Below are 139,848 nucleotides of genomic sequence, written 5' to 3'. Positions count from 1 at the left end.
CTTTATATAACAATTTTCCAAATTAAAATTACTCTTTATTAAATATAATGTTGTTCTAACATCAAGTGCTCCCGTAGAGCCCTTGTTCAGTCTAGGTAAGCTCATTTTTGGAGATAAACGAGCACGTCTCCTAGATAATAACTTTGAAATTAATTTGTTGTTAAAAGCAAATAAACATTTATTAGATTCTAATTTTTATGAAAAATAAATGTTTTTTTTTCAATGCAAATATATATTTTTATATTCGATGTAAATATTCAATTTTGCGATATTTTTTTATATAAATAAATTGTATATTATTTTAAATAACTGATTATACTTTGTTTATCCTAATTTTTTTTATATTAAATAAATGCATTCAATAAATAAATAATGCGCATATGAAGGATGTATAAAGTAAGTAACTAGTTACTTATGAAAATAACTGTAACTAATAACTAGTTACTTTGTAAAAATGTAACTAGTAACTATAACTAGTTATGTTTTTGCCAATGTAACTAGTAACTGTAACTAGTTATGTTTCAAAAGTAACTTTTAACATCACTATATAAAACTAATAGAGCTGAACAGAATGAGATATTTTTTATTAAAAATGATAAAGTACTTTTAATTTTAATAAGGTTAGAAATAAATAGAATAAATTCAAAAAAGTGTAAAAAATTATAGCATTCAAAGTTTTGAAAAATTTAAAAACACCGTGAATTTTCGGGCGTGAATCAAAATATTGCCTTTCGTGAGTGGGCGGGGCGGGTCGAAAATTTTTTAGTAATAAGCGTGAATATTTTTCATTGCCACATTAATTTTTTTACATTTAATTTATATTAAAACCATTTTTTCGAGTATTTAATGATTTAAGGCATAAAAGTAATACATATTAAATATCTCTAAAAAATAAAATTTTCTGGTGCAAGCCAGGCGGCAAAAAAATATAATTTAATTGTTTTTTAAAAAAAAGATTCCGAATCCCCTTAAATTTTTTTTTAAAAAAAATTTATTTTTGTTATAAATATCTGAACCATAACCGTAACCAAACCGATATATATTTTTTTGAAGGAGTAAAAAGAACCTTTATAAAAAACGGTTCAGTTTTTATATTTTAGAAATGGAAATAATTTGAATATCCAGAATTATATAAACGTGCTCTTATAGTACTGGCGGTTCCCGCAACACAAGTTTCTGTAGAAAGGGCTTTTTCGGGGCTAAAATTTGTGTTATCATCACAACGAACAAAAAGGAATCCATTTATACTTGAAAATATATTATATATAAGTTCAAATAATATATTTAAAAATGAGTTATTTTGAATCTTATATATATTTTTATATATAATTCATAGATGTTTATAATAAAAATAAATTAGAAGATGGTTTTACTTCAATAAAAAAAATTTCTAACCGTAATGAACCTTTATAATAAGCTGAACCGAACCTTTATAAATTTCTTCTCAAGAACCGTAATCAAAACGTAACCATTATAATTTTTTACATACTGAACAAGTAACAAACTGAACCGTTATAAATAACGGTTTGGGCCCCTGCTTAAATGTTCAACGAAATTATTGCATTGAATCATTGTTGCAATAATTAGGATTTTTTATAAATATATTTTTTAAAACAAAAAAGTTTTAACCTCATCCCTTTTCATTCATTATATGCCTTAATTTTATACAATTTACATTTTTTTAAATTCTCTTTTTAAATCCTTTATTTTGGCCTTTTAATTATATGGTGCCAGCCCATAGGCGTAGCCAGGGGGGACAAGGGGAAATCCCCCCCCTTCAGTAATTTATCACCTTTTGTAAATATCATTTTTAGCTAATAAAAAATATCCCCCTTAGTCCTCCCCCCACTCCCTGACCCTCAAATATGTATTGCATATCTTAAATAATAATTTGAAAGAAAGAATGTAAAAGTTTATATTTTTTTATAAAACTATTCATCATAATTTAAAGATTTTTGAGAAAATAAATTTATAAATATATAAAATTAACCAAAAATGTTTTTTAATAAATGGAATATAAGCCAAAGATAAGTCTTAAGACAGAAGTGAAATGTATTATAATTATTAATAATAGATCCATAAAATTACTAAATAATATAATATATTAAATATAATTTTTTATAAAGTGAGTATTTTTAATTTATTTATCTTGATAAAAGTAAAATATAATTATAAAACTATTGATAAAATTATATCATAAATTAAAAAAATATTAAAGCACAATACTAACAGTTAGATTTACAGTATATCTAATTATCAAATGACAATCAAGTAATTTTTACCAATATAGCGAATTATATATTTTACAGAAAACTATAAAATATTGATAAGGACATCAGAAAATATATTAAGACATTGTGGGATGAATAATAAGAAGATTAAATATTAATATCATTTTTACTTAAAATAAATAGATGGCGTTAAATAATTAAATGCAAATTGTTGCTATAATTAATATCAAGAGCATTGATTAGTAAAATTTGTTAAATTATTAATTGTAATATATTCTCTAACTGTCAAATATGTCTGTAAAAGTGGAATTTTACCTAGTATTTTATAACTAATTCTATATAATAGAGTATAATCAACTATATGTCTACTTACTTTTTATAAATAAATTTCTTATAATTGTTTGGAATAAATTATTATTATGCTCTTATATTAAGGTATATACAATACAAGTAATTTATTATATTTTTATTTTATATAAACTAATAAAAATATATTTCATATTTGTTTCAGGCTTATTTTTTTTATTAAAATTTGTAAAAATATTTTATGACGATATATAGACTAAAGTAACCCGGCCGAAGGCCGAGGAAAAGCGGGCCGAAGGCCCACCCAAAAGGGGGTCTGGAGGCGAAGCCCCCAGTAATTTTTTAATCCCCCCCTTATGAAAATCCTGGCTACGCCTAGGTTCCAGCCGCAAAAAAAGAGAAAAAAAAGTAATATATTTTAAAGCAAAAATGTCTTAACCTCATCCCTTTTCATTAATTATATGCCTTCATTTCAGGCGCGTACGCAGGAATTTGGTCTGTAGGGGGATAATAAAATTTTTTAAGAAATATTATTGTTTTTTAAAAATATCAAGCATAAATTTATTAGGACTAATAACTATTTCTTATACACAATTTAAATTAATGTGAATTATAAAAAAATTATATGTAAAGAATCACTTAAATGACCCAAAATAAAAATTTAAATTTTTTGAGCCTTTACACTAAAAGTTTCTTAGGAATAATTGCATTTTGTATGTTATACATTTACAATGTAAAATCCAATCTTCGTTGTGATTGAGCTAATTTTTCAATTATCTCATCCTTGCTTGTCGTCAAATTCTTATGAATATTCAAAAGATCCAAACCTTTCATACTTTTAGATGTTGTACTTCTTGGTATGTTTTTCAGAGACTTGCAGGCCCGGCTCCCGGGCCGGACAGTATTTTAATTTTTTTAAATTTACCCGGGCTGGGCCCAAAATATTTTTAAAAAAACACCCAAGCGGGGCCTAAATTATTTTAAAAAAACACCCAATCCGGACTATTTTTTAAAACAGCCTATATTTAAAATCGTTATTATTAGCTATAAAAATCAAAAATAAATATAATTTATTTTTTAAAAATCCGGGCCGGGCCTAAAAATTTTTTAAAAAAAGCCGAGTCGGGCCTAAATATTTTTTTTAAAAAAGCCGGGCCGGGCGTGAAATTTTTTTAAGAAAAACCTAGGCCGGGCCGTTAAAAATCTTTAAAAAAAATCCGGGTCATGCCCTGGAAATGGTACTTCTCCAGGCCTCTGTTATTTAAAAAAGAGAATGTTCTCTCATTAGTTTACTAATGGGAAGAGTTTATAAACCCTTTTAATACATTGGGAATTTAATCTAAAATGTGTTTGAAATAATGCAGAGCCTCCATAACATTTTTTGGGATTATATTAACCATAGTTAATCTTATAAACATAATTATTCAGCTAGTAAGGCATCATAAGCTACTTTAACATATACATAATAAAAATCTAACAATAATTTTTTTTTCTATCACAATCTGAAAAAGGTTGGGAAGGCTTTTGTGGTTTTTTCAGATTAGTAAGTGCTGCATGATGAATTAAAAATTCATTTATTTGGGTTATAAATGTATCTGATTTAAGATATTCTCTTCTACTGATCCTATATTATTGTTTTAACGATGAGCTTGCCTTGCTACAAGTCGAGGGAGACGAATATTAAACACGTATAGCTCTGCTTTTCACTCAACAATAAAATATGAAATTCTTCATCAACATTAGCCCTAATTTCCTTGAGTTCTAATAAAATGCTCTCCGCTATTCTCATTTTCTTAATCAAGTCAATGTCATGTTTTTGAAAAGTAATACTTAAAATAGTTGTATAATTAAATAATACATTCTAATGAGAAGTAAAATTTGGAATAAGCATTGTATCCATTAATTTTCTTGCTTCTGAGAAAATATTTCTTTCAGGCCATTGTGATATTTCAGTAATAGCAAATAATTGGCTCTTCTAACTCCTTAAAAGCTGTTACTGCTTGATTGCAGAGACTCTATCTCGTTGAACTTGCAATTTCTTTTTCCCTGTTGGACAAGAAGTTTCAGAAATAATTATTATTTTACTAGAAATTTGAAAATGGTAGATAAATATTACGCCACTAAAATTTGAAAATAATAAGTAAATATTACGCCGGAAAACTTAAAATCGAATTTAATTGATAAAATAACTTAGTAGATAAATGTGATAATAAATGTAATTAAATATATGTTTAATATGAGATACGAATAAATATTAACAAATATAAACAATAGTATTTTTGAAAAATATATCCGGCATCTGCATTTTTTGGCTTTGGGGGGGGGGGGGGGGATTTGTCCCCCTACCCCCCCCTCCCCCGCTGCGTACGCCAATGCTTAATTTTATACTATTTACTTTTTTTTAAATTCTCTTTTTAAATCCCTTATTTTGGCCTTTTAATTATATGGTGCCAGCCGCAAAAAAAGAGAAGAAAAGGTAATTATATTATTTTATTTTTTTTCATGGGGATTCGGAATTTTTTTAAAATATTTTTTAAGATCCCGAATTGAATCCCCACGTTGGGATTCCGAATCCCACATGATTCCATATCCCAATACGACATATATATTTAACAATATAAATTATAGTATTAAATTTGTAATTAATTTGTTTTTAAAAAAATACAGGGGTTATGGGGAGTGTATAACTCCAACCCCCTCTTGTCTACCATTGACTATAATTATATATCATATTAATTCTACTTTATATCTAAATAATAATTTTATATATAAGAAAACATTTAATCTTTTAATTTGAGGTATAGACCTTCCCAAAATTTTCGCAGGTCGTGATTGTATAAATTTTCCGTGAGTTTTTTAATATTTAAAATTGCACTTATAATTATAATATATATTTTCTATTTAATTTATTCCTTTTTAAAATAAGAATAATTTTTGAGAACAAAAAAAAACTATGGCCTTTTATAAACATTTTTCCTCCGTCTTTTAAAAATTTCAATTGAATTAAAAATAATTAATCTCCCAACTCTCGTTCAGCAATGGAAATTTGGTAATAAATAAATTTAATAATATGTTTTATTTTCATTTATCTTTACTAAAAATTTTATCAATATTCAAAGAACGATCGGATAATCTAAGCGCAGATTCTCGTCCCACAATAAATGAAGTATATTTATATGAACAAAAATCGGTAAATTTTTGTCAACCATCTGAATGTGTTACAATAATAATCAAAACCTAAAACAATAGGATCTTTCTTTTAAAGGGAAGATTTGTTATGCAGCCACTACATAAGTTAAGCTTAATTCTATTACCGAATTTTAAAAGTCATAAGTTTTTAATAGGAAAGGGAAGATATATATTAAACAACCTTAAAAATGCTAAATATTGAAATATTTATGATTCTCATTAGGGCTGTGCCGATCCACACATTTTTCACCGATTCGATATATTCCGATATTGGTTCAACCCCGTTCCGATATTTATATTGATTTTTCACCACTCCCTTTGAACCAAATGTTTATGCAAAAAAATCGAATTATGCATTTAATTTAATTTTTTTATTTCTACAATAATTAAAAAAGTTTACGGATATGGTAGTATTAAATGAATTCTTCATTATTCCTCCCCGTGAAATTAGAATTCCACAGATAACGCATTTCAAAATTATCTTTGTCTTTTGTAAAATATTTCCATAATTCAAAAAAATTTTTTTTAATTAAATAATAAAATTGGTGTTATTATTTAAATAGATTAAAATAAATAAAACTTTGGGTGTTCGTTTTTATTTTTATAAGAAAACTAAAAAAAATTTAAAGGGTGTTGTGCATTTGCAATGTTTAATTATTTAGAAAATATTATTAATGTAAAATAAATATATATAAAATAAGAAAAATAAAAGATCGGGTTTTTTACAGGTATTGGCTTGATCCGATATTTTTGGAAAACGCTAAATATAGGTTCCGATCCGATTCGATATTTAATATCGGCACAGCCCTAATTCTGATGAAGCATCAACATCTACTGATAAAAGTTATGAAAATGAACTTAAAAGATTAATCACTCATAAAACAATGCCAATATTTTAAAGTTTTGGAAGCAGTAAAATTCAGTTCCTTTTTTTAGAAAATTAGCTAGTAAAAATTTGTCAAGCCCTATCAAGTTCGGTTTCTAGTGAAAAGTTATTTTCTATGGTCAATCGCTTATTAGAGGAAAGGCGAACACAATTTAAATAAAAAAAACATGAACATTCTTCTATTTCTAAATAAAAATTTTGATATATAAATTGTAATTATTCTGTGTTATTAATATGGAATTAGAGAAATAAAAACTATGATGGAAAAAATTAAAAAAATCTTAAAAGTATAACAATAAAGTTTTAGAAACATCATGAATTTTCAGGCGTGATCAAAATATTATCTTTCGGGACGGGCGAGTCAGGTTAAATCTTTAGTAGTGAGCATGAAGGGCGTGCAATTTTTTATTGCCACCGTGAGCGGGCGGCCCGTGAATAAAAAATTAGGCCCGCGCCCACCTCTACTTTAATAATCTAGTTGCTAAAAATGTGTATTGATACAGCATAAAATATTTTAACACCTCCAATAAAATTTACGGGTGTAAACCCCGCCTAATATAATATTGCCTCCTATCCCCTCCTAGTGATGTTAAAAAGCCCAATTCCGGTTGATTTTTTAAAAGTCTGGAGATTTTACTCGAAGCTGGCAGGAAGTTTGAACTTTATTTTTTTTGCCAAACTCGAGGCTTGCATAATATTATTTTTGCTAAAATATTAATCGAATCGTTTTTAAAACAACCCGAATAGAGCTTTTTAACACCCCCCTACCGGCAAAATATTGGCTATCCTATGATGTGTTGATTATAGAAAGATTAGCACTTGGCATGTGTAAATTTTTTTGGAAGATATTAATAAATTATATGACTACCTGTTCAAAATTTCCAAAGCTTTACCTGAAGGTCTCGATAATTGTTCTCAACTAGGTAAGTTATTATTATTAGAGAATATTCTTTTAAAAACTTTTTATTAATATTTTAACTTGCGAAGACAACCTTTAAAACATTTCATATTTCAAATTTTCCAATTATTTTATTCACAAAACATTTTATATTAGGTTCTTTGACTTTAGATTGGCCAGAGATTGTTATAATGCAATAAAATTCGAATTATCTAAAGTAGATACTTAGCAAAATCTTGTTCCCTAATTAGGCTAGTCGTTTATCATTTTAATTCAGTTCTTTATAAGATTCAAACTATTATAAATATAATTATTTTTTGTAAATATCTTTTTTTTCTGATAAGGAGCAAATTTGTTAAGGTGTCTTCATTAAGGCCGGGCAACCAAATACAAATGTTTAATATTGTTATAAAAGTGCGTGATAATTATACAAAATAAAATTTTAGGTATGAATTTTTTTGATCTGTAAAATATACTTTCGATTGTTTACCGACTTGCCAACTCTGGTTATTCGTGTTACGAATATTAAATTATTTGTTAAATTTACGAATCGAATATCTGAATCTCATTGTTTGATTTTTGAAGGCTTAATCTCAACCCAACTCTGCTCTATATTTATAACCGAGTCCTCCTGGGTTTCCGGCTTACCTACCGGGTTCTAAAACAATTGGCGAAGTAAAAAAAACCTGGAGCAGGTCATAATTTAAAAAATCCAGGCCGGTGTAGGATTGCGAAATCAACACCTATTGCAGCTTCAATACCGTGGTCATATTTTGGTATTGTTGAATCAATACCTTATTGATTTTTAAGTGATGTTTTAAACACTTCAAATACGACCATTAAAATTGTAAAATATTTATTTATTATATATTTATTCATCGCTTCAAATATATTGGCGGCCATTAAAATTGTAATATATTTATTATTATATATTTATTCATCGCTTCAAATATATTGGAGGTCATTAAAATTGTAAAATATATATATTATATATTTTTTCATCGCTTCAAAAATATTGGCGGCCATTTTCGATTTGTAAAATAATTACTTAAAATACTTTTAAATATATTTAAATGATTATAAAAATGTTTTCATATTCTTTTATATAATTTTTTCAGGGAATTTATTTATTTTACAATTCTTGATAACCTATATAATTATTTGTTTACTCATCTATAAGTATTGATTCAAAGATTTATAATTAATATTATGTATTTAAACAAATTAAATGTACCTTATTGATTGAATGAGAATCTATAGATGTGCTAATCTATAATTGTCTATTCATCTATAAATGTCGATTCAAAAATTTGTAAATTATATTTTAGATTTTATTCGTAAAAGTTGACGTTCTATCATAAATTATCAATAGGTATTGATTTTACAATATTGTAGAATCAATACCGTATTGATTTTAGATGGTATTGATTTTACAATACTACACCGGTTTAAAATGTAATGTTGAAAAAAGTATTCTATTTAAAAAGTTAACTATTTGATATTTCTTTTTTGAAACCAACTCCTTGGACAAAATTAAGGTATGGCTATTTAATTGGGTCGCCAGCTATGAGATTGGGTTAATATTATAATAAAAGTGGTTTAATAAAATTTAGTCATTGTTTAATAATTTCTGTATACTTCGAAGATGTGCACCTTATCCGAAGTCCTAATCTGTGAATAAAGTATCAAACACTTGTAAAATCTGACAGATTAATTTTTATATGACATGTGACAAATATCAATTGCGATATTTTATTAATATTTGCCTACAATTATATTCTTAAAAATGTCCTATTATTAAAAATAATACTTATACAGTGTTGTGCAGATTTAATTTAAAACATTTCCATATTTATTAATTTAAATTATTTGCTTGCAAATTTTATATACAAACGAATTAAAAAATATGTAAAGTTTTAAATTAAATCTACACAACATTATATTTATATTTACCGATGACATGTTTTTTTCTTTCATACCATATGCTTTAAAAAATAATTAAATGGCCCGAAACTAAAAAAATAAGTTTCTAGATAAATTTTTTAGCTAGAGTACTTCTGCAACGTTGCCCCTATTCTGACATATCATTTTTTTTAAATTAAAATCCGAAGCGTACTAATTTAAAAAATTTAAATTATATTAATTAATCGGCTGAAAATTTTCAGAATAATGAATTGTATAATATTTATTTTCTTATTTTTTTCAATTTTGCGCTGGAAACAGCCAAATTGTTTAAAATAACGAAATTTTAACAATTCTACCCCGGTTTTAAAAGATCTTTTAAAAAAATCCCGGGCTGGGTTTAAAATTGAATTTTTTTATTTCTAATCCGTATTGGGCCTAAAATTTTGATAGACTAAGAATTTTTATACATATTCATCATGCCTGAATGTTATATTATAAATATGACATAAAATTTAGTTAGATTAACATTTAAAAACTTTATTTTAAAAAAAAATATAAAAAATCGATAACTTTCTAAAACTTTTCTGTTTTTTTTCTAATTGAGATATAATACATTATTATAAAATCTAAACAAATTTATTTACCCTCCTTGAAGGAATTTTTTTCGTAACCAATTGAAATATTCTAGTCTTTGATTTTGAAAAATTATTTATATATTTTACCGTTAGCAACAAGTGTATTTAATTTTGCAATACTGAATGGTTGTTCTATTGATGGTTAGATAGCATAGTATTTTATTTTAATTTAAAAGTAGAAGAGTCTCCCATGTGCATAAACAATTTTCAAGTTTCGGTTTTATCACAACTTATCACCTATTTGTTTCAACTTACTTTTTATTTGTTTCAAATTTATTATATTTACCTTTAATTAACTTTTATTATTGCTTTCTTTCTATAGTTCAAATAATTTACATTTACTATTATCGAACAAATATTTTTATATAAAGTAGTTTCAATAGTGTTTTATAATATTTAATAAAGAAAAATTTAATGTAGTTTTATAATTTATTAAAAATGAATCGAAATAAAACATTAATTCAAAATATAACCTAAATCATTTGTTTTGCTATTCAAATTTTCCATATATTTTAGCAATGGTGACAAATTATTTTTTTTTTACTTTTTTTAGAAGCTTCAATTTGGGAAACTTAAAAAGTCAGTAATTTATTGAATCCAATTCAAACTGAAAATATGGGTAAAGAATTGCGGCTGATATAAATTCGTCAGCATAGATACTTGTATAAATCTTTGTAAAGTATAAATTATTCAAATTGAAAAATTCTAAACTACTTTGAAATAAATTTGTAAATCGTTTTTAATATTATGTTCAGGTATTTTAGATTTATATAAAAAATTCGTTTCAAAAGTATAGAATATGTATCGATTTATTTATGTATCGGTAGTTAATAAATCTGCAATCTTTTAAATTTATATTGGAATCGAAAGTTTAAAAAATAGTAGGTCTAAGGCGATCCACATATTTTTCACCGATCCGAGCCGATACCAATTAGATAATTATATTGATTTTTTTACCACCCACCCCCTCCCCCATTGAACCAAATATAATTAAAAAATTAATATTTTCTATGCAAAAAATCAAATTATGTATTTAATTTTATTTTTATCGTAGAAAATTCTTTCTGTTTTTAGTATCCAAAAGTTTAATAAAACCTTTAATCTTAATTTTTCCAATTCGAGAATGTGTTGTTTCAAATTAATTTATCAATTGCATATGATTTTATATTCACATTTAATTGAAGTTCAATTTTTTATAAATAGGATATCTTTTCCCCTTATAGGTTTCTTCCTAATTGATATCTTTTTTACGACAGATACTGCAAATTTTATCTTTGGAAGTATATTCTAGTATCCAGATTGAATGGATTGTAATATATACTGTTAAAAAAATGAATTGCGAATTTTAGGAACGGACTAAATATTTTACATAAATTAACCACCTTTTTCAATCTTTTATCTATACATAATATTGTTGTTAAACGGCCCGATATGGGTCGATTTTTAAAAATGGCCACATCAAGATGTTAGCCAAGATAATATCATGTCAGCCTCTAGGTTTGGCAATAGAGTTTCAAACCTCTGCCATCTATGAGCAAAATCTTCAGGTTTACATAATTTTTCTAAAGTCTCAATTGAGTCGTTTCTAAAAATCGGATCGGGCCGTTTTACAAAACACTATTACATAAAATATTAATCTTTAGGCCTTCTATATTATAATTAATGATTTATTTATCCAATTATAAAATGATTTTTTACAATTTCCTAATAATTAAACTTGTGCTTGACCCAACTTGAAAGTTTGTATATTTATTAAATACTATGCATGATAAAAAATTTGAGAGAAAATAAACCGATTTAATTTTATGATTATTTCCGCTTTTCTATTCCCTGTTTTTAATATTTGAAATTTTAACATTATATAATTTTAAAGGCCTACCATTAGGCTATATAAAAAAATTTAAATATCGCTTCTGGCTTAATCGTAGCCAAAGATATCTAAATTAAAGGGGGTGCATAATTTTGCCCAAAAGATTGAACCTTTAGAATCCCGTACTTAGCCTCTGTTCAAAGTTGGAGGGTAAAAAATTTCTCTTAGTCATAATTCACGAAAACTCTATTAAAAATTTTGGAAAACACTGAGAAGGTCTGGTTGAAACTCGTGTTGATTGTCGTGTATTTCATATACATCGTCTAAAATGTACTATCTAGATACATTTTTATAAATATAACTGCATAGAGATACAATTTTCTACGAGCTGTATTTTTATTATAATTATATAAGGTGTACATAATGCCGAATTTAGGATTCTATTGTTAAAATTCAAATTTGAAGAGTGAGCTAAAATTATTTTATAAAATTGTTATCTCATCTACATACCAAATATATAATTAAATAATAATTGTTAAATTAATAACACACACAAAAATATATAATTAAAGATAAATAATGTTACATTTTAGCAATAGAACATTCTCAAATTTGTAATGTTAAGGAACCCCCCTTTTATCTGAAAAGACATTTTTAGCAGGACTAAAAAGTCTTTCTACCTAGGCACATGACGGAAGAGTGATGTTATATTTTATGAATACCAACTTTATATTGGGATAATCTTTAAATATACTGAAATTCCGAACTCACTTTTAAGACAAAATTTGATGAGTATCAAAATTTATATCATTATTCGTACCATCTATAGAGTGCTGAAAAAAATTTAATATATTATTTGATTAATCTTTACAGATTATCTGTTTACAATCAACTGGAAACTTTTATAGATCAACAATTAAAATTTAAAATTCACCCTGTTGTTATTTATTGCGTAAAATAAAATTTATTTGGTTAGTTTTTGTAATGAAATAAACTTGACATAATTATAATGAATTTAATTCAAATATTTAATATAAAAAAAAGTAAAACTAAATTATATCAAAATCAATCTAAATAGTATATCTTAAAATAAATATTGAAAACTCGAAAATAGTATATTGATATAGATACCGATACTTTTATAAAAGTATCTAGATACACATATCACATTTTTTTTTCTAAATACTTTCAACACCCTGTTAACAACCTTATACTATGCCCTATATTGAATGTTTATTTTTCAGGTTTTTTCAAGTGTAAGGAGGTAAACTTCATTCAATATCATATCAAGAAGTTTTGGGAGACAATATTTGTTACATGATAGTATAAAGAAGAAGAAATTTAAAATAAAATTCTATATTCAATTGTAGATTTGTAACATTAAGCTTATTATGGTAAATAGAAACGGACTTAAAACCAATTTAATATATAGCCAATTTTGTAGCTTTAGAAGCTTAATTTTTAAAAATATCCTTTTGTTTGTAGGTAATAGAATTGGGTAATTATTATATTTTTAGCCGTTTAAGTAACTTTTAGTCGTCTAAATCAAGTTTTTAGTCGAAAACTATCACCTTCTCGGGAAAGATAGCAGCTCAAATTTGGAAGAAACTAATATAAATTAAAACGCCTTAATGGAAACGGATTTTCTCTAGGAAACTATTATCTATTCCATTCTTTAAAACAAAATATATTACTTAAGTATCTAGTTTTCGTTAAAAGCGAAGGCAAAATTATCAAATTTTCATAAACCTCTTCGAAGAAAGGAAATAATATCAATATATAAATTGTGATTTTTACTCTTTATAATAAACGACACTAAAATTATCATATTAACTGATATTTTTATTACATTCAATTTCTTTAAAATTTAGAAATTTATATAAAATAATATCTTCATTTCCAAATTATTGCTATTAAGAAATGAGCTTCTTGTTTATATGCCGCTTGTTATTCTTTCTTACACATTAAGGTGTTTAACAAAAACTTGTATATCTGCAAATCGATATAATCAAAACATGTCATAATTACTATAAGCTAATCTAATCATATTATTAATATGCATAAAATAACAACATAATTACTCAATTTTATTTTATTATTAGACCTCTTACTGTGATGTAATTGTATTATTAAATATATACTATAAAAAAATTACATAATATACGATAAATATTATTGAAAGTATAATGAGGATATGTTATTCATATATAATGTGTCCTTTGAGTTTTTCTTATAGCAATTTGACAAATGTTGTAATCTAAGATTAGTAAGTCTATATGAACATTTTTACGGGCGGTTTCTCTAAATATTGTATTTCATTCTATAGATTTTAGAAGTATAAATTGTTTATTAAACTAATTATAAAAAATATAATATAATATTTTGTCTTGCGAAAATATTGATATTATAATAAGTCAAGTTACCTTTTTGATAGATATTTTAATCAATTTATGTCTAGTGTTTATACTACTTTAAAAAAAATGTTACATACATGTTTAATACATAAGGGAAAAATAGTTGAATGTAAACCTTAATCGGCGTGTGGTAGTCTCTCATGACAAAAATTATAACATTTTATAATAAATAACAATTTACTTTTTGTAATCATGTCAAAATATTTATATTTTTTTTGCTGTTTTATATTTTGAATAAATTATAATATAAATCTGAACGTTTTGACAAGATCTCTTAAACATAGGTAATATATAAGATCTAAAAAAATAAATAAAATAGGAGACAAATTGGAGTTTTGAGGATGCTACAAATTCACAGTGTGTGTCATAATTAATCAAATTTATGCGCGAAATATAGTTTAATATTTATAATATAATATAAAAAATACAAAGGTAAGTGGACATCGTATTTTGTAAATTAGAAAAAGAGACAAATATGACACTAGGAGCCTTTTTTTAAAAAAATGTTTGGATGGTATAATTTATATGTATTTAGTAGATATTTGTGAATATGTCTCATTCTTTAAGGTATAATTTGATTAATTTATTGAAGTTGTAATTTTAGATTTTAAATAGTTAAATCTTTCCTTTTTAGGTATATGATTAGTTGCTAGGTAATATTAAAAACAAATTAGAAATATCCTGACAAATTTTCTAAATCTACTTAGAACTTGGTTTGGTTCATGCATTGTGGACTTTTATATTATTTTATTACTAAACGCTTGGTCAAGTGATCAAATCATTTTTTTAAATCATATATTATGAGTCAAAATTTCTGAAATTCCATTTTAATGGAGCATGAATAAGAAATAATAATTTTATTTTTAAATTATAAAAATTTCTTAATTTTATTACTAATAATATTTATAGATTAGCCATATTTTAGTTTTAATGAATTATACAATTACTATAATTACTCATTTGGAACATTTAATTAAAATAAAAATATTTGATCTTTTTATTTAAAATCATGTGTACATATGTTATGTAATTTTAATCTTGTATCATATAAAAATTACACAAAATCTAAATATATACATAATGAAAATGAAGATGTAAAGAAAATTAATGTACCATAAAATTAGTCGCTTATATATTTTATGATGATTATATAATATTTTATGAGCAAATTAATATTATGATGATAAACCAATAAAGATTTGGTATATATATAATATTTTATATTAAATAGTATTATATTATGGAATAATTTTGTCAAGAAATTGTTTTATATGGCTAATATTTACATTTTAAGGATGAGATAAGTAATAAAATAATTTATTTCGTTCCAGAATTTCGTTGCAAGATTGAAAGAATTCTAATGCTAAATTATTGATATTTCTTTTGACTTATACCAGTCATTAGGTTATATACATAATGAAAGTTAAGCACCTACCAACACACACAAATTTTTTTTATTAAAGTGGATTATCTATCCGTTAGAAATTAAAAGAAACTTAATATTTATAAAAAGATTATAATATTATGCTGCGGCATAACACCGATTGTTCATTGGAGACACCAGTTACATGAATATAAAGCTGAAACTAGGAAAGATTTTAAAAAATTGTTATAAATTTAACAAAAAATTCGGAATAAAACTTTGCTAAGTTAATTTATGAATATTTTGTAATGTTATGAATTATTGTATTTGTTGCATAGAATATCAATTTTGTATTTAAATTCAATAGAGGTCTTGAGATTTGTGAAAATAAAATAAAGAACCCGTATTTTGCATGATAAAAAGGACTTAAATTAAAATAATATATTATAAAATTAGAAACGGTTGGAAATATAAGTTTAAATTAGAGTTTAGCTCATATCCGAAAGATAATTAAAGAGCGCTTATGCAATATTTAAAATCGTTGAATAATATAAATTACTGATAAGAGGGGAAATTCAGAGGGATTAATGTTGGAGGAAAAGAGCATAATTATTTGAAGGTTAAATTGTGTGAAGTGTAAAATCGGGTAAATGAAAAAACCAAAGGAGTAAATTTGGAATTTAGAAAACGTGATCAATGTTTTGCAATATGAAGGATAATTTTGATTTGAACCGAGCTAGTGAATGTATTTGATAATATGAAAAAAAGAGTTTTTATGTTAGTTGCTTTAAGCGAAAGGAAGTCGAACCAGGACACAGTTCCAATGCCCTTTTTTCAAACATATAGTGGCTAAAAAAAACATATATATCTTCACCAATGTTTTAAAAATTCGAGATTTATAAACTTTTCATGCCTTACAGCAATCAAGAATACGTCAAGAAAATATTCGTAATTATTTTCGGAGTGTTGACATTTTTTTATAAAATAAAGTTATTTATAATTTGCCATGAATTAAAAATAAAATATTAGATATATATAAAGTTTTTCATAATTTTTTTCATTAAAAAATGATAAACTATTAAAAAAAATTGTTATATATATACGTTACTATTTTATAAGGTTAAATTTGAAAAGTTTCTTTACTTTTTTTTGATTTTTGGTTTTGTTAGGGATTAGGGTAGAAATTTTAATTTTACTTTATAATAAACATAGTAGATATCCTAAATTTTTCTCACGACAATTTTAAAAGAAAACATATTTTTTTGCCCTTACTTTGTTAAGAAATTTTATAAAAATTTAATATCTTTTTTGGTATGACATAATACAACCATTTTATTTGGTATGTAATAGTTATTTAATAACAAAATTTTGATTATGGTAAATTTGATATCTAAAAAAGTATCCATCTTTTCCTCTTGACCGTCTTCTTATCTTAATCACATTAGTTCAATCCTGACTAAAATCTTATAATTAAAAAAGATCTAATCAAAAATTATTCTAGATGTGGAGGAGGGTTTACTTAAAGTTTTAACATGCATATATTAGAAATCTTTAGAAATTAAAAGTAAAAAAATTTTAAAAGTCATAAATTATTTTTTTTTTAAATACTAATTTTTTTAATAGTTGTCAAAATTTATTTTTTTTCAAAATAAACACCATTTTGAATTTAAAATATCGTGATAATATAAAACACATCAAAAGAAATGCAGTATAACAACTATAAAATTATATATATTAGATAGATAGATAGTGTCAGAAAGATGGATGAATATTAATAACGTCTTTTGTAATTTGGTATAATATATAAAACAAAAGTCAAAATCTTTTTAGAAAGTGTTTTATTTGAAAATAAATATTATTTGTCATCTTTTTGTTTTCCTTGTAAAACATATTAAAAAATAAATTTTTTAAAATTTATGATGAGGTTTTAAAAAAAGATGCATAAATTAAAATTTTCGCATTATGACCTAATTTATAACTATAGTAGGTATTTTAAATATATTTTATTGGATTATTATTTTTTAAAACAATTAATATTTAAAATATATTTCTATAACTTTTCAACTTAAGAAAATTTTTTTTTTAAAAAAAATAGACAAAGATAAATAAAAAAAATCTTATTTTGGCTTATAAGAAGATGTACTATATATTTAATGATCAAAATAAATATATTGTTCTTACAAAAGGTAATTATTTATTTATTTATTAATAACATTGATAATTAATTACTTATTAATTTAATAAAAGAGATTGAAGGCCCTAGATTTCACAAAAAATATCTAAAAGTTTTAATTAAAAGAAGTGGGGAAAAAATATATTTATTTATAGCGTTATTGAAATTAACAACAAACAATATTCAGGAACTGCTAGTCAATTCTGTTTTTGTTAAGAGTTATAACTTGTGTATTTTAGATATTAAAAAGGGCATATCAATCGATATATACTTCAAACTATATTTTATAAGTATGCCAAATAAAACTTTTTTGAAATTAATATTCGTATTTTTGTAAAATTTGAAATGTTGCCCAGCTATCCCTATTAACAAGCTAGTTTTTTAGGTCAGGTTCATGCTTTTTTAATAGATATTTTAAGGAAGATATTTGTAGAATAATTTTATTGATCAAAATATGACAAGATATCTATCTATTCTATATTTTCTATTCTGCCACTATGCCAATTTTGGGATTTTTAATCACTTTTTTATTTATTGAGTCTACCAAATGGTTTGAAATAATATACAATTATGCACTAACATTGAGAAATGCTTTCAGTTTCCTTTTAATCGTTAGGCTGGCTAAAATTTTATTGGTAATATTTTTTTTATACTGGTCAAAAAAACATGTCTTTTATTACTGGTTAAAAAAACACTCATAGACACTAAATACAAAACCTTGGCATAAATTTTGGAATAAGTGTTTCCAAATGTTGAGCCAACTTTTACAAAAATCAAAATGGCATATTAAAAATAACCACGGAAAATTAAAATGCCTAATCATATTTTTTTATAAACACGATCCGGCCGAAGGCCGAATGGGATTGGGAATGTAGCAAAATATTTATCTACACTCCCTTGTATAAATCCCCACGGGTGCAACCAAATGTGTACAATTTAAAATAAATTATAATCAGAGTTTGGGACATGGACTAGAAAATTTTTTAAAAAGTAATTCTGTTTCGATTCCCAAAATTTTGAAGTGGATTCTGGGTTCCGGTTTTTAAATTTGTTGTGATTCCTAGGGTTCTAAGTTCAGGTTGCAAACTCTATTAAAGCAATCAAAAAATAAAGTTAAAAAAATATGGCCAAATGATAGGCTTTTCACTCTTTTATGATAAAATTTACATATATATGAATGGGCACAAATTGTAACATTAGCTAGACTCATCATTAGACTACAAAATTTTTTTTTTTACCTTTACACATGTTGGCGAGATTTATATAAAAATCATGCTTTTTGCTATTTATCGACTTTGGGTAAAAAGGGTTAAAATGGTTATTAATATATAAAATACAAAATATTTGTGTTTTATGGATTATAAATTATGAATATTCTCAAGGATATATATATATTACATAAGAATATTTTTTTTTTCGAATAGGTATAATATATCCACATTTTAAGAGAGTTTAAGACAAATAATTTAATAAATAAGAAATTAAAGGTTGATAGCCAGGCAACCCCTTATGGTCGCTTTTTCAGGTATCCCTATTCCTTATTTAATTCATCAGAGATAACAATAAAAGGATAGGATGAGAAATTAAATTTATAAGAAAAATATAAGAACATGCCTATGGAGAGACCGGGAATAAAATGAATTTGGGATTATAGCCAGCCTTAGATTTTGATTAACTTTTTCACAAAAAAATATATGATTATATCATGTAAAACTTTATTTTATTTATATTTTGAACTACGTGTAATAATTTTGTAATTCATTATATGATTTACTTATTAACTATAAGAATAACTTAGATGCTAACAATTTTCTATCTTTAACTTTTTATCTATTGGATCTATTTTTCTCAAATTTGGTCAAAATGTGCATATTTATGATATGTACCTTACCTAAGTACATTTATTGAATAGAGCAATCCAATAAAAAATATTTTAAATAAACTGCTTTTAGTACCTCTTTCTGGAAAAATCACGTTACACATTTTTTTGTTTGGTAAAAAATTTACTAATTTAGATAACTGATATTTTTAATTATTATCCTCAGGCATTTAACATTATTCACACAAAAAATTAGACTTTAAAAATTTTATTTAATAGACATATAAAGGCGCTTTATAATAATAGAGAAGTTAGTATAGTCTGGCCATGTATTGATTGGCCACAATTTGCACATTCACATTAATGAAAAGCTAGCGCAAAACACCATTTAATGAAATTTCAAAAAAAGATAATTATGATGTTAATTTATAATATTATCATTTAAATAAATGATGATAAATTGAGATTACTAATTAAATTAGTGTATAATTAATTTTTTATATAACTAAAAAATGTATAAATTAGCATAGGTCTTTTACAAGTATTTTCATATTATATTATTTCATATTTATAATAAAATTCTTAAATAATATATTATGGCCAGTTAACACATAGTATATGATGTATTGACTGGCCAGCCAGAAAAAACATCTTTCACATAACCCTCATCTAACTCATAAACTATTATAGATAGAGCTTTGATTCAAATTTTATTAGGATTATTAATTATGCTATACATTGGTATAAAATTTGTTTGGTTAAACCCAAATTTTAATACCTTATTTTCAAAAAGGCAAAAACATGGTCATTCATGGCACATTTCCCTCATATGTTAATGTTCTTTTTTGTTCCAAAATATTTTTTTATATGGTGTAAAAGTTTATATTTAAATTTTACAATATATCAAACAGAACATTTTAACCACTTTACCATAACAAATTTACCTTAAGATGATATATAATGTACAAATTGTTATTGAGTGACTTCTAGTTTATTTTATAAATTTTAATACCTTATTTTCAAAAGGCAAAAACATGGTCATTCATGGCACATTTCCCTCATATGTTAATGTTCTTTTTTGTTCCAAAATATTTTTTTATATGGTGTAAAAGTTTATATTTAAATTTTACAATATATCAAACAGAACATTTTAACCACTTTACCATAACAAATTTACCTTAAGATGATATATAATGTACAAATTGTTATTGAGTGACTTCTAGTTGAGCTCCTATAAAGTTTATTTTATAGCTATGGCTTTAAGGAACATATATTCAAAATGATAAATTCTGAAAAAAAACAAGAGTGTTATTTTTATAATTTTTGGGTTTAACACGTTTGGCAAAATATTTCGATCTAGGAACTTTCAAAAAAGATAAACATAGGTAAGTAATTAGATATAAAAACACCTCTTCAAGCCATATTTTAGGTCTTTATACAAGGTTTAAAAAGTTATTAGCGTTAACCTTGCCCAGTCAATCGCTTTGCACCGGTCTCCCGTACCATTAAATTTTTTAAAAAACCAATTTTTTATATAAAATATAATTATTTGAGCCTAAAAGGTGTTGAAAATATATTGATATTGATATAATACTTTAATAAAAGAGTAAGGTACTAGAGCTACTTTTATTAGTCTGTAACTAGCCATTTACACAGGAATTTAAACCTAACCCAAATTACCAGTATTCGTTATTTTTTACAGATAAGTCGAACCTGAACCTTTTAAAAAATTTGTCATCCGAATCCTGAACCGAAATTCTAAAAGTTATGTGGGTTGAATTTATTTATATTTTAACTCTTTTTAAGTTGACCTCTATTTAAAAATAAAATGCACCTTCACATAAAATTTAAGGTTTTTTGATTAAGGAGTTAAAAGGCGTTTCGCCTTAAAATGTTACCCCAGCAATCACTGAACTCCCTACATCCTCTAACTATATATGATTGATCAATAATGAAGGGACTAATATTTGTGATGTTTCTAATATAAAAAAGAGACCGAAAAATTCAAACAGGATTTTATAAAAATCCATATAAGATTTTGAAACATTGATTAAAATAATCACCTAGTATTAGTAGGGGAGTCCTGGGAACATAGGGCATGAGTTTATCTAAAATTTAAAATTTAATTAATTTTTTCAAATAAAATCAAGTGTTCTAACATCCCTCTGTTCCATTTTCGCCAGATCTTCCTTATCTTCTTTATAAAGATTGCTAAAAACTGAATAGCATTATTTGTTTTTGTATATAATAATTGTTAAATTAAGAAAAATAATTTTCATGTTGGATAAATAATTCTTTTGGTTCTTTTACCAAATGTTTATAATAATTTACTCAGGAGCTTTATGAGATTGTGATTGTAAATAAAATTTAAAAAACCCATTCCTTTCTATTCGTAATAATATGAATATTATACGAAAGGAAATTTTAGGGCCCATGTTCCCAACGTAGGATTTTTAAAAAGTATTGTTGTTTATCGTGATTATTATAATTTGATAAAATCATAAAAAATAGAAAGTCCAATAACCTTTGGCTATGTATATGGGGGGGGGGGGGTTACCAGCTCATTTTGGTTAAAATAATAAGGATCTTAGAATAATTGTCTTATCAGAAATTTTAATGCCATTAGATAATTCTTTAATCTTTTATATTTCTTTCTTAAAATGTTTTAGCAAAATTTAAGCTTTGTTTCAGCAATCCCAAATCCCGGGATTTGTTGTAATCATTAATTTTTTTATAATTTAAAAAAAGTAATGAATGAGAAATGAGATATTATAAAATAAAGTAACAAGTTTTTATTTGTATTATAATAAATATTTATAAAATAACCAAAATTATTTTTTTTTTAAATCTAGCTGAATTTTATTGTATACATATTAAATCTTGATTCTTTGATTTCACAGAGAAATCATTACAAATATAATCCTAGGCTAAAGGAAGACCGTTAGACTAAGGTATTAAATTAATATCATCTGGTCTTTTAACTCTCATTGAGGAGTATGGTATCTTAGGCCCTTTTGAAAGCCTTTGTAGTTTTGCGAACTAGTAAAAAAACTGAGTTATAAATAGAATTATAGTAGATTATTTAAATATAAAAAAAAAAAAAATTAATATGCCAGAATGGAGAATATAGAAGTACAAATATTTGATTTGGGTTAGTATTTAGCGCACCTTACTTATTAATTATTCAATCAATTTTGCCAACCACAATTAAACAAAAAGCTAGGTAAAATCTAAAATATCACGTCTGAAGTCTTCTGGGAGCGTTAACTCTCAAACTTATATCAATAATTAGTCTGTATAAGGAAAATGGCCTAGATCTAAAATTACCACAAAAACGCGCTATATAAAAATGATAGCCTTTGTCCCGCATAGTCCTGCTTTTTAAAATTTAATCTTTAACAATTCCACAAACTAACTTATAAAGAAAAAAAAACTTTTCGTTTATTTATTAATATAATATTTAATAAACTCAAAATTCAAGAATTATGAAAAATATCGGAGGTATCTTTTACTTCCGCGTTGCATGTCATAGCACTTCTTTATTTTTAAATTTTAAAATTAATTTTTATATTAATCGTGAGTAAATAGATAAAAATAAATTGTATAATATGTTAAATTTGCTAGGTTCATCACCCAGAAGAACTTGTTATCACTTAAAACTGTCATATAATTTGCCAAAAATAAGTCAATCTTTCATTTTGTTTTTCGTGAGTCTAAACAAACTCGTGGCTTCTAATGTTCTCATAAATATAGTTGGTTCATTTATTCAAATCTGATTAAAAATAGCTATTACGCACACGGCCAAAACTTGCCACAGGTCTTCACATTTAATTAAAATTTAATCTTATACTATTGTCATTATTTTTATACATGATAAAATTGAGTTTGCTTTATCATTTAGAATGATATTTAATCTGAGTAACTTTTATAAAAATATTTATTAGTAAAAATGGAAAAAATTAAAAGGTTAATGCATTTAAAACTTTTATTCATATTTCTGCTTAACATTTTTAGAACCATTGAAGTATCTTATTAAAATACAATTGTGGTTTATTAAAATATCATAGTTTATTAGTTTTAAATCATTTGAGAAGAAATTGCCTACCCCAGGAACATTATCCTGGTCTCCCCTACTAACGTTCCCTGGATCAAATCAATATGCCCTCTATTTTTCCAACGGACTTTAAAATTATATTAATCCATGTTTTATCAATCTGAAAAATTGTCAGCCTATAAAATAGAATAATAAACTTTCCTAAATTCTAATTATTGGAATTTTTAAAGCTTTTATATATCTAAATAAAAAAGTGTGCATTTACTTTTGTTATTTATTCCAAATCTCATTTTTCATATTTCTAATATTTTTACGTCAATACTAATCTAGTCGATTCATATTAAAAGTGTATATAATTGATGTCAGCGCCATTGACAGGCATTCCATCTAAATACCTTTCAATAGGGGACTATGTATAAGAGAAACCGGAGAGCATGCAAGCTCAAAATGGCAAAAGTCATCCATATATTTCCTTTTATGCTAAACATTATTTTTGAAATATTATACTTTTTTAACAGTATTAATATTTCCGAAAAATAAATTAGAAAAAGAATACTTTGTGCTGCAAAATATTGATCGATATATATATTAGTGGTCCTCATTGAGCCTAATTTTTCAAGCCCGGTCCGATCTTTTTTTTTAAAAATTTATCCGGCCCAGACCTATTTCAAATAATTTTTTTTATTTGTCCCGAAAAGCCCAACCCGGAATAAAAATTATTTGTCTGCCCGGCCAGGCCCGAATTTATCTAAATACAGAGAAATCTATTTTTTTTTCTTGCAAGAATTTCAAAATATATCAATTTATTTGACAAAATAAATTGATATTATATTTAAAAATTTAATCCCGACCAGGCCCGACCCTAAATTTTAAAAAATGTTAGACCCGACACAACCTAACCAAAATTATTTTTTAATAATAGACCCGGCCCAGTTAGAACGGGTACGAGCCTGGCCATGATTTTCTCATATATATGTGATCCGATATAAAAAAAATTATAGCCGCTTATGCATATACTGTTGTTAATGTTATACATATTTGGTTAAAAAATAACTATTAGAGTTGATTACTCTGAAGAAAACCCTAAGGCACACAAGACTCAGGCTAATAAGATCCCGGGTCTCCCTACTTAAACTTAATACATTTTCCTCTTCAAACGTTATAGGATATTCAATTAGCATGTTTGCTATCAATATTTTTATATATGATAAAATAAAATTGAGATGTTTTATAATCCTAAAAACTTTTATAAAAAAATTTATTCGTGAAAATGTAATTTTTAGTATGTTAAAATTTAATTTACAATTTAAAATTTATTATGAACAATTTGGAGCTAAATATATTTAGAATGAATTTAGCATTTTATTAAAATACATATTTGATTTAAGTTTCAAATCTTAAAATATATTAGTTAAAACTATTTTAGAAGAAAATACAAGCCAAACACTATCCCCCGGTCTCCACTAAGTTTTTAAACTTATTTTATTTATGCATTTTGATTTAAGAATTAAATGTGCTCATATATTGTTTATTCTTATATTTTTGGGATTTTCTCATGTACTTTTTTAAATAAAAAAGAAATTGATGATTTTATATAAATAAAAAACTAAAGAGGAGTTTTCTCAAAGTTGGAAAAAAATATTGGATAGTATAAAAGTATGAAAAAATTTTTACCTTATTTCTATATAGCAATTAACAAATCTATAATCATTTATTTGAGTCAGGATTTTTTTAAAAATATTTTTATTTATTATATATTAAGTAATTTTTATTTTATTTTAGTTATAATTTGTTTTCGTATTCAAGGTTAACATCAACTTTTTTCCAGCAAGGTTTAAAAAAATTAACAACCTTCTAAAAACAGTCTAGAATTTTAAAAATGTTCCCTGCAAACGGCGTAAGAGGTAAGGAAGCAATTCCGGATTGCCAAAAATAAAACTATTCGAGGCTCTCAAATTTTAGTTCCAGCGCATCTACTTCCTTTTTTTTGCTATTTAAATTTTGCTAATATTGAATAAGTTACTGTTTTTGCTAATTTATTATAATTACCTTTAGCCGATTTGGATTTCCTGTCTTTGCTAATTTAGATTTCGATTCTCTTTTCTTAGGGCTTAAATAAATTGGTTTTATGCTCAGGACAGCAAAAAGGCTTAGTACGGCTTTGCAAAAACACTTATAAAATATTAGTCAAATTTAAATAAAATATATTTCTGCAAAGTCAATCATAAAAATCAATATAAATAAAATTGACGTTCAAAAAATATAGAATAATAATTTATTTTTTTAATTATGAGATTTGAAGGATACTATATTATTATTAATATAAATATTAATTTCTCTAGGCTTCAAAATAAGTGAATAAAAAGGAATATATTTGAAATCCTTATCAAAATTTTATACTCAAAAATCAAATAAGATTAGTTGTATATTTTTTTCTTCTTTCTTTTCTTTCTTTCTTTCTTTCTTTCTTTCTTTCTTTCTTTCTTTCTTTCTTTCTTTCTTTCTTTCTTTCTTTCTTTCTTTCTTTCTTTCTTTCTTTCTTTCTTTCTTTCTTTCTTTCTTTCTTTCTTTCTTTCTTTCTTTCTTTCTTTCTTCTCTTTCTTTCTTTCTTTCTTTCTTTAGAGAATCGTTACATAGGGGCTTATTTAAATACTATAATAAAATTTATATATATTATATACTTATTTAAAATTAAAAATATAAAATTATGAATATTATATATAACTTATTTGAAAATATAAAATTGTGAATATTATATATATATATATCTACTATTTAACAATATAAAATTATGAATAATATTAATATTAAAAAAAATAATTATTAAATATGTATGATATAATATATTAAAAATTCCTAACAAATTCTTATAAAATATTCTTTTTTTTACCTGTTAATCTTTTTTGAATTTAATATAAAATATTTTTAGAATAACTTTACAAAATACTTTTTCTCAAAAAATTTAACAAAGATTTTATAAATAAAAATAATGATGAATTTATATATATATAAATTTAAAAAACGCTGATTTATATTATACATTATATTATATTATCTTATATAATAAGATAGATATAGATAATTTATATATAACTTTATAAAATATAAGGAATTATTTTCCAATTCAGTGGACCAAAAAACGAAAAAATTAAAAAAAATATATATATAATCATAATTTTAATTTATCATTTTTTTTTCTTTCTTAATACTTATAACTTATATATTAATAATATAATACAAAAAATTTATTTATTTTATATGATATAAGAAAAATTTGAAAAATATAGTGTATTTAATTCATAATATTAAAAAAAACTTTTTTTTTCATCTTTCCAATGGATTAGGGATTCATTCAAACATGAAATGAAATGAAAAAAAATTCGTTCGAAAAGGAAAGAAGATTATATTCTCCTACAGTTGTTTGCGACTTACTTGACTACATTCCTTATTTAAACAAAAAAAAAAATTTTTTTCTGCATGATCAAGAAACGTGGATATATTCCAACCAACCATGATGATATGATAATAATAATTATATAATAAAAATCATTGACAATTCAAAAATAATTAAAGCCCGGGCACATTCCAGTAAATTAATTATTAATAAATAACAGGTTGCTTTCTTATCATAAGACAGGTGAATTTTTTTTAAATAGGGTATTACACGGGTTCCTAATCCCATTAGGAAAAGTATATAAATGAATAAGGAAAGTTTTCGATTACGAAATAAATCAATCGTTAAGAGAATTTTTCTAGATTATTTGTAAAAAAATTTATATATAAGTAAAAATTTAAAAAGTCCTTTCCAAATATATTAGATACCAAAATATAGTTATATAATTTTTTAAATACATTGATTTTTTTCCAATTTAAATATTATTTTATTTGAATTGAATTGAATAAATGACGTAACTGTATCTTAGGGAAATAAAATTCATAAATCAAAACCTTTAATATATAAATATTTATATACTATTATCAAAGTGGTTTTTTGAGCTACAAACATCTACTTTTATTGAAAAAAATTATTCTATAAACTTTTCCCCACTTCTTAAAAAGTTATGAAAGACTAAACATCTAGGATTATAGGTGCACAATATTATGCTAATCATAAGGTATAATTTAAAAATCCAGTCCGGCCTTAAAATGATAAATCTGTTAGATCCGAAAAAAAATTATTTTTTTTTAAAATTCTGCTCTTTATTAGAAATTTTTTTAAAAAAACATCTCAGATCTGACCAAATTTAAAAATTATACTTCTGCAGCCCTCTTGTTCTAATGTTTCTTTTTATTAAAAAGTTATTATTCTAAATTATTTATTATTAAATATAATACAGATAATATCGGAGACCTGCAGAGGTTAAAATGATTTAAAAAATAAAAAATTTTCAAGCTCGGACGAAATTTTTTGGATAATATTTTGGTTCGGTCCGGATTTTTTTAAAAATAAATTTAGCTCTATTTTGCAAGTTGTTTTGAAGGGGAATTAAAAATATGAGCAGGATATGAATATTTGCTCCATTATATGATTTTTTAGCTGAATTGGTATCTTAGTTTAATTTATTAATAAAAAATTTGATCGAGCTGGCTCAGATTTATAATTTTCTTTAAAAAATTTAAGCCCGACCTGGATTTTCAAAATGGTACTATAATTTGGCTTCCGAGCTAGTTTTGGCAGGGCCTATACTCCCTGGATATAATACATTCGACATTATTTCCTTTTTTGGTTGTTATAATATAATTATATATTTTAAAAGCATATATAAGTGGTAGAGAGATAAGTAGCCATAGTTTTGCCTATGGCATGAGTGGCGTTTCTAGCTTTTTTTAAACTTGAGGTGGCTTTAAATTTCCAATATTCGTAAAAAAAAATAGGTATAAAATTGTCAAAAAAAAGAAATATCTATCTACAATTGGTACAAAAAATTTTACCTAAGATTTGCATAAAAAAACATATAAATAATATATTTCGGGGCACTTCAAAGTTTTAAGGGGATTGAACCTTTATGCGCACTCTCCTAACGACTTTAGTTTACTGCGTGGCATATATTAGATTTAAAGACTGTTTTAATTAAATAAATTTAATATGAATTTTTAGCACAAAGTAGGATGTGGCCAGAATTGCCCAAGATCACCCCATACCCACTTTAACCCATTTCAAAGTCTGGTCAGAACAAAACCACCCCCTACTCTTCTTTAATTTTATTCAATGACCATAATGTCGCCATAAATATACTTACCCCACTCTAATTTCAGTGATGATAGAGCCATACCCCCCCCCCACTGGTGTAGAAGCCCCTGTTAAGATATAATATTTTATTTTTTCAAAATTAAAATTGACATATTAACTGAATACTTTTATATAAAAATAGATTGGTATCAAAAATTTTGCTAGAAAATGTTATTATAGGACCCATCAAAGGAAGTTTCTCAAACTTTATCATTTTAGATCAATGCCACACAAAGGTATAATAATATCATTATATAATTGTTTTTTATATTCAATTTTCTTTCAAAATTTGATAATGAGTTATTTTTAATAATATGAATTTTTTTTATAAATAGTATAATATAAATTATCTAAATTACCACAATTATAATATTTTGTAAAAATGATAAAATAATTGCGATATAATATTATGGTATATATAATAATAATATAATTATATCTAATATTTTTTAATGAATTTTTCGAATAATTTTTTTTATAGTCATAAAGTCTAAAAGATTGTTAAATTAATTATTCTTAGGCAATGGTCTCAGGGCAGAATCTTGCTCAGTTTAATTAAATTTAATTCAGTGAAGATCAAATAAGACATGTACTACCTGACCAATTTGGCAACATTAGATCCCACTTAATTTCTAAACTCGAATTGAAATCCCCTGACCCCTTTTTTAAAGTGGTTAACTGGTAAGTTTGATCTTCCCTTGCATCCCCTCTTTTCCATTTAAGCAAAATAAATTTATTCAAAATAAATTATTTTTTTTGACTATAATCATATATATTTTTTTAAGAAATTGAAATTAAAAAATTTGAAAAGGAGCTGCGATATAATTTCTTTTGGTTTGGTGATGTATATGTATGATTTAATTTTATGCGAAAAAAAAACTAAGTTAATTTTACCTCATTAGTTGCAAAATCAAAACATATGACCTATATTGTAACGATTAAGATTAAATTGATTAAATAGTATATTCACATTAAATATGATAAATAAAATGATCATAAATTTTTTGATAATTAAAAATTTGTGGATTAAATTTTTCTTTTTTTAAAAAAAATTGGTGATTAATTATGTTCATTAAAATCATTTTGTCTTTAACATAAAAATGTAACATTTGGTAGAGGAAAAAGGATTATTTTTATTGTTAATTATTATATTTCCACATCGCAATCATCATTAGTGTAGGACTTATAGTTTTATGTAATTGTATAATATAAATATAAAATAATATAATGAAAATATTTTAAAGTCAAATGCCATTTGAATACTTAACTGGTTTCGATAATTATAACTGCTATTTTTTATAAATAACCTTAGTATAATTATTTAATAATACGATAGGTCATAGTGGTATCAATCAACTAGGTGGTATATTTGTGAATGGTAGACCATTACCAGATGCCACCAGACAAAAGATTATAGAACTAGCGCATTCAGGGGCTCGCCCTTGTGATATCTCGAGAATTTTACAAGTATCAAATGGATGCGTAAGCAAAATTTTAGGAAGATATTACGAAACGGGTTCCATAAGGCCTAGGGCAATAGGCGGAAGCAAACCTCGAGTTGCCACATCCACTGTTGTTGATCATATAGCTAGGTTCAAGCAGGAATGCCCTTCCATATTTGCTTGGGAAATAAGGGATCGATTGCTATCTGAACGCATCTGTAACGCAGAAAACATACCTAGCGTAATATATTATTAAATAAATTAAATAAGGGATTTTTATGTAATTAACTTCTTAATATAACAAAAAATTTATTAAGTGATCATGGTTTAAATGATATAATAATTGTTATGGTTTTGTTTTAAATTTTATATCATAGGTATCTTCAATAAATAGGGTATTACGGAATTTGTCAACTAAAGAAAGTGGTCTAATTCCTAATTTGTCTAACTATGAACATAATTTATACAATTTCCGAAACTCCTCCATGTCCTTTCACCCTTATTTAATACCACCAAAAACTAATTGCATGAAACATGATTCAAATGGTTACGACAAAATAAATCGAGAGTTTCCGAATTCCATTATATCGGACTTTAGCTCAGATAACATTACCAATGATATGGGCTATTCAATTTGTAGAAATGTATCTAAGGATACGTTTGATGACAGTGAGGTAAATAATCATAAAAAATTAAAATATGAAAACGTCCAAAAAACGGTACACGAAGTATATTCAACAACTTATCAAAATCATAATGATACCACCAACTCTGCTTATTTCCATTCCGAAAAGGGGCCAGTGTATCTAAATAAATCTAACCACTACTTGAATGAATATAAAACTGAAAAATCTTTAAAAGAAACGTCTAGTACTATAATTAATCCACCAGATAAAATTTACGATACTAGATCATTTGGTATTGCTAGTAATTCATCCTGGAACTACACTTTATCCAATCAATTATCTTCTTCAGAATTTTCATCTCTAAGATTACCTAGCTCGTTAACTCAAGCACCTTCTTTAGTTTATAATAGCCCAAATGCTCATTTAACGATAACTTCGGATACTGGTTATACACCAAACAATATTTTTTACAGATCTAGCACTGAAGAAAATGATATTTCTAAAGCAATAAATACATCTTGTCAAACCAATGCCAAAAGAATTTTAAGTACTAATGACCATGACTTAAACCCATTAAGCAGCCATCATTATTCCTACCCGAGTCCTAAGACAAATCAACATATGAACTATTATAATAATAATCGCGCAAATTTCCTGGAAGCTACAACAATAGAGCAAGGCGACAATGAAAATTACATCCAACAGAGAAAGAGCGTAGATCTACTTTTAACACTGTCCGGGAAACCTATTATTTACATGGACACGGATTTAATAAATCAAAAAGCGCCAATGATTAGTCTCACCGAAATGACGGAAGATCCCAATCTTTTGAGAAATTCTTCGCAATCTAATAAATTTTCTCCGCTCATTCTAAAAGGTAATATATTTTTTCCTATTGATTCTAACTTTATATTATATAAATGGTATTTTTGTAGCTTCTCATTTTATTAGTCACATAATTTTCAAAGACACGAAAGGATTTTTAAAAAAACTAAATGTCTACTTTCAATCTAATTAGTATTGAAAAAAGACAGTATCATCTCATTTAAAAAATATATAAGCTCTATCCTTATTATGAAAATTATTTATAATCAATTCAAGGTACTTTGAAAAAATTATAAGATTTTTTTAGTTTAAAATATTAATAAATTATTTAAAAAATTCATTATATATAAACACGTGCCATCAAGTCTTCGTTGCAAATTGCTCTATATTTAATAAATTATCTAGTACTGACTTGTGAAACCTATTTAAAAAGTTGATAGCCTAATTTTAGGAGGAAATTTTTTTTTTCCAAAAAATTCAATTGTATTTAGGATAAAAACCAGAATCCACGCGTTTCTCGAAGGTCACCAATTACAATATTATACAATAAGATTTTGTAAAAATATGACTTTTAAGTGACACCTGTTATTACCCGATGAGGAACTTCAACATCCTCCTAAACCAGTGATTTAGCCATTAGGTTCCTTATCCACATACCTCATCAAATAAAAATTAGAAAAAAAGAAAGTTCTTTTAGAACCTGCCCAAAAAGGTCTGGGAGGCTTCACCATTCTCAGGTGGTCGAATATCTAGTGAGGGGGGGGGGGACTGTTTATTTGGGAGGGCCAATATTTTTTTGTAATAAAACAAATAGTTTGTCTGAGGATAAATCAGTTGTACCCCATTAGCAAATTTTAAAATAATATTCGCCCTCTACATAGTATAATATTCGTCCTCTTCGTAAAATCTTCGGATATCTTTAAATATTTAATATAATATTATTTTAATATTTGATATGTAGTATAATTAATTTTTAAGTATGATCGCGTGGCAGGAAATAGTTTGCCATCTGTAATATCTTAAACTCTACTAGGAAATTTTGAAAAAGTATTCAACCCCTTCATTTTAGAATTCAATTTTTTAATATTATATTAATAGTTTTATGTATTGTATTAGTCTAATTAACGTTAGATAACATCGCGTGATAAGAAGGGAGTAGCAATATCTATAATTTATCGTAATTGTTTGATAAATTAAATCTCGCTTATATTGATTAACTTGCCATGTTCAAGAAGAGGTGAGAAGAATCATCATAAGAACTGACGAATTCATCAAGTGTCGTTTTGCAGAGGAATAAAAAATGGTCATTTGTAGAACTAAAAATTCTATCGAGGGGCCATGGGAGCCGAAATTTTTTTACAGGGGGCCTGTCCTCATGGGTCCCTTCCATAACGATAGCCCTTCTTTTCAAACCGCTAGTGCTAATCGGCACCGTCATTGGTAATAAATAATAATGTAGCGATCTATATCCCGCTTTTATTTGTGCTTAGGGGAGACTGAAGTCTCGCCGAGCCTTAAAACCTTAAAGGTCCTTTGACATTTTTAATTATAATTTTATAGTAGATTCAATATATACCTAATAATTTTCAAAATTTTAATTCCCGAAAAATATTTTTAGAAACTTGTGAACCACACCCGGGGAAGGGTGAGCAGAGACACTTATTACTATTATGGGAGTTAAAATTTAATTATCTTTACATATAAGATAAAATACTATTTATAAAATATTTAATTAAAAATTAACATGTAAAAATTAAAATGTCTTATCATACTTGACAAGTTACTAATAAAAATGATTAAATTTGGTCAAAACCCATTTTTATTATATCAAAATTTTTTAATTCAACTCTTTATTTCATATACTTGTCTTTTAAATATATTTCATCCAAATTAAAAAATTTCCTTTAGTTGAACATTCCTTGAGTTGTCCTATTAACTTAAAAATGACCCCAATCCCACATTCCATTAAAATCATTTTTTAAAGGGTTTATAACAGAACTATTTCTTGGGAAAATTCATATTCTATCAAAATTTTTTCCCCCCATATCTTAGTTTTGGGGTGGTAAATAATTTATTACTTATTATTTTTGAAATTAGATAGTCCTCAAAAATTACTTTTACAGGTATATGATAATACAATACAAGAATTTGATATGTTGTTCAATAACGATGTAAAATATAACCGCACATAAATTATATAATTTTATATTTTTGGTCGAAAAAAAAACTATCTCAAGAGACATGCCCATATATACTCCATTTTTCCCCGCACTAAATTCAATCGACTAGACTTAAATAAAATTTTTATGGCTAAATAAATTTTAAACTTACACTTGGGTTTTGGTAACTTTAGACCAGCTTCTAATTATCTGATTATTGTTCAATCAAATCAACAAACTAAATATTTAATTTTATTCTACATTTTTATAACTATTTTACCTTTCATCAAGGATTTTGTTAAGATAAGATCTTATACATAGGGGAGATAGGACACTTTGAGAACAGAGAAACATTAATCTACTCCAATTTATTTCCAAGCTTTCGTCACGTCGAAACTTAAACTTAATGTAGCTAATTGTGCCATATCTAGTTGGCTAGAAAGTTTTATAATATAAGTCAATTAAAACGAGCTAAGGTCCTTCCTCTTCATGAAGTAGATACCTGTATATCAAATTTAATTGCTTAGTCCCTTGCAAACGAGGGATCAGGTTGTCTAAAGCGTGGCCAATTTTTGTTTCTTGTTTTTTTTTAAAATTCTTAATATTTTATTTATATTTGAGCACATTTGTTGCAAATTTTTTTTTGTTTACGAATTTAAAATAAACTAATATTATAAAGAATAGATCCGTGAATGAATATGAAATTAGATTTTCATATTTCTAGAGATATTATCTGTCTGCGCTAATAGTTCTCCTCGGAGTCACCAATGATTGTAGTTCCCTAAAGATATTAGGAAAAGTTATGCTTCGTTGTCAAAGTTACCAAATTTATATTGGAAAGATTATTTAAGATTTTTCGAGATATTGACGTCCGTGATTGAAGATATATTGATGCAGATTTACTTTAGCGAACGAATCTATACAAATATAATCCCAAAGTAGAAGTTGTCTTCTAGCCCAAATTATTTTTATTTTTCTAAAATATATTGCGAAAATATTTCCTAGTTAATAATTTAAGCTGATTATTTCATAATTCCTTTTTTTAAAAAATCTTAATTCGTTATCTTATGACATTTTAAAGGTTAGGTAAGTTGAAAACTTTCTTTCTTTCTTTACATGTCCGTCGAATCATTTTTACCGCGCCAAAAGTCTAAGCACAGATTTAAATTTGCCTGGGTTTTGTATCAGCACTATTCTATTCCTAGCGGTGCATTAGAGTAAATAAAGTTTTTTTTTACAAAATACACTATTTATTCTTCTTATTGTCAGTCAAACTTTTTTTTCTAAAAATATTTTTTTTATAACCAATAGCTCTTTTTATTTATCATATTTTTTCGATTTTTTTTAGTTGATTGACATAAACACAATTGCATAATATTTGCAGATTTATTATCCAAGTTAATACAAAGCGAGAATTGAACTTTCGTCACACTACTATAATATTGTTTTTTTAAAATAAATAAAATTGATATGTAACAAAGTTGTTATCAAGATAATCGATAATTTTCATTTATTATAACGGAAGAATAGAACATAAATAATGTTTATATATTTTTATACTTCTTTTTTATAGTTAAAGTTATTATAAAGTTATTGTAGTAATGTTTATATGTAAGAGTAAGAGTAAACCAGTTGATGAATGAGAAGAGATTAATTAATTTTTATTTTCTATTGACATTTATTTTTTACTGATATTTAAATTATTAATGCAAAATAGTGACATGTCTCAATATAGCCATGTTGAAATATTCAACTTGATATAAACAACGATTATCGTTTGATTAGTCGAATATATGGCGTAAAATTTATTTTTTTCACAAAATTATTTTGAAAAAATAACAATCTTAGAATAGTAACGAATATGAATATTACATAATTCATTTTGTTCGAATACGAATAAATAATTTTTTCGATTCTTACAAACCGAATTATTCGAATAATTCAAATTTTCGACAAATTATTTAAATATTTTGTTTATTTAACAAATTGTTCTATATTCGAACAAATTTTTCGAATATATTGATCGAATATTCGGATTTTGAATTATTAATACCTTTATCATTTGTATTTCTATTAATAATAATAACCTATCAATCAATTTCAATAAATAATTAAAATATTTCGTTTTGACAAATTATACCAATAATTCGTTTTACATGAATCAAATTTTTCGAATATTTTGATCGAATTTTTGCAATTTGAATTATTGATACTTTTAAAATCACTTGTCATTTCTATTGTTAACCTAATAAGACAGGTGATGTGATTGACAAAGTTTACATCAACTGCTTGTGAAATGCATTTCTTAATATGAACTAATTTGCTCCCAAAAAATCGAATGTGATTAGATGAATTTTTGTTTTACTGTTTAGGAGACATGCTTAAACTTTAGTATTATTTTCATCATTAGTTGTGCGTAAGAATTTATGATAACCATGTCTCGAGGAGTATCATTTAATTAGGGCTATTTCTCGGAGAAATGGCACGTGGGGCACGCAGTTCTCCCACTTATTTTAAAAATATTAAACATTCTCCAGCCATAAATACTTATTAAAAGTTGTGAGCATAACTTGCCCTTTCCAAAAAATTTGAATTGTTTTTTTTATAATGGCATTTTTGCATATTATTAATATTTATTATGAAATATAAAATATTTTATGAACAAAACGATAGTATACATATTAATGTAATTGTATTGTACATTTTTAATTCAAAATTAACCCTTCCCCATTTTAATTGGTTCTTAAAAAAGAATATCCAACACTATATCCAGCGGTCATATGGCATTGTTTAAATCATTATTTTGAATTAGGGTTATCCGATCCAAAGAATAATACTACAGGTGTTAATCACTGTAAAATCTTTAATGACACAATATCTAGTTTAGGTGGCTAGTGTAACAAAAATCAAAAGGTGTTAGATCAAATAATGTCCGAATTTGGAATTCAGTTTCCGAAGATTGGAAGAGTTAATTGATATACGATTGGTGTCTAGGAGTTTTCATACTGTTAAAACAATTTGGAAAACTCTGAGGCCCTATATGCTCATTTCAAAAATTTAGCACGGAAACAGCTCTTAGCTTAGCATTCGCCCTCACCGCAATACCTTAGTTATGCCTTCATGGGATTCAAATTTTAATGTTATATATTTTTTAAGTTGCTTTTTTTTGTTTTTATGTAAGTAAATAAATCCAATATAGGTATCAACAGATAGCCAATCAAAATATTTATAGGTCTCGGGATTCAGGAATATTTTTATCAACACAAATATCAATATTGGTATTAAATAAATGATTATTTTAAAATATTTTGACACAAATAATAGTATTCACTTTTGGCCTTAATGGGTTGGACTTAGGTTTGAAGGAGAGGGGGGTGGGGTGTAAAAAATAAAAATTGGATATGGGTATCAAACAAAAGGTAATATCAATCATCAAATTAATTTAAGAATAAAAAATCATTCCCCGTCATTCTTGACGAGTTTTCTTGTATTTTTATCCTGCAGAGGTAACAGCACGGCCGGCCCGGTTTTTTTAAAAAAAATATTTCAGGCCTGGCCCGGATTTTTTTAAAATATATTATATTATTTTTTATTTTATAGCTATTAATGGCGATTTCAAATATTTGGGTTTAAAATATATGGCCCGGCCTGGGTATTTTTTTAAAAAATTTTTTAGGGTCGGCCTGGGTATATTAAAAAAATTAAAATACGGCCCGGCCCTAAGCCCGGGCAGGGGTCTGGGTCTCTGGTTTTTAGATCTTAATTGTTTCAGAATATTTAAATTCAAATTTAATGACATGATAAAAAACAAAAAAATGGATGAAATCTTGTCCACAGTAATTGTTTTTTTTTTAATTTTATCGTTATGAAATGAATTCTAAAAAATTATATATGTCATTTTTTATGTAATATATTTATTTTTATCAATATATTTCAATTTTTATATATCTTTCTAAAATAACTATTTTATATAATATAGAAGATATATTGCATTTTATATGAAATGTTTCAATATAAACTATTTAAAATAAATAACTCAACTTACAAAGACAAAAATTCGCCTCTATTTATTGTGTGCCCTTACTATTATTTTTAAAGTAATAGCGTGCCCCGTCGCAAATTTTATTTTGAAAAAATCAATTTTAACTATAAAAAAATAAAATTATAAACCAGTTGCGGATTTCTAACTTAAAGTCTGATTGGTAGAAAATATGTGAATTATAAATTATAACAACAATGACTAAATTTGAAATATTTTCTTATAACAAAAAGAAAGATATGGAAATTTAACTTTCTTACCCGGCTATCACCCCCCCCCCCTCCAGATCTCTCCTTCCTATTCTAACACAATTATAATTTATTATGAAGAAAGATTTCTCTAAAATATTTAAGCATGTATTAATTATAACAATAAAGATGAAAAATTTTATGTTTTATGGTTTAGATTTGATATATGTCATTTTATCCAGGGGCATTAATAAATAGTAATAGAATGACTTTCACTTAATCCTAAATAGCGCTCACACTAGAAAAGATAGAAGGACCTTTCTCAATTATATATTTTAGTATGAGGCTATCCAATCACCCAAATTATTTTAATCCCTTAAAAAATAATTAAATTTTATCAAGAGAATATGCTACATAATCATATCTCCCCAATATAATAAGGTAAAAAAGAAGAAGTAGGAAGGAAATATAACATTAATATTTTTCGAACAAGACAAGCCTATATTTTATTGATGATTTTATCTTCACGAACCCTAGGGTTTTCCCGGCTGAGTGGCAGGCAGATCTTGTAGAACTTTAAGTAAAATATTGAAAATCTAAAATTTTATGATATGATAATAAAAAGTTATATTTTAATGACATAAACGATAAATGCCTCGATCGGACCCCCAAATCTTTATTATCCATAATTTAGATCTAATTTTATGATATAAAACTTGCGTGTAGGGTTTAAGCTTTGATTTGATATATAAACATATATACGTAAAAAAATTCTAAAATAAATTGTGAATTAATTTATAATGAACTGACTTGAAGGAAATAATTTTTTTGGCGATAAATATATAATTATTTATCATATGATTTAATTTGAGACATTAGGTTTAATTTAAATGTATCATTCATAAATATTTATATGATAACAAGACCTATAAAATGATGTCTTTTGCTTTGTAAAATCGAATAATTTTTAATTTTATGAACCTTAGCCTCTTAGTTAGGGTTGTTAAAAAGCCCGATTCGGGTCGATTTTTAAAACGACCTGATTAAGATTTTAGCCAAAATAATTATGTACGTATCGAGATTTTGCTCATAGATGGCAAAAAGGTTTGTACCTCTATTTTCCAAATCTCGAGGCTTTCATAATAGTATTTTGGAAATCTTAATTGGGTTTTTAAAAATCGACACGAATCGGGCCTTTTAATGACCCTATATAGCTTATTACATTTTGAGGAAAAAAAGTAACTTTTAAGCCCAATTATTTACATTTTAATTGTGCTCCCGTTTCGTTAATATCATATTTAAATCACATTGGGAGATGAGAACTACCATAAAATTAATAGTTAATATAAATCGTAAATTATCTAGGCTATCAAAAGATATAGAAACAAATTTTAAAAGTTTAATATATTAAATTTTATTTCATCTCTATTCATATCTTGCATGGATTTTTCCCATGTAAATTCCGTTTTAATAATAATAAAAATCCAACAATTACAAAAGAAATTTTATCTTATTTAAAAAAAAATAAAGAATGACATGATAAGACATAATGAAGATCAATATTTTAATATTTATATTATATAAATTTTAGAAGATAATGAATTTGATAATAAAAAGAATTTTAAGAATAACCTATAAAAATTTATAATGACTTGTTGATTTCTTATATAAGTTGGTTTTTTAAACATATCGCGACCCGACAATACGTCCCCATTATAATCTCTTTGTAATTTATATTTTATTTTAAATTTATCAATGTATATTAACCTTGATTAATTTATTAGTTTAAATTTTTTTATTACTGTTATATTAAAATTTATAAAAAGATTGTAAAAGATTTTCAAACATATAAATTTTTTTAAATAAAAATGAGGCAAATTAAAATTAATTATTAAATTGATCTTCTTCACCTTCGATAAAAATGATTAAAAAACATTATTATATTAAATAATACTGGATTTCTATTATTAATTAACATAACCTCTAAATCTAATATATTTTTCTATATAAAATTCAGACCCGATTCTAGTTTCGCCCATTGGGGGAGAGGCTGACAAAAATGGGGGAGGGGGCAGTTAAAAAAATTTCTTACCATGAACCAATATTTAAGTCATTTGATCACAAAATTGAAATATACGATTTTATTTGACACATACAAAAATATACAATGATTAAATATATTTATAAAATTACACGGAAGATAAGTTGACTTATAGCTGGAAAGAAATAAGTTTTTATTTATAGACTAATCATACAATAACGACATGTAAAGTAATTATCATAATTAGCACATAAAATGTGCCCATTCAAGTGATATTCAATAGCTAACTGATATGCAAATGCTCATATCTTGTTTATTTATAAAATTAAACAATTTCATTTTAATAATTACCAATACCAGTTCTATAGACTTATTATAATCATATAATTACTAAAATAAATTCAATTAAATTATAATTTTAATAGAGCTCAATTGAAATCTATTTCATAATTTTAATAATGCTTAATTCAAATAATTTGGTAACTTTAATAAAAATGCTCAATCAATTGATATATATAATGTATTCATAATTGTAAATAATGCTCAATTCAAATAATTTGGTAACTTTAATAAAAATGCTCAATTGAAATATATAATAATTAATATTAATTTAACGGCTTTATTATGGAAATATAAAATTAATTTCATAGTTTTATGATTATTTGAAATATAAATATATTACATAATTTTAATAATGGTAATTCAAATATAACTTGTTAACTTTATTAGTAATGCTAAATTGAATATATTTAATAGTTAAACTCAAATCAAATACTAACAATATAATTTAATTAATTGTTTAGGATTTAATTCCAAAATGACCTACTGGCTCCTAATATGTATTCACACAATCTATTCTTCTTCACTAGTAATATTCATTTTTATATCTTCTTCTCAACGTTGTATAAGGTATGTTATATTTTTAAGCAAATTAATTCAATGAATATTTTGTATTTTATAGTTGCATCATTTATACTTATATTACATCTCTAATTATGAGTTTTCTCATAATTTCTCATTATTTGATATAATATAAATTATATAAATAAATGAATGAAGATAATTATATATTTTAACCGTTTTACCCATAACTGCTTTACCCCAAGGTGACACATATTATAAATATCGTTATTGCGTGACTTTTAGCATAGATAAAGGTCAGATAAATTTTATTTTATAGCTAATACATTAAGGAAAATGTGCGCCAAATTTTAAATCCTGAGGTTATATATATTTTACTAAAAGCAAAATATACTTGAGAATAAATTTTATAATTTTGGGGTAAAAAAACAGTTTTTAGACAAATTATATAAAACCAGGTAAGTTTTTTCAAATATGAACATAGTTGAGAAATTAAATAAAAATACATCTCCACACCAAATTTAAAATCTTTGTGCTCAAGGGGTAACAAGTAATTCGCGTTAACATTTCAATCGCTTTACCCCAGTCTCTACATTCTTATTTTTAAAAAATTTTTAAAAAATTTATCAAAAATTTATTAAAAAAATATTCAAGAACCAAAAAAATTAAAAAAAAAATTTTTTGGGGAAGGGATGGGAGTCGCAATGGGCTTAGAATCGGGTCTGATAAATTGTTTTATATAGGGGAGCCTGGACCTAGTAAAATCGATTTTTGTAGAATCGGCTATAACTTTTAACTTTATTACAAATATTTTTATATAACCTCATATATATACTTATAAAATCTATCTTTTCTCTAAAAGCTAATTATACAACCCAACAAGTCTCCAAAGGTTGAGCTTTAGGTAATAAGAATTCAAAGGTTTTTTTATTTCTTATGAAGGATATTTGTAGAATAAATTTAATTTATTCAATCAAAATATTACAAAATAATAAAATTGAGCTCAATTTATAAATATATCAAAACATAATTTTAATTTATATTTGGGTATAAACCCAACATTAAACTATTCCCCTATTTAGCAGGTCCCAGCCCTACCAGCTCTAACCTAACTAGTCATTATTAAATATAATATCTGGGCACTATAAATGTTTCTTAAACTTTCTCAAATAATAAAAGAAGGTAAACTCTGCTATAAAATTTAATTTTTAAGTGAATAATATTTATATTTATAAATTCAAATATTGTCATTCTAGTAATTTAAATTTTGACATCGAAATCTTATTTATAATATATATAAAAAAAATTAATTAATTCAAAATATTTTTCCCCAATTTGGACAAAATTTATAAGTCCTAGTATATATTTAATTTTAAAATGTGATTAAATCCTTTGACATTCCACTGCTCTCGCCTAAATGAAGATACTAATCTAAAATAATCTTTAATTCGATGATCAGACCGGTTATTGGATTTGGGTATTGATATCAAATCTTAAAATAGTTTTTTTTATAAATTAATAGCATTTTCGAATAAATTAAGATTCAAAGTCACTCGTTATTATATATATTAATATACGTCTTTTTATTCGATATATTTATTTTGGGTATATGTTTTTCTTTATCTTTTAAAAAACATTTAATTTAAACAATTTTTTTAATTTAATAAAACATAATTTGAATCAAATTTTAAATTAAAATTATATTCTTTTTTTTCAATGCTTAATTTTAAATATTCAAAAAAAAACCTTCTTCCCCTTTTTCTTTTCCCTCTTCTCTTCCTTTCATTATATTTACGTTTATTACAATGATAAAATATATAACATGTTTGGCTTTTCAGTTGCATCCTACTTATTTTATCTGATTTACAAGGTTGTTTGGCATCCTTGAATAAAACGGCATATTTATACAGAGGACTCTGTTTAATTCACGTTCCCTCAGCACTGGGCAGATCTTAGACCAACGTGATAAGATTTTTTTAATAAAAACCTAAAGAAGCTGGAAAAAAAATGTGCTCAATTTTCCTCAGACTAATTTTGGCTATTTTTCTAGCTTACTTAAATATTGAAAAAAGGACCTTTTGGAAAAATTATAAGAGCTAGTGACCTCCACCCACATTGTCCTAAATTATTTTAAAAATCAGGTTATTAACATTGACTAAATAATTCGAAATTTTTTTTATATTTAAATTGTGTTCTTCTTGATAAATTTTTACATTTTTAAATATAAAACTTCAAAAAAAAAATTTTTTTTTTAAAACGACATTTAACAGATTTTTATTTTAGATAAAATGTTAAATATAGTTTGTAAATTTTATTTTAAAAATATATTTTTTTTTAGAAAATGAAATAAAATTTTTGAAAAGCAATTTTTTTTATCTGATTAAATTTTTAATGTTGAAAACAAAATATTGTAAAGGGAGATTTTTATTTTGTGTAAATTAGAAAATTTTGAAAAATAATATATAAAAAAATTGATTTTTGGTTCAGTAAAAAGATTATACTTTTAAAAAAAGTCAAAAAATATTAAACTTAATTTTTATGAGAATGTCGAATAATCTAAATATAAAAAAAATCTATTCAAAACAACAAAATATCAAAAGAAAAAACAGAGACTAATTCAGAAAATTTGATTAGCCACGATGATAAGAATGAGAGACCTAATAATTTGAAAATTGATGATGAAGGGTATAACAACGATCTAAATAGAGATGACGCAAGCGACGAAGAGCAAAATAGATTGAGGCTAAAACGCAAATTGCAAAGGAACAGAACATCTTTTACGAATGAACAGATCGAAGCACTCGAAATAGGTATATTTAAGGAGTTAGAGAGAAAAAAATTAGTTTTAACTAGTGTATAATTTTAAATTCATATAGAGCCAATGTAGGTTTTTTAAATTTTAAAGTTTTTTTTTAGAATTCGAAAGAACTCATTACCCAGATGTATTTGCTAGGGAAAAATTGGCATCCAAGATTGAGTTACCAGAGCCCAGGATTCAGGTATACATAATATATTATATATAGCTTTATAAAACATAATATAGGATTAATTTATTTCTATCTTTAAATTTTATATATTTTGAAGGTCTGGTTTTCGAATAGAAGGGCTAAATGGAGAAGAGAAGAAAAATTGAAAAATAAATTAACAACTTACCCTAACATCCAGGAGAGCAAGCCTAATTATATTTTTGGATCATCTTTACCTTACCATTCGATGGAATACGATGACCGTACCCCTAATGAGTCAATATTCCTACCCAATTCTTTGTCTAGACAAGATAAAAATATACCCAAGGCGTTAATTGCTCAAAGCGATAGTACAAATACCTCATATGCGCTCAACATAAAATCAACGTTGCAGCATCCTTACCCTCAAATAAAAAGTTGGGCTAACACCGATAAACCCCCAATAAATTATGAGATAAACTTTTATCACAATCCCTTAATATACAATTACAACCTGCAGTCTCAGACCTTACCTCAAACCCAATCAACAAAAAAATCTCTAAGTACTACCGCTGATGAATATTATTTGGATTATAATCGTGACCTTAATGATGAGTCATTTAGAAACAATGAGCGAAATCCACTCAATAACCATCACTATCATTATCATCATCATTATTACAATGTAAAACAAAAGGATAATCAAAATTTCTTTCTTGAAAACACTGGCGAAACGGGAAACAAATCCCTAATGGCATATAATTACAATTCTTTGAATGATGGATTAGGTTCTATGGGATCCAAAAAACCTGAAAATTCAGTTACTAAAGATAGATGCGTATCAAGCTCAAAAGATTCTCTAGATAATCTAAACATGAAAACATTTCTTATGTCTAAACAATCCGATATGGAAGATGGTCGCGTCCATACGTCTAAGTAAATAAGCAAATGTATTTAACGTTGTTTATTATATAGTCAAAATTTTCTACATATAATTTAATTATTTCTGTTTTAGATTAATCAAAATGTCTTCCAAAAATGTCAAAAAATTATTACTCTCTCAAAGTAATTTTTACGAATCCAAATCTATAAAAGATATTCAAGATAATTACGATAATAATAATAATAACATACACAAGAAGAGTTCTGGCGAAGAACCAAAATCTGATATATTGTTAAGCAATTTAAATGATCTTCAAAACCTGCCTGAACAAAATGTGATAGCTCAACAATCCAAACATTTGATGCTTAATTTTCCTTGTGACAACACTCCTTATTCAGTTTGCAATGTCAACCCATTTAATAACCAATCGTTTAACAATTCTCAATTACAGAACTTCTTTTACCCTGACGGTTTAGAATATTACAACCCTCCCATTTCTTTGCCTTATGATCCTTCCAAATACTATAATTTCGGAGAAAACCAAATACCTTCCTTTTACTAAAAAATTTTAAGTTTGAATCCGTGGTGTGAATTTTTCCTTCCCAAATATTTTTGTTAACCCTCCCCTTCCCCCTTCTCCTAATCACCATCAACCTGCACATAATAGTTCCGACATTTTCTGTTTTTATTTAAATATAATAATATATATAAAATAAATATGTTTTAATAAGCTCGAAAATTTATAATTTATTATATAATGGGGCTTAAGTTGCAATCCCTCACAATAATATTCATAAAAATCAACAATTACTAATTATTTTAAATTAAATAATCTTATCGTTTTTTTAAATTTAAATAATATATAATTATATTTATATTTATATTGGCTGCAATAAAATTCTTCGTATTTGATTATTATATGATGTGTGTGCCAAAATATGATATTATTATTTTTATGGGAGGGGATAATTTTTCTATATTCTATTTTTATTGGATAAGTCAATTTTTCATTTTTGTTTTGATAGATAAGGTAAGTTTTATAGAGGAATGGCCATTCTAGGTCGGTGAGGCAGGTAGCCCAGCCCTTGGGTTGGGCAAAATGATTTCTGGGCCAGACAATTGTCTAAAATATTTAATCCGAAAAAGTTATATTGGCCGGTTCGGGTCTTTCCGCTCTAATCTATAATGACCATAATATTACGAGAGATAATAAGAAATCTAATTTTAAACCTTGTAATATTTTTGACTGGGTAACGATCAATTTAAAATGCAATAACTCCTATATTTAATATTCCATTAACCCTAACACGAACCGTTACCTATTCTAACCCTAATCTTTTCTAGGAGAATAATAAATATTTTTTAACGCATTTATCCATTCCTGGTTTTAGTGATATTCCATATAAAACCATTTGTACAAGAAATAGATTAAAATATTATAGAAGTCGAATAAATTTGTTTTATACCTGTTGCCTTTGATTTTTTTAAAAATCATATTTAAAAAAATCATAATTTATTAACTAAATATACACATATTAATATGGAAATATATTATAAATATTGTATAATTTAGGTTAAATGCAAGATTTATATAAAAAAAGAGTATATATTATTATATAATATATCAAACTGAATTAAAACTTATAAGAATTTCAAAATTCTTTTATCTTAAAGAAAATTACGATTTTGCCGATATCATCTTGAAATGCGCGCGGCTCTTGTTTGATGGGTGTATAAGTGGAAATATACATTCAAATATTTAATATGTATAATGAATAAATTTAATTAATTATGCTTATAAAATATAAAATCTTCTACATTTTTAAATTCTTGAGTTTTAAAAGACATTTAATTATTTTTTTATAGGAAAAATATCGCTAAAACTTACTTTATTTTATAGCAAATTCAAAAAAATAATAAGAAAAATGTAAGCTTTATATATGTAACTACATGTAATGTCTTATATATATATACGTTTATTGTCTGAAATTTATATCGTAGACTGGGGATAGCAGAACCAATAATCGGCTATAACTCCTGTAATTTTTTAGATATTATAAAGAACAATTTATAAATCGACGTCTATAACTATATTCAATAAAAATGCATTATAAATATTTATGAAAATATAATCATATTTTTGAAATTTTATTTTTTGCAAAAGTTAAAATTTTGTCCAACAAACCCCAATAACGGGGTAGGCAAACCACTGCAAGGGGCTTCCTAAATCATTAGCTTTTCTTTTAGTCTCTAATGAATTGAAATGCATTTTATTTATTAATAATGATATGTAGATTTTTTTCTTTCTTTATTATTCTATTATTCAAAATATCATAACACTTTTATATTGAAGTTAATTAGGAGAAACTGGGGTTAGTCGAACCGATTTTTATAAAATTGGCTATAGCTTCGAGTTTTTTTTGATAATATAAAAAGTTATATATGATTATATGTCTTAAATAATTTAAGAATATAATCATTTTTATTTTTTGTAAAAGTGAAGATTAGGGGCTTCCTAATCCTTTGGGTTTTTTAGGCCATAATAAATTGAAATGCATTTTTATTTATTACTAATGATACGTATAGAATAATTTTATTGATATATTGTTCAAAATATCATAATACTTATAAATTGAAGCTCTTATATATAAAAAATGGAAACTTAATTTTGGTTAATTTAATAAACATTTTGGAAGAGAATCTTAAGGAGAGATATGATCTCTTACCATAAATCCTAAATACCAATCATAAACAGCCATGAAATTGCTTTTTCAAGATTTTGAAATTTTTTCATTATTAACTGCCATATTACGTGTATAGTTTAGAAAGCCCCGCTAGCTCTAGATTGGCAAATCATGATTGAAATAATATCTAGATATAATAAATACTCAAAAAACTTTCCTAAATTATAGAAGAATTTTTAAACTTTGCTATAAACTTTAATTTATTTATAAATGTTTATATATAGTAAAAATTAAAATTCCGTCATATAAAAATCTTTGGAAAATTTTTAATAATGAATAATTTCAAAAGATTTTTTGCATAGATGTAAACTAATTATTAAGATAAATTTTTAACCTTCTGGTGTTAATTTTAAAATGAAATTAAATGGTTTGCCAAGCCCCGTGATCTAACCTGAGTTTCCCCTATATCTAAAAATCGAAACTTAATTTTGGTTAATTTAATATTGTGCATATAAAAATAAGGATCTCAAGGAGAGATTATAATAGAATAAATCCGCAATCATACACAGCCATAAATTTTCTTTCCAAGATATTTGAAATTTTTTTCCATTATTAACTGCCATAATTGATTGACATATATGGTTTAGCAAACCTCGCTAGCTCTAAATTGACTAATCATAATTGAAATAATATCTAGACAAAATAAATACTCATAAAACTTTCTCAAATAATAAAAGTAAGTTAAAACTTTGTTATAAAATTTAATTTATATATAAATGATTTAATAACCTAATAAAAATTCTATCATGTAAAAATTTTTGAATTTTATCTCAAAATTTTAAATCTTAAATAAACTTTTTAATAATAAATTATTTTAAAGATTTTTTTACCTATAGATGCACACTAATAATAAATGCTATATATTAGGATAAAATTTAAACCTTCTAGTCTATTTAATTTTAAAATGAGATTAAGTGGTTTACCTAGCCTCAGTCTCCCATATATATTCTGGTATAATATTTTAAATTAATCAAGCTAACTAAGCAATAGCCATTGTTTTTTTTTTTACTTGAAATTCTAAAATATTTTCCTGTACTGTATGTATGAAATAATTTTCAGATTTTGAATTTTATTTGTCTGATATAATGTATTGGCTATAGATGAACCCATTAAATCAGGCACTGTATACTATATATAAAATTTAAAAAAATATAGTGGTAGATTTGAAGAAAAGGCTTGTGTCAAAATAGGAATGCCAGAGCGGAAATTATATGGGCATTAAATATCTTCATTGCACTAAAATTTAATGCCCGATTAACAAATCCATCAATTAATTTTATCTGCCACAAAACAGAAATAAGGGTTTTAACAAAATAAAATTTACAAAATCACCCTTTGGTTAGGTCTCTAGATCAATTATATCAGTTGGATGTCTTTTTCCACAATTCAAAAATTTTAAATCTCATGATTTTTACGATCACGGATATATTATTTGTTTTTTTCTTCTGTATTATTATTTAAAAAATCTCATAATATTTTGATAAAATGCAGCTTAGCATAAAGCTTGCCAAAATTTTGAAAGCATTAATTCGAAAACAAGCTAATAATGCAACATGTAATATTTAATTTAATTATTAATCCGTTTGGTAGACAGACAGTACAAATAAAAAAGTTATTAGCAAAATGAAAATTTCGAAGATTGGCACCAAGATTCAATATAGAATGAAAAATATGGAAACTACATTGCACACCATTAAATTGAATTTGTACATAATAAATTACTACCATTAAAATTTGGGAAGCTATCTGTATTTTTCTAAATAATTTATAACAAATTTTATTAAAAAATTAAATGTACCTAACTTCTAAGACCTATATAGTAATCAGAGACCTGTAGACTCAGTCCGGCGCCGTATTTTTATATCCAGACCCCTATAAAGTTTTAATACACGGGATGGGCCTAAAAAATTTTTTTTAAATACCCAGGACGGGCTGGGCCGTACATTTTAAAACCAAATATTTTAAATCGCCATTATCCAATAAAAAAATTAAAAATAAATAAAATATATTTTGAAAAAAATCCGGTCCGGACCTGAAGCTTTTTTCAGAAATAACACTAGCCGTGCAAATGGTACCTCTGCAGGTTTCTGATAAAAATAGAAGAAAATTAAGGAGAAAGTTTTATTTAAAATAAATATATTATGAAAGCTAATTTTATTCCTATCAAATTTTCCATAGGGGGCAATAAAACCTATAATATTTTAAATGGAGAGGAAGGAGGGGGTTTATCCATCCTCTTGTCCACACACTATAAGTTTAATTAAAATTATTTTAAATTATAGAAGATATTATAACAAATATTATAACGAAATTGTAAAAGTCGCTTGATCTCTTATCAATTATCAATCAGCTTATATTTTTATACATTGAATGATATTTTGTGTAAATGTACTTTTTCAAATTTACCCCCCCCCCCCCATTTTCCGCCACTATTTTTTAAGGTAATAATTTTTATTTTAAAAAAATTTGCTTATATGGGAATAGAATTTTTAAAATATGATTTTAATTCTTTCGTAAGAACAATATTTTTATATTTTCTTAATTTTAACAATATTTTTTTTCCAACAAGTATAAAAAAACTGTTAACAGCAATAAATTATATTGAATGAATTCCCAGAGGAGTTAATTAGTTATAATATTTTTTTCATATTTATGAAATATTTTGCTCAAACATTGATTTTTAAATAAAATTAAATTAAATTAACATATTTGAGTGTTTATGTTATAATAATAGTTCTTATATTTAAAAGAGGCCGGGGATAACTGGCCATGTTTTGCTTGTGATAGATAAAAGATTTAAATGTTGCTTTCAATTAAACAATTTAGTACTACTAATAAAATTTATATATAATATAAGAAATTTTAAAGATAATTTTCAGTATTTAATATATTAATTTCTCATATTTTACTTTAGATTATATTTGCTAATTTTTATTTTAGATTTGATGGGTACTCTTAAATTTATATTTAATTATAATATTATTTTATTATATATTTAGATTGATCATGTCTAATCTTAGATCTCCAGAAAATATAGGACTCATTTTTACAAACAAAAAGCTTAAAATAAAAATGACTGTATTGTAATTAAAAATACTTCAATTTAGAATACAATTTCCTCAACTCAACAAAAATCGCAATTGATATTTCTAAGTTCAGTGTAAAATATTAAACAACAATATAAATGACAATGTATATATTAAATTTAAATTATAACCCCACAAATAATATTGTTATTGATAATGATAGAATAACTTCCTATTATAATATTTCCAAAAAATCCATAAATCGCAAACAAAACAATATGATAAAATATATTGATGGCGTATCACCTGAGGAGCAAAATAAACTAGAAATTTAATTTGCAGCTACATTTACATCTAACCTATTTCTATAACTCAATGCGTGTTAAAAAATAATTTCAATCTTTAAAACCGGCATTCAAAATTACCTCAAGATATTTACTTAGTAAACATCTTTAAACAGAGAACATATTAAGAACAGTGGGATTTGGTAAAAATGAAAATTTGACTCTCCTTAGTGATGAATGGATCAATATAAAAGCTGAATGCATCATAAATTTTATTATAAAAACCCCAAACCCCGTATTCTATAATTCATTTGAAATAGGGACTAATTAAAGGTGAATATATATTTAACAAATTTATTAAAGTAATAGAGATTGACACAATTATAACAGATAATGACAGTAATATCAAAAAGGCATGGAGACTAGTAAGAATTAAATATCCAACGATTGAATGCGCAGCCCATGGACTGCTTTTAATGGACATATCAAATAAAATCTTACCAAATAAATTTTAGTTGCAAAGGTTTAAAGTATCATAAAATATGTAAAGTCTAATGACATTCTTTTATCGACATTTAAGGATTAACAACTCCTTAGAGATAAAAATAAATTTATCTCCTTAAAGTTGCCTAACCTAACTCGTTGAGCGGGTATAGTTTTGATGATAAATAGACTTTTAAAAAAGGAGATATTCTACAGGAAGTCACACTACTCAATATTTTACAAATAAAAATATATCTGCTTAATAATGAATGTTTTTTAAATGATCACAATAAATCTTATAGCAAAATGGTGCAGGATAACTAAGCGTTCTTCACAGTTATACGATTTTATAAAAGCTATTTCTACACAAATAGAGATAGTGGAAGCAAATAAATCCAATCTATCTGACGTTCCCTCAGGTTTTTATTTATATTAGGGAGATATTTAACTATTATAAAACTATATCAAAATTCTTGCCGAGTAAAATTATAGAGATCGAAAAATTTATAAAAAACCGGAAAAAATATTGTTGACGGGAAATATATTAAGCAGATCATATATTTGATCCTACATATTGTTGATTAAACTTAAAAGACAATAACTTTTCTAAAAAGTTATATGTTCTCAACCGTGAATAATTAGACTAAGATATTAGATGAGTAGTGGAAAATCTTACAAAATATAATGTTAAAGAAGATTTTTTGGTATAGAAATTCTTTGGGAAGGAGTGTCATTTACAAATCGGTTGACTTGGTGAAAAGGTTAAATACTTTTTTATATTTTAATAAACAATAACTTATTTCTTTTTTTAACAAATTTTATTCTTCAATATTTTATTAGATTTATGTTTCATTCAATATATATCGACACTAGCCATAAGAGTTTTACCAATGCCGCTAGCTAATGCTGCGTCGGAAAGAATTTGGTCGTCCTTTGGAAATCCTACAAAATCTCGAAATAGGATTTTTTTAAAATGATTAGGTCAGGAAACTGATGATTATAAAAGCAAATCTGCATTTTATGGGAAAAGAAAAGCAACTCTAGCAAGTGATAGATTATTCGATTTAGATGTTCATACTTTATGGAATCGTTTTCAACTTCATACAAATATAACGAACAAAATAATTAAAATTATATCATATTTGTTTAAATAATATGTTAATAGACTATATATTTTGAATAAAACAATAAATCAATATTGGCCTATAAAATATTTTAAAAGAAAAATTTCCTGGATTTTCCCGTTATTCCCTATTTTTCCATTTTTACTTAAATTATTCGGGATTCATTAATTATAGTTTCTCGGTAAATTTACAATGATATAACTATACATTTGGATAAATATTCAGACAAAGTTATCCAATATTTAAGAGATTACCTAATTTTTAAAGACAACTATTCGGATAGGTTTTTAATAAGATATAGGTATAATATTAATTACAATTGAGAGAATTTAATTTAAATGGGTAGTATAAAAATCATTTAGTATGTTTTTTAAATTTTTATCTCAAATAAACCAATAAATCTAATGATTTGTCAGATAATTTCTATCTAATTTAAGTGCAGAGATACTGGAAAATCTCTTAGAAAATCTGTTGAAGTAGGTTTTATCTAACAAATTGCATCGTACAATTTCTGAAGATTTCTCTTACACGTTTTTTCCTGTAATTTTAAATAAAGTTAACTCATGCTTAAATTTGTTGAAATAACGTTTTTCCTGTAAAAAAAGAAAGAAAGAGAGATCGGTAAACTACAAATTCTGTGGGTAAAATTCCCTTTATATAAGTTTTGATATATTTTCTTATGTTAAAAACAAGTCATCATAATAATTATGACAATCATACAACCAACTACGCCAACCGGGATAATTGAGATTTACCAAACCAACTACTTCAGCTACTTATCCTTTAATCAGAAATGACAATGACGTTATAAAATTAATTAAATATTTGTATCATTTATTATATTATTCATCTTTTATTTTATATTGTTAACAAAAAAACATTTTTATATTTAATAAAAATTACATTGAATATTTTTCCTTTTTAGTAATAAATGAAATATTTTAAATCATCTATTAAATAGTTTCATGATATCTGACTTCAAATCACCAACCGACCCTTTATTAGATTGTGCAATTATTAAATGAAAATAAAGTATCCCAGTAAAAACTCCTTTTCCATTATTTATTAATCATCTCCTAATTTAAAATTCTCATGTCGATACTACTATCTACCCCTCCCCATTCAATACAACTACTCCAGTCCCACAACATCTTAGGAGGTGACAAATAGTTGGAGTCTCTTCTCAGTCAACCTTGGCAATCTCTTATCACAAGAACAATTGTTAGTAGCTATAGGTTTACGATAAGATATAACATAGTCCCATAATTGTATAGTACCTCTAAGGAGAGACATGAACTTAACAGTTTATATAGTCAAGGTCAACACCTATGTTATACCTCAATAAAATAACAAGTGGGGACCTAAAAACAGATCAGACAATTCTTTAACTTATAATTGGGATTTAATATGTTACCTTTCAATTGTAATTAAAAAACATCGAGATAGAACAAAATAAATGCATTTTGCAATAATTTTATTTTGTTATATGTATATTTTCTATAAACAATTTGATTTTTTAAAATCATTTAATTAATAAAAAAAATTAATTAAAATGTGTCATCCCAAAATTATCAATATTGAATATTGATATATTATTCTATTTGTTTAGAAAAATTTAACCCAGCCTATGAACCTTAATCTGAATTGCTCCTGCGACATATTTAATTTTTAAAGCATTAGTTAATTTCATTATTTTTTTTAATTATCATTTGAGATATGAATAATATTTACTTTATTTTACATTGAAATTTGCTAATTTAGAAAAAAAAAATTTCCTATATCTTAGGAAGATAAATCTGAATAATATGTATATTTCACTTTCTAGTAAATAAAATAAAGCAGTGGAAAAAATAGTAGCATATGAAAATATAGCATAAAAATTTGAAGAATAATTTAGACTACAGACTTGGTATGGTCTCTTTTAGCTTTACGAGTTTAATTTATTTTTCAGAAATTACATATAATTTCTTTCTTTTAAATAATAAATAAACATGAATAGTTCTAAGTAATTTTCTTTATCAATTTTATCAATTATGTATTTATTGCCAAGACGAATTTTTTCATAATGATTGGATTGTCTATCGTTTGTTTTAAATCAAAGCTGTCTTGCTCATTATTAGTTGAAGAAATTTAACGATAATGTTTCCATAATTGATGGGTCGTTTCTACAAAATTTAATAAATTCTTCCTTAGATATCTTTCCGTCTTTGTTCTAATAAAGAAATGAACAAATATTCAAATAAATTTTAAAACTTTTAACATGATTCCTAGTGCTTATAATATACCGATTCTTTAAATAATATGGGGGGGGGGGGGGGTATTATTTATATTTTATCATAAGGATTAAATTGTGGTTAACATAGAGGTTTCTAATGGGCAGGCTGGTTTTATATTTTACTTGCTGAAAGGGCGGAATAAATAAAGAACCAAACCAGCTTAGGGTGGCAGTAATAAACATTTTAAACAAATGGAAGTGCAGTCTTAATGCTGTGGTTAAAAACATTTTAAAACGGCCGGAGGGTGGACAAGTTGATTTATTTTTTTCTTGAATGAATAGAATTATATTATTATTTCATATTGTTGCATGTTATATAAGTTTCAGTTAAAATTTATTAAGATAAAAAATAAAGAGCCTAGCCAACTAAATTATTTTACTAATATTGGGTTGATGAGCTAAACAAAATATTTAAATAAATAAGTGGGCGGGTAATTTTTTAAACTAAGTAGGGTAACCGGTAAGGGGTAATATGCGGAGAGCTACCCCCCCCCCTCCCAACATTTTAGACTTTAAAACTCGCGTTTTATTTGGAAAACACCTATAATTATTATGTTCTTAACATAGTTATACCTATAGTTGGGTAATGCTATATGTCGGTTAATTCAGCTCAATCTTCCGGAGCTTACGTTAAAATCCGTTAACATTAAGGCGTTTTAATCTACATTAGTTTTTTCCAAATTTAAGATGCTATCTTTTAAAAAAAAAACCCCAGGCCAAAGTGACTTTCGGCTAAAAACTTGGTTTAGCCGATTTTTTAGCCGGCTAAAAATTAGCTTAAACGGCTAAAAATATAGTTATTACCCAACTTTAATTATAACCAAGGGCATTAATAGCCTTTACAATACAATCTCAGGGGACTCAAAAATTTTTTTTAAATTATATTAAAATTACCTTTTTTTAGCTAACATTATCTAAAAGTCTTTTTTTTAGCTAAATTATCGAACATTTTTTAGTTAGCATTATCGAAAATTACCTTTTACTTTTTAGGTATAAAAAAAAATTAAAAATTATTTTTAGGGGGCTAGAGCCCCTCGGCCTCTCCCATGGTGACGCTACTGGTCCATCACAACTCTATCATATTTAAGAAAAGAGAATCTGATTAATTTATATAAAATAATAGATTTTTATTATGTAACATAAAAATATGTGAATACATATATTTTGATTATCTTTTACATAAGAGTTTCTTTATAAGTAATGTATTGCAAAAATTACAGCCCCATGTAAAAATCCAAATTTTTATGAGGCCCTAACCTATAATTTGAGGCTACTTTGTATCTGCGAGAATATGGAATTTTCTATAAGTTTAAAGATATATTAGATTACATATATGTGTATGTAAGTATTTTTAAAAACTATGTGAGCCATAAATTTTAGTTTGGTTCTAAAAATTAAAAATAAACTAGTTATTTTTTTCCCCGTTAAAGTCAATTTTAATTTTATAATGTAGACTGTTAAGATATAACTTCTTATTATAAGAAATTTATTTAATATATATTTACTGTATCAATATCTCGAAATAGTATTTTAATTTTATCCTGGCTATTTTTCCTTTCTTTGTTGCCATGTCCTAACATATCATATATAGCCATAATTATTGACATCATTTCTTTTTGAGTTATATAATTGTCCCTATTTAAATCGTACATACTGAAGGCCCCTAAGATAATTAAAGTAACCCATTTAAAATCAAATTGCCAAAGTTGTATAGAAATTTTCGAGATGTACAGATAAATTAATATATATAATTATGATAGTTTAGAATGTTAATTATGTATTTTTTTTTAAACAATCATAAAATTAACAATAAATTATTTACAATCTAACTTTTCTTCACTGGTTCCCCTGGATATGATTGACAATGACAATATAAATTCCCTAAAATTTAAGTACCCATCCTAAAATTTTATTATATTTAAATTTAAAAAAAAAATACAAATAAATAATTTCTATTAAATTAGATTGTATAATCAGGCCTGCAGGCAAAACTAAGGCTATTAAAGCGTTTTGAGCGTTAGGTCTCGTTTATAGTAAGCGCGTATCACTCAAGCGATGCAGCACACATCGCTGGGTAGTTTTCAAATGCAAGCGAACAATAGGAAAATTCTTTAATAACCGCACAATGCGATAAAATAAATTAAATCGTTATAAATTATAAATTTTACCTATCAATTGCTTGCTTTTAAAAATACCCAACGATGTCTCACTCTATTCTTAACCAATACGCGCTTACTAACGACTTAGTTGTAATGTTAAAAGATAGCAAGCCAAAAATCGATCGTTGAAAAATAACTTTTTAAAAATTTAAGATATTTTAAAGACCTTTATAATATTTTTATATAGACCGAGCAGCGCCTAATTTTTAAAAAGGGCCGAACTGTTTTATAAACCAAATATTTAAATCGCCATTATTAGCTATAAAAATTAAAAATAAATACAATATTTTTTAAAAAATCCGAGCCGGGCCGGGCCGTGCAAATGATACTTCTTAAGGTCTCTGGGATATTTCGAGGATTTACATATTAAATTTTTTATCGTCTTCTTATATAGTTTTAATTTCTAATATTTCCATATTTTAAAGTATAATGGATGTGATATTTTATATTTTTAAAACTACTCTATGTAAGCTTTATAAATATCAGTTACTTGCAAAGGTACCATTAGCACGGCTCTACCCGGCCCAGATTTTAAAATTTTTTTGGCCTGGTCAGGGTTTATAGGCCAGGCCCGGATTTTAAAAAATAACTTATTATACATTTTACAGACGTTTATCAGCGAATATGAATTCTATATATATAATAATATTTTAAATTATTTTATCTCCCCTTTTGTAGTAAAAGATGTGAATTTGAATCACCGCATTTATTATTCGACTGGTCGATAGTAATCCCCTTATTTCCTGTTGCCCTTGTAATTTAATATAGTCTTTTTTATAAGTAACGGTCATTTTGCGCCTTTTATCTGGCAACATATGTACTTTGAATTTGAAACAGAGAAAAAGGGAGATAAAATGATACTTATCTAAAATATATTTTCCTTAAAAAGTATATTATATTTTGAATGAGTATATCTTTGTTTTTAATTTGATTGAATTTTACCTAGAATGATTAATTGTATAATTAATTTGAATTATTTTCTAAGAATCGAAAAAATTGAAATAGGAAATATGATAAGTGAATGAATGTGATATATTGTTCTATGATACACAATTTTTAAATATATTTTATTCATCTTTTTTAGATTATAATAATGACGATTTTAAATATTCAGCTTTAAAATATTCGGCCTGTCTGAGTATTTTTTTAAAAGAATTCTTAGGCCCGGCCCGGTTATATATTTAAAAAAAATACGGCCCATCTGTGTACCCGGTCCGGGTCTGTAAGTCTTTAAAAATTTATAGTTAATTTTTCATTATAATGACTTACCAAACTCAATTTCTCAAACATCCGAACTATATTGTATGTAATAAAACTAAGGCTTCGTTTATAGTATCGCGATATCATTTCAAGATATGGGCAATGTTTTGCTAAGCGATACCATAGCTGTAAAATTTAATACTATGTATTTCGTTCGCGATGCCACAATATTTTCGTTGTTATTATAAGCGAAGCCTGCATGCCGCATTCATAGTAATCAAAATGCAACCTGATATAACAGCTAATCGAGTTTAATATTTTTTTAATATGATCATTTTTTTATTAATATTTAATTCTTGATTTTTTTATAATTAATAAAATTAAATCTAAAGTTATACTAGAAAAATGTTCTGAGTATAAGATTTTATAAACTCGATCTGTTCTCATTTTGCGGTTGATCGCCTTAACTATAAATGAGACTTAATGATAGATTAAAATTATTTATCTTAAAAATAAGATAACTTTGTTTTCGTCGAAAACGTCGAAAATGATTTCGGAAAATTGCGTCGAATTACCTTCGGGAAAAAATTGTGTGTACATTTTTTGAAATTCCTAAAAAAAATAATAACTAATATATTAACTTCCTAGATTAATAAACAATTTAACTCAATTTATTTGAAACACATTTTAATATTGTTTATACTTTATTTATTTAAATTATAAATAGGAAAAAAATTCAATATATTTGCTTAATTTTTAATTTGGCGAAAGTTAACTCATTCCAATTAAAATATTAATTTTAATTCCTTTTATATATTTTATTATTTTGTTACCTTCTTTACCTTCACTATATTTCAAAATTAAATAGATTTGAAGAAAGAGATATTGGGTATGTTTATTATGTAGTCTATATGCTAAGTACTGTTGGGGAGAATGACTTGATAAGTATGGGTAGGGTAGTAAGGTTTAGATATTCTTGAATTAGTTTAGAGAAATGTGAAACAAAAACAAACAAGAGAAGAATTACGCAAAAGATTTGGGATAGATGTGATAAGTGAATAGGTTAAGATAGTTTGGACATGTTGAACAAAAGGTCACCGAAGATTGGATATACCCAAATAAATAGAAGGGAAACCCAAAGGAGACCAAAAACAATATAGATGTGGTGAGTATGGATCAAAAGACTGCGTAATATGAAAGAAAGCTGTTTAAATTTCCTTTTATCTATACATCAGATGAGCGGTTTGATTTCAACAATTAATAAGGTCCAACCCCAATTTTTTTTTACAAGGTTGACTACCCCATCTCACAAGAAAATATTATAAAATACAATGAATTATTACCGAACACGAAGACTATGTGATTAAAGGGCTTCCATCAAAGTAGTTAGTGATTCCTGACAGAGTTGGCAAGGAATCAAATAATATTTATAAGAAAACTCAATATGGAATCATAATGCTCACATCGATGTTTTATTTAAATTCAGTTTTCCAAATAAAATTTTTTTTCATTAATCTGCAAATTTATTACAAAAAATACTTTTTGGAATTTTTTGGAAGGGTAGCCATTTTGAGAATGTGGATTCTTATATCCGTCAGCATGGGCTTATCCCTTGTTATCGAAAATATCACAAAATAAAGAAAATATTTGATGAATACAATATAAATTCCTTTATCGATGAAAAATATTCGCATTGTTAAAGTGGTTACATTTTTTTAAAAATAACTGTAATTGGTTACCTTTGAAATGATGTAACTAGCAACTGTAACTAGTTATATTTTCTGAAATGTAACTACAAAAGTAATTAGTTACTTTTCAAAATATGTTAAGTAGTATATATATATATATATCTCTTATTATCTTTATATGATAATTTCCGAAAATCGAAATTACTTTTATTATTCGAACTAATACGAGTAAATAAATTTGTTTTTGAATGGTCATAATATAGTGAAAAACTAGCAAAAATTAGTTAAACTTAATATTTTACGAGAAATAAATATTTTATTGCATTATTTATATATTTTTTTGAGTGCGTGTTATTTATATATCTTTTTCGGTGCAAATATATATACTATGATACTTTTTCAATAAAATATTTCAGTAAAGTTATTTCTATAATTAAATCATGTTTTCATTTAATCCTTTGATTAAAATTTTGTATTAATAAAAAAATTATACTAAAAAAATGATAAGTTATATAAATTATTTAGAAGTACTATCTGTAATTAGTTACTTTTCAAATTTAACAGTAACTGGTAACTTTTTAAATAATGTAATGTAATTAATAAATGTAACTATGACCTTTATGTAACTTTTAACAACACTAAAAAATATTATCAATATTTTTGAAGGAAGTGAAGTATATTATTAGATTGGAATTAGTTAACTTCAGCCTTTAGCTTAGCATAACCTAAATTACTATTCACTAATTTAAATTTTAACGTGATATATGTACAAATAATTTTATAAATTTACACTAACTTTTTTGTGTAATTTACCATCTGGGCATTCTCTGATATAATTTTCGTACCTATTTTTATATAAAATTAGAATTTCATTTGTTTTAATAGTCCCTTTCAATATGAAAATATTGAATAAAAAATATATATTAATGTATAATTTTTATATGTTCAAATTATTATATATTCAAATTATTATATGTTCAAATTATAATATATATATACTTTATGTTAATTTTTTTTAGATATATAGGATTTTGCAAGAGTTAAAAATTAAGTTGTGCTCAATTCAAAATGGCAGGCCAGTCAAGCCAAAAAAATGTTTTCAGCTCATCTGAATATTCAAAAAATATATAATGTTTTTTAAGTTGATTTTTTATAAAATTTGCAATTCAAATATTTGAAAGTAGGATTGCCATTAAGATTATCACTTTCATTATTTAAGCATAATTAGATTCTGTTTTAGTTTTATAAACCTTTTTGTTTTCGTTTAAAATTATATTTTTTAAAAAATCATTTTGAAATAAGGAAAATAAGTTATAGAACTCTCTATAAGAATAACATTTGCATAATTATCACGTCGGAGAAAATATATAAGGGCATCATTCTAATACCTAAATCATTTTTATTTTACCCAAAAAAGGAAACCCTTGACCGAGATAATATGAACCTTTGTATTATTTTTTAAAGTACCCATTATAGCTGAGTGAATTTTACACTTGCAATTTTTTTCATAATAAAATTTGAAAGATATTTAAACTAAAAGTAAAAACACAATTTTAAACTAAATTTAAACTTTTTATAACGATAAAAAAGCCATTAGAGCCAATATGGCCTGAGTTGTGTTTCCCCTACGATTACACTATTGATATTTAGAAATAAATCTGAACCCTAATAATAATGTTTTAACAAAAAAATTCGAGTGAAATGTATATAGGAATGGCTCAATTAATTTTTAAAAAATGAAATATTTCATTATACTCAAATCCTGTGTTTTATTTTTAATTATTTATAATAAATTTACCATTCATTGATTTCCTTTCTGTTGACTTGTAAATATAAAAAAAATATTTTTAAAAAAAAGATCATTAAAACAAATATATAATATTTGACTTTTTTTAAAAAAAGAAGATAATGTATTTTAACCAGAATCGTTTATAAAAGAAAAGACTAAAGTTAATAATGCAAGTAGAACGAAATCATCAAAGATTACCAAAATTTACATTCTAAAATTTAATCACATGATTAACTTAGGAATATAAAATAATAATCCATTCCTATCAGGTCAATTCAGAGAAACGTTTACTAAGAAACTATTAGCAAAAATTTTATCGCAAAGGAATTTTAAAGCAAAAGTAGTATTGCTAAACCAATTCCATGCATTATCCGGTCAAATATTTACAGCGGAGACAATATTGCGAACCTATTATAGCTAATTTGTTTCCACATTTTTTGCATGCATTCCAAGTATTTTTTTTTACATAATGTACATAGATATAACTTTCTGATATAATAACATTCTGATTCAAGATTTTGGCCACCCCCCTTCTGACTTTTCCCCATTTTAATAAATAAAAATAACAGCAAAGTTATGATTAAAAATAATTTCAAAATATTTTATTAGATAAGATAAGTTTGTCATGGCTTCTAAAGAAGGAGGGAATTAGGGATATTGTACAAATAAATCATTATTCTATTAGATAAGATAAGTTTGTAATTGCTTCTAAAGAAGGAGGGAATTAAAGATATTGTACAAATAAATCATTTGTATTCCAGTTTATATTTTTTGTTTTTATATGTGACTCAAGCTCCGTGTTTACCTAAGATTATAAGTGCCTATCAATATGATTATCTATTATTCAACATCATCTTCATCTTACTATCCTCCTATGTCGTTACAATTTAAAAAAACAGAATGATTACTTTTATACTCATTTATTTCTAACAAAATAAAATTAATACAAAATCAGGAATTTGTATTAAAATAACAAATAAAATATAATATATATGTAAAATATAATAGCTAATAAATATGTTAAAAAAGAATCAGTCAACAAGGGTAAATAAATTTATATTAAATAAAAAAAATTCCAGACCTAAAAAAGAAGGAAGATGTTTATATCGGAACATCGGGCCCCTTTATTTATACATTTTTTTCTGGGTGAATTGATACCTTATAGGGACAGACATGTAAAGATTTTTATAATAGTTCTATGTAGATATCCTGTAACATATTAATTATTTAATTAATATGGTTTTATAAAATAAACTTAATAATTATCACGGGATTGCATTCGCTATATTGTTTTCACGATAATAGTTTTCGCTATATTGCCTTCGCAATAATGAGTTCGCCATAAAATTTTGTTTCGCTGTTATGTATAAACTTAAGTTTTCACAATAGTTTCCCTAAAAAATTTGCGATATAGTCTTCTAGTATTCGCGAATGTGGACTCGCTATAAAGGTTTCGCTCTCACTAGAATAAATATTCGAGATAAAAGTATCTCCCTATAGTTTTGCCTATCGATATGGTACCTTCATTCACAATATTAAAAAATAGAAGTTATTGAGGTTTGCAATCGGCGGTTTAACCCGAAACCCTATGATGCCATTTTAAATTTTTTAATCCCGCTCATGGACTTTAAAAAAAACTTGACCCAGCTTATTTTCATAAAAAATTTTATCCCATCCAAAGTTTCAAAATTATTTGATTAATTGATTTGGCTCTATATTTATTCTATTTTGATTTAAATTTATAAAATTTGCATTATAAAGCAAAAAATTATTTTTAATGTACTTCGCCCGAAAGTTTTAAATTTACCCGCTCTCCCATTGTTTTAAAAATTATAACTGCCCTTTGTAGACTTCTAATTTAAAATTTGTATTTTTCGTTATATTAAAATATAAATTGGATATATTAACTTACAATGAGTAGATTTCTCCAAGTCTTTTAGTTCATCCTTACGAATTTTACTAAATTTTTTGCCCATTCAATTTTAAAACATTAAATTATTTTTTTTACAAAGATTTAAAAACAATATTAAACTAATAGTGTTTGAAATATCCTTCACTTTATTTTTTTGATTTACTTGTTATTTAAAAATTATTGAATTCTAGAAGTATGTCATTTTGATTAAATATTTCCAAATTTATAAAAAAATCTTATTAAAGTTATCAAATATTTATGAGAATAAAAATTGCTTTAGGGATTGTATTATATTTTGTCAATTTTTTTAAAATAAATTTATAATTTTAAATGAAAGTTGAATAAATTTTTTGACAAATAACAGAACCTTAGTCTTGATAAAAATTTAACATTTTGATATTTTAAGCTTGCAATAAATCTTCAATTCATAACGGGCTTAGAGGCATAGAACAATAAAAAATTTTTTTAGAGTTAACAGATACTTATCAAAATTAAGTTTATAACTAAAAACATTAAAGTTCAACAGCTGATATAATTTAAAAATTTTCTAGATTTAATCGTTAAAAAGCTACGGGATTACTTAACATTACATTTTCCGAGTGTTTTGAGTATAAAAAGAAGTGTAATGGCCTATATACTGAAACAAGAATAGCTTAAGAGGTCTTTAATTTATAGTCCAGACTTTAATCCATGTTTATCCTAAATACATATTTTTATCTTGATAATTTAGGTAACTATTTATATATAATATATTTATCTTATAATATTATTCATATTTAGTATAATAAAGGAATTAAATTAAGTGACTTTTGTTTAATTTAATAAAAGAAAACTTGCCCATCCCAATCGATTTATTTTTTAAATATACAAAAATATCCACAATATATAGATTGGCAGGGGTAATAAGATCACAAGTATTTTAAAATATAGCTGGTTCTTTTCTTAAATAATCAAAACATAAAGATTATATACATTATTTATCTTTTTTAAAATCTTATTCCAGAAAAATAAGGAAACTCTGATTTAATCAATTTTTTTATTTCTTACATTGTTATAAAGTAATATCTCAAAAATATGCTACAGGTATCTTAGACTAAAATATTATACATCAGTTTACAGGAATCTAAAGCATTTGTTTATTCTCGCTAGTTAAAAAAAATGGGGTTTGTTTATATTGCTAAAACAAAAATTAGGAATCCAGATTATATTTCTTAGGTATTTTTTTTGCAATATTTAAAAAATATTAATATATGCTAGGGAAGTAGACTCTTATATTTAAATTGAATTATTTTAAAAATTGGGAAATTATGAGTTGTTAAAAGATACTTTTTAAATGGATCTAGATATAGATACGTCTAAAATAATATCTAGATACAGATTATTTAATCAAAAATCTATCTAGATACAGATACCACATTTTTATATCTAGAACAACTCTGGAAATTATTAAGATTACGAAATTTGAAATAATCTCCATTAGATTAACTTGAAACAAATATTATTAGTTAAATATGGATGAATAATAAAAATAATTCAGGTGTTGTTTGTACTTTTAGTCACTTGCATGTTAAAAATTATCTTTAAATCATTTGTAGGATAGAAGCAAGTTTCATTAATCGCCCATCAACCTTAGGAGTTTTATAGTTAGTGTATATATAAACGATGTAGGGGTTCATTTGCCTCCATATATTTTTAAATGGTTCGCATCTAAGGGGGTAAAATTTTTCTTCGCTATATTTGTAAGAATGGGGTGAATGCTTCGATATAACTTCCAAGGGTTTTATCTCATGAACATTAAGATTATGTTAAAAGGTATAGGTACGATGCTGGAAATAGATTTGCACATAACTTGTTCTAATTAATAAATTGTAAGCTAATTAATTTCAAATTCAGAAAGGGAGAATTTTCCCTTGATTCCCTACCCCCTGGCTCTGTCTATGTTCTAACTAGACTATGTTTTCTGTATATATACTTAGCAAATATTGTTTATATCAGAACTATCTAAATCTAGTTATCAGGTCAATGTAATTATAATAAAATTAGTTCTATATTTTAAGCATCATATAAGCTATAATTTCATTAAATTATATTGTTCATAGGCAAAATTGTTATTACTTATTTGCAAAGCTATATAATATAGTGGTTATAATCGCCAAAATATTTGGTTATATAATGATGGTTAAACTTGAGGATCAGAGAATTTCTACACCGGATAAAATTGTAAGAAAACCTATCGTTTTAGTGATACTTTTGATGAAATTCACAATAATAAAACTCAAATGAAGATATTAAAATTAAATGTCTCAATTACATGACATAGTATTAGAGATCTGCAAAAGTAAGCCCGGCCTGTATGGGCTTCAGGCCGGGCCTCTTTTTTTTAAAAAAAATCAGGCTCGGGCTGGGTGGAGCTAAATATTCTTTTAAAAAATTATGGCCGAGTTGGGTCGGTCCTTGAAATTTTTTTTAAATATATCTAAATTTATCAATTTTATGTTAAATTTTTTTATGTAAAATAAAAATATTTGATTTTATTTATAGAAACTAGACGCTATATAACATATATCTTTTATTTTGAGTAATTATAAAAATTAATTTCTATATTTAAATAAATTCGGGTCGGGCCGGTAAATTTTTTTAAAAATCGGATTTGTGCTAGCAAACTTTCTAAAAAAAATCGGATGTGTGCCAGGCCAACAAAACTTTTTTAAAAAGATTTTCTCCCAGGCTGGACTTGAAATTAAGCCCAATGCAGATTACTGCATAGTATATTAAATAAAAATAACTTCCAAACTATTAATTTAATATTTCTAAAAAAAATTAAGTAAACAATTGAATTTATGTTCCTAATAAAAAGGGTGTACCTTGAGTTTGGCATAACTTTTCAAAAATGATCATTTATTAGTGTAACTCAAAGATTATTTCAATTAAGGAAAATATGTTAAAACTAGCTTTAGGATTCCCTGTTGCAGTTTAATTTTTTTTATTCAAAAATTATCTAGTTGTTAAAATTAAACATTATATTAAAATATATAAAAGAACAAAATTTAATGAGGACAGAATTCATTCCTTAAACTTCTTGAAAATTATGATATTCTATTAGTCAAATCATCCAACTAATGAAAACCATGTTATAATCGTAACAACTGCAGAGTGTACTTTATCACAAGGTGTGCTAGTTGTTGAAACACTTGAATTTATTTTGGCTGATATTCAAGAGGATCATTGTCCGGCAAATTTGAATAAATTATTTTTATACATTATTAAGAACTATAAACTTTCAAAAATTTATAAATATTTTTTTAAATAAAATATAATACTATTGTATATTTTATTTTCAAAAAATATATTTTAGCGTTTTTTAAAATAATTCATTAGAATTTATAAAAAGTAATAATCTAATGTAGATAATATAAAAAAAATGGGGATTATAAAGCAGCGTCCGTCAGCCGCCGATCATTTTATCGGTGCAAAGATCTACTTTTACCACATCCTGTTACTCAGTCGATTTATTTATAATTAAAAATTATTTGGTAGAGTGATAGTATAAATAAATATATTTTTGTGATGATTGATTAAGCGGAAATTAATGTTTCAAAAAATTAAATAGCATATAGACTAAATAAAAAATATAATAAATGATTATAGTGCTATGAATACAATAAATTAATCTTGGAAACATTATTTTTCTATATTATTTTTATAATTAAATACCCTAAGAATAACATTTAACAATTTTTGCGACAATTTTTACTTATGTTTTCCAATAGCAAAGGAATTTTTTGCAATTTTTGTTTAATGAACAATGAGATATCATCAGATTTAGGATTTATTTCTCTTGGATAATGACTAGAATTAAATATATAAAGATCATAATGTTAAATATAAATAAACATATCATTGAATTATAAAAACATATGCATTCTGTTCAGCAAGTCTAAATTTAAATTTATCCCACAAAATACTTTAGAAACATGGATTGAGATAGCTACAAGAGCCAGCACTAATAAAAACATTTCAAGTTTCTTAAATTGCCTGTCTAAGATAATACTTGATGTTAATTATCATTCTTAATATATTTGTAGGCTAAGTTGGGCTTATTATATTTTTTATATTAACTGACATTTTTTAGACATTGGGGGCAATTTTTATCAGAGACCTGCAGGCCCGGCCCTAAACCCGGCCCGTATTTTAAATTTTTTAAATATACCCGGGCCGGGCCTGGCCTAAAAAAATTTTTTTTAAACATATCTGGGCCAGGCCTAAAAATTTTTTTTAAAAATATATCCGGGCCGGGCCTAAGATTGTTAAACCCAACCCGGCTTAATATTTTTTATAAAAATTTTTACATTATGAGTTAATGGTTATAAGATTATATTATATTATAGTTATGATTAATATAATATTGGGTGATGGTTAACACTACCTAACACCCACAGATCGATCTAATTATTAATTTCCTGCAAATTTATTCAAAGTATTAATATATTTTTTTATAATTCATATCTAAATTTTTACAACATATTTTACCAAAACAATCAAATAAAGGAATATCTTAAATAAGCCCCAATATTCAAGTATTATTAATATATTTTTTTATAATTCATATCTAAATTTTTAGAATATATTTTACCAAAACAATCAAATAAAGGAATATCACTTCTTGAAGTTTGTAATACCTTTCAAGGCGAAAAGGGAGAAATAAAATTGATTTTACTTAATATAAAGCATTTTTTAATTGAAAAATTTGTTTTACACAAGTATCATTTTATTTCTCCTTTTCTCTGTCCCAAATTCAAGCAATTACGTATGTAGTCAGGGACAGATCGCAAGATGACGGAAAACTATATAAAAGATTATATTAAATTACAAGAGGCTCAGGAAGTAAATGAAATACCATCGACCAATCAAATTACGACTGTTGTTAAACAAACTGAATCGTTTTATGACAAATGGGGCGATGGTAATTCTGGTAATATGTCAATACCCGATGATGAATATTATAATTACATAAATAAAAAAATAGATGAAACATTTAAGGTGGATAATTTGTTAGAGTGGTGGGCGGCTCATCAAAGCGAATTTCCAATTTTAGCAAAATTGGCAATTCCTGCTTCAAGTGCAAGCTGTGAGCGGAATTTTTCCACTACGAGAATTCTTGAAGAAAGAAGAAATAATCTTCAACCTGAAAAGGTAGATATGCTTCTCTTTCTTCTTGATAATTTGTGAATTTTTAATATCTTTCTTGAGTATAGGGTTTCGTCAATCATGCTGGTTTTTTACTTTGCAAACTGTCAAATATTTATTGCATTTATTATATTTACCTTGAGTCATGAAAGTTTTTAATCCAACATTTTTCATTATTTTTTTTTACAATATTATAATACAATTATCTTCTTTTGTTAAAAATTTATATTATAAAATTAATTATATTAATATTGTGCAATTAGATTATATTTTCAAAATACTATTTATTATACATACATTTTTTTAAATAGCGATTTATTTTTATTTTATAAATTAAATATAATATATTATATTCTCAAAATATTTTCCATTTTTATAAATTAAATATTAGTTTTATTTTTTTTAAATGCAATATAAAATATAGTATATGCTCAAAATATTACCATTTTTATGAATATTAGTTTTATTTTTATAAATGCAATATAAAATAAAGTATATGCTCAAAATATTCATTTTTATAATTTTTATAAATTCAATATAATATTCTCAAAATATTAGCTTTTTACATGTATTTTTTAAATAATAAGCGATAATACTCGCTGAAAAATATAGTGAATTTTTGTATATACCAGGTCGAATATAATTTTAAAAAATTCCGAGCCGGGCCTGAAATTTTTAAATCCGGGCTGGGCCGTAAAAATTTTTTAAAAAATATCCGGGCCGGGCCTAAAAAATTTAAAACCGGGCCGGGCCGTGCAAATGGTACCTCTGCAGGTCTCTGATTTTTATCATTATAATAAAGCCACAAAATTTAAGATACAAGCAAGATTCTGATAAGATGACAAATGTGCAATTAAACCCTTTGTAATACTAATATAAATCTCCTTCATTCCATATTTAAATGGAAAAAATTGTAATCTCTAAAAGTGATTTGAATTGTATCTTTATTTAAAAGAATATCGTAGTGTTCTAGGGTCATAGGCAATGCAGGAATAGCAATAGATTAATTAAAAAGGAATATAAGTGCCTTTTTTATAGAGCTAAAGGATTGCTCAATTCAATGATGAAATGGATTAGTAAATAAAATAACTGTCAAAGAATACCAAAAAAGGAATTAAAATACATATATGATAAAGGGGCCATTTTTTAGAAATACCTAGCATCTTTAGAGAAGTGATTCTCGTTGGTATCTATATACTTGATCCTATCCATATTATTTAAATCGATAATAAGCTGAATGCCATCTAAAAATTTGGCCGTTAACTTTTGACTCGTTGGATCAAACAAGCCCCAACAGGAACCAGGTATGTAAGCTGACACCAAGTCTTTGGTCGAAGGTATATTGTCTAATTTATACTTTGTAAAGTTTGAATTTTGGCTATTTATTGTTAAAGATTTGTCCTCATAACCTTAAAAATAGTGAATAAAAATTTACATCACATAATTTTATTCTCTTGGAACCATAATAAAGTTAATATAAATATAATCAAAATTAGTTGATTTTTTTTTAAAAAAATGTTAAAAAGTGACCTGTAGCCTCCAATTCCCGTTTTACAAAATTTTCCCATTTTCTAGACCGCCCAGGTTTATAATTTTAAGCTCAGATACTTATAATTTTATTGCTAGGGTTAGGAACCTGGGTCTACAAGTCTCTGATATTATTTTTATTAATAATTTTCTTGAAATATTTTTCTATAAATGGATTACATAATAAAATTCTATTTTTAATATAAGTTTTATTCATTACTGATATCCTTTAGTTTATCGTTAATATTTGACATTAAGGTTGAGCCCATAGCATTATTTGATGAAAACAAAGTCGAAACATTATTTGTATGAAACGGGTATTTGGATGTTTCTTTAAAAGGCTTTATATTTTATTAAATGATTTTATTTTTTAAAAAAATATCATAAAGTATAATCTAAGAAAATAAATATAATATTTTAATTGAAAAAAACTTCCTGAATACTTGTTCTCTCAAAGCAATTTTACTTATTATATAGAAAAATATTATTTGCAATCCAATCCAGTCTCCCATCTGGACCTTTAACTTTCAAATTGATTATGTTTATTTAGCCTAACCCTGCCTATTTTATTTTAAATCCGAGCCTGGTCCGAAATTTTTAATTACAAAATAAAAATTAAGCGCATTTTTACGAAGATAAATGAAGTAAAAAAAATCGCTAAATCACTTTTTTATATTTTTGCATTTATATACTAATTTTGATATGTTATAATTTTAAAATAACTAATATTTTATTTTTAAATAAATCTAAATTAACTAATATTTTATTTTAAAATAAATCTAAAATTAAAATTAAATTTTTGTATAAAATGTAGTTTCAAAATATTAAATTTCAATATTTATTTAAATAAGGACTAATTGAAATAATTAAGAAATATAAAGATCTTTATATCTCCTAAAATACTAATTAAAATGATTTTGTATGTTTATTCTATTAAAAAATTAATTTAGCTCGCCAAAAACCTATTTTTTAAAACAAATACAACCAATTTCTACTAAAATATTTTGTTTTTTTCCCAATATCGAAGAAACAAATGCCTGCAGGTATTTAGCCATAGCCGTCTTATGGCTATATCCCAATAAATATTTAGCTCACGAAAAAACATTAGATTATATTCAAAAAATACTTAACAACTAAACAAGACATGTTTTATATATTTCAAACATTATGATATAAAATATCTTATAAAATAGGTCACTTTAAAGGAGACATATCTATAAAGGTTTTCAATAGACCTATCCAAGGGTCCAAGCAAAAATTATCATTTTAGGGGAGGAGAATAAAGGAACTCAATTAATTATTTAATGATTATGAGTAATTTTAACTTGTTAGAAAAGATTAAATTTTACATTTAAATTAGAATTTAACAAACCAGAAATAATTTATCACTTGCCTCTTGATTATAACCATCAACAGTATCACAAATTGAGTTTCTATGAATAATTTTTTTGTCATCTTTCATGGTGTGAGCCCAATCCTTAACTCCACTGGGTGTCGGTATCGCTTCTTTGTTTATTCCTTTAAAAGTTGCATATCTCTTTGGGTTGGTTCCAATAATTATAGGGAAAGGAGCGGTATTACGATTGTTAGATATGCAGACATTAGTTGAAAGATCACTGTGCATTATAGAATCTAGGGACTTTTGAATTTTAAATGTGTAATCTCGATAAGTCATCACTTCGGATAAATCTTGGCTCTGATTTGTAATCTCTTCAATCGATTTTTTTTGAGATTGAGTGCTTTTTAATAAATGAGTTATGTCTCGAATGGATTGAGAATCCTTAGCGATGTATTTTACGGAAAGGTTTGATGTTTCATCTTCTAAAAATTTAGAGTTTGATCTTCGACGTTTATTATAGTCATTTGTCAGATTTTGAATTACGATGTATTTTGCACCTAATAAAATATGGTTTTTTTAAAAAAATTAAAAATGTAAATGAAGCATATTTTTATTATTTAATTATGTATAATTCTTTATTGTTATAAAGTTGGCAAGAAATATATTAAATCTAGAAAATTAACATTAACTTATTAATAACTAAGCATATACAGATAGTAAATTATTCAATTCGTTCAAAAGAATCGAATACAAATATTTAATTATTCGATTAGTATTCGTTTTTGAATATGCCTATTATAGTTATATATGAAGGTTTTCTATTTTAGAAATAAAATTAAAGCCTTTAGAAGGTTAATATCATAAGGAAATAATTTTCTTGATATTTTAAAAAATTTAGTCATTTATATAATAGTTATTTATACCATCATAAAAATTTGCTTCAAAGTCTTGTAATGGTAAATTTTCCATCAAATGACACTTAGCCCTAGGTGTGTATACGGTTATTCTAGGAGTTTTTGATTTCATAAGTTTAACGAACCTAATAAATAAATGATTGGGAAAAGGTTATTATAGTCAATAAATACAAAAAATTATCTATTTAAAATCATCAACGAAAAAAAGAATATTTTATCACTGGATGTAACCTCGATGTCAACAAATATTTCCTCCAGTAGCACCTAGGTAATTCGTTGAATTGATAAATTTTCCAACGAGAAGAATTATAGAGATTGTCGTTTTTTCTATGGACGATATTTAGTATTTCAATTTTATAGCCATCGTGAGAGACTTTAAAAATTTCCTGTAGTTCGTATCTAGAATCAGGTAACATGCCCATATATTCTAAACTGACGTCACCACCAGGTAATATGGACATCTTAAATATAGATTTTAAAATAATCATAGTTTATAAATATTGTACTAAAAAAACATTATCTGGTGTCTCCTATTTTGGAAGGAATATTACTAGTGCTGTAAAGTAACGTCGTTATTTTTTTGACAAAATGGAACTCCATTTGTTACTTGTTTCAAAAGGCAACGAGTAACGCATTTCTTTTTTATGAGTTTGTGAAATCCTAAATATTTTTCGAAATTGACCGAATTATTTTTACTTTAAATTCCGTTGTTTTGGTAATAGTTGTAGAAGGGGATGGTATAATTTCTACTTCATCATTTCAAATCATTTATATGTCACCCTCATCAAATAACAAGTCAGAATCAGAATTCATATATATATCTGTCTGATTCATTGGTCATATCAAATATCAATTGAAAATAAAGATGCACATAAATAATGAATAAAACATTTAAACAAAATTTTAAATCAATAAATTTAATTGAAAATTATTTATTATAATATATTAAATATAATATTATTTGTTACATTCCAAAAATATAACTACAATTTTTAAATGTAACTAGTTAGTTTTTACAAAAATTTACTCGTTAATTGTAACGAGATACTTTAACAACACTAATAATATTGTTTAAATTATAAGGTATTGTTTAACTATCGGTTTATGTAAATAAAAGAATATATTATTTGTGTTATGATCAAAATAAAATGATTTTCAAAAAAAAAAAATTGTTTCAATCTTAAAAAAGTATATTATACCACGATATTTTTATTTCGTTGTTTGAATGGTTTAAGTCGCTCGGTGTTTATGGGTTCGGTTATCCAACCTAATCGTTCTCGCTTATTTGGGTTACTACGGTTACCTCTTTCGCTATTTTCCTGATCATCAAATCTATTCATTTTGCCGCATATCTTGATGTTCAAGTCAGCATTATTAGTAGTGTCTCGCAATACTTTAGTATCTCCATCTTGAATAGGGTTTAAATCAGAAAGTTTCAATCTTTTTTTATCGTTCGTGATTATGTCATGGTTATTCAAGTGTTTGGTTTGATTTTCCTCTTTATCAGTTGGTTTTTCATTCAAACGCAAGTTCAAATTTTGCAGCTGTTGTCGAAGATTATTTACAAACGTGTTCGGAGATAAGCTCTGATTACTTTTGGGAATAAATATATAAAATTGATATTATGTAGAGGTTCAATCAATATTAAAATCCCATATTTAATATTTATGGACCTAAATTTATTTCTCTAACCCTTGAGAGGATTAATTTTCATTACAAATTTATATGATCGTTTTAAAATCTCTCATGTAGATACCTCAACAAACATGGATTGTAACACTAAAAATATTAATTAAATATTTTTGTTGCGAAATCAAGGGTTTTATAACACTATTAACATTGAGCGATATTGATATCAATTTTCAAAATTAGTGATTTGGATTTTTAAGTGAAAAGTTGGCCAAAATTTTGTTTTTTATAATGTTAATAATTTTTTTATATTCAATGCTATTTTGATCAAAAAAATTTATTATTTTCTATCACTAAAAAATTGGTGCCTTAAAAATAATGTTTCCGCTGTTCGGCAAGTTTAACGGAGGTGATGACAGATATTAAAATTAATTTTATACAAATTTTTTAAAAGTAACAAAAATATTATAAGATTAATAAATGTTTAACCAAAAATCCATAATTAACCCAAGACTAAAAAATTTCCCCAAAAAGAAGAAAGAATATAACTTTATATAAATATGAGTGAGATAACAAACACTAACTTTCGTGTTACTTATTCCCCCACATATCTTACCACAAGGGAAGAGAAGGAAGGAAAGAGAAATTGTAAATATACTTAAGTCAAATGGGATGAGGCTTATCTAAATTTTTAATGTCTATTTTATGTAATATTGGATCTTACGTTTCATTGTAATTTGTTGAGATTCCGGATAAAGATTTCACAAAAGAGGGCGAATTTTTGATGGTACCAAGGTTAGTCTAACATTTATATGTAGGCAAAAAAATATTTTAAATGATATTTAACAAATAGAATACTCTGTAAAAGCAGAAATAACGAGATTCTACACTTCTTGGTTGGATATAAAAAATTTACTAAAATTCAAAAATACCTGAATTGTCTAAATGATAAAAAACTAGCCTATCCCTAACATAAAATTAGCCTATTACGTAAAAAATAAAATCGCTAATCTTAAAATAGACAAAATATTCATCATTTATATAAATAAATATTATAATTATACTGTTAAAATCACCAAATTACCTGCCTATATTAAAAGTATTCCAAATCTTGAATGTAAAAAGTAGACATAGGGATGGAGAAAAAACGTTTATAGGTAAAAAAAAAAGATAAAAACAAACGTTGCTTTTTTAAAATTTAGCTACTAACTATTAAGCATTGTACTATAATGTCGTCATACGGAGTTTGAAAATCCATGGAAATTCGGGATTTCTGAATTTTAAATCAGGGCAATTTTTGTTTTTCCTTAACTGAAGATATATTCCAGCCTATAAATTTTTTGATTCTTTAAATTAAAAAGTCGCCCGTCACTGAATGCTTTAAAATTGAGAGATTTGTAACATTTCATAAAATTTTAAGCCTGTTAATTAATTATTTTTTTAAAACCATTATAGGGGTTCCTGATCCACGGTAATTAATATATAATAAAAAATAGAAGAACATATTTGTATGCCAAATATTTTTTTCCCTTGGAGTTTGGATCCATCACCTATGTTGAAAACATCTAAGTCCATTTCAACCCAATTTTGTAATTTACACCCCCATAATCAGGGATCCAAACCGAACCTGAACCGAACCATTAAACCGCTAAAAACTGGTATTTTTTATTGAACCTGAACCGAACCTAAACCGCTAAAAAATTTCAGCCGAAACTGAACCAAACCGCTAAAATGCCTCTGAACCGGTCCGAGTCTCATTTTTATGCTTATAAAATAATTTGTAAGTTATTATTAGATTTCAATTATATTCGAGTTATTTTAAAGATTATCATCAATCACATTTGATAAGTGTCTGTCACAATTTTTATAAATTTTAGTATATTGTCATTTTACAACATTATTTAAATATTTTAAGCTTATAAATTATAATGCTTAGAGAAAAATTAAATCCAAAATATTATTATAAATGACACATCAAATCTGATATCATGGCTACCCAAGTTAGTGTGGAAAGATGTTTCAACAATTAAATTTATGCTATCTCCTTGTAGATGTAATTTGAGTGAGATGAATTTTGAAAATATAATAATTGAGCTGCTTAATAAAAAAAATTTAAGTAAAAAAAGGAAAATATTGTTCATATTAAAATTAATCATTGATATATATTTTTATTTTTATGTGCAAATAATAAAAATGAATTTTTTATATATGTGTTTTTTAAATTAATGATAAAATAAAAATATCCCTATACATAATTCGAATGTAGGTTTGAATACAAATCTGTTCAAACCGGTTTTTAGAGGTTCGAACCGATATTTTAATTTTTTACGAACCGAACCTGAACCGTTATTTTTATCCGAACCTTAACCCGAACCGAACCGATATTCGTTTCGGATCCCTGCCCATAATACGGACCCAAATTTTAAACTTGGATCTCAATCGTTTATTTTTCGTCAAATATTTATAAAATTTATTTTTAAAAAAAACTAATATAATTATTTTAAAACTTGATCTCTAATTAACAATTTTATAAGTTATTATTAAAAAATTATTTTCTATATTAAACATTTTTTAACACAAAATAATTAATCCTTGTTTTTTTCATTTAATAATAAATAAACACTAATTTAAATTTATATTCAAATTAGAGCATATTTAAAAATTTGGGATGAATTGATTAAAAAATCTTTGACATCTCAATCGAGAGGGAAGCTAAATTTTTCTGTAAGATTTTTTTTAAACTCCTGAGTTTCTATGAACCCCACCTAAGCTCCCATAGTTTAATTTATCAAGTTATTTTATTAACTAGTAACAAAAAATAGGATCATTATTGAAATCGACATGTGTTTTGATTATCAATTTTAAAAATAAATGAAACTTTGTACATTATAAATAAATTGTAAATTTTATTTAAATTGAACATTCAAAATTATAGACTATCTTTCCCAGAATAGGCCTTCAAAACTGAAAATTTTTCTTAAAATTATATTTTCCGAAGAATAATTTTAGGGGCTAAAAATTGTATATTATTTGTGACGTTTCCAACATTATTTTTTGATTAATTTGAGAATCATTAAAAAAAGATTTTGAAGATACATAACTCCAGATCTAAGTAAGTTAGAGCTCTAAATTTTGATTTGGGTAATTTTTATTTCCCATTTAACCTATGTACAAAGCTTCATTCATTTTCAAGTAAGATTTTCGAAAGTCATATTTTTGGATGATTTATCATGGAATGACCCAATATCAATTTAAATTTGTTCATTGTTTCAAAAAATATCAGTGCTGTGAATTAACGTCAAAAATTTTTTTAGAGGAAAAGTAAAGTGCGATAAATTCTAAATTATTCTGCAGAGAAGAGCAACATGTGGTTGGAGCTGGATTTTGAATCACTTCTTATAGAAAATTTATTTTTAGTCATTCCATTTTTAAACATAATTTTTTTATATATCCATAATTCTTATAAAATTATATAGTATATGTTTTTTTATATATATATTTTGGTTATTTTCAAGATATAAATATGTATATTACAAATCTTTTTGAATTGAAATCGAATTTATATTAATTAATATGAGCTGAGTTTTCAAATCAAAAAATTATAACATATATCTTATAAATTTTAATTTTTATTTTGCAATTTATAAATACATAAAACCATTAATTATATTTTTCCATCATGAATATATATATATTTAGTTTTGCCTACCATTTTATCATTTCTTATTCTATTAAGCAAGATTTCAATTATAAATATTAACTTTAATTTCATGATTGCTAGAGTATTCATTTTCTTCAAGGATCGATAATTTAGGGGTAAAATTTAATCTTCTAAGGCCATTTACCTTTTTACCAACAGGATTATTGTAAATGTCATCACTTTTTTTATAATTTTGTTTGGGTGCACATTGGTCCGGATTTAGGTTTAAAGATTTTTGAGGCAAACGAAACTTTATTTTATGAAAATACACATTTATCTTTATAAATTTGTTAATATAAAATTTCCAGAGCTTCCTTAAAAAAAAGAAGTTCCTCCCCGTTTTTTCTTACCACTCTCCTCTTCCCTGAAGTCTGGCTCTAGACATAACCGAGCTCTCAAAACTTACCGTTTATTTCCAATTCCGCCTTTTCTATTTCTTTCTTTCTTTCAACATGTTTTATTAAATATAATAAACATAAATTTAAAAATAAGATATGTAAAATGAACGTATAGTAAAGAAAACCTTTCTAAAGATCATAGTAGAATCATTCACATCGCTTTTTGAGGAAGAAATTACATTTGTTATAAAGGGATGTTTCAAGGCTTCTAAAAAATTATAAATTTAGTTCATAGTTAATTTATTTATGTATAATTTTTATATAAGTAGTAGATATTTTTACCTTCTAAATTAATCCTAGAAGAAGGTTCAGTCCTCAAAAATCGGTATATCAAATCTTTAGCATTGGAACTTAGGTATGCAGGAAGAAAGAATTTACCAGATATAATTTTGTTGAAAGTTGATTCAATATTTTGGGTATCAAATGGGGGTAAGCCACAAAGCAAAGTATACATAATACAACCCAAGCTCCAAATATCTACTTTCATACCATGTGGGGAATTTAAAACAGTTTCCCTAATAATTTCAAATTAGAAATGGTTTATAGGGTAATTAAAATAATAGAATATATAATTGCTATGTTTCATTATTTATCTTGAGAAAAAATATATAATTTATTTACCCTCTATTGCATGTATTAAAAGGATATGTCATCACAAAATATAGATATGTAAAATCAATTTTTTTTAGCCTGAGCCTAAAAAAAATTATATTTAGGCCTAGCTCATGATCAAAATTTAAAAAGAAGTTTATAGGGAAGTAATTTTAAACTCAAAATATTTATTTTATTCTCAATTTTAATATATCACTAAATTTAAATATTCACCAACAACTTTAAGAATATCTATTAATTATAAAATGTTATATAAAAAATTATTAATTATTTCCCACCACCTGAATTTATTTTCTATCATACAAAAAAAGGGAAGAATAGGAAGGAAATATAACATTAAAATTTTTAAGCCTAAACTGAGACCTGGCCCAATGGATTGGCCCCAGGTGGCCCTAACAAATTTTTATGTAAAATATTTAAAGCAATATTTCAAAAGGTTATAGAGAGCACACTAATAATATCAAAGTTTTGAACTGGATAAAAAGGGCCCCAGTTTCAAATATTTAAAAAGGGTGTGTTTGATTCCTACATTTAATGTTCTAAGAGTTCTTCCAGGTTCAGGTTCCAAAATCTGTTTAGACAAACAAAAAATATTTAAACATTAATTAAACTCTCCAAAATAAATCATATAGTATTTTAAACAGGGATGTGAACCCGGACCCTCGTATTTTGGCTGAACCTGGACCTGGACCTTTTTAAAAAGTGGAGGGTCCAATGGTTCAGGGTGTTATAAATTTATAACTTAAAATTTTTTTTTTAATTAATGTAAAAATATAATTTTTAAAAAATAATATAAAATTTTTATAATTTTATTAATTTTTTTCGTGGAATCTCCCTAAAAAATAGTCACTTTAAAACTATAATTGATAAAGCAAGGGATGTTGTAAAATATTTAAGAACTCCCATAATTGTTAGAATATTAAAATCTATGAAAAGGTAAATGGCAATTTTAGATTGCACAACACGTTGGTCCTCTATGTGTATGATGCTAGAGCGATTATTAAGTTTGAAAGATTTCTGTAATGATTTTATCATAGGAGCATGTGAAATCATTTTTTCAGAAGATGATTGGAATTAGTGTGCTGGTTCCTTTAAAAATAACAACATTAAGAGTGCAAGCTGAACAATTATGTTTATCGGATTTTTATGGCATATAAGATGTCGATTAGAGTTAGGGAGATTAACAAGTTCTTTTTCAAATGAAGTATTAGAAAATACAAAAATAAGAGAGCAACAATATTTACAAAATAGTGTTGTATATGCTTCGATATATTTAGACCCGCGATATCAGGTTTTATTAAGTAGTGAGCAAAAACAAATGGCTATAGAACATCTTGAAGATTTATGGCATACCCAAAACTCTATTATTTACAATACATTGGTGGTTACAATATCTACTGGTTGTAGCGATAACAATGATAATGATAACGATATTGATGGTCTGGAGATTTTACTATTAGATAGAGAAAAAAAAATTAAATTATCATCTGATAGAAAGGAGCAAAAAATATCTGTTGTATCTTTAATAGAAAAGTTCTCGGAAGTTATGAGAATAAATAGAGATGCAAACATTTTAAAATTCTGGGAGGAAAATTCTTCAATATATCCAGAATTATATACCTTTTCTAGAATCGTCATGGCTGTACCGGCAACACAAGTACAATAATTTATATATTATAAAAATGACTATCTATTTTAGGTAAGCGTAGAATGTGGATTTTCATTGTTGACTAATTTACGTGGAAATCTGAAGGATGAAATTTTAGAAGATATCATGATTGTGTGATTGAATAAAATATTTAAAATATAAATTATCTCATTTCGAATTATAAATGTGTATATATTGAAGTATAATAAAAAATGAATGAAAAAAAGTCTTATTTTGAGTCATTATTTTTATGTTTCCTCTGAACCCGGACCTTAACCCTGGACCTGAATCCTTTTTAAATTTATTACCAGGACCTGAACCTTGGACCCTTTTTTTTTGTCGAAGGGTTCACATCTCTGATTTTAAACAATATATATTATAATACTTGCATTTTTGTTGGAATCACCCAGAAATTTTTAAATGGGTTTGGTAGTTATGGTTTTTATAAATTTTAAAAGAGGATTCCATGTAGAGGTCTGCAATGAGCAGATTTTTAGCACACCCTTCTATATGGGCAAGCAAGTCCAAAAATTTTAAATATTAGGTTGTGATGGGGTAAAAATATTTTTAAAATAATGGGTAGGCAGTGAATTTATTATAATTTATGCATTAAACAAATGGATCATAAAACTATTTTCTTAATTTATAATATTGCATATTTTATAAGTTTAAGTAAATATACATTACAATAAAATAAAGAGTCTAACCAACCAATGAAAATAATTTAAATATTGAAACAAATTTTTTTAAATAGGTGGCAAGGTGGGTAAATTTTTAAAAAAAACTGAGTGAGCAGGGGAGTGAGATAAAAAAATTAAAAAATGGTTAGATGGGTGTTTGGGTTCAAAATCCATCTATTGCAAATCTCTAGTTCCGGGACGAATTACCAACTCTTGCTAACAAAAAAAATTTTTTACATTTTAAAAATCTTATTTTCCTAAAATTTCCATTTTTAAAAAATTCTATAATAAATGCTGTATTTATCATTGGAAAAAAAAATTAAAAAATTAATGAACAATTCAGTTTAGTTTAAAGAGTGTGAAAATATAAAATACTATATTTTTTGAGATAGCATGCAATAAAGGGTTAAGTTTCTATTAGTTTTTATTTATATAAATAATATAATAATTACGGAGAAATAAAATTTGGGGTTCCACACATAGTAAAATGTTTTTCATCTGGTTTTTTTAAGTGGATAGCTAAGCCAAAATCTGCAATTTTCTTGAATTTAGTTTATATTAAATACATTTATGAGTTTTATAATTAATCTTGAATTTAAAAAAAATGGACATAATTAAGAGCAAAAATAACATACCACATTTAAATTTTTGTCTAATAAAATATTGGAAACTGTCAAGTCACGATGAACTATTTGATGTGAATGAAGATAGTATACCCCTTCTAGAATTTGTTTCATAAAACGGCAAGCTTGAAACATTATTTTAGATCTAGTATAAGAATTATATTAAACCTTGATTTTCATTAACACCCTTTCCTGATGACTTATTGTATGCTACATATGTTCCAAGTTCCCCCATATGACACAATTCCAAAATTATATAAACATATTGTTTGTCCTCAAAATAATCATACAACTTAACAAAATAATTTTATATTTAATAGTGTATTTACTTCTAATAGTGAGGAATGTTTTAACTGTGAATGTATTTCAACTTCATTTCTAACTCTACTTATCATACCTTTGGCTTTCATGATTTTTTTATCAATCTTAATAAAATATTTTATAAATAATTTTGTATTTATATACCATTTTTATTGCTACTTCTTGTCTACTATTTTTATTAACTGCACGAAATACAGAAGCAAAACTTCCCTTTCCTAATATATTATAAACTTCATAATCCTAAAATATAAACAAATTGTATAATATTGTATACATTTAAAACCTTTATACTATTAATATTTGTCATAATATTTCATCGGTTAAAATTTCAAAATTTGCGCCATATGACATCATTCTATTTGAAAATGTCGATTTTTTGTTATTTCAGAAGACTTGTAACTTGTCACCTGTCTTATATGGTTTACTTTCCAAAGAAAATATTAACTTTCAATCTTTCTATCAATTAATCAATCTAATTCAATCTATCCTAATTTAATCTATAATCTAATCTAATTATAACCGATTTCTTTAAAACACTGCAAAAAATTGCGTTTAATTTCTGATGATCATCAGGTCAGGCAGTAACGTCAATAAAGAGGTCCATGCAGGGGTTCGATCCTCCTAAAAAATTTGAAAAGCCCCCTTAATAAATTTTTTAAATGGCTACCTAATCGCCCCTTGAATTAAAATAAAAAATTTTGATAGCTCTCTAGAACGATTTTTTTAAAAATTCTATTAAATTAATAATATTATATTAATTTTTATTAAACCAGTGCTATTAATTATTTGATTAATACTAAAAATTATATTTTCACTATGCTAACAACAATTATAATCAAATACTGTGTTAAACTCAATGATATATATATCATTGGTTAAACTGGAATATCAATATCACTCATAGTTATAATTAATTAATATTTCTTTCGGATTATAGATTCTATTTTCATATTAAAGAATTATTAGTTTTTAAAATTCTATATTAAATAGATATTAAATGTTGAACATGGATTATTATTTTATCATAAGGTTATTATTTAGCGAAAATTTTGTACCTTACATTCATTAGATTAACACCATTTTTTCATTTAATTGTTTAATAGATTTTTTATATATATAAAGGATAAATTTATTATAGTTTTTTAGTTAATTTGTAGTTAAACATTTTAAAATATAAAGAAATTTTTTTAATATCTAGCTTTACCCCCTGCTTACTTTATATGGTGGGAGCGGAATCCATTTTAATATCTTATAAATTTATTTATTTTGTACAAAATATAATTTAGATTGATCAAATGGTTAAATCAACAATGAGGAGAATTGTTAAACTAGATATCAACCTAAACGAACTAATTAAAATTGGGCTATGATGACTTACAAAATATTCTAAATCCACAGACAATATTACTTTAGCTACGGAAACTTAGACAACTGGATAAAAAATTCTGGAATGTTATATTTATTCTAAAAACATGTAAGAAATAATTAATTTGAAAAAGTAAAAAAATTTTATTAAAATTTTAATTATAAAATCTCTAAAATATTTAATAAACATATTCAAAAATAAACATTATGATATTATCTTTTCCTAAATATAGCGGCAACATGCAGTCTTATATTGCTGAGGCTGAAATTTTTTTAAAAGATAGTAAGCTCAACAGTAGTTGTGAGACTATGCTATTAACTGTTAATTTACCAGATAATATTTTTAGCTTAATAAGAGCCTGGTCGACAGATGAGGAGTTTGAATCTCCAGATGCTTTGCTGAAAAGGCTCAAATGGATATATAAAATTAATGACATAAATCTTATAAATAAAAATATTGAATTGAAACCCAATATTCAAAAGGAAAGAAATTCTTATAAACTAAAATAAATAAATTATATAATAAAATTTGAAACATTTGTGATTATAGAAAATAAGGAAATAAACTTTAAAGAAAATAAGAAAATAATCATTAAAGAAAATAATGAAATAAAAACTTGTATAATTGATAAAAAATTAAATAAAACTGTGAAATGTAAATCAATTAAAAAAGTTTTTAAGAATATGATATGGAAATCATATATTAGATATGGAAGGCGAAATAAAATTCTTTTTAGAAATGACAAAGATAATTTATGATATTAAAAAGTTGTTTATATTGAAAAACAAGGGAGTAAAATTTAAAAAAATAAAATAATTGAAATTTAATATTAATAAAAAATTATTATATAAAACGCTACAATTAAAGATATTTAAAAAAAATAAATAAATAAAATTGAAATTTAATATTGATAAAAATTATTATATAAAACGCTATTATTTAAAACGCAATATTTATAATATAATAAAATTAAAATTAAACGCGACCATCAATTCATATTATTCAATATTTGTTTAATTTATTCTACTTCAATTATTCATATTCAAATTCGATATTCATTAAATTAATTCTATTTCGATTATTCGGCGATTCTTATTCAATAATACATATATTCTAAAATTATTAAATAAATTATGATAATAATTAACAGAAGAATGACATAGTTGAATCACATACTAAACCGTTTTTTTTAAAGATTTGGAGGGAGCAAGGCAAGATAAGATTTTACAACCAAAATAACTATCATTTACCAAGACGAAACTATGACAGATTTTATGATCAATATAGATGGGAAACTCCTTGAACACAAAAGATTTACATCTAAAGAGAACCTAGGCGGGGTTCCTGTAGAGGGTGGAATGTTGAACATGGATTATTATTTTAATATAATGGTTATTATTTAGCGAAAATTTTGTATCTTACATTTATTAAATTAACACCATTTTTTCATTTAATTTTCCTGCCTATAGACTGCTGCCGTTTGAGTCATTGCTTCTTGCGGGTCATTTATTGATTTTCGACTGGCATAATACCTTCCTTTCAAGGTCCGAATGGTTGTTCTGCCTGCATACTTTCGGGTGGCATGGCGTTGAACGAATGTGGCAAATGTTGTTTTTCTCACAATATATTTTAAATTCTGTAATAATAAATAGTGGTCTATTGTCAGTAACAATACATTTAGGTACCCCAGAGGTAGCAAACCACTTTTTAATCTCGTTATTATCTTCTTCACCGATCTACCTCCAATCAGGTTTACTTCTGCTCATTTTAAATATGAATCTACTCCCACTAACAAATATAGACTCAACCGGTCCTGCAAAATCTAGATGTATACGCTCCCATGCCTCATTAGTAATATTCCATTAGTATAAGAATAGTTCATTACGTTTGGTCGGTTTTTTTGACACCCAAAACAAAGCTTTATATACCGTTCAATGTCCTCTTCACACTTAGGCAACAAACAATACAAACGAAAAATAGATTTAATCGTGTTTATTCTAGGAGGTCCCCGATATATTCTCTCCAACCTTGCATTCTTAAGTTTAGTTGGAATTATTAATCTACCATTACGTTCAACTATTACGCTGTCTGCTGTTAGTTCTTCTCTCTAGGTATGGAAAATTATTAAATCCCGTTCTTCCTTCCAATCAAAACCTCTCCGACCTTGTTTATTATGTCTTGCCAATCGTTTAAGTATTGGATCTCATACCGAATTCCTGCATATCCTCTTAATTGTTATTACTAATCGCCAATACATGTTTTGTATCTCGATTCGGTATAATATAGTGCAACGGTAGCCTAGATAATGCATCGGTTAGATTCTCGTGACCCAGTATGTACCTCATGTTAAAATCGTTGGCTGTTATATTCCAGGCCCCGATGCAGACATTTTAAAATTAGTCAGATGTTGGGCTTCATTTTTGCCGGAGATATTTACATTGTCTAAATACACTCCATTCATCGGGCAGTCACTCAAAAATTGTCCATGAAATGCTGGAAAAGGTTAAAATATACTTCGGTATCGAAAATATTCCTTATGTATCGAGATCACTAAATATGATTGAGACTCTGGCTCTACGACCATTTGTATATACGCATCCTTTAAATCTATCACGGTAAATCGATTTCCCCCTGAATCTTTACCAGCAAGTCATCCAACGTTGTAATAACATGATGATCATATAATAGAGGCTATTGTTACTTGCAACTATTGTTGCATTTAAAAAATTATAAAAAAAGTAAAATTTTCATTTTTTAAAGAACGCATGTTGTTTTTTTTACCATTAACAATATTTATTTATTTCAAAATTATTTTATTAAAAATTAGCTCTCCATTTTTTTTTATAATTAATTAAAGTTAAATATGATCGAATTAAACCCTACTAGAAATTGTGAAATAGATACTATTGCAGGTAAGAAATATATTTTTTTAAGCCAAATATTTTTTTATGGTATTAGTCCCTCCTACGATCGAATCAAGCCCTACTGGAAATTATGAGATAGATACAACTCTTGCAGGTAAAAAATATTATTTATTATTATTAGATACCTTTTGTAGTAAATGTTAGATATTCGTCATTCTTCATTTTAAAAGAATGGCTAAATAAATACGAAATTTCTAATGCGACAAATTATTCAATACACCGTTCTAAAAAATCGAAGGACCCAATACTTAAGTCTACAATAATGTACGAACGACTTTATTACCAATGTTATGAGGGCAAGGTCAGACCATCCAAATCAAAAGGTTTTAATTTTTATTAACCCTTCAATACTCCAGTGAAAAAAATGACGTTAGTACTCCGGTGAGGTTTAATAGACCCCAATTTCAAATGTATATATCTCCAGTTATATTCATTATTTTGATTTAATATTTGAATATAAGATAGAACTAACCTTAAACTTGTTATGATTTCAGGTTTTTGTTGGTTATTATCAATATTTTTATTATGATGGAATGTTGATAGCATTATGACATTTTTTCTTTTTTTTGGAACATGATAATAATGTTATGTTTTCCTGAAATCCATTTTGGCTAATTTTAATTTGCCTAAATAATACTTAACGGAGTATAAAAGGGTTAAAGTATATATTAAAATTCTTTAAAGGAAAAAGACAAAGATTGTCTGTCAAGAAAAATTGTTTATCCAGAATTTCTTTTGCCAAAGATGGACCATATCTAAAATGTATCAGTATACATGATATACATAATCATGATAGAGGTTTTATTATTTTTAAATGTATATAACATAATTTATTTATAGATCTATCTTTGTTCATGGCAACTTGCCGGCAAAGACAATTGGATGGTGATCAAAAGTCAATAATTCACCAAGCTCTTAAATATGATGGAAATCTTACATTGATACATCAAGAAATGAAAAGAAAGAATTTAAATATTGTCATTTCACAAATTGCATTCAAAATTATTATAATTGTATCTATTTTTATTATAATAATATATTTAAATAGTGTAATCATATTTAAAATACAAATGTTATGAAAAAGAAATAAATATTTGCTTAAAAAGAGTCTCAATTTATCCAGTTTATTGTAATGCTTATAGTATAAAAAGAATTAAGATATAATCTATTTTGTTTTTTTGGTCATTTTCATGGAATTATTCTGCTGTTATCTATTTTTAGTGTTAAACTAAATATATATTGTGAAAATTAGATTAAACATGAAAAATATTAATTAATTAGAAAAAAAACATATTTATAATTTATAGCTTAATAAAAATATTTGCTTATGAAGAGTCTCAAATTATCCAGTTTATTGTAATGCCTATAGTATAAAAAGAATTAAGATATAATCTATTTATCTAAGTTTTGAGTTGTTTATTTAATCATTTTCATGGAATTCTTCTGCTATTATCTATTTTTAGTGTAGACTAAATATATATTGTAAAAATTAGATTAAACATGAAAATTTTAATTAATTAGGAAAAAAACATATTTATAGCTTAATAAAAATATTTGCTAATGAAGAGTCTCAATTTATCCAGTTTATTGTAATGCCTATAGTATAAAAAGAATTAAGATATAATCTATTTTGTTTTTTTGGTCATTTTCATGGAATTATTCTGCTGTTATCTATTTTTAGTGTTAAATATATATATTGTGAAAATTAGATTAAACATGAAAAATTTAATTAATTAGAAAAAAAACATATTTATAATTTATAGCTTAATAAAAATATTCTTATGAAGAGTCTCAAATTATCCAGTTTATTGTAATGCCTATAGTATAAAAAGAATTAAGATATAATCTATTTATCTAAGTTTTGAGTTGTTTATTTAATCATTTTCATGGAATTCTTCTGCTATTATCTATTTTTAGTGTAGACTAAATATATATTGTAAAAATTAGATTAAACATGAAAATTTTAATTAATTAGGAAAAAAACATATTTATAGCTTAATAAAAATATTTGCTAATGAAGAGTCTCAATTTATCCAGTTTATTGTAATGCCTATAGTATAAAAAGAATTAAGATAAGTTTTGAGTTGTTTTTTTGGTCATTTTCATGGAATTCTTCTGCTGTTATCTATTATTCGAAGAAAATTTAATAAAAAAATATTGACTTTAATTAATTATAAAAAAAAATGGAGAGCTAATTTTTAATAAAATAATTTTTATTTATGAAAAAAAATATATTTATTTATAAATAAAAAAAAAATTATTTTGAAATAAATAAATATTGTTAATGATAAAAAAAAACAACATGCGTTCTTTAAAAAATGAAAATTTTACTTTTTTTATAATTTTTTAAATGCAACAATAGTTGCAAGTAACAATAGCCTATAATAGATAAGGATTTATACTAACCTTAAATTTATACGAATCTCACCATTGTTCTTCATTGCATTTACCGCTAGGGTTATCCATGACATTCTTGTTGTAGAGGAATCGATTGGCTTCAAAATTTTCGTAGCAACAATTCAATCTAGTTATCAACCGATCTGTATAGCGGAAAGGGCACTCGGCGATCTGGAAACGATTTTTGAAGCTATCTTTCAATTGGAGTCGTACCGCAAAATTACGTATCAACTCCGGCTTATCGTCAAAAAAAACGGCTTTGAACTGTTTAGTTAACAAAGGCCCTATTGGGTCTTCCATCAGTGACATTCGCAGTCCGGGGAGGGGGCACCGATTGTATTTGAACGGCCCATCGGGACATCGTTAGACTCTCGACTTGATAACATTGGTCTTGAATGGCCCAAGAAATCCCATCCGTTTTAATAACCTGTTGTATGCTTGCCTGTCTAGGTAATTCAAACTCAAATGCTAAAATCCATGGCAATAACTGATAATTTACGAATTTCCTTTACTTGTATAGCCATGGCATCACCCAATAGATCCAAGGCACATCTCCATAGGATGATAATGGATTTGTGGGAAAGGTTAGCGGATTACCAATTTTCTCCCAAATATTCAATCCTATAATAGAGGCTTGTGCTCCCGTATCATAGTCGAAAGTGACACTAAGTCCATTTATTTTGGCTTTTATTTAATCCACCTGTCCAAAGATTATTTTTTGAATCACTTAACTGAGTTTAAATTCTATACGAGCTTAATATGGCAGCGCGCTGTGAAGTGTCTGGTTCTTTGGCATTTAAATCATGTTTTGCCTTTAGCTGGGAATAAATATTTTTCATGCCAGCCAGCACAAATTTTTTATTTATTATCGTAAAATATGCTATAGAGCTTCCTATAATTATTATTATCTCTCTTAACACACTCTTATGAATTAGGTATTTTATGTTTATCACGTTGCGGCCTGATTACACTATTCGCAAGGTCTTTCTTAATTGTCATTTTGTTCTGAGCTCTTTCAATTGACGTGGCCATATCTAGCACAAACTGAAACGCAGCGATTTTTTGTTCACATCCAATGCTTACGGACATTTAGCCCATTCGAGGCCTGGTAGGTCAATACCTGCATCCAATTTATTTCTTAAACAGCCGGCAACTTCTGTCGGCGTAAAACAACACGCTTTGGCAGTTACTTTGATCCTATTGAAGAAATCTCCAATTGGTTCATTGTTGTTCCTAATTAACCTTATAAAATCTAATTGACTATAAAAGTTGATTTTATTTTTCCAAAAATTTGTAGTGAAATACTTATCAGCTTATCAAATTTAGTCCATGGAATGGTTTCATGAAATAAATATTTTTCGAGAATGTCAATGCCCTCAGCGCCAAAACTTATATACAGTTCTTCTCGGTCGATGTCCAGAACCCGCTAGATCAACCCATTTACCAGGAATTCCGATCTTATCTATATTTATGACATTATTGGTTTTGGCTTGAGGCATAATTTTTAGAAATTAATGATCTATTTTATTTGTTTTAATTAGAATACTAGGGTCCTTAGATTGCACCAATAAACTAATCCACTTATACTAAACTATACATGCACAAGTTTATTCAAATACATTCCCATGGTTGTTAATCATATGGAACCGATTACGGAAATTATAGTTATAATAATTGGTGTTATAGGTGTTAGTTAGTTAACTTCACCCAATATTATATTATTATAAAATATATATATAATCATTATAACCATATTTAATTGACTAATATAATCATTCATAATGTATAATTAGTATATTTCAAAATATTCCAACATTACTACAAAAAGTATATTGAATAATTAGGCAAAAAAAGAATATTTTTTATCACTTTTATAATTCTTTAATTGTAAAATTTATTTATATTTGAAATCACAAATATTTAATGCTCTTTGATATTATAAATTATAATATATATATTCTTTAATCGGAAATATTTAAGACTATAATAAATAGATAAATATTTTGTATTAGAAAATATTATCTTTAGCATACCAAAGTCTCTATTGTTTTACTTATTATATATATGCTGTAGTCTGTATGCATAATAAATGACAAAATATGAAACTTGAATATTAGTTTAGAATTTGACTCTTTCAATTTAAAAAGTATAATATAATTTTTATAAACCTAACCGTAAACCGGGAAAAGAGGGCGAGCTCCCAAAAGAGAGGGTATGGGAGGCTAAGTCCCGTCTCAAATTTATCTAGTTGAACCCCCAGGAGGCTAGTATGCGCTTGTCATCAGGAATTCTTTTATTTAATAAAAAGCTTAATTTTATCAACGCTAAATTTTAAATTTTCTTTTTAACCTTTATAATGAAATTTTACCGACAATAAGTTCTATAATTATTCTATTCAATATTATCTTTTTTTTCCACAAAACTATAAAAAAATATAGTGACATGTTACAAAAAAACTATGTATATGTTAAAAAAATAAATATTCATAAAATTATACATAATCAAAAACAAATAATAATCATTACATAAAATTATTTGACATGGTAAAATAATTGAGAAATGCAGGACACAATGTATATAAATCCCTGGTGTCATAACCTCGAGGCACCTTATATCGTTTTTATTTGTTAAAATATAATATTGCCAAAGGTCATCAATAAGTGAACCTAAATACTCCCAATATAGTTTATGGCATAAACCCTCATTAATAGTGCTTTCCTTCTCTAAAGGAAACTGGATACATATAAGAGTTTATCTATCTAGGGTAGATAATTTAGCTATTTATTAAAATATAATATTGCCAAAGGTCATCAATATGTGGATCTAAATACTCCCAATATAGTTTATGGCATAAACCCTCACTTAATAGTACTTTCCTTCTCTAAAGGAAAATCCTGGATACTTATAAGAGTAAATATCTATCTAGGGTAGATAATTTAGCTAATAATTGATAAGACATTGTTAAAGTAATAGTTAGACTTGTTTCTTTTTTATCTTATATATACTTCCGAGAGTTTGTTGGGTAATCTTTTTATTTATTTATGAAGAGGCTGCTTAATATTCATAATCGAGCAAAAATTGACATATCCTTCGCTAAGATTGAAAAAATATCATTGTGCTTAGAATAGTAATCACGGGTAGGAAATTAATAATTTACTCCCTTTACTACATTTTTTATATCATGTCGGGATAGATATCTAATGTGTGTGTAATTTTTTTGATTTATTATAAATAATTGTGTAAAATGATATAAATAAATGTTCATGAATGTTTATAAATTAAATGTTTAAAAGTAAGTGTTCTGGTGATATTAAAATCTCTTTAAAAGAAAGTTGGTTCCTCTTTACGCCTTATAATTCTTCCATCTTACAGGATGTTGATATAAAAATGATAATTTAGATTTGACTAGAGAAACGAGTATATATATTATATTTTAAAAAATAATATAAACTAATTGATGATCGAAACTTTGCTTATATCATTTCAACTAAAATTGCCAAAAAGTGCCAAAGGATTAAATTTAATATCAAATACTAAAATTATATAATAAATGTGCAAGCTTAATAGTAAATTAGAAAATGTAATGGTAATTTAGAAAATTAGTAGGAAATGTGCAAGCTTAATAGTAAATTAGAAAATGTAATGGTAATTTAGAAAATTAGTAGGAAATGTGCAAGCTTAATAGTAAATTAGAAAATGTAATGGTAATTTAGAAAATTAGTAGGAAATGAGCAAAAATGCAAGCAAATTCAAAAGTGCTAAAGAGCGCCATAACCAAATTTAATAGCTAATACTCAATTATATAATAAATGAGAGAATATAATAGTAAATTAGAAAATATAATAACAAATTAGAAAATTTAATAGAAAGAAAAATACTACTAAATTAGCAAGATTCCGTTTCGCCTAAAAGTTCCAAAAAATTAATTTTAATTACAAATACTCAAATTATATGATAAATGAGCAAATACTTTATATTTAGGCGAAACGTTTTTCCATAGGAGAAATGTCTAAAGGCAAGGCGTACCACCACCATATAAGTCTTATCATATTCAGAGCTAATTTAAATAAAATATCATATCATTTCATTACCCAACGACAAGCTACTATAAGAAAACTTTTTAGTAGACCAAATATCTGCTGTAGTGCAAGGTTTCATAACTTTTTTAGCTATCAGTTTCATATTTGAAACTTTCATCAATTTTTCTTTGCAAGGATCTTTAAGAATTTCTATTAATTTGATATGGTAATCATTACTAGATAATAGTTATCAGTGATCTGCATCGGGCCTAATTTTTCAAGCCCGGCCCGACCCAAAAATTTTTTAAAAAAATTTACCGGCCCGGTCCGGCCCGAATTTATTTAAATAGAGAAATTAATTTTTATAATTACTCAAAATAAAAGACATATGTTATATGTCGTTTAGTTTCAATAAATAAAATCAAATATTTTTATTTTACATAAAAAATACAATATAAAATTGAGAAATTTAGATATATTTTAAAAAAATTACAAGATCCAACCCGACCCGGCCCGAATTTTTTTAAGTTCGGGCCGAGCCGGACTCGGGCCGGATACGGGCCGGGCCTAACTTTGCAGATCTCTAATAGTTATAATAAATTGACAAGTAGGAGATAAGGAATAGTGAAAACTATTTAGATTTTTACAAATTCTCTTTGTTCAATTATAAGTGAAAGATGAAATTATTTAAAAACAAAGGAAGTTAATAAATTATTAAACTTTTCCTGAGATATTGTTTTTTTTTTCATTTTGAGTAAATGTTTTTTTTGCAGTTTTCATCGTATTTTTTTTTTATTATTCTTTTCACTTCTAGAATATTCTTTTTTATATATCCTTTTCATTAATCATAAAAATTTAAATACTTCAAAATTTAACAGATGAAAAATATGATAGTGAATATGAATGAATATCATTAAAATGTCAATTAATAAAATTATATAATATATTCTTAGATGCTTAACGAAATTAGATAACGACTGCACTGCCACTTATAAATTTGAGGCAATCCAGAATTTTATTATTAGTATGTGCGTGTTGGTGACTTAAAAAATTTTCAATTTAATATGCTTAATCTATGTTTGGAAATGTATTTTCCTTGTGTAACATCATAATTTTCACTTTCCGATTCATTAATTATATCTTTGATAACTTGGTTCATAATATTTTGGGGGTAACAATGGATGTATGAATATTTCAATAAAGTATGGTAGTTGCTTAGCAAATTGCTATATGACGACAGATATCATTACCTTTCTTAAAATATGTAAACTCGGATTAAATCATCATTGAATTTTAAAACAATATCAATTTTAATAGTATTTAAATATTAACTATCTTTTTTAAAAAATATCCATATCTTTTTGAATAAGTTGATTAAGATACAACATACAATATCTTTTCGAAAAGTATTAAAAGGATACAAATATCCGGATACTGTCACTACATCCACATATATAGTGTATATTAATCGTCTAAATTTCAGAAATTTATTTCAAGAATTTTTTAATTTATATAAATCTATAGAAATTAAGAGTAATTCAAGTATTTCAAGAATTTTTTAATTTATATAAATCTATAGAAATTAAGAGTAGTTCAAGAGTTTATGTCAAAATTACTGGTATGCTTTCATGCCAAAATATGACTTAAGCAAAATCATCTCTTTCAGAAATTAAAAAAAAACATACTTTATAAATAATTTAAGTTTTAAATAATTTGCTGAGTTTTTAACAATAGTTTATAAAAAAAATAGTACTTGTGCATGTATGCCAATTAAATATGTTTTCTATAAACAGTCTCAAAAACCAAATTTTACTGAAATATGAATTTATATTGCTATTATATGATAAATTAAAATTTTTAAATTTAAAAAAGAAGATATCAAATAATAAACTTGATAAATAATTTTCCACCTGATTCATGATAACGCTAATCTAACTATGGCTATTGCCGAACTTTTTCAGCCATATTAATCGAACTAGAATATTAAAATTGAATATCTTATCTCACCAGAAGTTAGATAATATATATATTAAATTTTATTCATTTGGGATAAATTGTAATTCAATTGAGATGAACATTAAATCACTTATTATCTATTGTAATCATTAGACTTACACTAAGGAATTTTAACTTGAAATCAGCCACCTCTCACCCTTAAAGTAATTAAATTATATTGGGCGGGTATTGGCTTTTGTTTTGCCCAACTTCTTCTTTTTTTATACTATAGACTTTTAAATAGCAGTTTTCAAACTGTGCGTACATGTACATAAGGCTTGCCCACAAATATGATAAGGGCTCCTCATTTTTATTTCCCCCTAAATTAAATATCAAATTGAATGGATTAAGAGGAAAACTAGCGTAGCTCTGTTGCAAGTCATTGCTAGAAGGCTGCAGAAACACATCTTACTTAAAAATTTGCTAAAATCCTAGAGCAAAAAAGCAGAGTCCTGAATTTACATAACCACACACAACATGTAGTTTAAATTTAGTATAGTTATATAATGAGCAATAAATTTTACGCACTTCTAATTTTTAGATTTAAAAATGCCAAAGAGGTTCATGCCAATTGTATAAAGCTGAAAAAAACAGTTCTCAAAAATAAGAAATCAAAGGAATAGTTGTTTTTTATAAGCAATTCTATATCTGAGGAAAATTGATATTATAAAAGGTACCCGATAAGATAATATCTTGATTATATTCGTAAGGAAATTATTATAAAATTTTTTTATATAGATATACAAAGAAAGCTTTAGATTTATTAAATTCAAAGGCGATTTTTATGCATTTATTTTATATGGTAATTTTGTGTTAATTTTTCAAACAATTCATTTTATTTTGCATGATTAATTTTGCCTTCAACACTCAACAATGAAAGAATATTCATAAAAAATACTTTTAATATTTCTAAATATATAGCCTGTTTCAAGATTTTGTACTGATAGAAAAAAAATTAACAAGATATTAGTATACATTATCGCATTTATAAGAATTGGCTAATAAAAAATAATAAATTATTTATCATTTCTGGCTTAGCAATAATTAGGAATAAATAATTTATGGACGATATTTAATAATGAATTAATTATTATTTCATTTGCCGAGCTATATCTGTATTAAGCAAAATGGTATTTTCTAGCCGGCGATTTTTCTACTGCGAATAAATTCACCGCTATTTGGTTTGGATTTAATATTTTTTTCAAACAGCTTAGACATGGCTCAGAGTAATTAGCTCTAATTAAATTCATTTAGACAATATGTTAAATAGAAATGTAAAGATTTCAATCTTCAATATCTTGCCAATTATTTTGTAATAAATTTAAAGAGCGTAACACCTCTTAGCAAACATTTCTCAAATCCATCAATCTTATTTCTTTCATCCATAAAATAATAAAGATAATCATGGTCTAGTGGATTTTAAATTTATTTTAAATACCATTCAATTTTTAACAAGGACTCGAATCGGAACGAAAATCAGAATGTCATAATTTTCGGAATTGTAACTGGAAGTGAATGATTTGGAAAGAAAGGAACAAATTACCTTTATATCCTTTTGACAAAATTTTATAAAATAAATAAAAATTGCTCAATAACAATGTTTTGTTTGATTTTTATATTTTTCAGCGTTATTGAGGTGGATTCAGTATATCTTTGGGTTTGTTAAAGACTCCATAAATAACAGAAATAAATAGTTTTTTTATACAATAGTTAATTTTTTAGAAGGTTTATTTTAGGTTAGAAATTTGATTTAAATTTTGAGGTCTTGCCTGGTAAATAACAAAAAAAAATTAATTATATTTGAATCTACAGTTTAAATTGAATTTTCATTTTAATAAAAAAAAAACTAATTTAAAATCTAATTTACTCATAATTATTATAATATAGGTATCCGTTCCAATTATAATTTTTTTAAATAAATAATTATCTCAGTTTTGGATTATAAACATATATGTACATATATTTTTAGAATTAATCTTTATGTAAAAAAAGAGAAGAATAAGCATTTAAAGTGAATGATGTAAAAAAAAAAGGGAAAACTAGATTTCAATGTTATGCTGCAAAAATAGTTAGCTCCCCTTCTTCGGCTCGGATTTTAAAATTTTTTATACCGATTCTCAATGGATGTTTTAAAAATTTAATTTTCTTAATTATTTTTAGAAATGGGTTTATGATCAACTATCGCAGTTTACACATGGTTAATAATATGAATTTATCTTTTAAAACAAATTCTACCTTACCGGCATTTGCAATATATTTTTAACTTTTAAGTTTAGCTTTTTTTTATACCCGGCCAGTTATAGGTTTACCTATTTTTACTGCCCAGTCTGAGGGTCAGATCAGAAAATTTTGTTAGAAATTAAATTAACACGCGAGTCGGTTAAAAATCGAACTCGTGAGACGCTTATTGAGTTTCTAGAGTCGTAGTCAATTTTTACGACTCCGTTAACGAATGAGATAAAGGATAATGATATTGCTATCTCCATAAAATAATCAAGCATCGTTATATAAAATGTGAAACTCATACGAATCAGGGCTTAATCGAACAGTAATCATTATGATTTTTAACAGTCTGTGTTTAACTGAACCCATTTTTAATGCAAATTTATTTAATGTTTAAAATATAATAATTAAAAAATATTTTAAAAAATATATAAACAACCCATTGACTGATAAAAGTAAAGTATACAATAGTTAATTGTGTTCCCAAAGATGAACCATTTTATATCTTAAAATTTCTATTTGCAACTTTTGCTTAATAGAGAAAAATTCCCTGGCCCTGTAATTATTTGATTTATAATATTTTGAAAAAATTTTTAAGAGAGAGATTCATAATACCCTTTAGTCCATGTCTTTAAATATAATTTTAACTTTAATGAATCCCTGCCTAAGTAGAACTTCTCACTTAGCTTATCTATTTTTGACAGAGATGATTTTGCACGAGGCTTTAAACGAAGACAAGAGCACCAAATATAGTGAGGGTGGAAGCAACGATTAGGGAGAATATATAATCGCAGGGATGTATAAGCTTATTTTGCTCGATAATAAGTCACAGTTTGGGTTGAAAACTGTTAAAGATGAAAAAAAAAGTTTTTTTTATCCCCCTCTTTTATTATGGTTAAGATTAAAAAGTTTTTTTAATCCCCCTCTTTTGTTTATGTTAAAGTTAAATAAAGTTTTTTAATACCCCTCCTTTGTTTACAATAAAATGAAAGTTAAAAAAAAGTTTCTCTTTTTGGTCCCTCTCTTGTTTTAAGTTAAACACAGTGAAAGTTAAACATATGGCTTTTGTGTTTTCTCTCACTTTACTGGATTTCTTACTTTAGGAGTCCTCAGTAAGGTGATCCGAAAAGGGGAGTAGGTTTTATCCCCAATTATGTACGATAAAACTAACACAACTCGTTTCCACAAAAACGTTCTTTTTTTCACTTTGCGCCAATTTAATTTTAATTTATAATTGCGCCTTTTATTTTCCCTATAAAAGGGACGAATTTTTTATAGTTTAGATATACTTTATTTTTTCTGTAAAATAATTTTGAAAATCTTTATTAATACACACTTTTTTATGTTTAAAATAATTTTGAAATTTTTATTAATATAAACTTTTTTAGTTTTGTAAAATTTTGATAATAATTATTTTAGTTATTTTGTTAAACAATAAATTTTGATAATAAATTATTATGACTACGACCCGATCTCAAAATCATTTAAACGAAGTGTCTCAAAATTCTTCAAAAACAAAAGGACCACTCAAGTATAGGGTCTCATGCAAGGAACAACTTTTTTTCGTTGGTGATGTTGTCTGGGCAGCGCTATTTTTAAATAGGCCTGATGGATCAAGGAATGAATGTACAGTTTTACCAGTAACTCTTGATGAAGGATCTACAAAGGATGTGTCATGTAGTTCGACCATACCATACTATATTTGTGGTACCCGTCAAAATATTCAAGAGCTTTCCACATTTCGATTAAGTATAAAAAATTGAGACAGAGCAGCATATGCGAATGGCCACATTCAGGCTGAAATCCTATTTGTTTAGTCCCAGACCTATATTTCTGTTAGAAATTGTTTCAAGGAATTCGTATATAAATCCCTATTTAAGAGAGATAATAGAACATTAATTTCAGATGAAGGATTCACTATAGATAATCAATGATTTAGAAACCATCGAAGGTCCCGTCATTTTGTTTGGGGGAAGTAGGTAAGTGTTTATTTTCACAGAATGACACCCTCCAGATTTTTGAGTCTCATCTAACAGTATATCGGAGTAGTACATCTAATGGTCCTAAGAAAGGCAAGGTGAGAGATATTTGATGAATAACCGATCTGAAAATTTACTTCCAACTCACCATTTTTGATTGCAAGTTACTTACAACAAAAGGAACGATCAAATTGATTATTCGCCATTTTTTTCTATGATTATTGTTTTATACTCCCTCAGTATGTCAATGTGTTGAGATTAACTGGACACAAAGGATCTTAGGAATGTTGCAAAAGTTCCCTAAAAGAAAGAATTCATATAATAATAACCTATTTATCTCCATCGTTTTTATGTTATTTTATAAAAAAAAAATAAGTATTTTTGGATATATTTTATTTAGCAAAAAAAAATCGGTAATAAATCTGATGCCAGATTTTTAAAATTAAAATTATAAAAATATTATGAGAGCCAAATCCAGCCCAATTTTTTTTTTATCTAATTACCTGGCCCGGCCCAAATTTTTTTAAACTAAATACCCGCCCCGAATTTTTTTTTGTATGACTTTCCCGGCCCTCCGTTACTATTTTTGTCCAACCCGGCTCGTTTTAATTTATTTAAAAATTTATCCGACCCACTTGATGGGCTTTGGGGTAGGCCGGGTTTGCAGATCACTATTACATGCAATATATATCAAGAAGTATATCTATATTATTATGCTCTAAAATTGTAATATAGTTTGAATTTTTTTAATCCATTTTGTTTTTTCTTCATTTTTTATTATATATATAATTTTAGAACAGGTCCAGAATCCCTAATAAGTTTTATTATACCTATCATTTTCTACTTGTTGGGTGTTCCCTCAAAAAGCTTGGTTGCGAACTAAAATATCTAATTATTATTCTTATCATTGAACCATTATTTACAACACATTCTTTTTGGGTAATAGAATATTTTAATATAGAATTTTTGTTATGGGCGAATCTTCCATAATCAGCCATATTATGCGTCTATGAAGATTCATGTCCAATAATATTGCGATATATATTCCCCCATTCATCTAAGCTTTCGCATTTTATGAAATTATTTAAATATAAAAATAAATAAAATTTCAAAAAAATATCCCCATCATTACAATATTTCCCTATTAATAAATTGCTTCAAAGGCCTGCATCCCCATACAAATGTTAGAAAACAGTTTATTTATATCCCCCCCCCCCATTTACAGAGGTCAATGCTTGACTATAGATCATAATTAGATCAGAATTATGGATGCAAACATTTATGTAGCATGCGTTAGGGGAAATTTATTAAAGGCATGAAGAGGTGGAATGTGTCTGCATAGCTTAATATATTATTTATATGTATTATAATTATATAGTTCAGACCGGTTTGCCTTGGCCCGTTAAGAAATATGCCAGTTGTGCCGCCTGCTTGAAAATATATTAATCAAACCCGGCACGTCATAGTTTTTTAAAAAATTTACCCAACTTAACAAGTTAAGGTTTTACCTTCCCGGCCTGTTAAATGTTTTACGAATTTACCGGCCATCACAATTTTAATATTTGTATCTACTGTGCGCCGACGAAGCTATCGAGGGCCGGCGCGATTTTCAAAAATCTAATCGACGGCCTGCGGTGTGCCGATTTTTATCCTCCGTCAACAAAAGCGGCGTAAATTGGCGCAGTTATAAATTTTTATAACATATATTTTTTTAATTACTTAACAATTTTTTTAAAAAAAATAAAATATACACAACATAGATATCTCGGCATATTTTTTAATCTTTTTTTAAGAGAAAACTCATTATAAATCCAAAATCTTCGTAATTTTATAATTTTCATGTATAAAGATTTTTCCTTAAATTCAACATCAACCCATCGGTAGAAAAAACTCTTTTATTGGGTAGGCTAGTCGCCGAATACAAATAATTTTTTGGCGAGCTTGGAAAGATTGGTAAGTATCACTTTTCCTTTCTTTCCAAAAATTTAGAACATCCATATCTTGTGAATGTCGTTTTCCAAGAAGAATGTGACATTCTTGCTCTAAGTCACCTCACATGGAATGATGATTTGTGTTTGTATTTGTTGAATGTTTATTTGCCAATTTTGTCAAATAACATGAATTTAATAATTTCACTATCAACAATAGTTATATTTACTACATATCGTAATTTGTTGAATGTTTATTTGCCAATTTTGTCAAATAACATGAATTTAATAATTTCACTATCAACAATAGTTATATTTACTACATATCGTAATTCTCTATAAGTTTAAGATGTTATATTATAAATTCCTAAGCTGAGCAATTTTGCTCTATTATATATTTTGACACAAATGTTAATGTTTGAAATTTTGGATCTAAAAGAGAAGCCAATACCAAGATAATTTTTTAAATAAAAAATAAATTAAAAAAATGAATATATACTTATTTATTATTACTTGCAAATAACAACGGGAAATTTTTTAGCATATTTTCATTAAATGAAATGATTTCAGAACTATCACTATTATTTACTATTAAAAGTGTTTCAATTTCACTTCTAAGAAACGCCAAGTTTAACGTAGGCCCTTTTTGTTCTGAAAGAAATTCGACAGTTTCTTTAAATTTTGAAAGAAATGAAAATAGTTTTTCTATCAGATCAAATTCATAGTTTGATAATTTGAGAAAGTGTTTCCCAATTCTTTTCAAAACATTATTAATTAAATTCTTATATAATCCAGATACATATGCTTTCTAGCATAATTAATATATATGCCAACATGGTTGGGACATTTAATTTTAAGGTTTTCATATGCGTAAAATTATTGTTAGTATTATCATTGGAATTGCCAATTTAAAAACGGGTACCTTGGTATGGTTCAGTGCTTCAAGTTCTAACATGTCTGATGTTAGATCTATTGTACCTAGACATTTTCTTTGAGCATCAAATTCAAATTAAACCTCTGCAGTTTTATATCTTAAAGCAGTAATAATTTTTCTAATTTTTTTGATGAGATTTTCAATAAAGGGTATACCTTTTTAATACCATCTACTGAAACCAGATTGTTTTACCATGACCCAAACATAAATGGTATTCATATTCACCTAATCAAACACCCTTTCTAACATTAGCTCAGCATCTGAGACCATTTGTATTTTTTTTATTTTTTAAATTAAATATCTCTTCTATTTTATCAATTTCAGTTAAAATAGTCTCACCTGTATATTTTTGGGTTATATAAATGAGTTGCTAAAGTAAAGTAAATCATTTCAAAATTATCATTTATTAAATGAAGTGTAAATGTAATATAGTTTCTTCTTCTGTATTGATCTGCCCACATATCGAATGTAATTGAGCAAAATTTTGGCCCTGAGTTAATTTGTTCTTATACATGTATTTTTAATGATAGGTAAACATCACTATGAGCAGTAGAGTTTAGTGTTACTGCGTCTTGCAAATCAGAATTAGAATTTATAACTTGATATTTCTAATAAGTATTTTGAAATTTATAACAAAAATCAATGTATTTTTAATTTATATTAGATAACAAATTAGGGACAATTTATCAGTAAGAAATAAATTTGTTAAAATTTCATTCTCGGTTGTAAATCTACCCAGATACAGAAATGGATAGAACAAATGAATATGCAATTATCCAATATTATTCAAATCATAAAATCTATGTGTAATCATAGTGTTGGCATGGCTATGAAATTTATTGAAAAGATAATAAGCCAGCACAACATAATAACACATAGTTTTTTGCTAGAAACCATTTTTTAGAGGTTTTAGAATTTGTCTGGAAATTTGGTTTGGATATAAAATATTTTTTTAAATCTTGCAATTTTGATGAAGTATCTTCTTTAATATTATGATCAGAAGCCAAGTGTTTCAACAAATTTCGTGTGCTAATGTTGATTAAAATGTTTTAAATTTTATAGCTAGATTATATTTCATAAAACATATATTTTAACTTATTAAATATTTTGGCTTAATATGAGAAAAAATATTTTAAAAAAAATGTACTGTGAAAAGGGATTATTTGAATCAATCATTGTCTACAATAGACTTTTCTAAGCAACAATTACTATAAAATTTATCAGAATTTATGGAAATTATTTTATTATCTCTTTTTAAGTGCATGAAACCAAAAACCACTCAAATGATATTTTATTTTTATTATTTACTGTTACATTATAATACTAACTTAATTTTAGATTTTTGATTGATTACATTTTAAAATGACGTCAATATAATTATGATTTTAGAATATGTAGAAAATAAGAATGCATCAAAATCCTGATTGCCATTTAAAAAATTACAACAGTGATGTTGACCAATTATTAGAATAAAAAGGTATAAAATATGAAAGAAATTTCTGCGTAGGCCACGCACCAACGATATGAAAACAAAGGCGTTTTCGGCATAACCAAGAAAATATTTTCGGCCCAGCCCGGCCCGCCTCTATTATATACATAAAATTAGCCCAAAGTAATATATAAAAATAAATTTTAATAAAAGGTAAATTATGTTTAAAAAAAGGTTAAAATTATTAAAAACATATGGTAAAGAAAACCAGTATTTTCAGTCATTTATTTACAAATGATAAGGATAGACAAAAAAGATTTATGAAAGTTTATCTTTTGAAATATATGTATTTATAATATCGGAACATTCATTATATATATAAATTATTCAAAGGACAAATGTAGCGTCGACGATTTATAAAATACATGTAAAAAAAATTAAATATAATTGTTTGGAAACCACTTATTTAGTGTGTAAAATAAAACTATATAATTTAAAAAACACGTATCTTTTGAAATATAATATACTTGATATATTTTAAGTAATTATGATAATAATGTCTGTCTACTTTTATAAATAAAATGAATGTATAAACGAAACTTTCTAGAGTATTCATAAAAATATCAAATAAAAAAAAATTTTCATATTAAGTGGTATCTATTCGGTTCGTTCTTGGTAAATCTATAATCGTACATACGTTTTTTGGAAGGTTTTATTGCAAAAAATGATTTAAGAGCATAGAAATTAAACAGAATGATCAATGCTATTTGTAAATAAAGTAAATGCGAGGTAATATATATCACATGGTATTTTATAAATATATTTAAGAAAATACAATATAACATGGATTCTCATTTTTCAAAATTTATATATAAATATTGCCATTAAACTTTTATAAGCCATTTTTTTAAAAAAATTTGTGGATGTGCCACATATGGAAGGCTGGATGTTAAAATTATTCTATGCCCCACAACAGTTACCAGACACGTCGCGAATGCCTGCAATGATCGGAATTATTTCTGAAACTTGGTGAAATGATTAAAAATTATATTTGCTCATGCATTACTAATATGTGGTGTAAGAATTTTACCAAAACCGATTATATATCTCTATCAATCCATTTAATACAAAATTGGAATTTTTTTTTTATTTTACAATTTCAGGAAGAAAAAAAAGCCGGGAAAAAAGTTCTTAAATAATTGTTAAAATTTGGGATTCCCCGATAATATTTTTCCAAGACAACTCTATAACGGACCAAGAAGCAACGTTTGAAAAGCGTTGAAAGGGTAAATTTTTTATAAAATTAATTTATTAGGATATTAATTTTTATGAGATGATGAATCTTATACTGCTAAATAAAAAATATTCATATGCATAGATATATTTTCCTTTTATTTTTTCAAATATTCGATTTAACATAGACTAAACTGTTCAGAACATATTTTAAACACAATACCTTATAATGCATTCTAGTCAAGGTCAACTTTTATTTTGGAAAATGTTCTAGAGATTAATATTATTTTAGCAATTGCAAAATTGTTGACAACTTATTTTAAACAAAGTGGCTACTTTAAACATCTGAACAAGCCGCTAGAACAAAATATCGATATAAGATGGAATACAAAACATCTGTTTTATATAATGTATGATGAAATTTTTTTGTTTTTACAATTATATGATATGATTAAAAAATGAGATGAATGGTAAAGGAAGGTTTAAAAACACTAATAGATTATTTGGAGTCATAAAAAGAAGCAAATAATGCTCTTGAAGGAGGGTGGTCCTACCATAAGGGAAAGAAAAAGAAATGATTAATAAAGAAAAAAGCTAAAAATTTTATAATTGAAAATTTGAAATCCATGCACCCATGTCTTAAACCACAGCAGATGGGAAGATAAGGTTGATACAGAGGAAAGGAAATAATAAATCTTAAATTAACGAGTTTGATTTGTATAATTTAGCAAGATGTTAGGCTATTTAACTTAGTTTACAATTTATAAACAATTCATTTAAATTTTAAATAACTTTTTTATATTTATTATTTATGATTTCTCTTTTTATTTAAAGATCTCACTTGAGAAAGAGGATATACTTAAAATGGATGTCCCACTTTGGTGGAAACGGCAAGAAAAAAAATTTACCAAAGATTAGCTAGAAAAATATTGGCAATAGCAATTAATGCTTCTTCTGCGAATTTAGCGTTGTTGGAAGGTTTTTTGAACAAAGAAGATTGTGTGTAAATCCAGAAAATGTGGATTCATTGTTTTTCAAATAATAATAACTATGGTAGGGCGTGTTAAATTTTCTAAAATATTGGACGGGCTGGCTTGTGAGTCAAAAACTTGCATTGCGGACATTTAGTTAAGGCTATCAATGACTAAAATTTAATTTCGAAAATGCAAATCAAATAAGGGAATAACCCGGTCTCCTCTATTCAGTTAAAGTCACATAAATTGTAATATTTTTGTTTTCAGTAAAATTAAGACATACTTAAATAAATGGGGTGAATATTTTTATAAAATAACGACTTATTCAGAACTCTCAGGTGAAGATTTGGAATCTCTAGACTATTTCCAAATTAACCACCTAATAAGGTTGTGTCAGAAAGAGAATTTTACTTAAATTTGGCCTGCTTCTTAAGACCTTTTACATATTTTTTCTGCTTTTTAGAAACTTTATATTTTTGAGTTCCTATACTCCATTTCTCTTATTTAGCATATTATTTGGTCATTTTTTTATGAATTTCTGAAATTTTTCCTACTTTTTACCGCATTTTTCATTCTTACTATTTTGTATCATTTCCCACATATTTCATAAGTTTGGCCTACCTTTTTTTCATTTCGTATCTTTTGATAATTATTTTTTTGGTTTATTTAAAAATAAACCTTGTAGATGTTTTGATTTGGAATCCTCAGATAGAATTAAGGATAAGTTTTAGAAAAATCTACCATATATTTTATTCATAACCCATGCCCCCTTTAACAAATGCTTTTATGTTATTTAAAAAAATATATAATATTAACGTGATATCAAGACACTAGCCCTATTAGTTGTATATACTGCGGAACAACACTTGGAGCTTTCAAATAAAACGTATCAAACGAGGGAAAAAATGAAAGGAAACAATTCTGAGAAGAACTGTTTGTTTTTTAGGCAGGGCGCAGTTACATATTCGAGCAAGAGGCAAAGCCACTTACATATATGCCCCTGGAAAATAAGGAGGCAAGAAGCCCGAGTTCGATTAAATAAAATTTTTAATTATTGGGAAGGTTGAATAGGGCTAATTTTGCTTTTACTTAGCAATGATGATGCATAAAGGAGTATACCGAAAATAAACACAAAAGAAATACAAATATCAATGCGAAGACGATGACTTATAAATTACTAATTCGTATTAGTGATCTGAATCATGACCAATTTTTCAAACCCAGCACAAATTTTTTTCTAAAATTTGTTAGGCACAACACGAATTGTTTTCTATTTGCCCCGAAAACTGACACGAAGTAAATATTATTTGTAAGTCCGACCCTAAATATTTTAAACATAGAAAAATTTTTTTTTCATTATTATAGTTTTACTTTTTTATATTGAATATCGAGTTTCTGATAATTCTTCAAAAAATTAAAATATATTGCCTCCTTCTTTATCTTGTGCAAATTTTAAAACGTATTTATTTTATTTACAACTTTAAGCCCAATCCGACCTGGTCCACTTTTTTAAAAAAAAATGATAGGTCCGACCCAACCTGAACCCTTTTTTTAAAAAAAATATTTGACCCGAGATAATAAGATCAACTTAAACCAGTTTAAAAATACGAATACACTCTGTTTATCTAATTCTTTTATTTTTTAAATTCAAATGGCAAGCTTGCCTCCCTATAATATTTTAATAAGTGTTTATCAAATTATATAATAAATAAAATCAATACTAAATAAATTAATATTATATTAATGTCAAGTTTTTTTTTAAAATATTTTGTATGTTAATATCTATAAATAAATGATTTTTTTTTTGAAAACCAAATTAAAATTCATTATAATAATTATGAATCCAAATTTTTTTTAATGTAAAAATTATATGTAAAAATATGCCAGAAAAATGAAGAAGCCACAATAGCGCTTTTAATTTTTTAATTATATATATATATTTTTTAAAAATATATTTTCTCTTTTTATTTTACGAAAAGCTAAGATACAACCAATGAATAATATAACCGTTTACAATTTTTCTTTGATATGCTTTGCTAATGTTTCTATAAATAAATATGTAGAGAAGGATATACATTGGCTGGAAATATTAATGTACGTATATCTCTTGGGACCACTACTCTTCTTAGGTATCATAGGTAATATTTTCTATTTTCTCTTCTCATCCAAAATCAAATACAATAAAAATATTTTGCATAACAAAGATGAAAGCATTTATCGTAATACTAATATCACTATTTCTCGCTTAGACAAAGATGATATCATCATGCCTAAAACAACTTCCAAACAACTTCAAACTCATTCGAAAGAACATATCTCACTCAGACCATCAAACAATAGTATGAATGCTTCTACAGCTCATTTTTACATTATCATATATACTATTCTATTGTGGGATGTTATCGCGTGTATTAATTTCATTTTTTTCCCTTTCCTCTACTATTCGAATCGCGATTTGGGGATTTCAAATAAAATATTTATGATATACAGCACTAGAGCAACTTTCTTCGTGGAACAAGTATGCGCCACCAACCTAAATTGGAATACCACGATTCTGTCTTTAAGCAGATTTATGGCCATATATTTTCCACATCGATTCGCTAACTTGACAACTCAAAATCGCTTTAAAAATGAAGGCAAAACTGAACCCTCTCAAAAATATAGAATGAGAAACAATGCCTATTTGAAATATATACGTCAATTTTTTGGACATCTTTTTATGATAAAGAAAACAAAAAAAAGCGCTCTAATACTAATGGCTTCGATTTGCCTTTTTTCCATATTTATTTCAATGCCATACTTATTTTATGTGGATGTAAAAGAAGGTGTTAGAAACAAGAATTCTCAACTAAATACGACCGTGATATTATCTCAGGTCACTTGCGATTCTAAACGTTTAAAAAATCCTATCATATTTTCATACTATTTTGTAATGAGTAAATTTTACGATTCTTTTTCTACTCATTATGACAAATTTTTTAGTATTCTTGTCTATTTTATACCCACCTTACTAATTATGTTCTCCCATATTTTTGTATTCGCAAAATTGAAAAAACTTAAAAGAACTGTTAATGTTAAATCGCACGGATCAGATATTTCCACAAATATTGAAAGTAATTTAACGGTGGTCAATCAAAAAATTAGACCCAGCCACTTAAGCCCTAATGATCGGATCAATAAAGTGTTCAATAATAAAACAAATCCAAAATTTATTACTCTTCCAGCCCAAACAACTCCTTCTATAAGATCCTATCCAAAAAACGATCAAAATAGTAAAACCACAAAATCTGCAAAATTTTATCTAGACAAATACGTTCTCACTTTAGCTATTGGCATCGAATTTTTATTATTAAACTTACCATATGTTATTTATGTTTTTATGACAAGTCAATCTTGGGTGGAAGGAGCTTCAAGCAAGTTTGCCAGGATTCAAATTATAGTTAATTTTTTAAAGTATAGCAATCATTCCATAAATGTCTACATCAATATTATTTTTAATTCTACTATTAGAACTGTGCTAATGTTTCAATTAAACAAATTTTATATATCATACATAACAAGAACGGGGTTGACATCCACCAACGAGAGTTGAGTTTGATAATTTGAATTATTATTTATAGTATATATTATATAAATTATAATAATAAAACTAAATTTATATAATACTATAACAAAAGTTCAAAAATGGATATAATTATTACTAAAGTTGAACATTATGGGCTTATCATTAATTATAATATTATTTTAAATTTTGATATTATCTATTTGTCAACCTTTTAAAATATAAAATTTATTCAAAATAAAGTATTAAACTAAATTTTTCTGAAAACGTAAAGGAATGAAAGCAAATTTAGTTATTATTTTAGCTATTTTAAAAATGTTTATTTATTTTATTTTATTAGCTGTTCTGTTGGTCAATCATTTGTATAAAATGATAAATATTTTAAATATATAAATTAGAGATCTGCAAATCACAGCCCGGGTTAAGGTCGGGCCGGATCTATTTATAAATACTAATTTAGGTTCGGGTTGGGTCGGGCCTAATGTTTTTAAAAAATTCGGACCGGGGCGGCCAGGTTTAAATTTAAATATGATATTATTACATTTTATCAAATAAATTGATATATTTTAAAATTCTTGCAAGGAACAAGGCGCTAATATTTTTTATTTGTAGAATATTTTTTTATATTTAAATAAATTCGGGCCGGATCGGGCAGACAAATAATTTATATTTTAATTTAGGGTTTGGCTGGGCTTAAAAAATAAGGCCGATTTAGATCACTAATATAAATGAACTTGCAAGCTCGACCAATCCAGGTTTCGTTCCCAGTCCAGTTCCAAAACACGCCGAAAAATGGTATAATTTTTATAAATAGGCAACGGCGCTTAAAATTTAAAGAAATTAAAAATCAAATTTTGGAAAATTGTATAACTACTCTTTTAATATTCCTTTACTATTAATATTTTCAATTTTCCTTTAAAATAATTAGCAAAATAGCCAAAATTATCAAAATGAAATTTTGATAATTATGGTCCGGGCCGTATAATAATCAAAAATAAAATTTCGAACTGGGCCCATAATATTTCCAAATTTTTTTCTTAATGTTGGCCGTACCTAAAATTTTGACCACTGTATGTAAGTCTATGATAAATATAATATAATTTTATTATATCAAAAACATATGAAGAAAATATTTATAAATATAATATATAATATAAGATCATTTAATTATGAAAAAAGAGATATATAAGTAAATGGCCTTAAAATTAGTTGGCTATGGGAAACCTATATCTCAAAAAATTAGCATGTATTCCGGATTTCTTAGAAAATATATTTTTATAATGATACAATTTCTCTAAATAATTGAAAGCTTAGCAATTTAAAACAACCTTTAAAATTTTGATTGTTTTCTCCCATTATTTAGAAATTTTCCCCAGCAAGTCCCGAGACTAGATAAGACCAAACCCCTCAATTAAATTGAGAATAATTATAAATAAAAATAACACACATTTGGTTGTTTTATTTAAAAATTTTGGACATTTAAAAAATTTGTTCACTACATTAACCGTGTTATTTTTAAGCGGTTTCCAAAACCTAAAAAACACATTTATTAATTAAAAAATTGGCAAAAATAATAAATAAGATTTTTTTTAATAGAAAAATAATAAAGTGTTCATAAAAATTTGCAAACTTTCAAAAGTTTAGTTTGTATTTCTAAGAGATACATTAGATTTGTGCAATTTTTCCAGAAAAAAAGAGGCAAAAAAGAATTAATTGTATATCGAAATTTATGGTGCAACAAAGACTGTTTATATCAATCGAATTGAGAATTATAGCTAATAGATTATTTCTAGGAAGATATATTATATATAAATGAAAGTATTGGATAATGACTGAAAATATTGATAATAATAATTCATCTACAAAGGTATTGTCATTTTTATAATTTGACATTTAATAATTAGTTTATTAAATCTGAGAAATAGTAGAGATTGGCGATAGGTTTTTTTCTAAAGTAATAAACTCTAAGGACTAATTTTTAGTCAAAATATAAAATTATATAATATATATACGGCATAATTTTTATTTGCCCAAAATATATAATTATATAACGCATATTTTTTAATTGGACAACATTTAGAATTTCTATAATTGTATGATTTTTTTATGTTTAAAAATTTATTTTTTTCTAACTTATAAGAAATTTTATAATGTTGTATAAAATTAAAAGGCATTTCATGAAGCTATATAAAAAATATAAAATTTTTGAACCAAAATAATTTTTAGAAAAATTTAATTGTGATCCTAAAAAGGAACAATTAAAATTTATACAAAAATTAACTTATAGACTTTATATTTTTTCAAAAATGAAAATCAAGAAATGCTAAAAACCTAGAATATTATTCAAAAAAAAATTGGTGCTTTAAAACATGAAAATATCATTTTTAATGAGAGCGAAGGCTTGAGGCTATTTTTATGAGGTTGAAACGAGCCATTTTTACGTTTTTTCATACCAAATTTAAAATTTGTAATATAACTAGAAATTATTATTTAAAATTTTAACATTTATTTAATAACGTCATCCTTAATGGTTCATCCCTAGAATTTATTTTTAAATTAGCATACTCTAAAAATATTAGGGTTTGAGTAAATTCCTCAGGCAGAAAACCCACTTAAAATATTTTGTGGAGTCTTTTACCCAGAAGACTTGCTTCATAAATTTGCTATTTTACCTTTTGGGGTATAGTCCCAGTTAGCGAATGAGCTAAAATTTCTCCGATTTTTTCTAATATAAACCAGAAACCCCTAATGAAATTTATTCGGCACCTAAGAGTTGAGGATTACATTCTATAAATTTCATAAAATTTGAAAGGGTATACTTTTAGTACAAAAAAAATACCAAATATATAGGTTGGTAAAAAAAGCGAATAAATTATTTTTGATCAAGATTGTTTGAATGCTGGGTTATGACTTATGAGTACGTAGATAGTATGTCCTTTGACCAAATTTTAAACAATTTGCTCTAAAAATGAAAAAGTTATAAATGTTTGCCTTTTTACCCCACTTATAAACTCCTTCTCCTACTAATGTTATAGATTTTTATTTATCGAAAATAATCAGAAATTTTATTTGTACATGGACCACGAAATAAGGGCGATAGATCGGTAATTCATTGTTAATAACGTAGCTGTTTAATCTAACATTATATATTGTAAATTACGCCTCACTTGATCGACATCGTGGGTTCTCTAAAGAGGCCTTATTTATGATTTATTTATCAATTTCAATTGTAAACATACCTACTACAATATGGATTCTAAGATTAAACCTCAATTTACATATAATTCTTAAATTTGAATTCAAACAACTAAAAGTTAATTTTTTTTCTTTTCTCGTAAATATGGTTAAAATATTATTATTGCTTAATTTTTGAAATATATCAATTTACATTTTCAAGAACATGATAGTCTATAAATCTCTAATCTCTATCCAATAAATGATTGTAAATGCACCAATTATTATATTAATTCCCTTTCAGAGCATGCTATACATATTTTCCCAATTAAATATATTATAGCCTCATAATTTCTTTTAACCCCACTCTAAATATGGTTATAATTCGAGGTTTCGATTTCAAGGATCTTAAAGACTTTAGCCAGTTGGTATAGACATTTACTTGGCTATGAAATGAAAAATGCAAATTATAACTATTTAATATTATTACAGATTAGTATAATTCCTGCTTTATTGGTTTTATATTTCGCTTTGAGAACATAATATTAAGAAACTCGTGGAATCAAGGTTCCAGTCGTTTTAGGTGGAGAAATTAAACTTCGATTTTGTTTGTATGTCAATCCAAGAACGATTCTAATAGACAAAGACCCTTTGTCCTGATTGAAGTAGACTAGCTAGAATCCAAAATAGATTTAGTAATTCTAACAAAAATTAATTGAAAATTTTAGGTTTGCCTACTTTTAACTGTGGTTAATCAGCTTTTTTTATTTATAATTTAACCAAATATATTAAATAAGAAGATTATGATATTTTAAATGTTAAATTGGCTTTACAAGCTATGGATACTTTTTTGAGGGTGGATTTAATCTTCAAAATGAATTCGATTTTTTAGAATATAATTAGTTATCTCAAATTTTATATTCTTCGAAAATGTATTATCATAGATAATTATACTAATACGTCAGAATTAGTAAACAAAAATTTATGATTAAATTTTTATAATTTAATATGATTGTCTTATATAAAATTATTATTTTTAATTTATTATAAATTCGATATGAATTCTCAATAAAATTTCATCAATATTAAAATTATTTTGAAATGTCGCCATATTCCAATTCCCTTTATTTTTATAATCAAATTATAATTCAATTATCCAGTGAAAAACTTTTAAAAGATAAAACGAACATATAGGCTAATGGGAGAATCAAAAAATTCACGTCTTAGAGTATCCTATAAAGAAATTGAAGATACATATACAGTTGAACAAGCTATAGAAATGTTGGGTTTTGGTATGTTTCAAATCAAACTTTCTTTACTAACAGGATTAGCGTGGATGTCAGATGCCATGGAGATGATGATTTTGAGTATTTTATCCCCCGCTCTGCATTGTTCATGGGGTCTATTGGCCTGGCAAAGAGCGCTCATTACAACTGCGGTATTTATAGGTATGATGATCAGCTCTACGTTTTGGGGAAAAATTTGCGATAGGTTTGGCAGAAAGACGGCTCTTTTTATGTGTTCGTTGTTTACCTTTTATTTTGGGTTTTTGAGCTCGTTCTCGCCTACGTTTTTATGGCTCATACTTTTGCGAGGCCTCACTGGGTTTGGCATTGGAGGCGCTCCCCAATCGATAACATTGTACTCCGAATTCCTACCGTCTAAATATAGAGCTAAATGCTTGATACTTATAGAGATATTTTGGGGTTTGGGGACGTGCTTAGAAGTTCTACTTGCTCTGATCGTTATGCCTACTTTAGGTTGGCCTTGGCTTTTAGCCTTCTCAAGTTTACCCCTCCTTGTATTCTCCTGTTTTTCACTAGAGTTGCCGGAAAGCGCCAGGTACCACGTGGCTTGTAAAGATTTTGAATCTGCTTATAAAATAATCGAACGAATAGCTAGAGAAAATAAGAGACCTTTACCCATAGGAACTCTGGTTGAGGATGATGTGGTAAATCAACCCCCATCCAAAAATCCCAGCACTTTTAGCGATACTACAGATTTGCTCGATACCCATAGAGGGAGGTTTAAAGACCTATTCGCAACAAACATCAGAATAACAACGTTTTTATTGTGGATAATATGGATGGTGAACGCCTTTTCTTATTATGGAATTGTTTTAATGACAACCGAATTGTTTGAATCTGGTGACAAATGTCATGGTGGCACAAGTAAACATTTATCACCTTCGTGCATGTTGGATTGTCACCCTTTACAAAGATCTGATTATGTAGATTTATTGTGGACGACATTGGCTGAATTCCCTGGTTTGTTTTCTACAGTATTCATGATCGAAATTTTAGGAAGAAAAATTACGATAGCCATAGAGTTTTTTGCCTTTTCAATTTTTGTTTTCTTGCTTAACATTTGCAGCAATAGAACCATGATAAAAACTTTCATTTTTATTGCTCGTGCCGTTATATCAGCCTGTTTTCAGGCTACTTATGTGTACACTCCGGAAGTCTATCCCACGACTATAAGGGCAATGGGCGTGGGTACCTGCAGCATGATGGCTCGTGTAGGTGCTATACTTACTCCTTTTGTAGCTCAGGTATTATTAAAAACTTCTGTGAGGTCTGCGATTGATATTTATGCAGCTTCATGCATTATCGCTGGTATATGTGCCCTTTTTCTGCCCATAGAAACAAAAGGCCGCGAAATGAAGGATACAGTTACGACCAGATAGAAGATATTCCTAAGATAAAGGACCATTTATATTTTGGGCGAATATATCTAAACCAGTCGCTCTCTAGTCTTTATAAATATTTTCCAAAAAAAACTTATTTACCTAAGAAACAATTTGATATGGTTATTCAGATCCAAATTTTTTTATCTTTAATCGCCAATGGATTTTGAAAATTATAATAATAACATTTTACAATATTCACTAAAATATTACCAATATATTTGTAACATTAGACGGCCATATATATTTATAATTTATTATTAATTAAAACGCATAAATCATAGACGTTGCATTTATTTTATTTGCAAAATGACAATTTCTATTTATTTTAATGATAAAACATTATATCTCTATATTTTGTGTGTTTTCCTCTTAAATTTAAAGCTTAATTATTATTTATATATTAAAATTTAATTTAAATGATCGAGAAAAATTCATATTATTTATATAGTCAATTAATTATTTTTACAGTTTGGGTATTTTGCTTTCAGAAACTCATCTATTATAGAAGAATTTCGCTAACAATTTTTTTTCCTCGCATAAATAATTTATTTACGATTTTATTAAAGTCTATTTTTCACTGAAAAATAAAGAATATAAAAGTGATTTGCCTAAGTGAAAATTTAAAAAAGGGGCAGAATGGCAATGCGTAATATTTTCAAATATCACGCATTTAAGATGAAAGAAGAACGCGTCTAAATTCTGGCTTATATTCATTGTTTCTACTTATATGATAATATCAAAATTGGAAATTAGATTTTGTAAGATAAATTGACTAATAAATGTTTCATATTAATTTTCATATATTTAATAGATAATAAAAAAAAAATTAATAAGTATAAAATTATTAGAGGTATTTCATTATTTAAATCTAACATATAACAGTAAGTTAGAGAATAAAATAAATATGTTATGTTAGGTGTATATTTCATCCATTTAGAATAAGTGGGGTCTTAGGCCTCGCCAAATTATTGGCCGAACCTTAAGGTTATTTTTATCACCGTTTATCACGAGCCACGGTAATGGGTTTGGACCGAAAAGGCAGAACTTTAAGGCAGAGTAGTCTCAACAGGCCTGAGACGATTTAGATCTAACTCAAGGAAATTGCTGTGACCACATCTGATATTTTAAATTTCCTAGTTTGTTTTTGTTTATCTCATGACCTGTTAGATTCTACATGTTTATAATAAAAATTAAAAAAATTTATTAAATAACATTTCTAATATAAATATTAGCCCTAATTCATATCTGTCAAACCTTTAACTAACCTAATCCATATCTTTATAACCTTTAATTTTACTCCTTACCACAGTTATAAGTTTTCATTTAAAAAAATATGTTTTTATCCAATTTAAAAATATCCTTCAGATGAACAATCCTTTAGTTAAGCTGCAAACTGTTTGATTCAAAAATCTCTAATAAAATATTATTAGAATTAAAAATTTGATGAATATTTGTTATTAGTGAGAACCATTAGTATTCTAGATTTTCGCAATTATTTTTAATACTAAATTAGAATTTACGTAAATTTTGGTTATATCTACATTATTTTTTTGTCATTCTTTAAGCTCGTTAATCTTTCGTCTCGAGACAACAGCTGGGCTAATTATCTCATTATGCAGAAAAAATCATAAATTCTAGCCAGAGGGCAGTTACCTAGTGCCCTCTATCATGGTGGGGAAATGATACAATCACTTCATTAGAATCGTATAGATTAAGTTGTAGGGCCATCATACTTATTTAAATATAATGTTAATTGAGGTTAACACTAAAAGAATGAAAAATAATTTTTTAAAGTTTAAAACTGAAACTGAAGAATAGATAAAGTATGAACTAAAATTAAGAAAATTTGACCAACCATGTCCAGAGGAAAGATTATAACATATGAATTTTTTAGGGCTAGTATTTATATTGCATTCATTGATATAACCATTAATTAAATGAAAAAAAAACAAATATGTAGCATGAAACTTATTAAAAGTGTCTTTTATTTTTTAAACCCACAAAATTTCTTAAATTTTTTATCGAAAACTATCTTTAATTAAACTATTGAAAACATATTATTACCATAATTTAGATTAATTATTCTGTGATTAAATTTTTTAAGGAAAGAGACCGAATATTTTTTACTGGCTGGCGAATCGTCCAAACGCAACAAATAATCGTAATTAGAAAATGTAACATCTCTATTCATATAAAAATTAATATATTTTTTCAAAGGGAATTTTAATTAATTTCGAAAAATGTACATCGGTGAGAAAAGAGACACTAGAAAGATCTGTGTGATTCGGCCCGTTAAAAATCTCGGTAAGTAGGTCGAGCTAAAAAAATACAAGCCGAGATATTTGGGCAAAATATTTTATAGGCAAACTCGAAATTTTACAATTTTATTAAAACCTTGAATAATTCAAATTTGTGATTTACCCTTCACAAAATATTATTACGTGTGGGACCAGAAAGGTACAAGATTTTTTACAGGCCGGGTAAAAATCTATGCTGACAGCACCACACATCTTTTTTAAATTCTTGACGGCCACTATAGGCGCATCCGTCTTCTTCTTCTTTATCATGCATATGGTCCGACAGTCGTGGGGTTTGTTTTGATAAGTTTCTTCCATCTTGATCGAGTGAGGGCCATGTCCGGATTTATCTTCTTAGTCATCATAACTTTGTCTACTTGACCTTTCCACGTAACACGAGGTCGTCCTCTTCCTCTCTTCCCCGGCACCTCCATGTCCAAACTTTTCGATTTACATCCTTCGTCTGTTGATGTCAAAATAGACACACGACATGCATATTTAAAAGTAACACGAATTCTTGACATACCGAAATATATTTTTAGGCGACATGTATGTCGCAGGGTTATAGCAAATTCATGAAAATTAAATCATTATAAAGTACATCGTTTTTTGAATGACAATTTTTAATCCGAAATCGTATTCCAGCAAATATCTAGTACTACCCTGTAAATTTCAGACAATTTTGTAGTGAACTCTTTAACTTAATAAATGAATTGGACTTATTTTGAGTCATTTTTTATGTTCCCTGTACCCGGACCCTGAACCAGGACCCTTTTTTAAATTTTATTCCTGTACCCGAACCCGGACCTGGACCCATTTTTTTTGTTGAAGGGTTCACATACCTGATAAACATAAAAAATGTATAAACCAATTTTATTTTAAATGTAATTCTCATAGGCCTAACGCCACATGTGTAGTGAAAATCAGGCTGAGATAAAGAATCGTTTCTTTGATTATGAATTTTTGCACTATACCTTTGGAGAAAACCCATAGTCAACTTCAAACTTTTGCCTATATCTAATATTATTCCCCACAACTCCAACATTATTAGTGTCATGCTTAGGGGCAGCCAGGGTGATCACCTTGGACCTCTAAGGCATCAAATCAACCAAAATCGTTAAACAATGTTAACGATTCATTTTCCCATTATATTGTCACTAAAAATTCTAAAATATAATTGAATTATGGCAATTATTAATCGTTTTAAATTTAAAAAGTAGGGGAGACCGGGGATGGTTGGGACATTTTTCGTTCAATCTGAATAAGTAAAATATCTTTCAAAAGTATAGGCTATTTGAAATAATTAATATATATTTTATAAAGATTATATTTCTTTAGAAAATTGAATTTAAAAATAAATTATTTTTGTCCTAACCATGACAGACTCTGTGTACGATGGGACACACATATGTGATAGTTGGGCACTCATGTAATAGAGGTCTAAATAAATTAAAAAAATTTTAATCAGTAATCCAGTAAGACTAGAGACTATAACACCTTTGATTTTATTGATAATATTGTAATTCATAACCAAATACTATATAAAAAAAAATTTCACAAAATTTAGGAAATTTCTAAAGAAAATTTTTTTTTAAACATAAACATAGTGAAAGATAAGTATTTAATTACATTTATTGCACATAATAAATCATCAAATTTGGCACAACTTTTATGTGCCCATCCAGTACACTTATGCATTGGAACCAATCTTCCTTTTCTTATTTTTTTATATTTTTTTGTGACATAAAATGCAAATATTTTCATTTATTTTTTAAATATTTTTGGTTAATCTAAACTTCTTTTCATTTCCTGTGTTATCAGAGGTAATATAAGTTTTTCTGAGATTTTGTCTCCACTTTTTTTATTATTTATTTTTGATAATAAAATCTTCTTATAGGGTGAATATGTAATATTTTAGATATTTTCCTTTTTATGTTGTCTATATTTCTCACAAATACAGGAAATAGATATATATTCTCAATATCAAGTAAATTATCTTCTTTATATTGGCTTATATCATTAAAATTTTGAGAAGTTGTAGCCTCTTGTGACTCTATGGCCAGTAAGGTATTATTTTCTAAATTTACAGGATTCGAAATTTAATGGTTCAGGTGTTGATTTTTCTAACATTGTCTTTAAAATTTTGGGCAAATAAACTATTTCATTAAATATATTAGAATTATATAGGATATATGCCCGTTACCTCAAATGATTTAATAATGCTTTTATTAGTTAGGGTCGGTGGTAACATATCTTTTATTAAATGTCATAAATATTAAATAATTTATTTGGATTGCTGCGCATCCAGTAACCTAAGGAGTTATTATAATATTTTTTTAATGGCTCAAAAATGCACCTGTCAACGGGTTGCATCTTAGAGTGGTATGTGGAGGTAAGGATAGCAAGATAATGCCAGATTTTAAGCTAAAATCAATAGCACCATGAGATTGGTGCGAACTATGATTGTCTAGAATCAATAACACAGGCTTTTCAGGGAGTGGTCTCACATGATCCGCAAAATGTTCTAAATAATCTGTAAATTCCGTTTCTTACATCCAACCTGACCCATTTGAGCGGCCTATACAACTATTAGGTCCATCTTTTATAAAATGATCAAAAAAAATTTTTCTTTGGGAAAAGGATAGATAGGATGGCATTCCCTACAGCATTAATAGCGAGAACTATGGTAGGGTTCCTCTTTTAGCAGATGTCATAGCTACAACTTGCTTTTGGCCTATTTGGGCTATTATTTTACTGGGATTTTGTACAGTTGTTAATCCATTTTCATCCATATTGTATATTGCTGATGGTGGCAGCTTATATTTATCAAGAACTTTGTAGATTTGAATATCCCATTGTAGGTATTGAATTATTTTCAATTTTCTTCTTTTTGGATAAGCTATATTTGATTTTGGAATGCCTAAAAAAATATATATAATAATATAAATTATTATACCTGTAAGTAATGATGATTTTCTGATTTAGATTGTTGGATATAAATTTAAAGCATTTTCATAATCTTATGTACAGAAAATTTTCCTATCCTTTTTATTATAATTCCGAATCACTAGTAAATGATAAAATGAGCTAAAATGGCGTGTCCCAACTATACTATGACCAACTATGACCGAGCCCTCTAACTTTATAAATATCATCCAAAATCATATTAATTTATATTTATTGATTCTGAAAGTTTGTCAGCAGTGGCGTAGCCAAGATTGATCCATGGAGGGGTTTTAAAAATTTTTCGGGGGCTTCGCCCCCAAACCATATTTTAAAAATTTGCCAATATTTGGTGCTTTATTAGTGTCTAACCACTATAGTAGCCAGCATAAATGAAAAAAAATATTAGTAACAAAATTTTGACCAAATTTATGATTATTACGCGACTGAAAGCATTATTATGAAAATTTTATCAATATTTAGTCAATTGTAAATTAATTCAATCCATTCGGTGTAGAAAGAAGAATAAAATCGCCCCCCCCCCTCCTAACCTCTATGTTAAAAATAATTATTTTAATTAAATTTTTGCATATAACAAAATTTTGCAGAGAATTTCATTATAGATTTTATTTATTAAAATACTTTATTTATTTAACTATGTATTAATTTAATGATAACAAATAAGTATATTAATAAAACATTAATAATTCTTATTAGATATCTGCAAAAGTAGGAAAATCGGGTTCGGGCCTAATATTTTTAAAAAAAATTCGGGTCGGGTTGGATTGGATTGGGCCTTGGAATTTTTTTTAAAATATATCAATTTTATGTTAAATTTTTTATGTAAAATAAAAATATTTTATTTTATTTATAAAAACTAGACGCCATGTAACATATATCTTTTATTTTGAGTAATTATAAAATTGAATTTCTATATTTAAATAAATTCAGGCCAGGCCTACAAAACTTTTTTAAAAAAATTTCGGGTTAGGGCCGGCAAAACATTTTTAAAAAAATTTCGGGTCGGGCCGGGCTTGAAAAATTAGACCCGATACAGATCACTATTATTGCAAATACAATATTTTTATTAAAAATAGTATAATATATAAATATTATGACTAAGAATTCATTATAATTACTTATTGAATATAAAAATATTATGTTATAATAATATAGCAATTTTACGATTTGAATTTATAAAGAGAGGTGTATTTTTCTCTGAGATTTGACTAATTTATCTAGAATCAAATTTTTATCTAGAATAATCTCCTTATAAATATTTAATATTACGAATCATTTAAACGGCTTTCACCGGTGCTATTTCTAAAATAAGGTTTTAACCTTTTAAAAATTAAAGAAGACCTTTCATTAGTGCAGGTGCTAATCGGTAAGGTAGCTAAAATAAAAAGCAATGTTTTGATATTAGGCAGGGAATCTAAAGTGCTATTGCACATATAAAGGGCCTGCAAAGCATTTTTTGCTCTCAACAAAGTAACTTATCATACGATCCTAATAATTCATCAGAATAAAACTTTGAGACATAATATCCTTTCGCGTTTCAAGTGTATTCAGACTCAACCGGTAAAAGAAAATGAAAGCTGTTCAGAATAAAATTGTGACTAATAAATCTTTCCTTTAATTGAAATAAAAATGTATCAATAAGGGGAATAAAAATATTTATTTTATATAAATCCTCAATTATAGATGCATCAATATTTAAGCGATTGGAGATTGGACTATCTAGAAACTAAAATTTTTAATCCCAAACATATTAGTTATCACCTTTACTTTCTCATTATATTTACCAAATTAAATGATTCTTTTATTTAAAAATTAATTAAAATTAATTAAAATTTTTAAAATCTAATTAGTTTGACAATATAAATTTTATTAATAAATTTATAAATATCTAATTTAACTATGCTAGAAAAAATTTACAATATATTTTTATTGTTATTTAATATTTTACAATATATTTTTATTGTTATTTAATATTTTACAATATATTTTTATTGTTATTTAATATTTTACAATATATTTTTATTGTTATTTAATATTTTACATATAATTTTTAAATCTTTTGTTTTTTTAAATATATTTCATTTTCATATCTTATATAATTTTATTTATAAATTGAAACCGTTTTTAAATAAAATTATTCGCAATAAGAAAAAAATTTTATTTAAAAAAAATTTTCTATCTAAAAAATACTTTTTAAATTAAAAAAATTATTTTTTCGGAGGTTATGGGGGAGGGGGTTATTTATTAAAATATTAAAGCTCTATTTATAAATATAAACGATAAAGTTTGCAAATATTTTTTATTACTTTTGATATGCCAAAGCATTTCTTCTGTAAAAATTAAAATACTAAATATTTTTCAAATCTTTTTTAGCCAATCATGTATGACGTAAATTATATATGTTAGGCTCAATTTTCTAGGTCCTCAATATACCCCGGTCTTCCCTAATTAAATTTAAGAAAAAAATGATAAACATATAACTCTAATAATGACTACTAATTACTAATTGCTTAAAAAATATAATTTCTTATAATTACTAATTATTACCCATGCACTATATAATTAACTAAATCTTGTGATTTAATCTTATTTTAAAATTAATATCGTTAAGTTAGATATTCTAGGTCATATTTTAGTAGTTTATAATATAATGAGCATTACTTATTTTAGGCACATACTAACAATTACCAGCATTCATTAATAATATAATTTTAAAGAAGTATATGATATAATGTTTGTATAATGTTGTTTTCTTCCTTATATCTTGTAGCTTTTTAAATATTATCCTCTTCTGTAGTCTTTGTTTGAATGATTAAAATCAACAAATTTAATTAAAAATTCATTTCCTTTTTCCTACTGCTTACTTGACCACTAGGTCTCTAGATTTAAATGAATCTTATTTGCCAATAAGGTAGAAACTTTGGATCACAGTTTATTATATTTTTATTTAGAAAAGAATTATCTATAAAAAAATGAAATAAAAACTATTTTTTTTAAACTAATATCTCTTTATTTCAGAGCTCGATTCTATTAAAACATATGGAAAATATCTAACCATATATTTTTTGAGTAAATTTGAGAGTCAGCGTTTGCTTTATTACCTCGGTGCCTTTGCGGTTCGGTCTCCCCTACCTGCCCTATTAATTTTCGACAATCTTCGCCATGAACTTTTCTGTATTTTTTGGTGGTTTATATTAAAAATCTAAATCAAATTTAATAAAACTAAGGTTCAAAAGATTTTTTTTTAAAATTTACAATGTGTAAATACTCTATACAACTGGAATACAATTTTGGACGAATTATACTCATATTTTAAAATCGCTTTTAAAAATGTTGAAATTGAATTCAGAATACGCATGGATTGATTCCATATCCCGATAAGACATGATAAATTATATTTATAAAAAATATGGTTATGTTTAAACATTCCCATACCTATGAGTTAAACCTAAATCATAATTTACAAGTGATTTATTTGTTTAACCAATAAATCCTTATCAATAAATGATTTTTATGCCCATAGTTAAAAATCATAATATCAAAAATAAGAGTTATCAGTACGTATATTGGCATTAATTTTAAAATGATAATGAATTATGTTTTAGTAATAATTAGGTTAGGAAGGAAAGAATACGTCAATTTCAATTAAAGTTAAGTAAATAAAAATTTTAAATAAAAATGACCAAATTTAAAAATTTTTTTTTTTATTAAAAATAATAGTTCGGTTTTATAAAATTCATTTATCTTTAAAACATGTAAACAAAATATAAAAATAAAAATAAATATGAATATATATATATATTAAAAGTGAATATATATTTTAAAAAAATCGATGGCTCTAAAAAGATGATTAATTAAATAAATTTTCATTAAGATAATTATTTGAAAATATATTGAGTTTTTGATAAAAATTAAAAAAAATTTTAAAATCTTTTTACTAATAATTTATAATAATATTAAAAATCGTTAAAAAAAATGTCATAAAATATTAATATCACACTAATTATAATTGAAACCAAGGCTCTTAAAAATAATATATTTTGATTTCACGCATAGATGTTAAAAAAGGTCCCATAGGTAAAGTAGTTATCTGCATCAGGTCTAATTTTTCAAGCCCGGCCCGGCCCGAATTTTTTTAAAAAAATTTACCTGCCCGGCCTAACCCGAATTTATTTAAATATAGAAATTAATTTTTATAATTACTCAAAATAAATTATATGTTATATGGCGTCTAGTTTCATAAATAAAATCAAAAATTTTTATTTTACATCAAAAATTCAACATAAAATTGATAAATTAGATATATTTAAAAAAAATTAAAGCTCGACCCGGCCCGAATTTTAAAAAATATATTAGGCCCGGCCCGTAAATAAGGCCCAATCCCGGCCCGGCCCGAAACGCCGAACCTACTTTTGCAGATCTCTAAGGCAAAGTATTCACGCATAAATTCCTATTTCTTTAATAAAGATTTAAAATAAATATCAAAAAATAATTCTTTTGAATTTTTTTATCATAGCAAAACATTTACATATTATAGGCCCTAGGCAAAGTAATCTGTTCTATCTTGAAGATATTACGAATTTTCGCCACAATTTAAAACAAACAAAATTTAGTCTCGCTTCTCGATCATGTTGCGAATTTTCTAAAATTAAATTTTTTAATAAATATTTGATTCTAGATATCTAGTTTAGTTATAAATTTTTAAAAAAACGTAATATTTATTTTAAAGGTATATTCTTTAACCGCTCCTTAATAACATCATATTTAACGAATTATTTTGCTTTGTGAACCAATCCAAAGTATGTAAGAGCATTTTGGTATTAATGCCACGATTCTTCATAGCTACGACAAATTGCATACAACTTATTGTAATTAATTACTATTACTTATTCCATTTTTTTAAAAAAAATTGGAAGCAATTAAAGATATTATTTGCAAAAAAGGAATTGTAATAGGTTTCTAATTAATACATGTATAGACTCGAATCGAAACTAGTAAAAATTCAGCGATAATCAATATAAAAAATAATTTGTTGATTAAGAAACTTAGTCTCCGATATTGAATTTTAAATTAATTTGGATAGGGGCCATTATAAAATTTGATATGGCAAGGAGGATTGCCTCGCCCTTTATCAAAGAATTTTTAAAATATATTTTGTCAAGATATATAAGATCCAGCGCCCGCAACCCCGATGCAAAATTTTTAAGATCTAGATCCGGCCCGGTTTGTAACCACCACAAACCGAATTTTAAAAAAGCTAAACCAATGTTTAAGCAAAATAAGGCGAACCAAGACACGGCCACAGGGAAAAAATCTTAATCTTAAAATTATTTTATTCCCTATTTTAATGTGTTGTGTTAAAATTTAAATATTCAGCAACAACTTTGATAATAAATACCAGAGTTGTCTAGATACAAGTATCTAGATATAAAAATGTAGTATCTGTATCTAGATAGATTTTTTAGAAAGGTATCTGTATCTAGATATTTTTTTAGAGGTATCTGTATCTGTTTTAGATACTTTTTAAGATACATTTTATATACCCCTTTTTTTATTATAAATAAAAATATTTGACTGTAAAATTTATTTTATTTCATATGAGCTTATGAAATAAATAAATATATATATATATTATATATTAATATTTATTAATACTATAATAAAGAATTATATATACATAAAATATTAAAACTTATATACAAAAAATATATATAAATATTCATTAATTTAAATATTATGTCCGAGTTTATCAATTAACCATACAAATTTTAATATTACAATATGGAAATGGTAAATTTTATTTTATAACTAAATTTTTAAGTTTATATATTTATTTAGATCTATATCGATGAAGAAGAGGAAGCAACAACAAGTTCTATTGCTTTACCATGACCTTTTCACAATATAATATTAATTTAGGTTTATGCAAACCTATAAGAGCATAATAAAAAATGTATCTGTATCTTGATAACTTTTTAGACGCTGTATCTGTATCTAGATAACTTTTGAGACTACGTATCTGTATCTATCTAGATCCATTTAAAAAGTATCTTTTAACAACTCTGATAAATACTGATATTTATCTATTTCATTCAATTTATTACAAAATATTATATTAAAATGAATAACAAATATTTCCAGCCTCCTGATTTTGTTAATTTATCTTTTAAAATTCATTTTATAATTGTGATAAAAAATCAGGAAGAAGAATAGGGGACTGACTGCCCTGCATGTATCTAATTGTTTGCCTTATATGCTCCTTATTTGAATAAAAAAATTGAGATTATTTCATCTATTCCTATATTTTTGCCATTAGAATTTAAATGAAAAAATGGAAAAATGGGCATCTTGTCTGTTAAATCTTTCAAATTTTTTAAAAGCCATTTTTTCTTTTAATATAAATTGTCTCCCTAGTAGCTCATGAAATTATTGATACATTATTTTATCAAAAGGTCATTGATTTCTGATATTTTATAATATTAAAACTTAAAAGATAATTTTATGATCGATCATATTCATAAAGTATATTGAATTTTTGTATGCTAACTTTCGCGATTCTGCTCAACATTATTTTATTTTCATCTAACAAAATTGTTCAAAAGTCATTTTTATAAAATGTAAAACTACGGAAATCAGGATCTTATTTCTTATTTTCGGTAAAATACAATTGGCTGGCGGGCTTTCATCCTTATTTTTTATAATATAAATTTTTTTTAATCATATCCTTTTTGAAAAAAACAATGATAATAAAATTTTAAATACCCTATTTATTTTTAGGGATGCCTTCACGGGTAACTTAATGTAATAATATTATTTATTATTATAAATTATCTTTTGGATTGTTAATTGATTGCGTTTAGTCACTAAATTTTTTTTTATCACAGGATCAAATATTATATACGGTGTTTATTCGAATATTCATTATTATTAGGTAAAAAAAATTTCTTTTTTGTTGTAGGGTCCCACCCTTTTTAAGGTTTAACTTAAAGTTAAATTAAGTTCATTTAAAAATAAAGTTCAAACAACTCTAATTTATAATTTTATATGACGTTTTATGATTTTTTGTTTCTGGCATCCGTCTCAGCACCCCTCCCCTCCACTAGCAAATCTTTTACTATCTATAATAATCATTTATTTTTAACTATCCTGTGCACCAAAAATCGAAAGGCTTTTATTTTAACTCATTGCGACATTTTTATTTTAAAAAAAAAGCATTATGATATCTTGAATTTAATTAATTAAAAATAAATAAATTTTCTAAATATAATGGATATTTTTTAATTAAAATTTTTATAAACCCTAATGCTAATCCCATCTATTTTAAAGACCATACTATGGTAGAATGATTGAGTTTAAACCTTATATACAAATGAGGACTAGGCTCTCATATCCCACTTTTACGCATCTTCTGCCGGATTCTGTTCAAATCCGACCTAGGCCAAAAATTTTAATACCTTAGAAACCTAAATATACCTTTTGTTGGAATGCTTAATTAATTGTATTTATGGAGAATATTGTGAAAGTTTACTCATTTTTAAAAAATATTATCGTTTTCAGTTTAATATATATCTTCTACATAGTTTATAACCAATAGAAATAGTATATATAATACATAAAATTTGAAAGATACAATAATACTAAGCATTAAAAATATCAGTTAATAAATTTTTGTAAAATAATTATTTGAGTTGTTTATTTATTTTGGGTATTAAATACCACCTTCTTTATTATATGATCCTTATAAAATTATTGGCAGGCATGTTAGGATATTAGATATTATTTTTTCTTAACTATTGATTCAACCCCAATATTGTGAGAATTATCTATTACGCTCCTTTCAGACTGTCCTTCTTAATTTAGCTAAAAATACGCTTAGATAAAGCATTAGAGTGAGATAATGAGAAAATATATTTACACATTTTTTCAAAATAAGGGCATTAATGTATTGCAAAACTCCAATTTTTTCTTGGCTTTGACCATAAATGGATCTTTGTAATAATATTTCAAAAATCTGGTTGTTCATATATATCAATATTATATTTTTAACGGTCTACTACCGATTTAAACATTGCATAGAACTGTAGAGTTATATATCTATTAAAGCATTTGGCCAGGGTGTAAAAATTTTTACATATGCCGAGTCTGGTATTTTTATTTTTTTTCTCTGGCCCTTATTTTTTTTTTGATCATTTTAGGTCCGTATATCCAGCCCAGGCTTTGGTCTGGGTCTGCAGGCTCCGGAATATTGTAATATATTATTTTTATTTTTTTTTCAAATATATACTTTCAACTTGACAGATAAAGAAACAAATCAAAGTAATGTATTCTACGTTGTTTGTGATGGTAAGAAAATAATTTTTACAGATTATTTTTTTCTGAAATAAAAATTTATGATATATTATATTACAATATTACAAACATATTATAATCAAAATAATTCTGAGGGGTGGTATCGTATATGAAATGATTTTATAGAGGATTTTAAAGAGAATGATTTTTATTGTCGTATTGGGATATGGAATACATGGGGATTAGGAATCTAATTTCGATTTTTAATTTAAAAAATTTGGTTTGATGACATATAAACTCCAGCACGTGTAGATTCAGGCAATTTCATCATGAATCTACTAGTAGTTTTTAATTTATAAAAAAATATCTATAAAAATTATAATATTGAGAGTAATTCAAAAGTTTACGGCAAAAGTGTCTGAAAATATTAGCTTAGTTGCTCAATTCATACTGAAATACTGTTCAAAATTTTTTAAAAATTTCTCTCAGTTATATATTTAAAATTGAGTGATTCTGATAAATATGCTTAATTTGGATGCTTAAATATAATCGCTTTTTAAACATATTTTGCAAAATCTAAAATCTCTGCCGTTCTTATCTAAGTTTTGTTTGATCACAAAAACTCAGCTTCCAAACCGAAAGCCTAAACAGGAATCGTTAACCATTTACCATCTGAACTGAACTCTAAAATGGTTTTTCAACCGGTTAACATCGTGATTCCATAACTTTTTTAAAGATTATTTATAATTATTTTAATAGATTGATAAATATCAGTATATTTTTGTACATGCTATTTGATCGTGCAAGTTTAATAATAACTTATGAGTAGTTATTTAGATTGCTTTTATCTATTTTATTTTCGATTTTACTTAAATATTAAAATGTTATATGTAAAATATCTAGTCTTATTGAGTACCATCTCTAGATTTAAAGAAATCGATAAATTTTGGGCGTAAGGCGTATCTAAAAGTAATTTTTAAATAAGAATGCTTTGCTTTAAAACTCAAAATTTCCTCTAACATTATTCATTTTTTAAATTCTTTCCTAACTTTTTTTATATTTTATACCCTCCCCAAAAATAAAATTATGGTTATGAAGATATATTGATCTCTGATTGCATATAGGGAGTTTAAATGCCAAATTTAATTGAATTAGATATTATATGTCCTATCTGAGACTTCAAATTTATTAGAGATAATTTATTTCCTTATGTAGAGCAAGAAATTTCTATTTAATTTTAATTTAATTCGAATTCTAAAAAAAATATTTTCAATAAAATGCATATCTTATCAAAAATATAATTAATAAAATATCGTAACTATTATGAAAAAAGAGAAATAAGCTATTTTTAATAAAATTGTGGCCTAAATCACTTTTTCGAATTTTCTAAAGTTTATTAATTTTTTAGTTAGAGAAATTAATAAAATTTAATATATTTTAGCTTAAACAGAATTTAGTGAAATTTTTACGAAAAAAAGTTAGCAAAATTGATATAAGTATGGGCAGTTATATTAATCAAAATGGGTAGTTTTAAAATTAAATGGGGAGTAAATTAATTGGTAGGAATTATAAATTTCGAAATTAACAAACCTTCAAAAAAAATTTTAAGGAGATTTTGGATGTTTCATAATATTATAAAGTTACGAAAGTTTTAAATATATAAAATCATTCTCTATGAACAAGACTAGAAACCACATTCTTTTAATGTTTTCTCTAAAATAAATTTTAGATCATGTGGAGTTCTATAGAGATGTCAATAGACGACTTGACTCTCCATCGAATATATTCTGACTTAGACTATTCTCGAAAAAATATGTAATAAATCCATTAAATGGTGTAATAACGATATTAAAAGAACAAAGCAAAAAAAGAAATAATTCCCATTTTTTCTGATATTTACTATACTCATACATATACTTGTCTTGCATAAATACATTTTTACGAATGAAAGGTTCATAATCGTATTTATGTGGAAAAATTAAGCAAGAAAGCCGAAATCATATCACCATTTTTTTTAACAATATAAATAATTATATTATTCTAGATTTTAATACCCCCCCCCCCCCTTAGAAGTTTATATACTCACTAAAAAACATCCGAGGATTTAGAATTTAAGATATAGGAATATAAAATATCAAAAATTAATTTTATTTGTTTATGAATTCTATATAAAGATTAATTTGAAATAATTTTAAGATTATCATAGGCATTGTTGCTGACCACGACGGGATGAACCAATCAAGTATTAATTAATTATTAAAGAATACCTGCATTAATAATAAATATTCGATATTATCTTTTTCATTTTTTTTCTATGAATTTTTTCCAATCCCAGGCCAGATAATATCTCAAAGTAGGAAAAAAAATTAGTTGCTTTCTCCTTTTAAAATAAAACTTAAATATATTTAATTGTTTAAACTAATTAATATTTATTCGATATATTTCGATTGTATAAAATTAGTTTTCGAAATCATCAAAAAATATAATTATATTTAAGCGAAAATAGATAATGTAAATGATTTTATTTTTACGCTGAATCTAACTACGACACAAGTGATATCAGATACATCTGAACAACCAATAATAGGAGAGGTTAGCATATAAATTTTTTTGATTTAAAAAATAACTCATATATTAGATCCTTTCCATTTTTCAAGCATCGCACACAATCATATCATATACAAATGAAACCATTCCAATTGTTTAACATAACATAAATAACTGCTGTATATTATTAAGCAAATTGTAATATTTAATAGATCAATTTAATAAAAAATATGATATACTATAAACTTTAATAAATTAATTTAAATGTAAAAATGCAATATATACATTTATTATATATATAAATAGTGTTTTTAAACGTCTTGGTTTGAGCCGATTTTTAAAAACCACGAACTCAATATCTCGCCAGAAAAATATTGCCTAAGAAGCGTCAAGATTTCGCTAATAGATGTTCAAACATTTGTGCCATCTATGAGCAAAATTTGTAGGCTTGCATAATATTTTCCTGGATAAAATATTGAGATAGCCGTTTTTAAAAATCGGCTCAAATCGAGCCGTTTAACAACACTACATATAACCAATGTATTTTTTATAATATAAAGGATTATGACCTATTGTTACATTTTATTTGAATTCATTTTATCTTAACTATATTTCTATTTTAATTATAAACAGAATAATGCAAACTAATATAAATTATATAGTAACTTAAATTGATAATATGACACGATTATGAAAGATAATGAGAACACACGAAGATCCGTAATAAGTTCTGGTGGTCTAATTAAAGTAGGAACAATAAATTTCTGTTAAAAATTCAATATAAATTATACTAATAAGATAGTAAAGAGTATAATATTTATTGGCTAGAAACAAATATATTGTTAAAATGTATCATGGAAGAAACCCCCACCCCAAATATCAAATAAAAGAGTATTGTTTTAATCAACTTATAAATATCTCTTTTAAAATTCTATCATATAACATAAGATTGGTTCAGGCCAAACATTTCTTCCATGAGATTTTCTTCAAAATCGAAAAGTGGTAATGAGTAATTAGGTATGCTTTATCTCATAACAATATGTGGGGGTTATAGGTAAAGTAGGGGGGGGGGGGGTGTAGAGGGTGAGGTAAATGTAAATTTTGTTTTTCTCTTTTTATATCATCTTTATAAGGTATTAATATTTGAATTTTATCATTTACAAATATAATATTTTAAGTTATAAAATGTCTATTTTATAAAAAAAAATTAATGGATCTAATTCATCCTGGTCGTATTTGTAGATTACTCATATACCATCCATAAAAAATGCCTAAACAAGATGAGATGGCTCTGCTCAAAGTATTCATTTTTTAAATGCTGAGTAATATTATCAACAACACTTTAAAATCAAGACTCGGTATTTGAAACAGCTCATATTCATTCATCAAATATTGATGGACTAATCTCTAACACGATGAAGCGATGTGCAGGCTCTTTAGTAAAACCTTTTCAAATTTGTGGTAAGACCAAAACGTTCAGTCACATGTTATCGGAAGAGTCAATATAAATAACTCGAAGGAATTATAAGGTAAGGCCCAATCCTTCAAATCTTGAGAATTTTCATCACCTAGTTATTGAAGGTATTAGTTTAAATATAATTATACTTCTATAAAAATTTAAAAATACACACTACCGCTGAAAGTTTTATTGTCTCAAATAATTATTCATGATACAATAGATAATAGTATAATATTCATTTTATTAACATAGCAGGGAATAAATTTTAAATAATTTAAAACTCTGAAAATTGAAATATATTAAAGAAATATCAATGAGGGAATTTGAAAATATAAAAATTTAAAAATAAACAAATGATTTAAAAATTACTCGGACACTAGTTTTAGCTAGTGTTTGGAAATGTGTCGAATCAACTTGGTGCCATGATAAGATAATAAATCTTTATCCTTGTGATTGATTCATAACATAAAATCAGAATGATTTTGAATATAGAATAATTCCGAAATAATTCCTAAATTTTGAAATTTTGGATTTATGTTGTCGCTAATATCTAGTATTCAGAATTTTTTTTAGACAATCGCTATTAAAGATATAATAACAGTATAATTTAAAAAATAAAATATACATCTGAAGTTCTGTTTTGGGAAATCCATGATCAAGTTCTCTCATAATATTTTATTCGAAGAATTATATCCGAAATGTAGTTATTTTATTTGCAAATTAACTTACATTTTGTTTAAAAATAAAAGACCTAGTTGGTATTGGTAGATCCCTTTTTGCGTGAATAGAATCTTTAAATTATCGGGATCTATTTGCTCCTCCAGGTATATACTTTTTTTTCTAGCATAGTAAGTATGCTCGTACACAAATAGCGCAATTCATTTTTATTTTTTTTATCTGAAATTTCTGTAGGGTTGTATTTTATATGACCATAAGCAATAGTATCAAAAGTTCATCTTAGTAAGTAGAATAGTCACAACCTGTTTAGTATGTTGATTAGAGATCTGCATTTTTATAAATTTAATCGGGATGGATCAAGCTCCAATATTTGTCATTTGTTTGTAGAATCAAAAAACTTGATTATGTTTAGTGTTAATATGTAAAACTATATTGGAAAAAAAATATTAATTTCTATATTTAATTTAATTCGGACAAGGCCTAGTCGACGAATATTTTTATTTCGGGTGGGCTCTTCAGAATAAATAAATAAAAAATTTATTTATTCCGCTCCAATTTTACATTCTAAATACCAGTTGCCTTGATATCCAAGTCCTTATAATTTCCTAATTTTCTTTATAAGGTAATTAATTAACAATTTTTTTTGATGCCATGGGCAGTTATTGAATACGGGAGATAAACCCTTAACCATAAATGATGTTCTTATTAGCGCCTGCTTATTTCTTAGATTAATTAATTTCCTCTATAGATGTGGAAAAAGATTATTTAGTTGTGTTTATTAATTCTAAAACAATTTGACGAATCAGCGGTGTATTTGGTAACTTTTAAATTTTTGCTCCCTATTCATAGCGCTTTTGTTGATGTTGGATGTGGAATTAGTGACTAGGCATGAAAAATCCCATATAAATAATTTTGTAACCATAGAATTCATGTGACTTAGTGATGCGAAACGGCTCAATTTTTAAGAACGGTTACAATATTTTAGTTAAAAAATGTTATCCAAATTTCATTAATAGAAATCCAAACCCTTCTGCCATCTATGAGCAAAATCTCCAGGATTGCATGATATTTTTGGTTTAAAAAATTTGGTTAGCCGTTTTATTCTAATTAGATGGGAAAGCCCTCTGATTTCAGTGCGAGATATAACTATTGTATTTTTTGTTTTAATATTCAAACTCAAAGGAATATGTTAAATGAGGAGTACCGGTTTAATATCTATACATTTCAAAGCCCAAGACAATTAAAATAATTATTTATTAGCTATAATTATATTATTTTAAAATGAGATTTATAATATTATAAATTTGATTTAAAAAATTATCGTTTTCGAGCCCCCTTCCCAACATATTACACATGCATATCAAATCAACTCTATTCAATATTAGTATTATTATAGAGGACATGTTATAATACAAAATTTTATCGTCATTTAAACGTATGATAAATATAATCATCATAATTCCACAAGCTTATTAAATTTTTTATTTATATTTTCATTTAAATAAATTTATGATTTACTTTATGAATTAATAGTTTTTATTTAATAAAAAAAATGAAATGTTTATGTTATATTAGATACTTAAATAATTTAAAATTATATTCATAAGGATTGATGATTTATTTTTTGTTAATTGTATAGTAAATTATAATATTGTTCAAATCATTCATAAGGAGGATAGATAACATTTTGAATTTTCATTTTTTACATACGCATATATCGATGAATGCCAAAGGTAAACAAGAATGTAAAAGCGATAAAAGGGGATAAGGAGTCGGTCAAACCTAGACGGAAATGCAAAAAGCATAAATCGGATGTTAGCCAAAAAAATTGTGTATTCTTCAAAAATAAATACCAAGTTTGTCCCGTGTACATTATTTTATTTATTGGTATATTTTGTTTTGTAGCAGGAATTTGCGGTTACATTTATTTGCTAACTTTCACCAAATCTAATAATCCAAACAATGAGGAAGGTGAAACAAATTTAGATAGACAGTTTATTATGGAATCAAAAAGTTTAAAATATAATGAATCTCCCGTGGACAATTTAGCTATCGTAGCAGATAGACATTTAAGTAATGGTGAACCTATTTTGAATGACAAATATTTATCTCATGACTCCTCGTTTGCTTCAAAGGAAAGATCTTCAAAAATAGGGATGAGCAAACATTATACCATGATCGAAAACAGTAATTCAAACGATACCCAAGAATGGCAGCCAGGAAAAATACTTTCTAGTTCATGTGTACTTTTAGGAGTATTATTATTGGTGTATAGTCTATCGTGTATTGCGAAAGAATTTTACGTAGAGGTAAATATTTGTCAATCCTTATTTTTTAAAAAAAGTATAATTATTTTGAAGTTTGTAAATTTTTGATAAATTATACGAATATCTCCAACTGAAATATTCGAGCAATAATCAGAAGTGTACCAATACAGAGAATAGGTATCGACCAGTATCAATATTTTTTTATCCTAAACTGAACCCGAGTTACGGGCTTTTTTTTTCAGAATTTAGAAAATATTTAGGCTTATAAACTCGGACGAACCCGATTTTTTTCATTTTCTGATTAATATAATATCTAAAAAAATCGTCAATGACGGTCTTTCCTTTAATATATTTTTTAAAATATATTATTGTATTTTTTTTATGTTTACAGATTGTGTTTTTCACGTCGTTTATTTATCATTATGTACAAAAAAACTAAAAATCTAGTAGATGATGACCTATATTACCTACCTCTTAGATTGGGTTCCAATTCAGGAGAATTCGGCAATTTTTATGAAGCTAATTAGATATCTGAGTCCTACGGGGTGTGATATATTGTAGATGGTGGGGGGGGATAATATAGCGGTGGTCATCATATATTAGTTTGATATATACAACGATCAAATTTCCTAAGGAGCGATAAAATTTTGATAAAATGCAGCACGAGGTCTTTTCCAATATACTATTTATCATACCCCGTAGCATAGAGTACCCAAGTTGGCTTCAGAAAAAACCCCACTCCTAAATTCAAACCCAGATGCTATACTAAAAATATTAGGCAGGGCCTTATAAATCTGATTTTTCGTAAAATTCTAATGGCTAGCCTTGGAATTAAAATTGTGACATATTTTATGAATTTCAAGCTACATTTTAATTAATACTATTAGAAAATAAATTACAATATGCTTATTTCTGTGTTGAGCTGTTGTCTTACTAAAATATTAAATCAATAAATAATATAGTAAACAAAAAATTAAACACTTATGATATGATCCAATTACAAATATGCAATATAGAAATCAAACATAATTGATTTATAAAACGGTGTTGTAAAAATAGATAGTCATAGAGGAGAGATATAAGAGTCTTAATCATTAGGAAATAATTAGATAGAGATATTAAAAATTTGATGACCAGAAAATTCGTACTAAAAAATTTAACGGACCCGAGGATCCTGTCCTAATTTTTTAATAGGCTGAAGGGGGCCTGGCATTGCAGACCTTTAATCACTAGCCTTTTTTGTAGGTTTATAAGTAATTTACACATTTTTTTAAAATAAATATGACTCAAAAAAATTTAAAAATCGGTCCTTTATTTAAACGTAAAGTATATATATTTTGAATAAAATTTTAAGGTAATTATAACACCATTGATACTGAAGGAAGAATTGTACCAGCACCGAGGTTAGTTTTTGGAGTAGCACAACAGTTATCGAGTGTCTCTTCGTTCAGTACAATGTAAACTATTGTTGTTAAACGGCTCAATTTTTAAAAACGGCTTACCAAATATTTTAGCCATATAATCCTCGAGATTTCTTTAAGAGAACAAAAATATTTTATTTCACTAAAACAAATAACGTGTGATATTTTTTATCAATTAATTTAATGATAAGTTGTATATACCTTTTTATAAACCTTCAAAAAAAAAAATAAACATTTTTTTCTTTTTTTTATAACTATAGAAAGAAAAAAAACACATACGCATTTTCCAAGAACAATAAAAGAAAACACGATTGATTAAAGTCTAATTGTAAAAATTTTCTTAATTTAAGAAATAATCATATAATTTTGTTAATATGATTGGAAAAGGGCATGCCTATAAATCTAGTAAATCGAAAATATCAGCCAGACCCGAATAAAAATTAATCACCTGGTGAGAGGGGGCAATTTCAAAGGGGGTCTAACATATATTTCCACAATTATTAAAGGTATTAGATTTTATTTATAAATGATGATATTCGCTTAAAATTTGCAAGTAAATTTTATAAATAATTATTAACTTGTAAAATGTTTATATAAGTTCCGGATTAAAATATGGTTTAAAAAAACAGACAAGCTTGTTAATGGATCCTTTTAAAAGGATGGAATCACGATTCACGATAACGATCTTTTCAAAAAATATGGATCGAATTTTTAAAAAGGATCACGATCCTTTTATGGATTATACAAATATTTTTTCAATTAGAGATTTTTTCTATAATCTGGATTGCTTATTTTATAAAATCTTGAAGAAATTTTATCTCAACGCAAAATAAACCAATTTAAAAAAAAATTAGTTATAGTGGTAATTTATTGTAAATAATATTTTATAATTATATAAAAAAAATTTACCAATAATTTTATAATTATGACAACTGTACTGTGATGTTGCTCAAACCAAGTGGTAAGGGGGGGGGCATATTTCAATATTTAGTACTTTTACTCATATGAGTGCGCCAATATGTAATGCCTAATTAGTACTTATTAATTCATCAATAAGTTCTAATCAATAAAGAGAATATAAGCGAAAAACCATAACTGCACTAATTTATTGTAACTAATATTTTATAATTATATAAAAAAATTCACCAATAATTTTATAATTATGACAACTGTACTGTGGCGTTGCTCAATCCAAGTGGTAAGGGGGGGGGGGGGTGGCATATTTTAATATTTAGTACTTTTACTCATATGAGTGCGCCAATATGTAATGCCTAATTAGTACTTATTAATTCATCAATAAGTTCTAATCAATAAAGAGAATATAAGCGAAAAACCATAACTGCACTAATTTATTGTAACTAATATTTTATAATTATATAAAAAAATTCACCAATAATTTTATAATTATGACAACTGTACTGTGGCGTTGCTCAATCCAAGTGGTAAGGGGGGGGGTGGCATATTTCAATATTTAGTACTTTTACTCATATGAGTGCGCCAATATGTAATGCCTAATTAGTACTTATTAATTCATCAATAAGTTCTAATCAATAAAGAGAATATAAGCGAAAAACTATAACTGCACTCCTTAGCCGGAATCATAAATATCGGATTTTGAGTTGCGATTTAAAAATTAAATACGTTTAAATATATTAAAGTTTATTTTCCCCTGATTCAAAGATCTTTATAGATTTTATTTGTTCTTTTCGGTTTATTTAATAGATAAAGAAGTAAAATAGTCTTGTTATATTTTGAATCAAGTTATATTTTCAAATTGATATGAATCTGAATCTCATATTAAGACGCAGTCTTAAGCATTAAACTTTTGAAGACACTTACTTTAATACATCAATCCGTTTCGTAAACTGTATCACTTTACTAAACAAAACAAAGGTACATTATAGCGATTTATTTTAAATTTACAAAATTCATTAATTCGAATTTTAAAAAAATTATTAGGTGATTTAACATGAAAATTTTGAGCTCATCTAATTAAGACTATCATTGAAATTTGAATCTTGATATATAGAAGTTGGTTTTCCAAATGAGTAAAAAGTCTGTCTTTTTTTTATCGTTTATTCTGTGCCAGGTTAATAAATAGTTGAACTTATTTTGGGTGAATCATTACTACAACACTGTGGTTCTTATAAAATGAAGGAAATCTATATTAACTCCATCCGTTCCGTTGCTAATAAGGTAAAATACTTATGGAGCATAAGATAAGGGTTTAATTTAAGATAATATGATTTTCCTTCTTTGCAGTTCAACAATTATTATTTCTTCTAGTACATTAGCTATAAACATTGATAAACCAAAAAATCATTCAATATTTAAAAAACTTGCAAATCTACTGATAAGTAAATGTTGTCTTCATTAAAATTTAAACGAAAAATTAAAATTAATATAAATTATAATGGATGCTAAAATATGAGGATTTTTTTTTATTTTAAAAAATTTTATTTCATATATATATATTTTATGAAAAAGTTAAAATAAATTATTGTAAAGATCGAAGGATCGTTCATCAACAAAATGATCTCGATCATCCTGATTTTAAACGAAAATCATCGATAAAGGAAATTGAATCCATGATAGCTGATCCTTTGATCACGCTCCTTTAACAACTCTGAAATCAGACATGTATTTTTACAATTTGAGTGGAAATTCATACAATCAAATTTTTCATAGGCGTGATTAAAAAAAATAGTATTCATTTAAAATAGATAAAATCCTTTTTAAACTATTAATTGTTGTACAAAATCGTTATTATTTCTTATTTTGCTAATGAAATGATAAAAATTATATTATTTGCAAAAAATTTCAAAAATTTGGCGAGAAATTATAAAAATTCGCAAGTAAAAGAGCTTCTTTTTTCAAAAATAGTATAAATTAAAAACATAATTATTTCGTACTCAT

General features: G+C 25.7%; 4 protein-coding genes across 7 annotated transcripts; 2 read left to right on the top strand and 2 right to left on the bottom strand.

Annotated features, from left to right (window-relative positions):
* The first annotated feature begins 27,133 nt into the window (after positions 1 to 27,133).
* LOC135930175 (putative uncharacterized protein DDB_G0282133) lies at positions 27,134 to 45,484 on the top strand. Its single transcript, XM_065466956.1, has 8 exons — positions 27,134 to 27,271; positions 29,056 to 29,149; positions 30,250 to 30,596; positions 30,733 to 31,858; positions 43,695 to 43,904; positions 44,011 to 44,093; positions 44,179 to 44,975; positions 45,055 to 45,484. Exons 2-8 carry the CDS (start codon positions 29,137 to 29,139, stop codon positions 45,482 to 45,484), a joined length of 3,006 nt encoding a protein of 1,001 aa, XP_065323028.1. The 5' UTR covers positions 27,134 to 27,271; positions 29,056 to 29,136.
* A 9,113-nt stretch (positions 45,485 to 54,597) lies between these two features.
* LOC135929794 (neurocalcin-delta A-like) lies at positions 54,598 to 63,745 on the bottom strand. 4 transcript variants are annotated; one of them, XM_065466512.1, is made up of 9 exons: positions 63,607 to 63,745; positions 62,950 to 63,215; positions 62,776 to 62,903; positions 61,704 to 61,728; positions 60,702 to 60,750; positions 58,740 to 58,829; positions 56,681 to 56,759; positions 56,364 to 56,521; positions 54,598 to 54,795 (listed from the first exon to the last, which is right to left on the bottom strand). In XM_065466512.1, the coding sequence occupies exons 3-9, from the start codon at positions 62,807 to 62,809 to the stop codon at positions 54,700 to 54,702; spliced, it is 531 nt and encodes a 176-aa protein (XP_065322584.1). In that variant the 5' UTR covers positions 62,810 to 62,903; positions 62,950 to 63,215; positions 63,607 to 63,745; the 3' UTR covers positions 54,598 to 54,699. The 4 variants fall into 4 exon arrangements, with proteins under 4 accessions (XP_065322584.1, XP_065322583.1, XP_065322585.1 ...); XM_065466511.1 differs by lacking the exons at positions 62,776 to 62,903; positions 62,950 to 63,215 and having other exon boundaries at positions 63,607 to 63,722; XM_065466513.1 differs by lacking the exons at positions 62,776 to 62,903; positions 62,950 to 63,215 and having other exon boundaries at positions 58,740 to 58,792; positions 60,719 to 60,750; positions 63,607 to 63,722.
* Positions 63,746 to 67,334: 3,589 nt separating this feature from the next.
* Positions 67,335 to 89,257, bottom strand: LOC135930174 (serine/threonine-protein kinase PLK4-like). Its single transcript, XM_065466955.1, has 17 exons — positions 89,231 to 89,257; positions 82,329 to 82,424; positions 82,193 to 82,288; positions 82,032 to 82,155; positions 81,876 to 81,988; positions 81,693 to 81,781; positions 78,583 to 78,815; positions 78,426 to 78,508; positions 77,964 to 78,152; positions 74,927 to 75,003; positions 73,773 to 74,166; positions 72,805 to 73,034; positions 72,583 to 72,698; positions 71,693 to 72,216; positions 70,541 to 70,661; positions 69,950 to 70,202; positions 67,335 to 67,455 (listed from the first exon to the last, which is right to left on the bottom strand). The coding sequence occupies exons 1-17, from the start codon at positions 89,255 to 89,257 to the stop codon at positions 67,335 to 67,337; spliced, it is 2,886 nt and encodes a 961-aa protein (XP_065323027.1).
* A 24,262-nt stretch (positions 89,258 to 113,519) lies between these two features.
* Positions 113,520 to 115,007, top strand: LOC135930173 (synaptic vesicle 2-related protein-like). Its single transcript, XM_065466954.1, has one exon. The coding sequence runs from the start codon at positions 113,520 to 113,522 to the stop codon at positions 115,005 to 115,007; it is 1,488 nt and encodes a 495-aa protein (XP_065323026.1).
* The last annotated feature ends 24,841 nt before the right edge of the window (positions 115,008 to 139,848 follow it).

The sequence above is a fragment of the Gordionus sp. m RMFG-2023 genome, chromosome 5 (genome assembly GCF_954871325.1).
Source record: "Gordionus sp. m RMFG-2023 chromosome 5, tfGorSpeb1-WG-v2, whole genome shotgun sequence".
Taxonomy (NCBI): Eukaryota; Metazoa; Nematomorpha; class Gordioida; order Chordodea; family Parachordodidae; genus Gordionus; species Gordionus sp. m RMFG-2023.
Note: the sequence above shows the minus strand (reverse complement) of the source record. Positions and strands in the feature narration are given on the sequence as shown.

Bases quoted from the DNA above. Each gene is read 5' to 3' on its own strand.
- LOC135930175 (XM_065466956.1), top strand. The intron at 30,597-30,732 runs GTAATATATTAT...TTTATATCATAG, and splicing joins ACGCAGAAAACATACCTAGC to GTATCTTCAATAAATAGGGT. The intron at 44,976-45,054 runs GTAAATAAGCAA...TTTCTGTTTTAG, and splicing joins GGTCGCGTCCATACGTCTAA to ATTAATCAAAATGTCTTCCA.
- LOC135929794 (XM_065466511.1), bottom strand. From the start codon at position 63,670: ATGGGCAAAAAATTTAGTAAAATTCGTAAGGATGAACTAAAAGACTTG. The intron at 61,729-63,606 runs GTAAGTTAATAT...TATATTTACAAG, and splicing joins CTTGGAGAAATCTACTCATT to TCAACAGAAAGGAAATCAAT. The intron at 56,760-58,739 runs GTTATCTTATTT...ATAAAATTTTAG, and splicing joins ACGTTTTCGACGAAAACAAA to GATGGGTACTTAAATTTTAG.
- LOC135930174 (XM_065466955.1), bottom strand. From the start codon at position 89,257: ATGTTATCAAGTCGAGAGTCTAACGAT. The intron at 75,004-77,963 runs GTTAATATTTAT...TATAAATGTTAG, and splicing joins CTAGCAATCATGAAATTAAA to ACTAACCTTGGTACCATCAA. The intron at 73,035-73,772 runs GTATAATATACT...TCTATATTTAAG, and splicing joins AACGAAATAAAAATATCGTG to ATGTCCATATTACCTGGTGG.
- LOC135930173 (XM_065466954.1), top strand. From the start codon at position 113,520: ATGGGAGAATCAAAAAATTCACGTCTTAGAGTATCCTATAAAGAAATT.